Source organism: Beta vulgaris, chromosome 2, assembly GCF_026745355.1.
Source record: "Beta vulgaris subsp. vulgaris cultivar EL10 chromosome 2, EL10.2, whole genome shotgun sequence".
In the NCBI taxonomy this organism is placed as follows: Eukaryota; Viridiplantae; Streptophyta; class Magnoliopsida; order Caryophyllales; family Amaranthaceae; genus Beta; species Beta vulgaris.
The window spans coordinates 6,758,068-6,872,102 of record NC_079203.1 but is presented as its reverse complement, the minus strand read 5'-3'; the positions used below and the strand labels follow the sequence as shown (position 1 = coordinate 6,872,102).

Genomic DNA, 114,035 nt, shown 5'->3' with positions numbered 1-114,035 from the left:
CCCCCGTCGCGAGCCCAGGCCCACCCCCATCATAAGCCTAAAATCCCGCCCCTCATCGCGAGCCCAGATGCCCACTCCTCCCCTTCCCCTCGTCGCGAGCCCAAAAACCCACTCCTCTCCTTACCCCTCGTCGTGAGCATAAAACCCTACCCTCCCCCACCCCCCGTCGCGAACAGCTTGTTCGGTTTACTTAGCAAGACCTTGCTCGCAAATTCACCGGGAGATCCCGAAAATGGAAGGGGGTGATGCCGTGGCGGGGGTAGGAATGGGAGGAGGGGGTTGTTCTGAAATCAAGGGGGGTACGATGGTGGAGGAGGGGTGGGGGAACTGGGTTTGGGATGTGGTGGCGCGGGGGGGAGGAGTGGGTCTGGGGCGGAGGAGGCTGTAGGGGTGGTGGGAGGGTGTGGAAGGGGTGGTTAGGGTTAGGGTTAGGATAAGAGTTAGGATCAGGATTAGAGTTTAATTAGGGTCATTCAAAGCAGAAAAATAGGGTTAATGACTAACGGCGGTTAACGCTGTTATTCATTAAGGACATTTGGGTGTATTTACATAAAATTGAGGGTACCTGGTGAATTTTGAAAACATGGAGGGTACTATGTGAATTTTTTGAAAAGTTGGGGGTACATGGTGAAAAAAATCGAATAATAAAAGATGGTAAAATTGTGTCGAAATTAAAATGGCAGACCTAAAAAACAATGGAAGAAGAAGTATATGTCTTACACAGATTATTAAAATAGGTAGTCTAATTTTAACATAATATTAGACTGACTAGATTTTTCTAACAAGCTCATTCCATTATATTCTAACCCAACAATATCATAATCATCCATTCTCTTTTCCTTCCTTTGCTATCTTGATCTCGAACTACAACAAATAATAATTTCAAAAAATAACTCGGCAGTCTTACCGAACAGATTAAACTAGTCACTAAATGGATTAAACTAGTCACTGAATGGGTTAGAAAATATCATTGCTGAATAGATTAAACTCATCACGAAATAGATTAAAGTAGTTATTATATTTAAAAGGTGACATGTTCTCTTCTTAGTATTGAGCTTGGACAATGCTTAATTTGAAACTAAAAATAGACGGTCTTTTACAAGACCAACTGTATATCTTAAGTTTTAGGTTATGTTTAGTTCACCTGAAATTTTCTGATATGAACTGAACTTATTTTTTCTGATCTGATTTACAAGATCTTATCTTTTATAAAATGTATTATTACTATTATATTATTACTTTGTAATTCATTATTATGCAATACATTATAAGATCTTATTTATAGTATTACTATTGTTATCATTTTATTTCTATTACAACTTTTACACAACTTTTTTATTAATAATAATAATTATTATTATCATTATTATAAGAATAACAACAATAATTATAATCATAATAATAATAATTATTACCAAAAATAATTATATAACCCAAGTCATTAATTTATAAGAGCACTTATACAATATTTCACACTTTCCCTTAAAAAAAATATTTCACACTTGAGAAGACGGTAGACTCAACTCTTTTTTTTCATATAAAATAAAATAAGATATACAAATAACTATGACTTGCGCAAGAAAGAAATAAATAGCGTGCAACTTCAAATAACTAAAGAGATTTGGAATTCGGTAGAAAGAGGTATACCGAATCTAAATTTATAATTTGTATCTCGCACTTAGCGTATTTTGAAACGTAATCCGAACTTAATAGTTTCGTTGTCATGAATTTGAGCTATCATATTTTATATATTTCTTATTTTTGCGTCAATCTTATGTTCTTAACACGTGGCTTTTAATTTTCTATTATGTAGTAACAACAAAATAACTTAAAATAATGATAACAATGACGTTTATAATGATAACAAAAAGACTAATAATAATTATCAATATTAATAATTAATAAATACAACAACAACAACAATAATAATTCTTTTTTGAACAAATGTACTAATAAATAATAATACTCCCTTTGTATTTTTTAATCTTTCTCACTTAGAATCTTGACACTATTCACAATTAGAGAGAATTTTTTAGATTTTTCTCAATATATAAGAAAAAATATAGTCATGTGGGGTCTTGTTTGATTCGTCTCAATGAGTACTTTATTAATATTTAATTATTATAATTTTTACTAATATGTAATGAAAGATATTTAATAGTAATAATGAGTTTTTAAATATAAGCATAAACTGATCTGATCTGATCTGAACTTATTTTTTCTAATCCAATCTGATCTAATTAAATCTGAAATAAGCAAAAATAAGATAAACTGAACATAGCCTTATCGTTTATTTTGAGTTACTCATATAAAAGGAGTCTTGAATAAGTTTTCATGACATAACATTCAACTAGCACAATGATATTATTTTTGTTGTGCCTAAGTCTTTGACATATTGACATGCAATCTAGCCATGATATTCTTACATGATGATTTTTATGAAATTAAGACCACTATAGCTATTGAGATGTAAATTTAGTCACAACGATGATATTGCCGTAGGCCTATTTGGCATATCTACAAGGATAAATAACCATTAATGAGTGTTATTTGTGATGATAAATGTTCATTAATCGATCTTAATTTAATAAGTTGAGGAGGGAAAACATAATCGAAAACTATAAACTTGTAAGCTCAGTGCACTTATTATAGTTTTTTAAAAATATTTCTAAAGAATTTAAATCCAGATTTCGACAAATCAAGTATATTTTGAAACTAGTTTACTTATTGCTAGCTAACCAAGCTTAGTTATGTGTTCAATTGTGATTCAAAGTAATAAAAGATATCATGTAGAATAAAAATTGTAATTTAATACACATACATGATAGAAATTTGGGATCGCATGCGGAAGTTTTGATGGACCCGAATAGTATCATAAAATTGAATTTTCATTTATAATTAATTGTACATGTGTTTGTGAGAGCTCATGTCTCTCATTCACCTTGGTAGAACCCTTTGTTCCTACCTTCCTAATATCTTGTGTGGAGCTCACTTGTTTGGCTCCCTCTCATTTGAGCTCCCTCTTAACTCATACACATACAACATATTTATAGTTGTTGTACCTTAGTTTCTAGATTTTTGTAGACCTTGATATTTCTAACACACACTCAAATATTCTAAACTTAAATTTTTTTACATAGATATTTTACAAGATTTTTCTAGACAATTTAAGACATGCATATAAGATTTTTCCTTACATTACATGACCTATCTAGAATTTTCTAGATTAACTTTCATCAATACACTTAATTAATAGTATATATAAATCTAATCACAAATTACATGCAATCCTGGGACAATATTTAAGCTAATAACTATTGATGTTATAATTTCACAAATACCCTCATTTTCTCCATTTTAATTCGTTTCATAAATTTTTTTCCTATTTGTTTTATATCAACTTTGATAAGTCTTTTATACCTTTTCGCTTCCTTTACCTTACTACATAGGCCCACTTGGTTTTTTTTTTTTTTTTTTTTTGACAACAAGTACAAACATGCTTAAGAGACTTTACCTAATCTAGCTGCAGTAGCTAATACATGGGCGGGAGCGAGCAACCACTTACCTACTTACCTTATGGATCTTACAACTATGGAATTTATTACGAAGTGCCTGTATGTCATGTGCTAAAGTTGCTACTTCAAAAGGATATTGATGTTTATTAAGTGCTTGAACGAGCTCTCTGCTGTCCGAATAGATGTGAACGCGACTGATGCCATTACTGAGTGCTTCACGCAGCCCGCGTAGTATCGCATGTGCTTCAGTTTGAAGGGGAGATGAAATCACCGCAGCATTTCCTTCAAAAGCTTTGTTGTTATTAATATGAGCTGACCAACCGATTCCCGCTCTTGGATGTTTCTGTTTATGACGCTTCCAAGCACCGTCAACTAAGACTATGCAGTCTTCATTAGATCGATTACCTTGAGAATCTAGACACCTATCCTTGATTATAGTGCCAGTGGGTGAGAATGAAGAGTACCTTTCTCTGAGTTTGGTACTCTCGTCAATTTCTTTGAGGAGGGCTATTTTATTATCTATAATAGCTACAGGGTTAACCGCTTCGCTCCTGAAGACGATGTTGTTTCTATGAATCCATATAGCCCAAAGGGTGGCTATGAACTCTGTTGTGCGTGTCGACTTTACACCATCTTCTTTCCAGAATAGCTTAAGAAAATTCTTAACCCACTCCTCGATGGGTATGAAGGGGGTGGGACATATTCTGATGCCCAAAACCGAACATGCCCAAACCCGAGTTGATATATCACAATCTCGAAATAAGTCACTTTCATTCTTCTTTTGTTGTTTGCAAAGTGGGCAAGTCTCTTGAACTGGGATGTTTCTTTTTAAAAGGTTGGAATTAGTGGCAAGAGCCTTGTTTAGCAATCGCCATGTGAAAAATTTCCATTTGGGTTTGAGGTCGGAGGCCCAGAGTTTGTTCCAGAATTGTCTGCTTTCCTATGAGGTATTCAATGCTCCCTTGCTAGTCAGGTAGAACGCATAGACATCTTTGACCTTGGGAACACCAGACTTAGACTCACTCCAAACAAAGCTATCCTGTAGGTCTTCCGTAGGGATATGAGTGGATAATATCCTGATAGCGGTTTCTGAGGTGAAACATCTCCAGATGAGTGGAGTGTTCCATGTTCTTTGAGGTGAGATCAATAAGTCTTTGACTTTTTGTATTCCCATATTTGCTAGGTTAACTCCAGATTTCACTGTAGCTGGGCCTTCTCTGAGCCATTTATCAGTTTCGATGTTTGTGTCTGATCTATCCCCCTTTTGTCTTGTGAATCCTTCCCAACAATCTTGGACTGCTCTGCAGAGGCCCCTGAAGCCCCAAGAAGCTCTGCCTAATTTCTTATTCTGTAATGCAATATTAACTGGGGACGCTTTGTATTTGGCTAAGAGAACTTGAGATATCAACAACTGATTTGAATTATGGATTCTAATTGCTTGTTTTGTAAGAAGCGCTTTGTTGAAGAGATGAACATTCCTTATTCCCAGCCCTCCTCCGCCTTTTGGTAGCTCGATGACCCTCATGCTTTTCCAAAATATGGGCTTAGAATTGCGAGAGATGGCCAGAGAAATCTAGCAAAAATCGAATTTATCTTATCGGCCATGATCTTTGGGATGAGGAACACACTGAGGATATTAAGGCTTAGCATAGAGAGGATGCTATTGATGAAAATGACTCTTCCTGCATGGGACAGAGAAAGATGATGCCAGCTGGAGACTCTTATCTCAACTTTCTCCACTAATGGGTAAAACTTCCGAGAGCTTCTACCATCCACTTCAATATTACACCCTAAGTATTTGCCTGAGGTCTCCTCAGAGGGGTGCCGACAATACTTCTCATAAATCTCTTGAATCTAGTGGGTGTGTTTGGATTGAACATGATATGTGACTTGCTGTAATTGATTACCTCGCCTGACAATTTGCTAAAACGAACCAGAATGTTCTTTACACCTGTGCAAGCTTCCGGAGTAGCTTTGAAGAAAATCAGCGAGTCATCTGCGAAAAACAGGTGAGACATTTCCGGACAAGATCTAGACAGTCTGATTCCTTGGAATGTACCATTGCTAACTCCGTTGATTAACAATCTAGACAACATATCCATTACCAAGATGAATAGGTAAGAGGAGAGTGGGTCACCCTATCTGAGTCTGCACGTTGGTTTGAATTTTTGTGTGGGCTCACCGTTGACAAGGATAGAGTATGAGACAGTGGTGACACGTTGCATAATCCATTGTCGACATATTGCCGGGAATCCCATTTGAGTAAGAAGCCAGTATAGGAAGTCCCAATCGACTTTGTCATAAGCTTTAAACATGTCAATCTTAAGAGCAGCTAAGAACTGCTTACCTTTCTTGCGCTGTTTAATTAGGTTGACTATCTCGTGTGCGATGAGGCAGTTATCTGAAAGTAGTCTTCCTGGAACGAACGCATTTTGGTAAGGGGTCACGATGCACTTTAAGATTGGTTTCAGATGGTTGGTGATAACTTTCGAGATGATCTTGTAAATTACATTGCACAAGCTGATTGGTCTAAACTGGCTTGCTTCTTCAGGGCGCTCTGTTTTAGGGATTAGGCATATATTGGTCAGGTTCCATTCTTGAAGTATAAAACCTGTGGCGAAAAAATGAGAAACCGCCCGCCATATATCTTCACCGACAATTGACCAGTGCTTCTGATAAAATATGGCAGTAATGCCGTCTGGTCCAGGAGCCTTAAAACTCCCCATTTGGAATACTGCGTGTCTGACCTCTTCCCTTGAAAATGGTTTGACAAGTTCCTCTTTATGCGCAGTGTCAATTTGCGGCACTAAGTACTGAATCTCATCCAGCTCATCCCAGAATTCCTGATTATGCTGCGATCCTTGGAAGATATTTGTGAAGTAACCGAGAAATTCGTTCTGGATATCTTCTTTTGTCGAGACCCATCTCCCTGCTGGATTCTTGAGCACCATGATCTCATTCCTATGCTTACGGTTTTTTGCTTTACGGAAGAACCATTTGGTGTTTGAGTCCTCCCATGCCTTCCATTTGCTCTTTGCCCGTTGTTGCCAGAATTTTAGTTGAATTTCCAACTTATGAATACTCTCCTTTTTAGCTTCTTCGTCTAAATTACCACCATCACTCTGAGGTAGGGTGGCTTGAATCTCTCCACAATTGGCAAGAAATTCTTCCCATTTGATATTATTCGCGTCCTTATAGTTTTTGCACCATTGGAAGAGCTTATTATATCTCACATTCCGACACTTTTGAGCAACTGTGTACATCGGAGAGCCGCTGCTAGTGAGTTGCCAGTGAGTAGAAATGATAGACTCCACTTCCTTAAAATCAAAGCACCATGCTTCCATTTTGATTGGTGACTTCTTTTTTGGTTTGATCGGCGAGGTAATGAGAAGAATTGGACTGTGATCTGAGATAAGGATCGGCATGTTCAAGATCATTGTTTCCGAATATCTATGTAGCCAATTTTAAGTGGCATAGGCTCTGTCCAATCTTTCATAGATGCGTTATGATTCTGATCGATTATTACACCAGGTGAAGTTTTGCCCTTGGAATTTGATTTCTGAGAGTCCGAGTTGATTTCTCCATAAGGAGAACTGCTCTTTTCCCGGGATGTACTCAGATCCTCCCATTTTTTGATTGAGGTATTCAAGTTGATTGAAGTCTCCCATGATGACAGTGTCAAGTGAGTTTCGATTTACATAGTCATATATCATATCCCAAACCTCCCCTCGACTTTCTAAATAAGGCGACCCATACAACAAAATAAGGTTCCATTTATATACATTTTCATCAACTAGGTCGTTGATGATACAAGCAAAATAGTTAGTAGAGCTACCCTCAAGATCTATTTTTACATCATTACTCCAAAATAAAGTTAGGTCACCTGCATTATTTATAGCATCTACGGTGGCTACATTAGGGAACCCTAAATACATAGCTAACTTGTTAATGGTAATATTGCTCGATTTCGTTTCTGACAAGAAGAGAATTTGTGGCATGCATTTGCGGACTAACCAACCCAAAAACGGAATCGTAGGGGAGTCCGCTGAGTTAAGACCCCTACAATTCCAGGCAAAACCTTCATGGAGCTTCTGGAGACTGTTTTGACCCAGTGTCCAAGCCTTCTTCGCCGAAAAATGCCATGTATTTGAACTTCTTAAACTTGTGAAGAATTTCTTGTCTCTTTTCAGTTATCTATTTGTGAAGGTCCAGCGTTATCTCACTGATAAACCCATCAATCAGGGGTTCAAATTCCTCAAATTTTCTTTTCTTCTCACACACTAAAGCCTGCACAATTACCTGCTTGTAGGCCCACTTGGTTTATTAAAGTGTATGATCATCTTTCTAGTAACTTTCTTTTCTCCTACCAGAAAGACATAAATATGATCTCACTTTTCAATATTTTTCTTATTTATTTGGTTCTTATATCTATTATAATATATAAAAAATTAAACCACAATAAAGAGTATTATACCTCCTCCATTTTAAAATATTGACATGTTTTGACTTTTGCATTGTTCACATACTTCATTTGACCGTTTTTGGTGATTTTTACATAAAGAAAGTTAATAATTATATGAGATCTTGTTAGATTCGTCTCAACAATATACTTTCGAATATCAAAATTTTATAACTTTTACATATAGAGAATTAGAGATATGAATATTTACTGGTTAAAAATATGCATTAACAAGCGTGTTAAAAGAATGTCACTGGTTTGAAACTGTTGAACCCCATGTTTGTTGTCCCACATACACTAGTGCAAAAAAACAGATCTGCCACAAGATAACTGATCTGGTTAGGTCCAAACCAGATAAGCTAAAGTCAACTGATCTGGTTAGGGACAACTCGAACTGTAATCCCCCGTAAATTTATCAATTATATATATTTCTCCCTCTCCTCCTTTTTCTTTTTCTCGGCCAGCCACCGACAGTCGCCACCGCCGGCGCCGCCACCCGACTAGCAGCAGCATCCGCCGACAGCCCCCGCCAACCCCCTGTTTTTCGGTGCCTAGCTTCCTCCTTCTCCTCTTCTTTGTGGTTATTTCTTCCTGCTCAAGTTTATTTTGATGCAAATTTTTTGTTCTAAGAATTATATTGTGTTTAATATGTTTATGTTTAAAGTTATAATTTTATGATTTAAATATGAATATACATATAAATATAAACTTTGTAGTTTATATAATGAATTAATTAAATTTTAGATTTATTTGCTATGTTTGAATTGAGATTTTAAGTATCAAAGCATGGATTATTAGGATTTTATAATTTAGAAAATCATAGTAATATATTATAGTTTATGAAATTGAGTATTCTTATAATTTTAATTGTGTTTAAGTATGTTTAAGAAGGGCTTTATTATATTATAAGCTGCTGAAATTTAAAAGGATGTTTATGATGGAGTTTTTATGATTAAATTATGAGTTTTTAACAACTAGTGTAGTAGTACCATATTAGGAGGCTTTAATAACTAAATTTTAATGATGAAAAAAGTTTTTAAACACTTTAAATAAGGGTTTAACGTATTTTATTATTGCTGGAAAATTTTAGAATATTGATTTGTGGATTATATTGTTTATTTTAGGTGGAGAATAGAATTCTCTTTAGTTGACTTTTAAAAGTGGCCTTTCAATTTGTCTACACAAGGTACATACATACCTATGTGTTGGTTGAATTAGTATCATATCCTAAGGATGAGATTTATGTAGTATCATATATATGGTACTATTATTTTTAGTTCATGTGTGATTTATATTCAATTGAATTTGCATGTTTTATGCCATTGTTTGAAGCATGTTGATTATGATAATGATATTATGTTTGTATGAAATATTGATGCAAGCATATGAGATTGGTGGAATCGTATTTTATTAATTCATATGAGGGATTAATATTTATGTTGGTATTAGATCACGATTGAATCATATTATTTCCTTTGGATTATTTAATTACTTTATGAGGACCGAGGATCTTCTTTGCTAAGCTGAATATTATTCCTATGAAAGGTTGGTTAGTTGTTGACTTGGTTCAACAAATAAAGGAAGATTATAGATTAAATATTGGAATTAATCTAAGGTTGTTAAGTTGATGATCACCTTATCTAATCCTAAGATAAAAATGGAAGTTTATGATTCTTTGATAATTATATTATTTGTCCTACTTGTGAGTCATAACAAGTGAATATATTATTAATCATGTAAAGTGAAACGTGAATAGCAATAGCTTTAGACTTGTGCACGTCTGAAGTGTTGGACTAGTATGAGTTGGAGTACATGGTGGTAGCTCATAGCTTTTGTTGGGCCCGGGTTGATCACCATGTCCTATTTTTATTTTAAAGGTTCCTCGATATCATAGGTCATGCGGGAGTACGGAGTCGCGCCTGTAGAAGACTGGTTTTGGTTTAGATAACGAACTCGTTCCATTAACATTCCATATAAATTATTAATCTATTATTAGTTGTGGAGTTTAGTTCAGTAAAAGTAGTCTGCAATGTTATTATATTATTTTTTACCCCTGCTTAATATTTATTAGTATCATGTTAGGTTTATTTATTTACTATGTAGTACTCAGCTTTGCTGATTACATGTTTTGTGTGTATGTGTTGATTATGGCTATGCCTTATTAATCCTGTGATGACCCATTGTTGAGCAGATTCTCGGGATCAATAGTGCATCGTTCAGTACATGTTTGGAGATGATGCATCATGGGTTGGGGATTTGGAGAGCTTGTGTTGACTTTGATTATTGTGGTTGACTTTTACTTTTGAGGTTGACTTTGACTTTATGTTATTTTTGACTTTTAGGGTTGACTTTTTGGTTGACTAAGTTTTATTTCTAAACTTTGTTCAATTTATTACTATTTCCGCTGCAAAATTCTAAATAAGCAGATACACTATCACACGGGCGATAATTCTTTGATAATTCTCTAAGTTTTATATTGAAAAGGTATTTTGGAAAATAGAGAATTGTCGAAATTTTACACGATCTTGTTAAAAAGCCGTATCAGTAAGACCCATTTTGACAGGATCAAATGAGGTTTTTTCCATTAGTGATTGGAGAAAAAGGAGAGAAAGTACCACAATATAAACTTAGAATAGTTATTCCAACTATAGACAATTGATTTTAGTATAGTTACTCCGTTGGGCTTGTATGTATGCGGACAAAAGTCTCCTCCTCCTCCTTATTAGGTTGCCTAAGCCCATTTTCAGTATTTTCACTCCTAATGAGAATTATGATGTATACCTTACTAGTGTGCTCTAATTGATTTTAGTATAGAATCTCCTTTGATCTTGTATTTAGACCGAACTCTCTTCCTCCCTATTGGGTTCTCCAAGTCGATTTTCAATTCAAAAATGCAATAAGGTTTTGTTTTTTTGCACTTATTTTCAATTCAGTTGTTGTTGTTGTTGTTGTTGTTGTTGTTGTTGTTGTTGTTGTTGTTGTTGTTGTTGTTGTTGTTGTTGTTGTTGTTGTTGTTGTTGTTGTTGTTGTTGTTGTTGTTGTTGTTGTTGTTGTTGTTGTTATTATTATTATTATTATTATTATTATTATTATTATTATTATTGTTGTTGTTATTATTGTTGTTGTTATTATTGTTGTTGTTGTTGTTGTTGTTGTTGTTGTTGTTGTTGTTGTTGTTGTTGTTGTTGTTGTTGTTGTTGTTGTTGTTGTTGTTGTTGTTAGTATTATTATTACTATTGCTACTATGATTATTATTATTATTATTATTATTATTATTATTATTATTATTATTATTATTACTATTATGATTATTATTATTAATATTAATATTAATATTATTATTATTATTATTATTATTATTATTATTAGCATTACTATTATTATTGCTATTATTATTATTATTATTATTATTATTACTATTATTATTATTATTATTATTACTATTACTAGTATTACTATTACTATTACTATTACTATTTTTACTATAATTATTATTATTATTATTTTATTATTATTATTTCAATTCAATTCAGTTTAGTTCAGTTTCTCTTAATTTAAAGAACGAGACTTAAATATATTATATAATAAGGTACTCCAATATAAATTAGATAAATTTGTTCATTACGTGGCGAATGTGCTAAACTTAATTGTCCTTAAGATCTTTTGCCCCTTCATTCATGGGATGATTAAAATTGTTTAAGTGGTTGGAGAGGGGCACCGAAACTGAGGTTATTGATAGGTCACTTGCAACGCTGGTACCACGAACCTATGCCCTTTGACTTACCAACATTGCTTTATAATTGGGGACAAAATCTTATCTTCAGAAAACTATAATTAATACCGAACCATGATGAAGAAGTCATAACTTATGTGCATAATAATATTTTGACTAGAAATGTACATGCGTTATTGTTTAAAGTATGTCAAAGCATATGATCATTAATAAACATAGTAGACTTACTAAACATATCTTGGAAAAATCTTTGCTACCCTATTGTAAATTTTATTTGAATGATCCCTCGAGGTGCATTGTACACCTCGAAGAATGTCAAGGAGATGAATTATTTGTATAATGCATCTAGGTATAGTGCGAGTCAATATCAACAATGCTGCAAGTCTACATTCAATATATGCACCCTTTGAAATTTTCTTTTGTGCTTGTTCAATGCCTATAGCTTTTAGACAACTCCATGGTTTACTTCTTGGTTGAAATTATTCAAAAGTATCTCTTTCTCCCAACTAATTAATTGTATGATACATGTTTTTGTTATTTTATTGATATATATAAGTATAACATAACTTTATTAAGCTTTCGATCTAGGTGAAATTTATATATATAATCTTCTCTTTATATTAAAATGTGTGGCAAAAAATATTATCACGTCATGTATCATTTTTCACTTCACAAATAACATGGCGCTATGTTATCATATAAACATACAAACACTTATTATTATCTCCTAAAAAATAAAACAAGTAATATAAGTATTGATACTTGAACCTCCAACCTCATATCTAATTAATAAGGTAGATAATGTTATACCACCATTACCATTCCACAACTAATGTTAAGAAAGTAAGCAGAAACGACAAAACTCGTGCTCAACCCTTCATTGCTCAACTAATCATTAAAGACTTCATTGCTCTTTTATATATCAAACAAAACACATAATTTTTCATCTATATATCTATATATATATTACTAAAATGTGTGTGAAAATGTGAAATATTGGAGGTCGTCACGTATAATCTGAATGTATACGCTAATATGAGGAAATGTAATTAAATTAATATTATAAAAAATAAAAACGTATAATATGCAATAACCCGGGGATTCGCCCGGACCGACCAACAACTAATTATACCCCAAATTTCTTTATTTACTCATACATAAAGACTAGAGTTTTTTAAGAAATTAAAGACAAAAAAAGGGTACAAAGTTAAGTTATTACATTATTCTTCAATTAACCAATTGAATGTTGGTTGTCCCAAGAACTTAATCAACATCATATTTTCTACTTTTAGATACAATTTATAGTTCAAAGAATTTCATAAAAGTGAGAAATAAAATCCAACTTAAACCTAATCAAGTAAATTAATTTCGAATTAAGTGTGTCTAATTGTTGGTTAGCCACATGTTGTGCTATATTTGTTTTAAAAAATAGGTTTTTAGATGATACTTTAGATAAATTGAAATCATAAATTACAAAAAACCATATACTTATATTGTAAATTCATCTTTCTAAATTCGAAAAATCAAAATCCATCTTCATCTTCTTCTGCCATTTTTTCTTTCCACTTTTTCTCTCTCCTCGTCCGCTAATTTTTTTTCGTGAACCCAAACGAGAAGACACGAAAAAAAGGAAAAAAAAAACAGAATCAGAACCATTAAACATCAATCAACTGAAGCAGGAGCCCAACGAGCCCAACTAAAATTTGATTTAGAGAAAATGAGCCCAATTGAATGCAATTTTCATCTCCGCAACACATGATTTGTGGTTCGTGGGTTAGCTTTTCTTTCTACTCGAAAATTAATGATAAAAGTCAGCCGCATTTTTCCCTAACTCGCCGGACGCCTCACTTCTAGGGGTGTTCGTAGGTTGAGTTAAGTATACTTTTGGGTACTGAACTTTGGATGTAGTTGCAGTTTACTCACCCAACTTTCAAAAGTTGCAGTTTGCTCAACCAAAGTACTTTTCTATTAACATGGTCCACTAATTTTTTGATATTTAATTAAAATAAAGAAATGTATAAGAATATAGAGGAGAGAGATAAACTGTAAGATTGAAAAGGGAACATAATTAATCTTCCCATCTTAATTTTTTTTGATAGTTTGTTCCAATATTATACAATCAAAAATTATTTAATATAAGCTCCAAAAAAAGTTAATCATGTTCCAATATTATTTAATAGAAAAGTTAATTCTGTTACCACTTCCTGTTACATGGACAGTGCAGGGGGGGGGGAGGTCATCGGTGCTGGCCAGGGAGGGGCGGCGTGCTGGCGTCAGGCGGGGCGGCGACGCGTCAGGAGAAGGAAGCAACCCATGTGGGGCCGAGGAGGAGAGAGAAGTCAGGGGAAGGGGGAGCAGCGAGAAAAAGAGGAGGGAGAAGAGGAGGAGTGTAGCGCCATAGCGGGGTAGTGCAGGGGTGGAGGAGAAGGCGGGGGTGCTTGTAGCTGGTCGAGCGACGGTGCGCGCGGGGTCGGGGCAAGAGAGGGGAAGGGGAAGACGGGTGGTGGTGGTGGTGGTTGGAGTTGTGGGTAGTTGGTGTTTGACTTTCTGATTTTTAGGAATTTTAGGAATTAAACTTCATTGAACTAATAGATACTTAATGATGAAGAATACTTGGGGATTAAAGTGTTCTAGAATGTCTTGGGAAACAAGGAGAGAAAGTTTGAGGAAGAAGATGAATTGTCTGGTCATGGTGATTTTCCATTGTTGGAAAATTTCTAATTCTTTTGCTATTACTAAAATTAGTATTTTTCTACTTTCTTTTATTATACCACTATGCTAACTTAGATTATTTTATCAAATACTTGATTTTATTTTGTTTCAAATATATTAGAGAAGTGATTAAATAAATAAATAAATTTTAAATAATTTATTTAAGCTAATTATTAATGTTAATCAAGTTTAAATTTTGGAAATATTGCAAAGAAGGAGAAGTGGGCGTTAATTGGAGAATTTTAGAGAAAGAAGCACATTTTTGTTGGAGTCACAAATAGCCATGCAGATCAAGTTACTGTTCGAAATTAAATTTTTTACCTGTAAAGTATAACTGTCAGTCTCGTTTGTGGACCGCACAATTTTTTTGTATATTAAATTCGAAGTTAACAGAAAAGTTAACACCGTTGTACTTTGAGTGAGCAAAGTGCATGTTTTGAAACTTGGGTGAGTAAACTGCAACTAATACATCCAAAGTTCAGTACCCAAAAATATACTTAACTCTTCGTAGGTTGGTAGTGTTGCTGCAACATTAATGTTGTCGTCGCCGTCGCCGGCACTGCATGCTGCTGGGACAATGAAGATGGCTTTTAGTTAAATTAGAATTTAGAAAGATTAAAATGGAGAGGAGAGAAAGAAAGTTGAAGGTTAAGAATGTCATTAGTGGGGGATGGTGAGAGAAGAGACGGAGAGGGGAGAAAAAAAACTAATGGTGTTAGGGTTTTGTCATTAGTAAGGATATCATGAGCCCAAACACAAACTTCAAGGGTATTTGAGGAATTCTCGAAATGTGAGGAGAAAAATTACGTCAAACCTAAGAGTTACCTGAGGAAATTTTCCAAAATATTTAGGATATATCTTTTATTCATTTCATTTTATTATTCCATTAACATGAATTATTGGATTTAATTCATCCTTTAGTTCCTTCATACAAATATACAATACTTAAAACCTAAATATAGCCAAAGTTGCACCTAGACGGATAGGGGTACGAGTGCGGATTCGGTGTACGGGACATAAAACGGCAAGATTTTGAAATTTTAGGAAAGGATATGCGTACCCATACAAGATACGTATCATATCGGATATGGGTGCTGGTACGGGTACGAGTGCATGACCTAGAAGATCAGTACCCATGCTGCATAATATAGCTGCAAATGTTCTTTTCTTGGCTACTCAATATAGCCAAATCTTCCTAAATGAAAAAATGTGAAATAAAGAAAGAGAAACAGAACGAAGGAGGGAAATTTCATCCTATGCATTGTAAAAAAAAGTTGATCCGATACATTGTAGTACTCTAGTAACTACTAAAGTTAAGTAATCCTGTATATTAATCAACTAATTAGCTTTAACTAAAAGACAGAAGATAAAATACATTAACTGAAAAAAGAAATAAAATAATGTAGATCTTTCTTAAGGTGAACATAATCATCTTGTTATTCTATTACTATAAAACTTAATTCATCAATATCATTGTTTGATATCTTGATGATTTTCTGTATTCTTTTGACCCTTGTATCTGCTCCTCATCAAATGTGGTTTAAGCTTATCAACATCTGATAACCTAACTGGCTTTAGCAAAAATTCATCTGCTCCTTCTTCTAGGCATCTGCATTATATAATTTTACCCATCAAAAAATTATCATCAGAAAATAAAAATTCTAAAAAAGTCCTTTTTATTATATGTATATCTTGGAAATGAAATGTATAGTTCAAAATTACCTATTTATTCTAGCTGGAATATTTTCTGAGGACATGATAACCACTGGTATATCTTTAAGATTCTCAGATTCCTACAAAATCAAAGTAAATATATCAAAAAAACTGTAGGGTGCAAAAAACCATGCAAAAATAACGTTAAAAAATCTGAATGGCAATACCTTGATCTTCCTAAGGAGATCATATCCAGTCATTCCAGGCATACAATAATCGGTTATAATCATATTGACCTCCGAGTCCTACAATTACATTATATAGTTAAAAAACATTGAAAATTGAAAAACATAATTTTTCTTGGTAAAACAAATGTATTTATTAAGGATGAATTAGTACATGATGATTGTCATCATGGGGATGATAATCACTACTTTCATTTGCTTGCAAACCCAATAACTCCAAAGCTTTTGTGCCTGAATCTACAGCGGTCACTGCATGCAACCACATATATCAAACATAAGTAATACAATTCTTTAACGTAAGTCAAAAGCAATATCAATTTACCATAGTTTATATAGGTGGTTCATGGTTGGTTGATTAAATACATAAAATACACATATATTAATGAAAGATTTACTCATCTTCCACTATTAAAATGAAGGTGATATGAATATTTTTGGAATTAATTAAACGGAGTTATAAAAAGTAGAGCGACATATGAAATTTGATTACCAACTGAACTAGTTGACAACCACTTAAACGAGATGATTAAAAAGAAGTTGTGTATTCCTATATAGTCCCTCTATCTTCTCGATAACCAGACCATCCAATATAGTGCAAATAAAAATTAACTATTAGCAACTATATAAGTATATATGTACTATATAGACGCAAGTATTGTTATAAGAAGCCTCTTAATGAGTTAATCAACTCACTAACCTTGGAAAGACGATGTTGTAAGGAGCCTCTCAATGAGCTTTCTGTCAATGAGGCTATCGTCGACGGCGAGAACATGGAATTGAGTATCGACAGCCATAGCCACTAAAGAAACTTTGAGAAAGCAACAAAGAATTAAGTTGTTTATGAAAAATTGAATAAGACTAAGTAGGAAGGTGCACATACACTGCTTGTTGGTGACGACCCTTGGAGGGATTTATAGTGTTTTTATACTTATACGAGTGAATGGCTTATAGAAGCTTGTTTGGGATCTTGACAGTTTGGAAGAGATATGGGACAAGATATGATTGATGTGAATATCTTCTGATCTCTTGCTCTTATTATTGGTTTTCATATATATGTTGGTAATATACAAAGAAGCTTCGTTTCCAATTCGAATTATTATATTATGATCTTTTTACTTGGTGATGGTTTGACTCTTAGGCAGAAGATTTGGCCATAGTTAGCTTAATTGTGCTTAAGGGATAAGATTACCCTCCTATAATGTGGGTTCATGGTTCTGTACGTAATCATAGCTAATCAAGAAAAGACATCCTCTAGCAATCTTTATGGTTTGATACCTTAAATTCCTGATCACCTTACAGAATCATGACTGTTCCTACTTTGTAACTTTTGGTAGGGAAGTAATTTAGTTAATCTTTGCTGGCTTTGTAGTATCTAACATTTTCTAAAATGATATAATCTGACCCTCAAGAATTCAGTATATTTAAAGTGATATAAATTCTTATATATATTCAAAATATTATACTATCATCATAGCCCTTGAGCCTAGGACCCTAGGCAAGAAGCATTGGGTCTTTACCCACTACTAATAGAGATTAATGTAAGGCGACATTCAACTCTACATTGCAATTATTTTTTAATGGTCTATCCTCTCTCTCACAAGGTAGATATAGCTAAGTTCGGTAAAGTTTGTGTTTGTTAGAATTCAAATCAGCAAGCATCATGAATTCATGAGTTCGCCATCCACATATTAATTAGGAGCACCACGTAGGATTGTCATATCACAATATATATTTAACAAAGCGTTTTGCGTACGACCAGCCACACCTATAAATAATATAGGTGTGGCCGCACACGCACCCTTGGAACCTATTAACTCATTTTCAAAAGGTCATATATATCTCACTCATTTCTCATAGAAATCGAGCTTTTGACCAGACATTGGAAAACTATCGAGTCAAATTTTCATCTTCAACTTGAATCTTCCAAAGATACTATGCGTGCTGTGAGATTTGGCTTTTTGAAGTTGGCCCTTGTGCACTAACCCTTATGAACAAATGAAGTTACTCTTATGAGCAAATGGAGTTACTTGTATGAATATGTGGTTACTCTTAATAATGAAAGGGTGTTACTGCTATAAATAAATGTGGTTACTTTTATAAAAAAAAAAGGGAATAGTAACCAATTTACTATTATGAATGAATGAGGTTACTCATATGGGGAAGTGAGGTTACTTTTGTGAACAATTGGAGTTACTCGTATGATTAAATGAGTTTACTCTTGCGAAAGAATGAGGTTACTCATATGAGTAAATGAGGTTGCTTTTTCTTGAACAATTGGAGTTACTCGTATAATTAATTAGGGTTATCATATGATTAAGTGAATTTACTTGTATGAAGTACAAAATAGGGTTACTTTTGTGAACTATTGAGGTTACTCGTATAATTAAGTAGGGTTGTTATAAAATTAGACGCGGTTAGTTTTATGAAGAAATGAGGTTACTCAAATGAAGAAATGGGATGAATTTTGTGAGCAATTTGGGTTACTCGTATGATCAAATAGGGTCATTGTATGATTAAAGGAGTTTACTCTTATATATGAATGAAGGAGGTTACTCGTATGAAGAAATGAAGTTACTTTTTGTGAACAATTAGGGTTACTCGTATGAATAAATAGGATTTTTGTATGATTAAATGAGGTTACTCTTGTGAACTAATGAGGGTTACCAGTATGAATAAATGAGGTTACATTTGTGAACAATTGAAGTTACTCGTATGATTAAATAGGATCGTCATATGATTAAGTGAGGTGCTTGTATGAATAAATGGGGTTACTTGTATGAATAAATAGAATCGTCGTATGATTAAGCGAGATTACTCGTATGAAGAAATAGGCTTACTTTTATGCAAAATTGGGGTTACTTTTGTGAAAAATTGGGGTTACTCGTCGTATGATTAAGTAGGGTCATCGTATGATTAAGTGAAGTTACTCGTATGAAGAAATGGAATCACTTTTGTAAACAATTAAGGTTACTCGTATGATTAAATAAGGTTGTTATAGAATTAAATGAGGTTACTCTTAGGGCTTGTTCTCTTCGGCATAAAACAGCTGAACTGAACTGAACTGAATTGAATTGAACTGAACTGAATTGAACTGAACTGAACTGATCTGAACTGAACTGAATTGAATTGAACTGAACTGAACTGAACTGAACTGAACTGAAATGAATAGTGATATGTGAGAGTAAAAGTATTGTCAAGAGCTGAACTGAACTGAACTGATCTGAACTGAACTGAACTGAACTGATCTGAACTGAATTGAATTGAACTGAACTGAACTGAACTGAATTGAACTGAACTGAACTGAATTGAATTAAACTGAACTGAACTGAAAATAAGCTGGGGAGAACAAGCCCTTATATATAAATAGATAAAATTACTTATATGAAGAAACAAGGTTACTTTTTTGAACAATTGGAGTTACTCGTATGATTAAATGAGATTACTCTTATGAACAAATTTAGTTACACTCGTATGTTTAAATAGGTTCGTCATATGATTAAATAAGGTTACTCTTATGGACGAATGAGGTTATCCATATGAATAAATAAGATTATTTTTGTTAACAACTGAGGTTACTCGTATGATGAATTGATTACATAGGGTCATCTTATGAAAGTTACTCGTATAAAGAAATAAGGTTAATTTTTTGAATAATTGGGATTACGCATATAATAAAATGCGATCACCAATATATCTCATATCAGACAATGTCCCATCCATCAAAGTCTAAACGACAATGCCAATTAGCATAAGAATCCAATACTTCCACTGTATCATATAAGATGGAACACTTTCCTAAAACAGGTGTTTCAAATAAGATGGAGCACTTTTTTTCTTTCCTTATTTGGTAAATTTTGTGGTGTGAAATGACTATATTACCTTAAAAATTAAAAACAGCTTTGCAAACCTAATGACATCTCTAAACACATTAGCTCATTTTAATGATTCCCATCAAAATTCATTGAACTCGACAACTTTTTAGATTCAACCCCCCAATTGAAAACAACCCACCCAATTAAATCACCCACCCCCTCAGCTCTTGAACTTTCTACTCTCTTTCCTCATCTCCTCCATGCTATTCAACCCTAAAACCCTAGAAATTGAGTCTCAAGCCCAGATCTCCTCCTCTCCTCTTCAATCTAAAACACGAAATTTGAATTATGGTCCATAATTTCAGCCCTAATTTGAGTCCCTTGACTTATTCTTTGTTCGAGACTAGTGATGATGGGGAAACCCTATTAATCAAGGACATTTGTGACTGCATCAAATGGAGATCTCCTTTGCCACAACAGTTTTATGAAACCGCAGGTGCTGAAAATCATCTGGGTTCCAACGCAAAGAAGGCTCTGGGTGTGCTTTAGAGTAGCAGGTGGCGGAGATGGAGGCATTTCATTTAGGGGGAAGCGAGGCCTAAATTGTCACAAGTATTGGATGCGGAAAATACCAAATATTATAGCGTTTGTCAGATATTGGAAGATTTTATGGATGGAGATGACTCATCATATGAGAATGACCATGAGATTATAGATCTAGATGGTGAGGAGGATGAATAGGAAAAAATAGGGTTTTTGGACTGGGTGTTGGAATGATTGGAGGAGGATTTTCCAATGCATGATGTGGTGGAGGAGAAGAAGGAAGAACCTTCTTTTATTAGTAAGTCGTATATGTTGAGATCTTGTAATGAGATTTGCAAGTTACTGAAAAAGGGGGGTAAGAAAGAGGAAAAAGGAAAGGTGGTGGTTAAGGGTAAAGGGAAAGTTATGGTTGTGTATAAAGAAAAGGGGATGCTTGTTAAGGGGTGGGAGAAGGATTCTGGTATGTGGCCTAGTTGCAGGCCAGCAAGTGCAGAAGGCACTGGGGAAGAGGAAGATAAGGTCAGATGTTCCCCTATGCCAGAGGATGAGGTCTATTGGAGCATAATCCCTCTTCCTCATGTAAAACACTAGTAGAATAAATGCTACTTGCTGCGGTTAAAAAGTGCCCTATTGCTGCGGATTGGGGCGCGCAGCAATTAAGGGCGCAGCAATAGGTATTAATTATATTGCTGCGGTTTTAAACCGCAGCAATATATACCAATATTGCTGCGGTTTTTGAGGCAAAATCGCAGCAATATTATAATTTTTTATCAGGAAAAATTCAGTATATTGGTGTGGTTTTTAGCCAAAACCGCAGCAATATGACCTGGTACAATTTTTTTTTTTTTTTTTTTTTTGTCATTTCGCAAATATATTTGAAAAATTAAAACCATGCAACTAACATATCCACTAAAGACAAACTAAAGATAAAACGACATAAAATCTCATTAATATATAAACATAAGAAAACTAATTACAACTTAATGACTAATTACAAAAATTATAATAAAAACAAAAAATATATTAAAAAATAAATCAACAGATCTAAAAAAGAAAATAATATAAAAAAATCCTATAATAAAAAATTTAGGAACAGATGAACAAATCTCACCAAACAAACAAAAAAAAAGGAAAACAAACAGTTTACTAACAGATCTACAAACAAAAAATATATTAAAAAATAAAGAAAAATCATAAAACAAAATAATCTACAAACATACAAATCTGAAAAAAAGAAAAAAAAATTAAAAAAATCCTAAAAGCGATCTGTTGCAGGCCACTGCCGCCGTTTCTAGGACTGACCGACGCTGCTTCAACTTGTGGCCTTCTTCGACTTGCGATTATCTTAGAGAGATCTGATCTACGACAACGAACAAAGAGAGTGAAGAGTTTGCGCGAAGAAATGAAATCACCGAAAATGGCGAAGAACATAGAACGAGCCGGCGGTCTTGATGAGAGGCGACGCTCCAGCCGGCGAAAAGTGCGCGAAGAACAACAAAGATCTCGAAGAAACAACGAAGATCTCGAAGAAACAACGAAGATCTCGAAGAACAACGAACGAGCCGGCGAAAGGGTGAGAGGATGAGAAGCAACGAACGAGCCGGCGATTTTTGAGGGGATGATGAGAGGAGTGAGAGGAAAGAGGCGTGAGATCTAAAGGGTGAGAGGAAGAGAAGGAGTTGAGAGAGGCGTGGAGTGAGAGAAGGAGTTGAGAGAGGCGTGGAGTGAGAGGAGTTGAGAGAAGAGGCGTGGGATTTGCAGGGAAAAGAGAAATAAAACCCTAAGCGAGCTAATTCACCCTTTTATATATTTTTTTAATAATATTGCTGCGGTTTTCTTTAAAAATCGCAGCAATATATTAAAATATTTTTTTTAAATATTATTTTGATATATTGCTGCGGTTTTTGTCAAAAACCGCAGCAACATATTTGGTCAAATAGTCAATTTTTTTAGAAATTTTCTCGATGACATCATATTGCTGCGGTTTTCGGCCGAAACCGCAGCAATATCTTTATTTTATATTTAACTATTTTTTTCCGTGATGTATTGCTGCGTATGGGTAAAACCACAGCAATATCACCGCAGCAAATAGCATTTATTCTACTAGTGAAACACAGTGAGGTTAGGAAGAACAAATTGATGAGGATGAATGTATGGGATCATCAATCATTAAAGTGCGTGAAGGGACATGTCCATGCATTTAGGAATAACTACATGTGAATGAGTCCACCACAATATTCTTTGGTTATTTCTAAACCTTTTACCTTTTTTAACCCATTTACTTGTTGCTTGCATGAAAATGTTTTGCCCCTGAACTGTGATGAGTCCCTGAATTGTGGGAAACCCATGTTAGTATGACGAGGTTGTTGGTTTATGATGTTAATGTTTAATTGATTAAGGTCATTGCTTATGTGGTTTATGATGTTAATGTTTAGATGATTAAGGTCATTGCTTATTATGTGATATGCATTCCCTGATGAATGGTTTTAATTCCCCTATTTGGTGACTTTCCTGCCTAGTTGGATCGTTTAGTGTTATAGTATTGTAGAGTCCCTTATCACCACCTAATTTAGATGATGAAGTGACTCACTAACTCTGAAATAAGGTTTGATTTTCTCCATATTTAACTCTGTTGAGGTAACAAACCTTGTTTTCAATGAGTTAAAACAAGAAACCCCTAATGGATTCATAAATGTTAAATGATGAGCAATCTTAGTTACTATAATGAGGTTGTTAGCTTATAATGTTAATGCTTGATTGGTTGGGTTCATACTTGTGTGAAATGCATTCCATGATGTGAATTTGGTTACTTCCCTGCTTGGATGGTTAATTATGTTGAGGTAACGAGCCTCGTTTTCAATGAGTTAAAACAAGAAACCCCGGATGGATTCATAGAGGTCAAATGATGAGGAATCTTTGTTAGTATGATGAGGTTGTTAACTTATTATTTTAATGCTTGATTGGTTAAGTTCCTACTTGTGTGTAATACATTGAATGGTCCATGATGTGAATTTGGTTACTTCCATGCCTGGATGGTTAGATGGTTTACCGTTGTAGTTTAGAGTCCTTTATCACCACCTAATCCAGATGATGAAAGGACTCATTAACTTTGAAACAAGGTTCGATTTGCTCTAGAGTTAACTATGTTGCGGTACCAAACCTTGTTTTCAATGAGATAAAACAAGAAACCCCTGATGGATTAATAGAGGACAACACTTGAGCATAAGCATGGATAGAACACATACTAAAATTAAACTTGAAACTGCATCAAACTTGTCTGCATCTACAAATCTAGGTTGATATGCATATCATTAATCCATACAAAATAAAGTTCCTTTCATTACCTAAGTTTATATGTATACCAATTAACTATTCAAAAGTTGGTATGCATCTACATATACCATTTTCATACACAAAAATTTGCTGTCACATCCAATTTAACTTTACAAAAAAGAGATCGCATATCAATTGACACTATTAGGATAAGATTTGTGCAACTGTCAAACCTTTATTGTAGCAATGAAAACAAAAACCTGCATATGTCATCTTGTTCTATTCATCAGGACCTGTCACACCCACTAATCTGCATCCACCTTAAAAAAGACTCCATTGGATCATCTTCAATAACTTTAAGTTGTCATCCAAATAGTCCATTGCATCATGAATTAGTTCCCGATCAACTGTGACATTTTTTGGTAGGAGTCCCAACCTTTGTTATCTTATCTTCCTATGGTGAGGGTTCTTGTAGTTGTTTCCCCCTTCGAAATTTAAATTTTCAACTATCACAATTATAGTTGTAACCAAGTTAACTTTAAAACTTATGGATCAAAGAATTCATATGACGCTTGCACTTTCTCAATTAAGTCAACAATATTTTTAGGAAATGACCTATACTGCAATGCTTGTATGGCATTAAAGAAACCTAGGTTTAAAATATTGAGATGAAGGGATTTAGGGAGCTGTCATGCCAGTTTGACGTTGAACCCATTCCTTGTTTCTTCTTCCATGAAAACTGGATCATTTGATTAAATGTGTGGCCTTGCATTATATTGTTGATCATAATGTCTTTTAGAAGATTAGCATGCCATTTTTGCATGCTTGCTAGTATGATTTGTTGACAATGACATCTCTGATGACCTTTTTGGTGATTTTCTTTATTGGTTTAGTCTCAATAGTGCCTGCAACTTTATCTTTGCTTGTTTTCTTGGTTATTACCCTTTCCACAAAAGGGTGAATAACAAATTTATCAACATGGAACCACTAGTAAAATAATTGCTTATTGCTGCGGTTTTACCCACACGCAGCAATATATCACGTAAAAAGAAAAGGTAAAATATAAAATAAAGATATTGCTGCGATTTCGGCCTAAAAGCGCAGCAATATGGTGTGAACAAAATTTTTTTTTGAAAAAAGTTGACTATTTGACCCTATATATTGCTGCGGTTCTTGACAAAAACCGCAGCAATATATTAAAATAATATTAACAAATAAATTTTAGTATATTGCTGCAATGTCATTAAAAAAATATAAATGGCGAGTGAGCTAGGGTTTTTTTTCCTCCTTTCATCTCCTCTTAGGCGCCTCTCACCCTGCCTTCTCTCTCCTCTCACCCTACCCTCTCTTTCCTCTCACCCTTTATATCTCAAGACCTTCTCTTTCCTCTCACTCCTCTCACGCCTCTCACACCTTCTCTTTCCTCTCACTCCTCTCAAAAGGGGTTGTAGCGTTTTCTCTCATCAAACCGCCGGCTGTAGCGGTCCGTCGCTGATCTCGTCGAGAGCTCGCTGATTCCCGTTCGTCACTGATTTCGTCGAGACCGAGAGTTCTTCGCTAATTACGTTCGTTGCCTTTAGTTGTCCTTCGAACCAGGCGGTTAGACTTCTCAAGACGAAGACGAACCAGACTTCTCAAGACAAAGACGAACACATGCTCTTTGAGAATCTGTTTTTAGTTTTTCTTTTTTCTGTTTTTAGTTTTTTTTCTGTTTTTTTTTTCTTTAGATCTAAACTTCTATATATTTTATTTTCTTGATTTTTATTATTATTTTCGATTTAGAGATATTAACTTCTGTATTTTTATTTTGTTCATTTTATCCTCACGACTATTGTTTGTTTACACATAGATTTCTCAAGTTTCTAGCTTGACTTATTCTTGTTTATTATTTTCATTGTCTGAAATAAGTTTCACCGTGTATATCTCGCAGGCATCAAATCTATTGCCTGAAATTTTCACTCGAATTAATGACAAATGCAAAAAAAAAAAAATATTTTTTTGACCTAACCTTGACTCTATTGAGCAATATGCTTATTATTTATTATAAAATAGAGTATATTACTGCGGTTTTTCCTAAAAACCGCAACAATATATTGATTTTTTCTAATATAAAATAAATATATTGTTGCGGTTTTCGCTAGAAACCGCAGCAATATGTTCAAATATTGCTACGGTTAAAAACCGCAACAATATTTTAATTACCTATTGCTACCCCCTTAATTGCTGCACGGCCAATACCGCCGCAATAAGTCACTTAATGACCGCAGCAATAAGAAATTATTCTACTAGTGAACATGCTACTATATGAGTTATACAATGATCTTGAAGTGACAACCATAAACATAGCCTTGATCTTAAACTTCTTTGAATGTGTGCATATGTAAGGATCATCTTTCTTTGGTAGTAAGTAGAAGCTTATCATGTACGGGTTTAAATAAAATTATTTTTCATCTATATGAAAAAAAAATTATATGATGTCAAATACTACTGATTCAGTTTCAATGGCTGGTATGATATGGGAAAGAACCCAACCACTTCATCCTTGAAGTTTATGTGCCTCTGTGAGGGAGGGGTGGTTGTTGGATGTATGACTTCTAAGCTTGCTTTTCTTTAGCAACTTGTATATAATGCACTCAGGAACCTTGAGATACACTAGTAGAATAAATGCTATTTGCTGCGGTTAAATAGTACCCAATTGCTGCGGTTTTGGGCACGCAACAATTAAGGGGCATCAATAGGTATTAATAATATTGCTGCGGTTTTAAACCGCAGCAATATCTACAAATATTGCTGCGATTTTTAGTACAAACCGCAGCAATATTATTATGTGTTATCAATTTAAAAGAGTATATTGCTGCGGTTTTTAAGCCAAAACCGCAGCAATAGACTCAGGGCAAGTAAAAAAAATTTTTTTTTTTTTCAATTTCTCGAGCTGTCATTTTTTGTATAGTTATAGTACTACTATAATATGTAACATAACTACAACAATACACTATTACAAAATACCCAATATACATTAAATTCATATATTCAAAAAAATGATAATATCTTACAATAATTACCAAAAATATAACACATAAACTGGGAAAAAAAAAATCAGCTATACTAAAAAAACGAAAAATACAAAAACTTGAAAAAAATTAAAAATAAATCAAAACTAAGAAATCTCTAAAAAAACAAAAATCCAAGAGGGGAGAATTCTCGACGAGCACAGGCGTATGCGAAGTGGTGGTTGGCGAAATTTCGAAATCGTTGGTCGAAGATGGTGGTTGACGAAATCTTCATAGAAACACTGTAACACAAAATAATCTGTAAAAATAGAACAAAACATGAATCGCGAAGCAGTTAATGGAAATTATTATATTTTACGAGTGAATTTAATCTGTAAAAAGAATGAATTAACAAGAGAAGATGATAGAGACCTGATGAGCGTGGAGATTGAGACATCGAAGCTGCTGTTGCTGCCATTTTCCGCCGTATGTGAGAGATTTCGACACCAGATTCTTCAGCGATTCTCTCACCATTTCTCATAGATCGACGCCGAATTCAATAATGAAGGAATGGCGAGCACAGGCGGACGTGGTGGCTGACGACTCGTTGAACCGTGAGAGTTGAGGGTGAAGGGTGAAGATGAGGGTGAGGATGAGAGTGAAGGACTGAAAGGTGAGGAGGGAGAGGATGAAAGAAACGGCGGGTGGAGTAAGGAAATGAAGTGAGGAAAACAAAACCCTAAGTCACTTCGCGTTTTATATTTTTTTGGTATGATATTGCTGTGGTTTTTATTATAAAAACCGCAGCAATATATTAAAATATTATTTTTTAATATTATTTTAATATATTGCTGCAGTTTTTGACATAAACCGCAGCAATATGTCTGGTCAAATAGTCAACTTGTTTTAAAAAAAATTCGGTTGACACTATATTGCTGCGGTTTTAAGCAAAAACCGCAGCAATATATTTATTTTATTTTTTATTTTTTCTTATTACGTGATATATTGCTGCGTATGGGTAAAACCGCAGCAATATCACCGCAGCAATAAGCAATTATTCTACTAGTGATAGCCTACAAATAATCTCACAGTTGACATGTAACTTATTGGACATGACTGAAGCCACACTCCTGAGTAATTTCCATGTTTCTTTGTGCTGACATTGATAGGCTATCATCGTACACATATCAAAAATAATTCCTGCAAAACCTTCTAACAATGTAGTAGGGTAAGTAGGATCGAATCCACAGAGAGATGGTCGTTTTAATCTCGTTTCTAAGGTATAGAGAAACTAAACAAGATCACAAATATTTGAATTAAAGTTCTAATTAATCAAACTACGAAAATCAAACTAAAAAGGATCTAGGGTAATGGTTCACCATGTTTATAACTATAATCTATCAAAATATCATCAATAGTTCAATTAATCAGATATCTAGAGTACAAGTTAATCCTAAGGTCGTGTCTTAACACTAGGGGAAAAAACATAAAGGGCTGCGCAGGAAGGGCTGCGCTTTTCGTAAAAGCGCAGCCCTACTAGTGAAGGGTTGCGCTCATTTAAAAAAGCGCAGCCCTACTAAGCAGAAGGGTTGCGCTTTTTAAAAAAAGCGCAGCCCTTCACTAGTAGGGCTGCGCTTTTTTAAATAAGCGCAGCCCTTCTGTAGGTAAGAAGGGCTGCGCTTTTAAAAAAGCGCAGCCCTACTAAGTGAAGGGCTGCGCTTTTTTAAAAAGCGCAGCCCTTCTGCTTAGTAGGGCTGCGTTTTTTAAAAAAGCGCAGCCCTTCCTGAAAAAATTTGAAATTTCGGAATCGCGGGCTTTGAAATATTGAGCGGGATTCGTCAAATATATTATCCCTCATTCTCTCTCCTCTCTCACGTCCCTCATTATTCCTTTCCTCCTTCTCTCTCACCTCTCTTCTCTCTCATCCTCTCTTCTCTCTCAAAAACTCCCATAAACATTTGCGACAAAAACCTTGAAATGATTTGCACTAAACATGGCGACGGAGTCCGATTGCCTATTGTGATACCTTTTCGGAAGCGGAACGAGCCAACGAGTCAAACTCACCCTATGCGTGATGTTTAGGCTTTTTAAGCCATCCGAGTTCGTTTAAGCCTCCAAATACCATTTTAAGTTTTTCCGAAATTTTTTTTTTCCTTAAATTATGTATTTGGGTTTTGTTTTATGTATTTAAACATTATTAGGTTGTAGTTCTTGTATTTTCAGATCTATAATGTTCTTGTATACTTCTCTTTGTTTTATATTTTGATTAATGTTCTTGTATACTTCTCTTTGTTTTGATTAATGTTCTTGTATACTTCTCTTTGTTTATTTGATTAATGTTTTCTTGTATACTTCTCTTTGTTTATTTTGATTAATGTTATTCTTGTATACTTCTCTTTGTTTATTTTGATTAATGTTCTTGTATACTTCTCTTTGTATATAATTTCTTGTATTTTCATCTTTGTTTTGATTAATGTTCTTGTATACTTCTCTTTGTATATTAGTTTTTGTTCCTTTTTTTCATTTTCGTTTCATTCTTTTTATTGTTTTGGGTTTAGTATTTTCGTTTCGTTTCTCTTCTCTTTTGTTTAATTTCAGAAAATGTGAGATTATGAGTAAAAAAATGACAAAAAAAATTTTTTTTTTTTTATTTTTTTTTTTTGGTAGGAAGGGCTGCGCTAGTTAGGAAAAAGCGCAGCCCTTCTAGCCCAGAAGGGCTGCGCTTTTTCCTAACTAGCGCAGCCCTTCTGGGCTAGAAGGGCTGCGCTTTTTCCTAACTAGCGCAGCCCTTCTAGCTTAAGGGCTGCGCTTTTCTAGCGCAGCCCTACTTAAAAAGTGAAGGGCTGCTACTGAAAGGGCTGCTGTCAAAAAGCGCAGCCCTACATGCCTTTTTTAGCGCAGCCCTTCTTCATTTTTCCACTAGTGTAACGCTCTCAAATCAATATATGCTAGTATGGTTGCTCAACATAATCAATTTGCTAATTGTAGGTAAGCCTCTAAAGAGTACTATCTCTCGATCTATGACTCGATATTAGCAATATTTAATCAGACAATTGATCAGTTTGCAAGATTAAAAATAAAAATACTAATCAATTAGAGAAATAAGTAACTAATCAAACCATCAATAAATATTAATCAATAATTATATCATATAAACATGGATTCCCAAACCCTAGAAAATAAGACTACTCAATCATGAAATAAAGAATAAAAACTACATCTACCAAGGAAAATATAACTAAAGAAATCAATGAAAGAAATAAATAAAAATCATGAATTAATGAAAAACATGAAAAACTAGGATTTGCAACTAAAAAAACTAGAGAGAAAAAGGAGAGAAAACTAAACCTAAAAAACTAAAACTAAGAAAAATAACGTGTAAAGAGAGGAGGAGAGAGAAAGAATGAAAATATAATCTAAATAATATTAAGTAACCTCATATAATATTAAGTAACCTCATATGACTAGGAAAGTAATTTACAAGATAAGAAAAGTCTTGAATGAAGCATTAATGGGTGGATCATGGCAGATTCTAGCAAAAAATAGTGTCATCTTCCGGAAGGCATAACTCGTTTAATAGAAGTCTCCTCGGGACATGCCACCTATCGCTGGAAAGATATTCAAGTCTAGTTTCCGAATCTTCTGGAATTATTTGATTCCAAGAAGCACATCAAAAGTCAGAATCAGAAGAGTAGACGTGACCCCTTTTTCACATTTCTTCTAATGATTTTCCGCTTTGTTTTCGCTCAAACTCGTACTATGACATATTCCTACGATCCTCATGTATTATAACTTCTTTCCAAGTGCTCATAATCCTGAAGTTTAACTAATCGTACTCCAAATACATCCTTAATGCCTGAAATTCATCAAAAACAAGAAAACATAACGTATAGGAATAGAAAAGCATAACTTTAAGAATATAATGCAACAATGAACCTAAATATGAAACTAAATGCTTTAAAATGCAACTTAAATGTTATTTCCCTAGGAACATTACAAGAGGGGGGGATGAATTGTAGGTGTAGAAATAAACGTAACTTTTTGCGGAAATTAAAACTTAAACGAATAAACAAGCTAGAGGAACACAAGGGATTTTTACGAGGAAAAACTTCTTGGGCCCAACAAGAAGAAACAACCTCGACCACTAGGGATTTTAAACTCAACTCTTTCACTAATTAGGCCAAACAACTTTGTTACAACCTAATTCTAACTCGAGCCACACCTTGAGTTCCTAAACTCAAGTTCCTGAGCCACTGTTCCCTTAACAGTAGTTCCTCTCAACTTCACTCGAAGTTTTCTCACACATACAAGCTTTACTCAAAGCCTCTCTTACAGAACTTCACTCAAAGTTCCCTTACCCCAAAAACCAAAATACAATTGATCGAAATAAGCTTAGTGGAATTAGAGTAAGAAAGCAAAGAACAAATGGCTATTATGAGAGAATGAAGGCACTGACACTTAATTAGTTAAACTCACTTAATTACTTAGTCAGACACACTTTGGAACTCATTTAGACTTCAATATTTATAGTGAAATCATGAAAACGTGGGAGTAAAATCGATTACATGTTAAGTCCATTAACCCATGATGTTCCTTCCCCTAAGGAACATGTTTCTCATCATGTCCCATGATCCCATGATCTCATTTTGAACGTGGATATATTTTAGCCACAACTCCTAAAGTTGAGGAGTTTCTTGAGCTTTATCCGAAAATCAGTTAGTTATAAAAACAGATTTATCATTTAAAACTGAATTTTTAATCTTTAAGAAAATATTATCTTTTAAACAAACTCTTAATAAAACCGGATAATTATTTTCTTATATTTTCCGAAAAACAAAATCTTTTCTTTAAACAGAATTTCTACTAAAACGGATTTTCAAATTAGATAAAACTATTTCCTATAATTTAGGCATGACTTACTCAATTGCATAATTGTACCGTTATCTTTTGCACGCCTAAGTCTAGTTCCTTTTTAAACCAAGTTCCTTTAACAGATTCGTTTAGTGCCACTTAGTTTGTTCCTTACAAAGGAACAAACTCTCATTCTCAAATAAAACTGCCAATGTTCCTTACCATCCTTATTTGTTCCTTTACAATGGAACTAGAAAATAAAACGCCTACTTTATTCTTCTTGATCCAATGCTTGCTCCAGTATCAACTTAGAGAAACTTCTTTACTTAGCCTTTGAAATCCTCTCTTGACTTCTTCCTTGACTTTGTATTCTCCCAGTTCCTTTCATTGATACCTTAAACATCATACACTTAAATAACTCATTAGTTCACTACTTAGTTTGCATCTTTGTTTCTTTGTCATCATCAAAACTAGGGTTCAACATTAAATGCACCTAAAAACTATATATAAATATGACTTATCAAACTCAGGGCCGTCTTAAACATTTTAGAGGCCCTGTTCTTAAAATTTGGGCCCCTAATATAAAACAATGCAATTTTCATTAAAAAAAATGTATGTATTAAGAATATTACTCCTCATCTTACAATTATATTCTTACAAATTGAATCCGCAAAAATTTAAAATACTTTATTTAAAGGGTAAATAAAATCTCAATACAACTTGAAACTATTATTAGTCTTCTACTTGTGATAAATCTGTCCTTATTAGTCAGTTACTAACCAATCATTTCAACCTAAAAAAATTAAAGAAGAAAATCTCATTAATATAATAAATTCAATTGATGATGGAGATTATACACAATGCCACTAAAAGCCTTAAAAATATTACATTACAGCATTACATGTTTCAAGTTAGAGAGTACTTGAGAAATTAAGAATATGGAACATCAACAAATTTGGAAAAACTGCCAATAATATGGACCCGAAAAATTAGGAGAAGGTAGGGAGGTGATACTGAATCAGTGAATTACTGAACTGGTGCTCTAGGTTTCAGTTGGAAGAGAGAATACACTTTTTTTTTTGTAAAAGGCTAGATTTCAATATTTGGGCCCTTAAAATTTCGAGGCCCTGTGCTGATGGTCTGTTTGCACAGGTTATTGGTCGGTCCTGATCAAACTCCCCCAAGCTAAACCATTGCTTGTCCTCAACCAATAAGACACAGACATCGGAAAAGTTAGACAAGCTACAATATAGGACTACAATAGGGTTAAACACTCAATTGAAACACAAGAGATATAATCACTACATAAACCAAGCATCAAAGCTCGAACAAAGCCGCATAGCATGTCATGTATCGCAATCGAATCCCAAATCATATCACATACCATTTCTTCCAAGCTGGATTTAACCAAACCTGACAGACCTCACTATAGTCAAGTGCACTCAAATCTCTCATGTGTTTAAAGGATAAATAATGTCACTCAACCTAAAATAAATCGACTGAAATGAAACATGTACTCTTTAATTTTGACTTTTTGACTCACTTAATTCCCAACAATACAATACATATGATCAAGAGGTCTTTTAACGGTTGTAATAGGGTTGAGCTTAAAGGTATGGGAATAATTTGGGAATTATGGTGGAAAAACCAATAAGGGGGAGCATCAAATAACTGAAAACATGACCAAGAAAGGTCACAACAACTCCGCGCAACAACCAACAATCATCAAATATAATCAACAACACTTTTCACTCAAGAAAATCAAGAATAACCCTTTTTCTTCACTCTATTCAGAACTCTCGCTTTTTTCATTTGATTTTTCTTTTTCATATTGTGTTTATTTTTCACACTTTCAATTCAATTTCAAAGCTCATTGAACATACTTTTCCATTAATCTAAGCCACAAATACAACATTATAATTTAATATAAATCGAACCAAAACTAATATCACTCCCCCAAGCTAGGCTCAAGAATCAAATAAGGCCAATGGCTTGTAATCTAGGTAGCAATCGAACATAGTCAGAAAAAAGGTTCAATTGGGTTAAAGAATGGATAATATGAAAAAAATAATAACTCCGGATCTAAGATCATGAAATGAAACGCCTCAATCATATCAAAATGTATGCAACTATCAAATATCAAAGAGTACCAAGTCAAAATCAACATTAATGCAACAATGAGAAACTAATCACACATGAAAGAATATAACAGACACAAATACATTAGTTTATAGCCACAAAATCTCACTTAGGTTAGGTGTTTGCACAGTAAAGCTAAATTGAGCCAGAGAGAGATCAATCAATCTTACCACAAATAATCAATCATGCTATGAGGAATCATGAACGAGATGAATGATGCTTAGGACTTACAGTAAAATATCAATCAGGTTTTGAAAAAGTGCAAGCAATAGCCCCATAGATGCAACTATAATGAGATGAAGTCTAATATGATATGAAATATATATGCAACTAAGAAAGCAGTACAATTTTTTTGGTTACACGTAAACTCCCACTCCTAATAAGTGGTACAAACCGTGCAACATCCTATGAAAGCAGTGAAATTAAATCTACACTAGAAAATAATAAATGATATAATATAACTCCCCCAAGTTAGAATTCGCAGTGTCCTCACTGCATAAACCAATTCAAAAAAGAACAAAATTGAACCCCAACAATCATCCAGCACCAAATTCCCTCACCAAGAGTCTGAACACACCACGAAAACCATACACAAACTCCAACAATCCAAAAATTTAATCAATGTGTTCAAAAGATTCTTACAAGAGGGCATCAAAATAAAAATCCAAGTAAAAATTTCAAAATCATATCAAGAATATCAACAATAAAAATATAAAAGCTTACTACCCAATTGAAGTATTGGATAAGCTTAAAAATGACATTGCATGACTTATTGAATACTAACTTGACCATTTTATTGCCACTTGCACAAATCCTACAACAATCATCAATTAAAGAGAGAAAAATAAAAGAACTAGATGATCAAGGGAAAAGGTAATTATAAGAAGAAAATAAATCAGACTAATACAAATGAGAAAAAAAAAGAGAAGAAATAAAAAAAAGGGAAAAAAGGAAGAATTCAGAAGAAATAAAAGATCATAAGGGGAAAAGGTTCATGGCTTGGCCGAAGAAGATGGAAGTTGTGATGATGGTGCGCGGATGCTGGACAAAGCGGTCAATGGCGAATGGATTATGGTGGCGCGCCGATTTTTGGTGGTTGTCTGTGAATTATGATAGAGTGAAGCAGAGTGTGAGTGAGCTGAGGACGAAAGAAAGAAGCAGGGGAAAAGGGGGTTCCGGGTTCGGTGGTGGCAATTAAGAAGCGAAGAAGGTACATAGATAGGGGTGCTGGTGGTGCGGCAGGATCCGGCGAGAGTGGGAGCGTGGTGATCCTGATGTAGCTAGTGCGAGATAGGTTGAAGGTGGAGAAGGGTGGTGTGGTACTATGCAGCGTGCAGGATGGTTGAAGATAGGGTGGAGGCACAGTGGTTGTGATGCAAACGGAGGAAGTTTGCTTGTGGGAGATGGGGGCGTGTGAGGACGAAGGACAGATTGGGGGTCGATGGTGGTCCGCTGGTGCATGTCCTTGCGATGCGGTGATATGGCACTGTGGTGGGTGCCGGCGAGGAAGTTCGGTGTGGATAGTGTTACGCCGACGACGGTAATCGGAGAAACAGTGGTGTGACACCGAGTTTGCTGGTTGGAGAAGGGGACAAAGGAAAAAGAAGAAGGGTGATGTGACTTTTTTTTTGAATTATCTCCTCGCCAGGTCAGGTGTACATCAACCCTGTCAGGCAAAAATATCCGCCCGGTCCTAGACAGACTCGACCAACACATCAATAGTTTTGTATTATTCTTTGAAAATCTCGTTCCACCTAAAACATCAAATACCAAAAAAAAAAACATCAAAGTGAGTAAAATCACTCATGAAGGATGAAACAAAGATAAAAAGTAAAGAAAAGAAAAGAGAAAATAAGTTAAAGCTCGGTTTGCTTCCCGAGAAGCAAATTTAAAGTCTTGCATGACCACTAAGACTAGTGGATTACTCATAATAGTTCAATACTCTAAGAAGCTTATCATATGTTCCTGCAAACATCTCAGAGCATATTAGGTAAGAATGAAAAGAAAAAATGAAAAAAGTTAGTACTAAAAAATTACTTATGCTACAAAAAGAAAAAACAAAGGAAAATTTATATTCACAAGAAGAAGAAAAGAAAAATCATTAGTCTTTTTACATGACTTAAAAGAAGAAAAATAAACTAACCGTATATTATTTACATTATCATGAGAGTCATTCAAAAGGATAGAAAGAAGAAACGATGGAGGTTATAATATAGGAGATGAAGAAATAATGTCATGTTTTTAAGGGAATGGAACATGAGACTCAAAAATAGTATAAGATGAAATCGACAAAGACTTATGGACTATCTCGCTCTCAACTTTAGACTCATATGGAGGTGAAAAGTTTATCGAAAAAGTGTCAGACACTTCACTCTCAACAATGGATTCGTCAACATAGAGACACAAACTACCAACTCCACCAATTACATCTTTACCTTCTACCAAATTATCATGAGTCAAATCAACGCCTTTCTCCTCCGATTATGATTCTCAACACTAATATCAGTATCATCAAGTATCACATGTTGATCAGTTGACTATTGCACAACAAGTAATTCAATAGATTTCACAATGTTATGGTACTCATGCGCCAATTCATTTAAATCTTCATGTTATTTAACAATATAGTCTTTCATCATGTTAAAAAGTTCCTAACACTCTGATGTTTCGGGTTGAAAATAATTATTAATTTTAGGTTGATGACATTGGGTATTATCAGACACATAAGCTTCATTAGGTTAATGGGAATATTCATAGAAATTCATGCACAAATTTTGTAAATTTGACAATCATATGATGCATCATAAACACAATCATTCGCATTATAATACCCAGAATAATCATACAACTCCATGACAACACACTATAAAGAGGGAAAAAAACTATTCACAAAAGGGAAGAAAATATATATATATATATATATATATATATATATATAATATATATTATATATATAATATATATATATATATATATATATATATATATATTATATATATACACACACAATTTAATTTCACCAACAACAAAAGCTAAATAAAACAATATCGTCTCCCCGGCAACGGCGCCAAAATTTGATAGGTTATCGTACACATGTGAAAAATAATTCCTGCAAAACCTTCTAACAATGTAGTAGGGTAAGTAGGGTCGAATCCACAGAGAGATGGTCGTTTTAATCTAGTTTCTAAAGTATAGATAAACTAAACAAGATCACAAATATTTGAATTAAAGTTCTAAACTAATCAAACTACGAAAATCAAACTAAAAAGGATCTAGGGTAATGGTTCACCATGTTTATAACTATAATCTATCAATATATCATCAATAAATTCAAATAGTGTGCGTTCTCTTCACCTTAATAAATTAAATTTCAAGTCCAATAAGTTCAATTCAGTTCAGTTCAGTTCAGATAAGTTTTAATTAGGTCAAATCAGGGCAATAAGTTCCAATCAGATCTAATAAGGTCCAATAAGTTCCAATCAAGTGCAATAAGTTCCAATCAGGTGCAATAAGTTTCAATCAGGTGCAATAAGGTCCAATAAGTTCTAATCAGGTGCAATAAGTTCCAATTAGGTCTAATCAGGTCCAATATGTTCCAATAAGGTCCAAATAGTCAATGATCAATAAACATATGTATTATTTTCTATTATTTTATTATTCATGTCACTATTAGCTGATTATGTTACTATTAGAATTTTAATTAAAGTACCACAATGATTATATCGTATTATACTTGTATTGTATTAAATATTTGTATTATTATTATCTATTATATAATTATTAATATTACTATTAGTTGGTTATGTTATATTATTAAATTTTTAATTAAAGTACCACAAATTATAATATTATACTTGTATAATTGTCTATTATTTTATTATTCATATTACTATTAACAAGACTATTAGATATATTAGTGGAGAAAGTTGTGTATAAGCAAGTAAATAAATAGTATTTTTTTTGTTAAATTGTTTATCATAAGAGATAATTAATAATAATTATTTTTTTGAAGGGCAAATTTTAATAATTATTATTTCATTATAAATTTTGAGGGGTAGTATTTACGTTAGGAGTAATATTTATGTTGTACTCCCTCCGTTTCCTAAAGATCTTCCCTCTTTCCGTTTAAGGGTGTTTCCAAAAGATCTTCCCTCTTTTGCTTTATTCCTTATTTGGCAAGATAAATTTCCCTATTTACCCTCTCATGTCATTATCATATGGTCCACCATTACATAATTAATTCAATTTTACTCTCTTTCTCTCTCCAGTTTAACCCCTTTTTATTTGTTTATTTGTTTATTTATCTTAACACCTTTCTCTCTCCTACTTTACTCACACCATGCCCCACACAACTTGATTTTCCTTGGTATCTGTAGGAACAGTAAGTGGGAAGATCTTTAGGAAACGGATGAAGTAACTCATCAATTTTTTTTGTCTAATAAGTTCCAATTAGGTCCAATAAGGTTAAATAAGTTGGTAAGATAAAGGACTCTACTGAACGAGCACCTCGATCGTACAATTATAACCAGTTAGATTTGCAGACTTCTTGGATGGAGGGGAGTGGTAAGATGAGGAGTCATGAATCGAATGCTTTACCAATGTCTCTACTTACTTTTGCTATTATACGAACGACAAAAAGTTTGACATGTTCCAAACATGGTACCAAGTAGTACTTGGTCTAGTGGTAAGGAAAGCAACCTTCCAACTTCAAGGTTGGGGGGTTCAATCCCCACTAGAGGCACTTTGAGGGCAGGGATTTCCCTTACCCTTCCCCCTTACTCTCAAGTGTCTGGCCCATTAAGGGTCTGTTCTCCCCAGCTTATTTTCAGTTCAGTTCAGTTCAGATCAGTTCAGTTCAGTCCAGCTGTAGTATGCCGAAGAGAACAGGCCCTAAGACCCGAGCAGGGTCCGGGCCACTTCTTCTTACCCAAAAAAAAAAAAAAAGTTCCAAACATGGTGGAGGCTCTCCAAGTTAAGTAAATATATTGAATTCATACCATGTATATATTCGTAGAAGCTAGTTAGTTGTAACTTGTAACAAAAAATAACTCATAGTCAATTTATTAGGACGCCAATATTGAGTTTTCCGATCCAAACGTCATCTCTTATTCAGAAGTTAATTTTTAAAATGACTTTTCTTTTAACATATTAAAATACTACTCAAGCACTATTTTACGAAAGATTAATTTCCATCATTAGTAAAATTTGGACTTAGTCTAAAATCAAAAAGGTGCTTTAAAAGCTATTGACAAACATGCTTATAAATATATACAAAGTAAAAGAAGAACAAAATTTTGGCTTTTTCTTTATTCATTAACAAGGATGCTCTTAAGTTTCATTAGCTGGAACCATTCTCAAGAGAAATTGATTCAAAAATGATTTCCAAGCATATTATCTTCTTTAATAAAGTATATTATTTCTAGCTAACTTCACCTATTCATTGTTTATTGGATTCTGTTCTTTCAGAAAGATTATATCCAGCCTAAAAGATGCTTTATTGCCATGGCCACGATCGAGATTAATAATATATTCATTTTAGTTAAAATCTCCTTTTTACAATAGCAATAGAAAAAAAAAATTTCTTCAAAAGTCAGAACCCAGAAAATTATTCCATTTCTTCTGCAAAAGAGAAACTGCAAGAACAAATCTTGCACTAAAAACAAAATAGAAGAACAAAAATTCATTGTTATTGCAATATCATCATCTACATCTGATATTATATACACATACATGAGTATAAAGAGGATCATTAACAAAATTCCTCTCAAACAAACTAAAGAATATTGCCGGACATTAACAACAACAACAAAAAAAAACCTTAACTTTTGACTATTGTGAAGAACAACTCAAGCTTAGTAACAATTATTTGCATCAATTGGATCCACTATGTATAAATTTGTTTTTATTTTTATGTCATGATACACCATCAAATCCATCTTTTTGGACCATGTATGTCAAAGTCAATTAGCTTCATTCCTCATCGATCCAAACAATTAATCATTCATCAAATCCCAAAAACTCATTTGTTTCAAGATTGATTAGTGCTAATCCTCCTCGAAAACCAGCCTAAGCATCTGCGCTTTTTCAAGATTGATTAGAAAAAACGTCGTGCTTTTTCAAAATTGATTAGCAACAAGGTTGCGTACATATGGACCTCCTCGAACCATTCCCCAAAGTGCAATCCTCCAAGTTGTTATTCAAGGATCAAACCCCAAGACTTGTCTTATATCACATATTTTCATTTGATAACCAAATTTATACACATCTTTGGCATAAATTTTTAGCATCAGAATACCAAGTTAATAACCTCCTTTGCTGTTGAAACTTGCAAAAATCCTTAACTTTGCTCCTCAACAAATGGGGTTTAAGCTTATCAACATCAGATAATTGCACAGGTTTCAAGAAGAATTCCTCTGCTCCATCAGCTAAACATCTGTTAATTCTTGCAGGAATATTTTCAGAGGACATAATTACAACTGGTATATCCCTTAATCTTTCTGATTCCTTAATCTTCCTCAATAACTCATACCCAGTCATTCCAGGCATTGAATAATCTGTAATTATCATATTCACTTTACTTGCTAATGATTCCTCCATGTTTCCTTGATTCCCCTTCAAACCCAGAAATTCTAGTGCCTTGTTTGGTGAATCAACTGCAGTCACTGCAAAATTTAGCAATCTGGGTCAGATTAAATTACTCAAAATCAACCAAAAATGTACAAAATTTGTTACAAAAAAAAGCAAAACTTCAGAAATTTCAATATAGAAAATGAAATTACCTTGAAAAGATGAAGTCTTGAGAAGTCTTTCAATCAATTTCCTATCAATTATACTGTCATCAACAGCAAGAACATGGTATTGGAAATCCATTAGAGAGTAATAAAGTTTGCTTCTTTTTTAGCAGCAGCCAAACAAGGATGTAAGATGTTATAGAGAGAGAGAAAATGAGAATTGAAATGAGAATGAATGAAGAAATGGTTGTGTTAGAAAGGGGTTTTTATTAGAGGTATAAAATTGCATAGGATTTTGGGGAAAATATTGGGTCATGATTCAGGAGATTTGGACAGTTGAGGAAAGAGATTCGAAGGGATACGTAGGAGGATCTGCGGGATTTCTTTGGTCGGTATATTTTATTTTGTGGGTCCAAACTTTGATGAATGATATTGATTTATTAGAGTACAAGTCTTTTTTCTTGACTGTATCATCAAATATTTCTTAAATTCTAATGTAAATATAATCTTCGTCAAATAAATATAAATACTTTACATGGTATGCTAACAAGATCTTGCTTTGGGTGGATTTGTTTGACTCTTCGACACAAGGTTAGGCCACTAGCTAGGCAGGTTTTGTTCAACTGTTTGCCATTTGACCTTTATTTTATGTTTTGAGTAGTTTAATAGAGAAAATTAATTAAGGTGGATTTTGATTTATATGATATCCTTTCGTGTGATACTATCCAATTTTTTGGTTTTGGGAAAGAATATTTTCTTTTTCTTTTGTTTTATTATTAAATATGTTTTGTGTTTAAAAATATGTCATGCTCCATTTGTAGTTGGCTATAGGCAAATAACACACTTTACATTATTTTTATTCTAATTTGGTAAGTAGATCCATTAAGGTTATCCTATGAAATCCACTTTTCTTTCATTAGAGATCTCTTAAGTCCTAACTTATAGTGTGTACTTCGTATGTACTTATGTATCGTTTGTCTCTTGGAAAATGCACTTATTTTTTTCTTGAAAAAATGTTATACACTTAGCTTCACCTCAACCAACCACAGATTCAGCTCGGTGAACACCTAAACCTCTTTTCCCCACTTCCCCACCAGTCTCGACAGTTGCCTCATTTTATTGTAGCCAACTCCTCATCGTTACATAGAGCTTTGTAGGTGTATTTAAGTTGTAGTTGTAAAGCATTCTAGATCATTTGATGCTTCATTTATTTTTGCTATCAATTCTATTCGTGTTAGTTGTATAATTCTTCATTAGCATGTTTTGGTAGGATCTACGTGATTTATGCATTTTGACTATTATAATTTCATTTCGATCAGATAATCCTAAATTGAATCGAACCCTCATAGCTTTAATGATGGTAATTTAAATGAGTGATTGTTGTTCGTAGATTGTTCTTTGAGATTTTTTGAAAATCGAAGAGGTCCTTTGTCCTTTGCCTCTCAAGGACTCGTTGTGTTGTGTCGTCCTAGAGTATTGCTAATTTGATTACAATTTTTGCAAGCTTTATCACTCACACATTTTATCACATGAGTGTTGCTTGCTCGTGTCATCATCACACAATCGTGGACACTAGATTGCTATTTCACTCGAGCTCTTATCGTGCCATTGTTGCTAGTTTACCTTGCACTTGGCCACAATCGTCCGCCACTATCCCACTGTGCAAGCTTTGCATAATTTCCCTTGTTTTCTATACATGTGCCTACGCCTATGCCTTGGTACCATTGTTGTAAAGGACTTCTCCGGATTGATTTCATTAGTGAGTGATAATTAAAAAAATTATCTTTATTGCTAATTAAAACTTTTTTTCGAATAATCTATATGAGGAAAGGGAAAGAAATCAATATGGGAATATATAGAAAATTGAATTATGCTAGGGAATCTGATCATGTTATGTGGCTGAAGCAAAGAATGAAAGCAAATTTTATTTTGATGTGTTTGGTTTATATAGAAAAAAATATATGAACTCATACAAAGAGATCTAAAAGCAAAGAATAAAGTGATCATAAATGAATTTTTTTAAAAAAAATTACAAAGAGAGTTATCTATATTTATAATGTACATAACAAATATACTATTTAGTGAAAGTATTGGGTCAGACCGTCTGACCCAATAGCTTCCGTCGGACGGGCCTGGCCAAAAAAAACGCGCGGGCTTTCCTTTTTTTTTCATATTTGTTTTGTTGATCAGCAGTTTTGTTTATTTTTAGAAAAAACATATAACGGTTATTAGGTCATTATCTTTTTTCGATTTTGAAACTGTTTTTTGGATTTCTGCTTGATTCTCGCTAGTTTTAAAACTGATTCTTCTTCATTTCAAAGAAACCGATATATTATTTACTGATTATTTCTAGAATTTTTCTGCTCCTCTGCTTCTCTGCTTCTCTGCTTCTCTGCTGTTGAAACTTAGCGTGTTTTTTTGTTCATAATCCATTACATTTGCATCGCAAATATGGTGAAGAGGATTAGAAATGATGATTCTAGGTATAATTTCGTTTGTTTTTGCTGTAATTTTTTTTTTGTTTTCAAAATTTGAGCGTTTTTGTTGTTGTAATTGTAATGTAGCCCGAAGTCGAAGAAGGTGAAGAGTCTTGGATCTTCAGGAAAAATTTTGGCAGTGTCTACTGCTGGGAAGAAGAAAGAGAAAGATGGTGATTATGATCCAAGGTAGATTTCAAGTTCTTAGAGTAGTTTAGATATTTTTTTTTTCTATTTTTGAATGTTTTCAGTTTATCAGAGTATTTATTTCATGTTTTTAGGGTTTGTGTTTCAGTTTTTGTTGTTTTATACAGATGTTTTCAGTTGTTGTTGTTTTTCAGCTGATATTTATATATTCTTTCAGTTGATTATAATATTCTTTCAGTTGCTACTTGTATTCTTTTAGTTGATGTTGTTTTCAGTTGATATTTATATTCGTTCAGTTGATTCTTGTATTGTTTCAGTTTATTCTTATATTTTTCAGTTGATTTTTTTAGCAAATAAGTCTAACTGAAGAGCAAATAAGTCTAAGTGAAGAGTTAATAAGTCTAACTGAAAAACTAAATAAGTTTAATTGAAAACTAAATAAGTCTTAGTGAATCAGTCTAACTGAAGAGTAAATAAGTCTAACTGAAGAGAAAATAAGTCTAACTGAAGTGTAAATAAGTCTAACTGAACAGTTAATAAGTCTAACTGAATCGGTCTAACTGAAGAGTAAATAAGTCTAACTGAAGAGTAAATAAGTGTAACTGAAGCGTAAATTAGTCTAACTGAAGAGTTCATAAGTCCAACTGAAAACTAAATGACTCTAACTGAACACTTAATAAGTCTAACTGAAAACTAAATAAGTCTAACTAAAATTAAATAAGTCTAACTGAAAACTAAATAAGCCTAACTGAAAACTAAATAAGTCTATCTGAAAAACAAACAAGTCTATCTGAAGCACTATATAGACTAGCTGAAAAAGAACAAGTCTATCTGAAGCACTTTGTATACTAGCTGAAAAACGAACAAGTCTATCTGAAGCACTTTATATACTAGCTGAAAACCAAACAAGTCTATCTGAAGCACTTTATATACTAGCTGAAAACCGAACAAGTGTATCTTTAGCACTATATTGACTAACTGATAAAAGAAACAAGTGTAACTGAAGTAATGTAAATTTTCAATGAAAATTTTAAGTGTAATTGGAATAGAATGAAATGAAAAATAATTATACTAAATGAAATAATAAGGACTAGCTGATAAAGCAACAAGTTTAAGTGAAGCACAATAATGAAGTTACTTTGAATGACTGTAGAGAGTATCTGAGAAACAAACAAGTCTAACTGAAGCTTTTTTTTGACTATCTGAAAAATTAACAAGTCTAACTGAAGCAGTATATAGACTAGCTGAAAAATAAACAAGTCTAACTGAAGCACTATATAGGCTATCTGAAAAAAAACAAGTCTAACTGAAGCACTATGTAGACTAGCTGAAAAATAAAGAATTTACTTTGAAGGACTGTAAAGACTAACTGAAAAATAAACTAGTCTAACTGAAGCACAATCTATATAAGCTGAAATGCAAACAAGTCTAACTGAAGCACTATATAGACTATCTGAAACACAAAGAAATCTAACTGAAGCACTATATAGAGTACCTTAAAAATAATCTAGGCCATTGTTTCAGTTAATGTTGGTATTCTTTAGTTGATCTTTGTATTTTTTCAGTTGATGCTTTTTTTTTTCAGTTAGTTTTTGTTTGATTAAACTTTCTTTCTTTCAGATGTGATAAATCCTTGTCTAAGAAGAAAAGCAAATCTGATTTATCACCAATCAAGTTTTCATTTTCAAGATCTAATCCCGATCAACAGAAAGACACATTTGATAGATCGTATGTTTTTTTCATTATTCTCCTTTTATATTATATGATTGTGTTTTTTTTTTATGTTTTAAAGTTATTTTTGTTCACTTTTGTTAGGAATTTCACTGAGCAAGAAATAAAGTCAATTAATCTACAAGTATTGTCAGACTATTCCCATTTAAATGAAGTGGTTAGTAATTTGAGTGATGAGCAAAAAAGAGACATTAGGGATATTGGGTTTGGGAGTCTCTTAGATATTAGGATAAAGAAGTTTTGTCCTAATCTGAATTTGGAGGTGTTGTTAAATTACAATGCATCTGGAATGATGTTTTCAACAAAGAATGGTAAACTGATTTTTAATAAGTTTACCATTAGTGATGTTTTGGGTTACCTGTGTCAGATAGAGCAGTAGAGGTTATAGATGATGACGCCTTTAGGAGGAAAGGTAGTCAGATAGAGGCTGGAAGTGCCAGGAAGGATTGGCATAGGTTTCTTGGTATTTCTGATCCCAAGAAGGTATATATTGGTAGAAAAAATTGGGATGATTTGTTTAAGAAATATGAATCCGGGGATGATTTCAAGAAGTTATTTGTGATCTTTTCGTTGTCGAAGCTTCTATGTCCTATAGCTGATTTAGGGCCTGTGCTGAAATGTGCCAAGAGTTTAGAAGATGTATCTGCAATTTCAAGTTATGACTGGTGTGGATATATATTGAGAAGTCTTTGTGCTGCTGTTTTGGACTGTCATCAGTCTATTATGATTAAGAAGATTGAGCTTGGACAGAAGAAAGTATCATTCAAGCTTCGTGGATGCGTCAGCGCTTTGACTCTTGCTGTTATTCACAACTTCAAGTGTCGTAATCTGGATTATTCAAATGTCAGTAAGCCATTTATCAGTTATTGGCAGGATGAGAAGGATTTGACTGATGTTGTGAAGCAGTTTGAGATCAACATGGATTTTATTCTGCCGGTGAAGCGTGAAAAACAGAAGGTTGAGTTTAAAACTCCCAGTGTTAGTGTTGCTAGTAGGAAGTCTGGTTCTCCTATAATTAAGGTGGTTGAGGGTCCATCACCTTCAACTAGGCAGCTTATCATGGATCTTCCTCATAGTTTGATGACTGATGAGGAAATAGATGCTCTTGATGTTCCTGTGAGTTTCATTTATCTTATGTTTTTATTTTTTTTACTCTTGAACTCTAAGTGAAGACTGTTGACCTCTAACTGAAATAATGTCAGTTCTAGCTGAAGAGCAAATAAGACTAACTTAAAAGTAAAGAAGTGTAACTTAGAAATAAAGAAGTCTAACTGAAACTATGTAACTGAAGAGTTAACAAGTCTAACTGAAAATTATATTAGTCTAACTGAAGAGTTAATAAGTCTAACTGAAAATTATATTAGTCTAACTGAAAACTTAATAAGTCTAACTTAGAAGTAAATAAGTCTAGCTGAAAATTAAAGAAGTCTAACTGAAGCACAATCTATATAAGCTGAAATGCAAACAAGTCTAACTGAAGCACTATATAGACTATCTGAAACACAAAGAAGTCTAACTGAAGCACTATATAGAGTACCTTAAAAATAATCTAGGCTATTCTTTCAGTTGATCTTTGTATTTTTTCAGTTGATGTGAAACTATGTAACTGAAGAGTTAACAAGTCTAACTGAAAATTATATTAGTCTAACTGAAGAGTTAATAATTAACTGAAAATTATATTAGTCTAACTGAAAACTTAATAAGTCTAACTTAGAAGTAAATAAGTCTAGCTGAGAAGTAAATAAGTCTAACTGAAAATTAAAGAAGTCTAACTGAAGAGTACATAAGTCTAACTGAAAACTAAAAAAGTCTAACTGAAGAGTACATAAGTCTAACTGAAGAGTACATAAGTCTAACTGAAAAGTAAATAAGTCTAACTGAAAACTAAATAAGTCTATCTGGATACTAAATTAGTGTAACTGAAAACTAAATAAGTTTATTTATATTTCATTTAAGTTTTCATTTGATAGTTTGATTCTTTCAGATGGTCCTTATATTTCTGTTTATGTTGTTTCAGATGGTCCTTACATCATATTGATTTGTTTGTTTATTCTATTTTGCTCTTTTAATTGAAGGAATATGTGAAGAACATGCACAAGTTGAAGAGGAATGCGCTTGCATTCTGTCAAGTTAATTTGGAGATTGCCCAGAATATTCGGGAGGAAGGCGAGAAGCTGTCTCAAGACAGTATTTCTCTGGATGATAGTGAAGTATTTAACCCAGATTTTCTGAGTCAAATTGACGACATATGCAAGCGTCATTTGGAAGCGAAAGACAGTGCAAACAAAGTTGATCCTACAATTTCACTATTGGTGAAGCGGCCTGTTGAATTGGAGTTTGGAAGAATTGAAAATGTTCCTGATTTGGATTCTGGTGTTCATGGAGTTGATTTGAAAGAAGGAAGTAAGTTCCTTTCATTATATTATTTTCATGTTGTAGTATTGTAATCTGGTTGGAATAAAAACTTTAGACTCTAAGTGAAAGAAATGTTTAACTGAAGAAGTGAAATAGCTAACTTTGATACTCTAACGGAAAGAATAAAATGACCAACTGAAAACTTTGACAGTCTAACTGAAATAATATGAGCACCAGCTGAAAATGAGATGAATACTAAATGAATTTTTTCAGTTTATGTGTTTTTAGTTGTTTTGTTATGTTTTGAATGAAGATGATGAAAAAGAAGGAGAGGAGGATGAGAAGAAGATGAATGCTGATGATGATCAGCATAAAGAAGATGATGATGATGATGATGATGATGGTGATGATAAGGATCACCAGAATCATAATGAGAGAAAGGATGATGATGCTGATGATAATGGTGATCCTGGTCTTCAAGGAGATGAAGACAAAGGAGTAGATAAGGATGCTGATCTTCATGTAGATGAAGACAAAGGAGGAGATAATGGTGATCCTGGTCTTCAAGGAGATGAAGACAAAAGTAGGAGAAGGAAGGTAATATTCTAACTGAAATAATATTATACTAGCTGAATATCATATAAATACCAAATGAAACTTTTTGTATTTGTTTTTATTTAATCTGGTGGAAAAATAGTTTTAGTTTGTCAATGAATTTATTCATTTCTTTTGTTTTTGAATGAAGATAATGAGAAAGAACCGAAGGAAGATGGTAAGAAGAAGACTGGCAATGCTGATGATGATTGTGGTCTTCAAGGAGATAAAGAGGAAGGAAGAAATAAGGAGTTGGATGCTGGGGTTTATACAGAAGGAGAGAAAGGAGGAAGTAAGTTTCTTTCATGTTATTCCTAATTGAAAGAATTCAATGACCAACTGAAAAATGTGATGCTCTAAAGGAAATAATATCTTATAAATAACAACTGAAATACTGTTTTAGTTTAACTGAAAACTAATTAAGTCTAACTGAAAAGTATATCAACTGAAAATAAATTAGTCTTACTGAATCAGTCTAACTGAAGAGCAAATAAGTCTAACTGAAGAGTAAATACGTCTAACTGAAGAGGTAATAAGTCTAACTGAAAACTAAATAAGTCTAACTGAAAACTAAGTTAGTCTAACTGAAGAGTAAGTAAGTCTAACTGAAAACTAAATAAGTCTAACTGAAAAGTATATCAACTGAAAACTAAATTAGTCTAACTGAATCAGTCTAACTGAAGAGCAAATAAGTCTAACTGAAGAGTAGATACGTCTAACTGAAATCTAAATAAGTCTAACTGAAAACTAAGTTAGTCTAACTGAAGAGTAAGTAAGTCTAACTGAAGAGAAAATAAGTCTAACTGAAGTGTAAATAAGCCTAACTGAAGGGTTAATAAGTCTAACTGAAAACTAAATTACTCTATCTGAACACTTAATAAGTCTAACTTAATCAGTGTAACTGAATAGTAAATAAGTCTAACGGAAGATAAAACAAGTCTAACTGAAGTATTATAAAGACTAGCTGAAAAAATAAACAAGTCTAACTGAAGGACTATAAAGACTACCTGAACAATAAACAAGTCAAACTGAAAGCATATTCAGACCAACTGAAAATTTTGATACTCTAACTTTTTATATTTTTTTTTTTTTTTTTTTGTTTTTGAATTAAGATTTTGAGAAAGAACAACCAAAGGAAGCTGATAGGAAGAGGAGGAATGCTGATGATGATCAAGTCAAAGGGGCTAAGGATAAGGATAAGTGTAAAATTTCTACACACGTCCCTACTCGCACCGCTGCTGGTATTGATATTGTTGATCTTCGTACTCCAACTCCTCCTCCTCCTCCTCCTCCTGTTGTTGAAGCAGTTGAGAATGTATATAGCAGAAAGTCTTGGAGAGTTGATTCTTCTGCTAAAAGAAAAACATTGCTGATTTCGATGCCCTTCATTCCAACTATTAACTCCTAGTCCTGTTGTTGAGGATCTTCCATACAGTAGAAGAGTGGTGAGGGTGTTGGAAGTTCAATTCCAATCATCACTCCAGTAAATGTAAAATATCCTCGAGTAAGTATAGTTTTAGTTTCTGTTTTTTTTTTTTTTCTTTAGTTAGTGTATGTTTCTGTCATTTAGTATATGTTTTATTTCAGTTAGTGTATGTTTGTTTGTTGTGAGTTAGTATCAGTTTATGTTTGAGTTAGTGTAAGTTTCATGTCAGTTAGTGTTTCTTTTTTGTCAGTTAGTATTATGTTATGTTTCAGTTAGTGTATCATTCTTGTCAGTTAGTAATTGTTTAATTTTCATTTGGTTTATGTTTCTTGTCATTTAGTATCTGTTTTATTTTCAGTTAGTGTATGTTTATCTTTCAGTTAGTATATCTGTCATGCTTTTTTAATATTTTAATTGAATGCAGGTGATGGCTCTTATTCTGATCAATCATCATACAAATCCTACAAACCTCAGAAACAAGTAAAGTCAGAAATCCCTTCAACACCTGAATTATTGAAGGGGTGGGACTATGACCCTTCTTCAGAGAAAGTTGGGAAAGTTGTGAGGTTAAGGAACCAGGTGATGATTATGACGATGAAGGTTTGGAGGACCTGATTGATAGGATTGCTGATCATGGAGTTGAATCATCATCTGACAAGGCTAAAAAAGAAGAGATGATAATGAAGCTGGTGTTGTTTCATCTTCTACGCCTGGTTTGCATGCTGTTCCTGTCAACAACCATGGCATAATATTATGTCGAAGTTTGCAGCATTATAATAGATATTTGAGTGATCTGTCTCCTGACCAGAGGTTGCTGGTTGATTATCTATTTTACAATGAGTATGAAGATGTTGCATATATGTCATTGGATACAGATTCTGAGGAAGTGAAGATGAAAAATGACATTATGCAAAGTGAACTTACAAGTGATCTCATTGTGGATTTTGATAATCCTCATAGCAACTATGCGGTTCAGCTGTACAAATTCGACTTAATTAGCATGCCTCGTCAAGGTTGGCTGACAAGTGGAGTTATTGACGGATGCGCTTCATGTTCAATAGGCAAGAAGAGGAATCACCTTCTGCAACAAGGAGATTTTGGTTTAATATTATGCCTTTTGTAAGTGTTGTTATTGCTTAGTTTTATATGTTTGTTTTCATTTGGTCATATTATTTTGTCAGTTGTCATCTTCTGTTTTTCAGTTTGTTGAGTTATGTTTTTCAGTTGGTCATATTATGTTTTCAGTCTAATAAAAAGTAAATAAGTGTAACTGAAAACTTAATAAGTCTAGCTGAATAATAAATAAGTGTAACTGAAAAAAAAGAAGTCTAACTGAAAACTAAATGAGTCTAACTAAAAGTAAATTACTCTAACTGAGAAGTAAATAAGTCTAACTGAAAGCTTAATGAGTCTAACTGAAAACTTAATGAGTCTAACTGAAAATTAATGAGTCTACTGAAACTTAATGAGTCTTACTGAAAACTTAATAAGTCTAACTGAAAACTAAATGAGTCTAACTGAAAAGTAAATTTGTCTAACTGAGAAGTAAATAAGTCTCACTGAAAACTTAATGAGTCTCACTGAGAACTTAATGAGTCTACTGAAAACTTAATGTCTAACTGAAAACTAAATAGTCTAACTGAAAAGTAAATTTGTCTAACTGAGAAGTAAATAAGTCTCACTGAAAACTTAATGAGTCTCACTGAGAACTTAATGAGTCTAACTGAAAACTTAATGAGTCTAACTGAAAACTTAATCTAACTGAAAAGTAAATAAATCTAACTGACATTTTAAAAAGTCTAACTGAAAACTAAACTTAATGTTTCAGTTTGTCATAATATCTATTTTCTTTTGTTGTAGAACTATATCAATTGGTTGTGTGCTGAGAAGGTAAAAAAGGTTCAGTTTGAGAGTGAGATTGCTGAAAATGAGATTATTTTGAAGAACCTGGAGGGCACTAGGCAGTATGATCAGAAGTTTAAGGAATGGGAAGAAAACAAGAAAAACTTATTACAAAAGTGATGATTTATTCTACAAGAAATGTAAGGAAGCTATTTCTTCATGGGTGAAATCATTTCCACGCAATGATATTCGAGAAGCTGAACTGGTTAGTTGTATTATTGTTAACTATTTTTTTTTTGTTCAGTTAGTGTAATTTTCTCTTTCAGTTAGTGTATGTTACTTGTCAGTTAGTCCTAGTTTATGTTTTCAGTTAGTGTATGTTTTTAGTTCAGCTAGTGTTTTTAGTATTTCATTTGTTTTTTTTCTCTGTCAGGTAGACTTATTGCTTTTGCATCTTATGTTTATCTTCCAGATTTTTGTTCCTGTTCACAAGGATGATCATTATACTGTCTTGGTGCTGAACAAGAAAGCAAAAAGGATTGAAAATATTGACAATCGTACAGACATGAAGGACATTGATAGATATAAGCATGAGGAATTTAACGGTCTTACATACTTTGTAAGTACCTTTTTATGAGCATTTGTATTTTTTTTTTGTTCCATTTTATTACTTGTTTTTTAATTGTTGTTTTTTTTTTTGATCTTCAAATGCAGTGTCGTGCTTTTGATTCTTTTTTGAAGAGACTATGAGTGTCGTGATTTTGATCGTCTCCACCATTGGCAAACATCAACTCTTTACTTCCCTTGGAGAAGCAAGGACAACAATTTTGATTGTGGTGTCTATGCAAATCAAAACCATGGAGCTGTATGACGGTCAAATACTAACCATGCTGCACTTGTTGACCTGAAAAGGGTATGATTACTTTATTTTGCTTGTTACATTTCTGTTTTTGAAAGTTTTTTAATAGAAAAAGGTATGATAGCAGTTAGTGAAGGACTTGAAAGACTAGCTGAAAAACAAAGATGTCTAACTGAAGCACTATAAAGACTAGCTGAGAAATAATGAAGTCTAACTGAAGCACTGTAAAGACTAGCTTAGAAATAAACAAGTCTAACTGAAACATAATAAATACTAGCTGAAAAACAATCAAGTCTAACTGAAACACAATCATTACTAGCTGAAAGCATTATAAGGACTACCTGAAAAACAATGAAGCACTATAAAGACTAGTTGATGTTGTTGTTTATTTTCAGTTAGTTTTATTTTGTAATTGTTACATTTTTGAACCTTTTTTAATAGTTTTGATTTTTTTATTTTTTAGGCAGCCACCAAAAACCTTGAGCGGTGTAGGCTTGTTCGTCTTGTGGACCATCCTTTAAACAAACTGAGAGAGAAAGTGAAGCATGACTGTTATGTTTGGTCTGCAAAGAAACCTGAACTGATGGCAAGACAGAAGATAAGGAAGGATAAAGAGGCTGTTCTAGATAAATTAGCATTTAATCGATCAAAGAAGACGAATAGAAAAGAAGCACACATTTTACGGCGAAGGAGGGATCATGAGGCGAAAGTAGAAGATGTGTTGAATAATAATTTTGGAGACAAAGTGAAAATAGAGCAACTGTTGAAATTTCATTATTGTTAGGTGCCAAACTTTTTTTTATTATTATTATAATGTACAGTAGAAATAGAAACCATTGAATTTTGCAATGTACAGTACAAATAGCACAGAACTCATTTTACATTTTATATTGTGTTCTTTAATGAATTGTACATTTACACTTACTTTGAATGGAATACATTTGTGTAAAAATGAAGTTGTTTGAAAATTAATTGGAAAAATACAAATACCAACTGAAAAATGAAAAATCTAACTCATAATAATAAGTGTATGACATATATTTGTAAATATAAATTTATTAGTCTAACTTATACACTGTAAATAGTAGCTGAAAAACAACAAGTCTAACTGAAGAGTTTTAAGTCTAACTGAAAAAAAACAAGTCTAACTGAAGCTCTATAAAGACTAGCTGAAAAATAAAGAAGTCTAGCTGAAGCACAATTAATACTATCTGAAAAATAAATAAGTCTGACTGAAGGAAATTTAATACTAGCTGAAAACTACACAAGTCTAACTGAAGCGTAATTAATAGAGGCTGAAAATCAAATAAGTCTAACTGAAGCGAAATATACACAAGTCTAATTGAAGTACAATTAATACAAGCTGAAAAATAAATACGTCTAACTGAAGCATTTTAAGACTAGCTGAAAAAGACACAAGTCTAACTGAAGCAATATAAAGATAAGCTGAGAAATAAATAGTCTAACTGAAGCAGATTAACACTAGCTGAAAAAAACAAGTCTAACTGAAACTGAATTAATATAAGCTTAAAAGTAAACACGTCTAATGAAGCACTAGAAAGACTAGCTGAAAAAAAAAACAAGTCTAACTGAAGGTCAATAAATACTAATATTAATGAATTTCGAGTAGCTTAGGAATAAACAAGTGTAAATTTCAATACAATTACTGAGTGGAATACAATTGAAAACTAATATTATTTGAACACTATTCAACTTGAGGTACATTTGGGGTTTTTGTTCCATATTCGTTCGGATGCCTTGTCTTCATTTTACGCTTCTCAAAATGTCCTTTTACTCTCTTGTTTCCCTTTGGTGGTCTTCCTTTTGTCTTTATCACTCAGGATTTTCAACTGTTTGTCTTCGTAGTTCTTCATCTTCGATTTCTTGTTGTTTTTGTTGATCAGTCTTGAAAACTTCTTTCACTGATTTGTATAATTCCTTCAACGACTTGTCACATAATGTTCTTGCATCCTCATTTGATTGACATATTGACACTAGGTTGTAGAAATTCTTGGTTATTGCATGTCTCCATGGTGTCCACAACTGTGCATTTTGGCTTTGGTCCTTGTCTGCTTTAATAAATGTTTCTTAGTCAATTAGTTCATTTGACTAACTAAAATTTTCAGATAGCTTATAAATTCTTTCAGGTGGTGTGTTAATTGTTTCAGTTAGTTAAGTGTTAAACCCCACACCCCCAAAACCCCCCACTACTAATATTCCCCCTCCCACACACAAAGAAAACCCCCAATTAATGTTCTGGTAGTAACATTAATTTATCAGTTAGTTATAGTAATGTTTCAGCTGGAGCCTTTTTTTTTTCAGTTCACTAATTAAATCTTTCAGGTGATCAGTTAATTGTTTCAGTTGGAGTCTTCAGTTTTTCAGTTAGTTGCTTTCATTTGTCAGTTAGTCATATTGATTTATTTCACTAACCTTGAACATTCTCCCATACTGCTGACTTTGCAAGTCTTGTCCATCTCTTAAGGATATATTTGTGGTATTTGAAATATGCTGAACATGTGCATGACCCTTATTATGTGAAAGCAAAGCATCCCCGTCTCTGTGAAGCATTGACATGAGCACACTAATTCTGTTGTCGCCTCATCGTATGCTACTGTATGTGAATTGCTGAAATCTTCTTCTGGTGAGACTTCAAACAACTTCAGCTGTGAGTTTTCTGTTGCAAATGCTCGTAAAAATGATGCCATTGCCCACTCATACTCTGTTTCAAAGTCATTATATAGTGCTAGTGTGTATACATCAGCAGCATGTTTCAGAAGCTTTGATTTGGATTTGACGGCTTTGGGACGTTCAGTTCTGTTCCGGAAGTTGTCACTAGTTTCATTGCTTCTCCATCTTTTCACTGTTTGCTCAAATATATGATAGAATTCAAACAGGTTTGTTGTTGCTTTTGCATTGAATGATATTGCCTTATTTGTGACTTCACTTCTTTGTGATGATAAGATTCCAGCTGAAAACATATCCCTGTTTAATGCGGTGCACCACTTGTGTCTCTGATCATATACTTGCTCGAACCATTCTTTTTTCTCGTGTCCATACAATTCCATCATTTTCGCCCACAATTCTTCAAAGCCTGATTCATTTTGACACCCCATCAAACAGTTCTTGAACATGTTCTTGAAGTCTTCATTGGTCTTGAGGGATCCGAAGTGGCTTACAAAGTTCTTCTCTATATGCCAAAGGCAAAGCCTATGTCTTGTATTTGGGAAAACCTGATTTAAGATAGTACATATTATGCTAGAAATCACTTTCATTTGAATTCTTGTGAATCTAATTTAAAAGGTAAAGAAATAATATGAAGACCAACTGAAAATTTAAGAAGTCTAACTGAAAACAGTGTAAATGCTAACTGAAAATTTCATTAGACAAAAAGAAGTAATATGAAGCCCAAATGAAAACTAAATGAGTCTAACTGAAAACTAAATAAGTCTAACTGAAAACTAAATAAGTCTAAGTGAAAAGTAAATTTGTCTAACTGAAAAGTAAATAAGTGTAACTGACAACTAAATAAGTCTAACTGAAAATTAATTAAGTCTACCTGAATAATCAAGACGTCTAACTGAAAAAGAAAGAAGTCTAACTGAAATAGTGGAAATAAATGAGTCTAACTGAAAACTCAATGAGTCTAACTGACAACTAAATGAGTCTAACTGAGAACTAAATGAGTCTAACTGACAACTAAATTAGTCTAACGAAAACTAAATAAGTCTAACTGACAACTCAATGAGTCTAACTTAAAACTAAATACGTCTAACTGAAAACTCAATGAGTCTAACTGAGAAGTAAATTAGTGTAACTAAAAAGTAAATAAGGCTATCTGAAAAATTAATGAGTCTAAATGAAAACTAAATAGGTCTAACTGAATTATAAATAATTAACTCAAACTGAAGACTAAATAATTCTAACTGAAAACTAAATAATTCTAACTGAAAAATACCTTTTCAATTGCATTGCCCATTGCCTTATCTTGATCAGTGAAAATTGTCTTTGGCTCTTGTTGGCACATTGCTCTCTTGAATGTTTCTAGTAGCCATTCAAAGCTCTCTTCCTTTTCATTAGTTATGAAAGCACATGCAAACATTGTTGTTTTCCAATGGCAATTTATGCCAACAAATGGTGCACATATCAGTCCATATTTGTTTGTCCTATATGTTGTGTCAAATATCATAACATCTCCATATGCTTTGAAGTCCTCCAACATCATTGAATCTCGCCAAAAGTAGCTGACGATGTTGTTATGTTCCCCAAATTTCAGCCTGTAGAAGAATGCAGGATCATCATCCGCTCTTTGCTGAAGTAAGTCCAACACACTCTGCATATCCTTTCCTTCAACCAATCTTGTTCTGTACTGTGTGATATAGTTTAGATGGTCCCTTTTTGTGTGGCCCACTACTTCTTCTGATCCAGCCTCATGACACAAAAAGTTGTATGCATGCATTGGCTTTATGCCAGATTCAACCATTGTTTGTATTAGTTGTCCTTTTTGTTCAGTTATCTTCCTTTCTGATTTCAGATGATGTATTTCTTGTTGTATTACCAACTCATGGTTGTGCTGCAACTCATGAGCTACTACAACAAAGTCTTCACCAGGTTTTTCTTGCTTAAATCTGACCATGGCTTTGCATGCTGTTCTTTTCATTGACTACTCTTTCCTTTCTTTTGTTGGTTGGCTGCTCAACATCTGGTATCTGAACAGGTTTTTCTTGTTGTGTGTCTTTTTCTTTTTGGTTCTGTTATTTTGTTTGTTGATTTTGAGCCTCCTTCCACAAACCAAGTAGAATTCGTATATTGAATTATCAATTCTCCTCCTCCTTAGAGTTTGTTTCCTAATACTAAATCCTAATGCTCTTGAGTGTGCTTGATACAAGTTGTAGCCATCTTTGTGATCTGTAACATGTCTCCCTATTAAACTGCTACTGATATTTTCGTCATTGATGTACTTGAGATATTCATGTTCAGCTGTTGAGTTCATTGTCAAAAAATTAGGACACTAAATTAAAGAACAAAAGCACTAACTGAAAACTAAACAAGTGTAGCTGAGAATGATTGTAATAGTATCAAATGAAAGAATAATTATACTAAATGAAATAAATTAAGGACCAACTGAAAAGAAAATAAGTCTAACTTAAAACTAAATAAGTCTAACTGAAAACTGAATGAGTCTAACTGAAAACAAATTAGTCTAACTGAATATGTCTAACTGAAGAGCAAATAAGTCTAACTGAAAACTAAATAAGTCTAACTGAAGAGTTAAAAAGTCTAACTGAAAAATAAATAAGTCTAACTGAAAACTAAATTAGTCTAAATGAATCAGTCTATGAATCAGTCTAACTGAAAAGAAAATAAGTGTAACTGAAGAGTTAATAAGTCTAACTGAAAACTAAATAAGTCTAACTGAAAACTAAATTAGTCTAACTGAATATGTCTAACTGAAGAGCAAATAAGTCTAACTGAAAACTAAATAAGTCTAACTGAAGAGTTAAAAAGTCTAACTGAAAACTAAATAAGTCTAACTAAAACTAAATTAGTCTAAATGAATCAGTCTATGAATCAGTCTAACTGAAAAGAAAATAAGTGTAATGAAGTGTAAATAAGTCTAACTGAAGAGTTAATAAGTCTAACTGAAAACTAAATTACTCTAACTGAACACTTAATAAGTCTAACTGAATCAGTCTAACTGAAGAGTAAATAAGTGTAACTGAAAACTAAATTAGTCTAACTGAACACTTAATAAGTCTATCTGAATCAGTCTAACTGAAGAGTAAATAAGTCTAACAGAAGAGTAAATAAGTCTAACTGAAGCGTAAATAAGTTTAACTGAAGAGGTAATAAGTCCAACTGAAAATTAATTAAGTGTAACTGAAAACTATATTAACTGAAAACTAAAGTACTCTAACTGATCACTTTATAAGTCTAACTGAAAACTAATTAAGTCTAACTGAAAAAAAAGTTAATGAGTGAAAAATAGACTTTTGTTGCAATGTAAAAGGTAATTTTATGCATACTAACTGATACAATCAAAATATATAACTGAAAATGAGTAAATGCAATTGAAAATTAAATTTAGACATATACCTGTTACTTTGTCTTGTATTCCAGCTGATTCTTCATGTAATTTCTTTCTTTTTTTTTCTGATGTGATATCTGTGTTACGGTTTTCATTGTTTAGTTCGATTTGTAATGTGAGATCTCTGTGAGTATTCTCATTGCTCAGATCAATTTGTAACGAACTTGCGATTTGTGAATTCGAATCTTCGGCTGACATTCTTGTTCAATTTGTAACGAACTAGTTCAGTAGTGGAACTAGATTTGTAGTGAGAAAGTGGAAGTGTTGGATATGTTTTTGTTCTTGAACAATGGCGGATGAAGCGGATGAAGGGGATGAAAGTGTTTTTTTTGTTTTTTTTATTTTTTTTTTTATTTTCGGTCTTTAATAAGTCGCGCGCGTTGTTGCGTTGCTCGTCCGATGAGAGTGTTGTGTCGGACGAGTCCGACACAATACGTTCTCTACTATTTAAATAGAGCTAAAAGGTGTCGCATATTATCAAACTAAGCATGTATAAACAATTGTTTTAGGCTCCGTTTGGTAGGGCGTAAAACGTTTTTCCGGAAAACTGTTTTCCTCTATTTTCAATCTTACATTGTTTGGTTGGCAAAAGAGTGTAAAACCATTTTCCCTTGGGGTAAAATTACTCTCCCAATGATGGAAAACCATTTTCCTTTCAAAATGAAGGGAAAACTATTTTTCTTATCTTTCTTGTACACTCCTCTCACTACCTCCTTACTTTCCCTTTCATTTTCCTTTCATTTCATCATTTTTTTTACATCGAACAACAACGGAAACTAATTTTGGAATTGTGTTTTCCATTGTAAATTGTTTTCCATGAAAATCATTTTACACTGAAAATGTTTTACGCCCTACCAAACGGAGCCTTAGTAAAAAAAGAAACATTTAGTCTATTTGGAAAGAGCGGAACTTTATGGTAAATAATAATAAGTAATATAAAATTCTCCATGTTATTTTTTCGTGCAATTTACAATTATTTCAATAGATGCTAATATTGTATCCATGTGAAGTTATAGATAATTTTCTTCTATTGCTACTATCACTCTTACCCCAGACTCCAAAAACTCATCAGCTAAGTTTAGTCTCTTGGAGTCGTCCTAGTCAAGGTATTATGAAGCACGTCAATTTCGACGGTTCAACAAATACAAACTTTATTGTTGCTGCTGTAGGATTTATTCTTTGTGAGAGGAGTAGTTTATTAGGGGTTGTACTTAATTATAATTTAGGTACTAAAACTACAATATTGGTTGAAGCTCTTGCCTCGCCTAATGACTTGATCTTTGTTGTATAAAAGGATTGCCTTTTAATTTATTTTTCAGTTTTTTCATCAGGTACCCCTATGGTTTTTTGAAATTCATGGGGTGCCCCTGGTTTTAAAAAAATGCACCAATACTCTTACTAAAGGGTGAAATGCACGAAATACCGTTAATGACTAACGGTGTTAAGTTTCCGTTAATCATTAATCCTAATTAACCCTGATTAACCCTTCTAACCCAATAAAACCCTAATTAGCCTAATTAACTAATTAAATCCTAACTTGTAACCCTAACCCCCTAACTTCAAACCCTAACCTAACCTTAACCCCCAAACTTCAAACCCTAACCCCAACACACCCCACCACCACCTCCCCTTCCCCTCCCCAATCCCCACCCCACCACCCTATTAGCCTAGTCCCGCAACAGACCCTCCCCCGCCACACCCCTTTACCCCTTCCCTCCCACCCCGGTAGGCCCCCCCACCTCGCAGCCCCCTCCCCCTTCCCCCAGCAGCCCCGCATCAACGTCGCGTACGCATTCTCCTCCCCCTTCTAGGTTGTCGGACCTGCCGATAATGCAGCGTCGTCGGTGATGCATCATCCTACCTTGCCGGTCTCGCGCAATCTGGACCCTTGTTTCTCCTCTCTACTTCCTCCTCTGTTCTTTTTTCTTGCCACTGCTACCTCGCCGGCTATATATTGCCACTAGTAATTCAAGAAAAGGGATAAAATGGTAGTATACAAAACCAAATCCCCAAGCACCAATACCATTACATCCACCTTTAAGAAAATGCATAAGAAGAACACCAACATGGCAGATCAAATTACACCCAAGAAGAACAATCTGACAATTCAAAACAAAAGGAAAACACGCACTCGGCAATCCAATACCAGTCCAAAATCGTTACCCACAAACAAGAGACGAAACAAGAGTTGTGGAAACAATGGCGAGCACTTGAAAATATTGTGAAAATTCAAGCCATAGAAACGACGAAAAGATAAGAATCAAGTGGGGTTGTGGGGAGGGTGGCTGCATGCGGGTGGGGGGAGGGCAGGTACGGGGGTGGGGTGGGGGTGGGGAGGGTAGAGGCGCTATGGTGGTTGGACAGTTAGGGTTTAGGGGTGGGGGTGAATTGTGAGAGATAGGGGTTTAGGATTATGATTAGGGTATTATTAGGATACTAGGGTTAGGGTTAGAGGAATTAGATGGGTTAATTAATCCTAATGACTAACGAAATCTTGACGCCGTTAGTCATTAAAGGCATTTCGTGAATTTTATTGAGATAATAAGGGTACCTGGTGCATTTTTTAAAACCAGGGATACCTCGTGAATTTTGAAAAACTACAGGGGTACCTGGTGAAAAAATCGTTTATTTTTTTAAATAAAAGGATTTTCCTTTACTAGAAATGAAAGCTTGTGAGATAAAAACTAAACCAGTAGATCAAATACTATTTGATATACATAGTTATTAATTAATATATGTAATTTTATATTATCAAAAATTATACAATGTCACCAATCTAAAGATCAACACAATCACACAAGATAGTAGTTATTTTACATACACAAACTACAAAATATACTATGACGACATGATTAATAAACTACAAGATATGCCATGACCACATGATCAACAAATGCAAAGATAATTAAAATCTGAAGCTAGTGCGTGCTTTCTATCTAATTATTATATGTTCCATTAATCCCCCACCTAAAAAAGATTGATAAGAATGTAACGGTAAATCAACTAAAAAACAGAGATGCAAATATTTGATGTTTTGTAAATATTCTGAAATGAAATTTGAAAGGAGATCCTTGGGTATAGCATCGTGGATGCTTCCAAATCCTTTGGAAAATCTGACTTTAAATGTGGAGAAGCCCAGCGGCCAGCTCAGCATGATACTCCAATTGCAATTGACAGCACAAGCCACGACGAGCCAACATCTTACTGCTCTTCTCGCTGTCTCCGTATCCAAGTCTATATCCAAATCGGTTTTAGTGCATGCGGGCCTCACTAAATTTTATGACAAATTTCTACAACCCTATACCTTTATGCCTTTCTTCTACCAAAATTTTCACAATATACACTTTTATTTTTTTTAAAGAATAGATTTGAACACCCTTGTGTTTCTCAACATGCAACCGATTACACATATTGGCTCAAGTGTTAAGCAGTTTGATGTCGTTTAAGAGAGGTTTCGGATTTAAGCATCATTGTATAGTATGCATGTAGACTGTAGTCGGAGTTAAGCTTTAGTGAACCGGGTGTACTACTGTATAAAAAAATACAACTGGTTACAAGTAACTCTGTATTTTTGAATGGACAAGGACAGCAACTATAATTAGAATAGTGAATCCACTTTACAAGATCAAAGGAGATTTCATCTTAAATCCATATGGTCATAAGAGGAGTGGCTTCTTAATATTATAATGAGAACTCATATCTTGTTTTTTATTAATATGAGACATTTATATGTACTATTTAAAGATAGAACAATACAATAGAGCTTCGACATGTGTATATGTTTTTCTTGTACATCTTGTATGTCCTTGTACATCCACAAGTAACCTCGTGTCTATTTGGATTATGTCATGCACAACCAAAAGCATTGAGGTTAATGGAGGTCAAAGGGAAATCATTTGGCCAATATTAATAGAGGTCGTGTAGACAAGGCTCAGGCTCAATGCACATTGATTAGTTTATGAATGTACATGTGTGTTCAACATTATCGCGTGTACATCCATGTGTACACTTTCATAGATATACATGTACATGCAACTATGCAAGTATGCCAATATGGTTGCGTGTACATCCAACATTGATATGCATGCTTATTCCACATTATTCATGTACATCCGACAATAATATGAAATGTGTCCACAGTACATTTTAACATTGAAATTTTTGCAATCAAATTGATATACATGCAACATTAAGGAGAGTATTGCGATTACATCAGCACAGACAATACATAATTTGATAAGAGTTTAACACATACTACCTCTGTATTTTTTTAGTTGCACCATTTGCTTTTTCACATTTGCCGAGATGATTCTTTGAACGTTAATATCTCTTATTCGGTGTAAGTAAAAATTGTAAAAATTTGATATTTGGAATCCTCGCATTGAGATGAATCTAACAAGACCCCACTTGATTATATTTTTTCTTATATAATAATGTGAGATAGCTTAACAAAGTTGGGTGATGAATAGTGTCACAAAACTAAATGGTGCAACTAAAAAAGTACGGAGGTAGTATTGTGTAGAGAGACAAAAGAGAACAGAAGAAAAAAAAAAGAAGAATTATATTTCTAATCAAAATGATCTTACAAAGAGAATAAGCCGATTTAATAGCTTTTATCTATATTATATTAGTCAAGGGAGGAGGTGGTTTTCCCTTTTTGAAATGACTAGAATACCCTATAATAATTTAAAACAACATTTTTTATTTATAAAAAATTAAAAAATGAGAATCAATGCAACTTGTCATATGAGCAAGCCAATATGACAAAATTCATTTACACAATCCATTCATAAAATTAATTAGAATTTTCAATCAAAAAAGTAAGTGATATATCTTTTTTTTTTGACATCGACATGCATTAATGAAAATCGAAGTACAACTTACGAACAATCTAGGGGATCATTGCATCATTGCTACCAACATACGCTAGGCCTGCATGCGATCCCTCGACCTCGACTGGACTGAGACACTGATAATTACAACATTAAAACAAGAACAAAAAAAATTAATATATTTTTTTCGAACATGATAAGGAAGGTCCGATGATAGAGGAGCATTGCTTTTCCTTTTGGATCCGACATGAGGGATGTCACCTTTGTTGATAGTTTTCCTAAACGGCCTGCTAGACCTAGGATTGGCTTGGAGAACACCTTGTCCAATTGGTCTTCGTCGCCTTTCAATTGAGCTTCTTGTCTTCTTTCTTGTATTCTTTGCCTGTGTGTGGTCTTCCTTAAGTGAATGATCCAAATAATCGAGTTTATCTTGCCCTTAGATACCTGCACTCAAAATTGTGTTAGTTGAGGTACCGATACTTACCTCATGAAGAGTTGGACATGTCCGATTTTCATCCTTCGGACTCGATGGCGAATATGAGATACCAGCCTGAAGGCCCTTATCTTCAATGAGAGTCAAATTAGAGACTTGTGCGACCCGCAATTCAAAATTGCACGGGGCCTCCTTCAAATTTTCAGTTTTTGGAGTGAAGGTGCGAACCTTCAAAATTGACATAGAATGAGGTTGATAGAATTGAATTACCTTCCCTTTCCTTAACTTGTCTATATCTGATTGTGAAATCAGAAGGCGCGAGGATGGTTTTATTTTGTTGACAAATGGGATCTTTCGAATTTTTTCAGCACAACGAGGCTCCGCACACTGCGAGTTATCCGAAGGAGCCTCCTCTACCCACTTCGTATCCTAGTTGGTTATGTTCTCATCTGCATTGTTGTTTTCTGAAGAGAACTTGCTCTTGACCTCTTCCTGGATATCCACATTTATTGTAGTGAGTCCAGGATCATGTAAGGGGGGTACCCGTAGGATCGGGTGGGCCTACGCCAATATCTACGCCAGTAATCACCAAGTAATGACCTACAACATCATCAACCCTAGGAACCTGAAAAAGGACAGCCTCGAGACTTGCAATCTCTTGAACAATCGCCTTCTTTTTTTACTCACCTCCTATAGCTATCCTAAAGTCAGTGTAACCATCTTCCATACTACCAATTTTTGTTATAGCCACGCCTCGCCTAAAAAGAGCTTTCACATTGCTCTTGTCAACCCCTAACACCAAGGAACATGAACCGATGGCTTCCTTAGACAAGCTAAGTTTGATTTCACATGCTGCAATGTTCAATTGTAGAGAAACAACTAGCTCTCGAATTTCAAGATCAATATTATGAATAGAGCATTCTTCATACATGACAAAAATGGTAACACAAAGGCACTTCATAGTATTCCTATATGTCTCATAAGCTTTACAAAATTCAGTCACTTTAAAAAGAGAATTACCAATCTCTTTTAAGAAGGCCACATACTGAATGGCCTCATTAGGTCCAGTAGTATTTGCAAACAAATCCTCAAGAACTTTATCCTCATCATCCAAGAATAAATCCAAGTGGTGCAACATGAATAAAGCTAAACTAGGATCCTCTTCCATACTATCCAGATTAACCATTGAAACCAGAAGTAAAGGCAGTAATAACGACAACGAGAAAGACAAATCAAAACCACGAATAAAAACTTAATAAACACTAAACATCGCAATATTCAATCCTAGTCCCAATTCAACCAGTTTCATCACAGCAGAGTATACTCTTCTCTCCTTCTAACCAAAATCCAATCAAACTTGTTTGTGCTATCCTTTGGTATTATTTGGTCAGAAGATTTTTGCAACTACAAACACACAGTGGGAGAGAAGTACCAACACTGGAAACCGCCGTGAACGGTGAAGGATGGGAAATTGTGATGAGCCGTGGAACGAGCGAAACCTCCAATCCGAGCCTACCGGTGATAGAGAAAAGTCACGGTGAAATTGAGGGAGAATCACGTTGCGGTGCTGCGAACGACTGGACAACTACGAAAGACGAGGAAGGTGCCGACGAACCCGACGGAAAATAGGAAAACTGACTGAAAAGATTTTTAAAAAAAAATCGAAGAAAAACACGAGGGAACACAAGGGAACTCTCCGGAAACCTGTGTGGCGCCGGATCTCCGGCGAGTTCTAGGGTTAGGAGGGGTGAGGGGGTTTTTATATAGAGAAGGCAGAGAAGGGCTAGAGAGAGATTTCATAGATAAGCACAAAATACTTCATATTTACAAAGTTCAAACAATATGGTTGATTAACATCTATAATCGTTAAAGAACTATACTAAAGTCGCTGATAAGGAATTATTAAATCATCAAGCAAATTTTTCAGTGACAATATTAAATAGTTATAAATCGGTCAACTTCAATTTAAAAATATGATAACATCTACAATAGAATCTCAATAATTTACATCACTAATAATTTTAGATAAAAAAAAGATGTTCATTCGTATATATAGCTACATAAGGTTGTTGACACACGCATCGCGTGCATATGCGACTAGTACAATATGTTCTAACAAACTAACAACTTGCCAACTGCACATAACTAACTCCTAATTACAATAAAATAAACTAATAAGAACTCCTATACTCCCCTTCAAGCTGGACTTGTGAAATAAGTCCAAGCTTGGTAGATAAAGCTTGATGCTGAGAAGAAGCAAGAGGCTCAGTGAGCAAGTCTGCCAACTGATTTGCACTAGAAATATGAGTTTTTCATATAAAACCTTCTTCTATATGTTCTCTGATATAGTGCATATCTCTTTTGTTTTGTCTTTTCATGAAACATGAGATTTTGAGCCAAGTCCTTTGCTGAAGTTTATCACAATATAGAGTAATAGGTAAAGTAACACCAACTTGCAAATCTTCCAATAAACCTTGTATCTAGACAAGTTCACTTTTTGTCGCTCACATACTTCTGTATTCAGCCACAGCAAATGATTTTCTAACATTTTGTTGCTTCTTAGTCTTCCATGAAATCAAATAAGATCCAAAAAATACATCATATGCACTAAGGGATCTGATACTGAATTGGTGTAAGCTCCAATCAAAGTCACTATAAGCAGTGACTTGAAAATTTGTATCAGAATTATATCATAACCCTGTGTCCATAGTACCTTACAATTACTCTCTTCATCCCAAAAAGATCTGAATACTTGTGGGGACACTTATCTTAAGGTGATAAGTTGTAGTGTGGTAATCAAATGTTATTTCATTTAAAAAGTAGATGTGATAGGAGTTAGTGTGATATTTTTTATTAGAAGAAAGAGAAAGTTGGGTAACTTTGTATCGATAAAAGCTAGAGTATGGGCCAAAGGGGTGTAAAAGAATATATTAATAGTGGGATCATATCAAAAATGAAAGTGTTGAAACTAATTTGGAACAAAGACAAGAGGAATGTGGTCAGACTATTCTGAGACGGATCGTAGGGAGTTAGAGATGGCAATATCCAGTGGACCACCAGGTCACCCGGTCCATCCCTCTTAATGGACGGGTGAAAAACCCGGTTTAAACGGATGGTGAACGGGTGACGGATTAACGGATGCGGATGATGGATCGGATTCGGGTGGACAATTTTCATCCATCACCCGACCCATCACCTGTTTATTTAAAAAAAAAATTATTAGGTCCAATCCTCAAGGCCCAGCTAAATGTCCAAATCTAAAAGCCCAATGCCCAACCTAACTTTCCTAATTTCTGTATGCGAATTACTGTGATTTTGAACTTAATTTGAATTGTGGTTGTGGATCTATGGTTTTGTCGGTTGAAACTTTATTTTTCTGAAATTTTATGGTTAGCATTATTTTGAGGTAATTTCACCCGATTATAATCCGATTCATCCATTCACCCGAAAGTAAATCGATGGATGGATTCGGGTGATGATTTTTCCAGGTGATGGATGGATCGGGTGGTGCGGATGGTAGCGGGTGATGGGGAGTACTCAATAAGATGAACTGCTGCTCTTAGGTGAGGAACTCTTGGAGAGTGCATATCTTGACTAAGATGATGTACTAAAAAGATGACATATCTGGTCTAGTTACTCTCAAGTACAACAATCTCCCTACAAGTCTTTTGTATACATCAGGCTCTTCAAGTAACTCACTAACATCAGTAGATAATTTTAATCCACAAGATAGGGCAGGAGTAGCAAAACAATCCAGCATGCCAGCATCTGTAATGATATCTTTGATATATTTCTTTTGTGAAAGAAAAATACCATGTGCAATTCTATGAACTTCTATACCAAGGAAATTTGTAAGAAAACCAAGATCCTTGATTGTAAAAGCCTTGTCTAAAGCTCTCTTAACATCTTCAATTTGAGAGAAAGAAGTGCCAGTAACTAACAAGTCATCTACATAAATCGAAATGACTAGGAATTCTCTAGAGGTGATCATATTGGCCCGGCCCGGCCCGTTTTTGGGCCGGGTTTTGGGCAGAATTTTCCGGCCCGGCCCGGCTGTATTTTTTTTTTGGCTTTGGGCGGGCTTTGGGCAAGCAAAAAAAAGACTTTTTAGTCTATTTTTTGGCCCGGCCCATTTTAGCTCGCAAAAGCCCGCTAATTTAGGCACGAAATAGCAGGCTTTGGATACAAAAATTCAGCCCGAATTTAGGCCCGGCCCAGCCCAACCAATGGGTAAATTTTTTTGGCCGCGGCCCGGCTCGGCCCATGATCACCTCTAGAATTCTCCATTATGATTCCTGGAAAACAAAGAGTAATCTTGCTTAGACTGCACAAAATTTAAGCCTTTGAGAAATTTTCTAAGCTCCTTATTCTATTGCCTAGAAGCCTCCTTAAGCCCATATAAAGACCTCTTCCTTCTACAAGCTTCACCTAGTTTGGCCTTAGTATAACCAGCATGAGGCAATAGATACACTTCTTCATTTAAGAAGTCATGCAAAATGCATTATTTACATCAAATTGACAAAAATCCCATTTTCTAACAGCATCAAGATTCAATATAGTCTTATAGACCAATTTAGAGCCTATAAGGCTATAACCTTATTTCCCTTAGGTAAAATGGTCAAATCACTCTCAAGAGCTTGTAACTCCTTATTCATAGCCAAGACCTAATTAGGATCATGCTTAGATTAATTATAATATTTAGGTTCATTAACAGAAAAAGAGGAATTCACATCAAAAGAAAGAGAGTGAGAATCAACAGAGGGTGCAGGAACTTTGGATGGTATATGACTTCCTACAAAATCTTGAAGAGTATTAAATGGTTTAACAATTCTAGATGATCTTCTAAGATTTGCAATTGGAATAACTTTTAATTTGTATCATTCACGTATGAAAGAGAATTATGAGTACATGAATCTAACTCAGAAGAGTTTTGAGAATTTGAGCATGATTTGTGAAAGGAATGAGATAATTTAAAGTATCATGCATGTGAAGCAGTATGAGAAGAAATGTGTGTATGAGGAATAGATGGATTATGTGAAGTAGGATCTGTGTATGTGTTTGGAATTATAGGAGAACATTCTGATTCAGAATCAAAGCGAACCATTTTAGGAGATTGAGCTGGGGAGATGGAATGTGAAGCATTATGAGAAATTTGATAAGGAAAGACATTTTCAAAGAAAATCACATCTCTTGATACAAAAGTAGTATGAGTATTCAAGTCATATAGCTTAAAAGCTTTTTCACCAAGCGGATAACCAATGAACAAATATCTTCTTGCTATTTTCTCAAATTTCTCTCTTTTAACACATATTATAGGCAAAACAAAGTGAACCAAAAACTCTTCATTCAGAGTATGTAGGTGGTTTATGAAATAATACCTCATATGGAGTCTTCCATTTGAGAACTTTTGAGGGTATTTAATTAGTTGATCGAGCATGTGGTTGTGAGAAGACAGTCACCCCAAAACTTCTTGGGTAAGTGAGCATGAAATCTCAATGCTTTAGCTACTTCAACCAATTGCCTTTGTTTCCTCTCAACTCATCCATTTTGTTGTGGAAGATTAGGAATACTTTTCTGATGCAAAAACCTTTGTTAGCAAACAATTCTATATAGGGTTCTTTTATCAACTCTGTCCCATTATCATACCCGCACTTCTGTTAAACTGAGTCTCCACCATTATCAAGAAATGATTCACAGTCTTTTCAACTTGAAGTTTATTATGAAAAATATAAGTCCAAGTAACCCTACTATGATCATCAATAACTATTAAGAAGTAATATGCACCACTTAAAGCTTTTACTCTATATGGTCCCTATAGACCCAGATGAATCAAATCAAAACAAGCATCTGATCTGCTACAGATCACATTAAATGGAGGTTTATATTTTTTGGAGTTGTAACAAACTGCACAATTATATTCCTTCAGTCCAGCACAATTACAATCCGGAACATATTTCATCTTGGACAATGATAGATGTCCTAATCTAGCATGAAGTAGATCTAAGTGTGTTCTAGCATCAACTTTGCTCTAAGCAACACTAGTAACAGTTTTATTTGGCAAACTATCGACAACATTCATATTCTCCATTGTGTTACAACCAACTAAACCTTTAGATCAATCAATTTGCACTTCATTGTGAACAAATTAAAGTAGTATAATTTGTTATCCTCCTTGCCATCACCCAAAAACACAAAAATAGAGCTGTCTCGGAATTAGCATGCACTTTCAGTGAAGATAAATTTCATGTTATTGTATTCAATCAGTCTACCAACTGATAAGAAATTGTGTTTGAATCTACCACTATAACACCAGTTAAAACTGTTTTAACACTAAGAATCACATCACCAACATAACCATATCCACGATTTAAACTACCATCAGGCAAACTCGCCTTAATAAGTTTAGCAAGTATTCTTGTATTTAACAAGATATTTGCATCATAAGTCATATGATCACATGCACTAGTATCTATGATCCATCAACTAACTATAATTACTAGAATCACTCACATCAGAGCTAAGTGAATGAGAATGTATATCTGCAAAAGTTGCATAAGAACAACTGGCTCTGGTATCACCAGTTCCAACTTTAGGTTGTTTGCCCTTAGTTTCTCTCATCACTTCTTGACAAATTATACATTCAACATCTCAGAATTAATAGTGCCTGTATTATCATGAGAAACTTCATCCAAAGGATCATCAACATAGTTATCCTCATGCGAAGAGTGAACATTAGCCACCAGTTTATTTCCATGCAACTTATTGCAGCGTTATACCATAACTTTAATTACTCATAATTGACAACGGAAACTAAACTTAAGCTGTGGATTGTGTGCTAATGAAAACCTTTTACAAATGCTGAAATTATCCAAAGAACAAGTCGACTTAAACATTCGCCTCAAGGAATTTATTCTTCCAAATCAAACTTCGAATTCCATAAGCTTAATTCCTTGCTCCATCCATATAATCAAATTATTAAAGGAATTCCTTTACCTCAATACTCCGTCTCGGACATTCCAGTTTGGGGACCATCATCTACCGGTCAATTCACAGTGAAATCAAAAACATGGCTAGCTCACAACCTTCCTCAAAATGATCAGAAATGGCAATTTAGATGGATATGGTCCTTAGATATTCCCCCAATACTCCAAATTTTCCTACGCTAAATATGCTCCAATAGTTTGGGTGTGCGAGAAGTTCTTGTCAACGAAAGATCCTTCCCTTTGATTCATGCTCCCTTTGTCAAAACGAACCAGAAACTATTGATCATCTCTTCTATATTATTTGTCCAAACATCCAACAATTTTGGTTATTGTACCAAGTAAAAGAATGGTTAAACTCCAAATTTTCCTATGCTAAAAATGCCCCAATAGTTTGAGTGTGCGAGAAGTTCTTGTCAACGAAAGATCCTTCCCTTTGATTCATACGCCCTATGTCAAAATGAACCAGAAACTATTGATCATGTCTTCTGCATTTGTCCAAACATCCAACAATTTTGATTATTGTACCAAGTAAAAGAATGGTTAAAATACAATAGCCCAAATACCCCCATTATATTATGCAACTTCTGGAGAGATTACGCAATAATAAAATCACACTAACCAAGATCATGTTTAATATTTGGAGTATTTGGAAAGACAAAAACAATCTCATTTTCAAAGATACTTCATTTGGCATAAAGCAAAGTTCTACTCACTAGTAGAAAAAACCTCAAATGCTCCAGTTGTTTAGGCCCCAAATGCTCCGTATTTAACGCGTAGCAAACGTCATACGAGCATTTGAGCATTTTACAAATGCTCCGGTTTACAACCGGAGCATTTTGTTTTATATGCTCCGGTTTTTCCTTAACAACCGGAGCATTTGAGCATTTCTTATAAAAAAAAAATTTCAGACCTGCTACCCCTGCTGTCCAGCAGCATGAGTAACAGGTTTTCAAGCTTTACATATACAACAGCTATACAAAAAGAACTCTTTGATTCGACACTTCGATCAGATAAAAGGAACACTCTAGTGAAAGATAGTAGCACTAGCTGTGACATCTAATCAGTTAACTAAAAGATTAAATTATGCAGCCCAAGAAAGCAGGATTCCATTATATTATCAATGAATGGAACTTTTTGCAGATAAATGAAATTACATTGAGCTAGTAAAAAAAAAGTCAAAAGTTACCAATTTCATTATATTATCAATGAAAGGAAATTTTTGCACATTGTGCAAGTACAAAAAAAGTCAAACGAAGAAGAAAGAAGTTATAGTAGCAAGCCTTGCAGAGTTGCAGATAATAAGATGAACGTGTCAACCCTAGCCACCTATTTCAGAAAGCCCTAGAGCATAGGCCTGATTACCCATACATGCCTATCTTTTTCTGTATACAGGGTAACTTAATATAAACAAGTAACGACCACCCTTGCTCCTAGAAGATGCAGATGCTTACATGTCTTTTGATGCAATTGCCAACTTCACTTGAGTCTTCAGATCAGCAAAGGAAAAGTTGCAATCCTTGTGGTGTTGCATTGGAGTCTAACAGAAGATAAAACTGGTGATAAAACAGTCCAATAAAACAATATTTGGAAAACCATATGTATGCAGGCCAATAAATGTGACTTGGGAAACGTTCAAGAAAAAAAAAAGACACGCACTTTGAATCTTATAGACATAGGATCACCCTCTCGAGCAAGCTCCTCTATAGCAGGACCACCACTCCTCATATCTAAACCAAGCAACTTTACTGTTTTGTCATATGCTTCACCAATGGCATCATCTATGGTTGTTCCAAGTTGTATGTAATCCCAGATCACGTGCAAGAATTAGAAGATTGTGTCCTCCTGGAAGGAAAGATGAAGTCCAAGAGATACTCAGTATAGCATTACAAGTAACACTTGAAAGATCTACATAATGAAGCGGTTACTAGATGTCGGATTGAGAGGTGGTTGGATGGAGTGGATGGGAGGTTTGCTGGGTTTCTAAGCAGGGTGGTTGACTGTGGTGGTGTGTGGCTGTTGGGAAGCTATGATGGTGGTTAAGGGAAGCCATGGTGTAGAGTGGTCTGGGGGTTTTGAAATCTCAAGGGGAGAGGGGAGATCAGGATTAACACATCTGGCGGAACAATGGAGAAAGGGATATATAAAAGAAGGGTCTTAATTCCCTTTCCCTTTCTTATAACCCCCATACCAAACACCCGCTCAGTTCCTTAAGCAATTAGATGGGATAAAGCTGGCTGTAATTAGGTTTGAAAAGTATCTTTCACAGATTACCAAGATCATTATAACAAATGGCTAAATGTAACCTTAATTGCACAGGTTATTAAATCCTTTAATATTACATAATTCTCAATCTTATGTCAGACTTCAACTTATTCTCCAATGTTTTCAACTCTATTGTTGGAACATAAAGCCTCAATATCTGAATGTTGGCAATTTAAAGAAAAATATGTAAAAGTAGAAGACACTAGAACCAATTCGTTTCTGACTATAACAATGATTAGATGGAAAGGCACCATATAGTGCATCATCACTCAGTCCTGAGAGATCATCATGGAAGTATTAGAAAATTTGAGACTCAATTTCAGCCTGGTTCAACAGAAAAAGTGCAAAAGAATGACTTTGAGAAACATCATTACCTGAAATAAGCAATGCCATGAAGGGAAACTGCAGGTTTCTATGAGTCAACCTGGACAACAAGGAAAACTATGAGATGCGACATAATACAGTAGCTTTAATGGGGTGCAGAAGAAACAAGGTTCTTCACAATCAAAACTCAGCTAAAAAACGACAAACTATGGAAGTTCTAAAAACTGATCAAAATTCATCATATAATGTTAGGCATTAGGCAATTGATTCTGCGCAGGGATGTCAGCCATACCTCGCTACTATAGTATGAGCCTCCATGTGATGCACCCAATTATAGGCAACTGAAAGCTTCCAGCAATTTCTCGAGCTTTACGGACACCAACTACATTCATATAACAAATAACAACTATGAGAAGTCAAAATCTTCAGAAAAGATGACTTCTTCTTGCTCTCTAAAAGCCCTGAAACAAACAGCTAATAACACAACGCTAAAAGGAAGGAGACTCTTGTGGCCTAAGATCTTGTGTACGATTAATGTTTAGGACTCTTCCAAATGATGTAGATGATACTGAGAAGTTGAGAGGCTCGATTACTCAAAATGAGCTTGATGAAGATGTAAGATAGAGAGTTACATTTGCCACAAACTTGCAAGGAAACACAACTCATAGCTGTGACATCTACAGCAGGTACCCTGAATATAATATTAGGGATCATTCCAGATCAAATGCTCTCCACCTCATCATCTTCATCTAAGCTTTTTAAAAGCTCAAAGGGTCAGGACTTAGGAGAGAGAGTGTACCTCAGTATATGTCAGATTTTAGGTTTTCTTTTCCTTTTTATTTTCTTTTTGGGATCTAGGACAGGGCCACAGGGGGTGAAAAGGGATACATTATGCAAGAATTAGATTTCAGCTTAGACCACTCAATTACATATTGTACTTTGATGGTCAAAAACTACTGCAGCTTTAAAAAGCTCAAAAAATACTTTCATGCATAAATATGGGTAAGATAAATAAATAGGCAACTATGACGATCTCAGTCTCTTCATAATGATAACTAATAGAAGAAAGAACACAGGATAGGATTTCAAATTGATTCATATTTTAGGAATCACAAACAACCCAAAAATAAGAGTTTGGTGCAGTGCAAACACTAGGAAGACTTGTTGCTGATTATCATGAAGTAATAACACTAGTACCAAAGCATTTGTCCCTAAACATGATGTAATTTTTTATGAATTTGAAAATAATATAATATCCATTTGACAAACAACGTACTTGACTTGGTACCAAAGCCTAGGTGGAGTTTAAAGATCTTAGGCCAAGATTAAAGACAACTCAGACGAAAAAATCTTAAAGAACAGTTATATATTTAGGTTGCATACACCAAAAACGTCTTCACATAACAAAATCAAAAATCACAAAATTCAAGATCCAAACCATTTTGTATTAGTATATACTAACATAAATCCAAAACATTAAACAAAAAAATATATCAACATAAGAAATTATAAATAAAAAACAGATTGAACAATTTCATAACAAAGAAATTCCAGATCGAACAGCGAAAATTGAAAAAACTCAGACCATAATTTTGCAAAAAAAAAAAAAAAGCCTGGATTCAATTTCTCTGCATGCGACCTTCCAACTCACATGTGAGTTCTCTTAGCATAAGAACACAGATTGATGAAACAAGTATCAGCAAAATAGCATCAAACGAGAAAGCTTCATTATTGAGGATCTACATGACTAAGACCATCCACCCCAATTAACCACATTACAATATCAAGTAGCAAATATGAGATTTTGAATTCAGAATACTGGATAGTTAAGCAAAAGATTGATAACAGCAACTCTCAAATCATAATCAAATAAGCATCCTGTAGCTGAAAATAGTTCTAGAATTTAGTAATATCCCAATAGATGATATAATATAACCAATAAAATTGAATATCTCACACCTGAGATTTCTAACAAATACTACTTCAAAGATTACACTACATGATGTATCTTCATAAATCACAAAACTAAAAAGGACCCAGATGTCCAAACACCCAAATAAACAAAACCCACATGAAATTTCAGTATAAAAAAACACAGAAATTAAAAAGAGAAACTCTAGATGGAAAGAAATTTACCTCAAGATTTCGGCCCTGAAGGATAAGTTTAACAGAGGAAACAGGACCATCCCAGGACATACAAACAACATTACCATTCTTGTTTGGTTGACATATAGAAGAAAATGGTGGTTGAGTGAGAGGAGTAAACAGAGAGGACGGTGGTTGAGTGAGAGAAACCCCGAGTCTACCTTATTTCAAAATCAAGCCCTAAAATACAGTAGAGTGAACAATGAAATTGAAGTAGCACGAGCAGTGAATTGAACCCTAGAACCATAGATTCTAGGGCTACTGCTGCTCCAAATTGCGCGGATCTAGCATCGGAGCAGAGCAGCCAGCGAGAGAGCAGCAAGAGATATAGGAGAGGGAGTGAAATTGGGGAAGTTGAGAGATATCTATACCTCACAATTCATCTTTGTTCGCATCTCGCAATTCATCTTTGTTCGCATCTCGCAATTCTTCTACACTTCTTTGTGGCTCATATTATGTAACTTCGTCTTCATTTTCGGTCTTTTCGGCATCTTCCATGTCGTTGTCGTCATCATCTTGGTACAAGTTCAGCAAATTAAAAACCTCCTTCGATGCCATTTGAGAATTTCTAGGGTTTGTGAGAGAAGCAAAGTTCGAATTGGAAGGGAGAAACTAGGGTTTATAGGATAGAGAGTGAAATTGGGGAAGTTCATTGTTGACAGGGTTTTAACGATTAAGATCGAAGAAGAGGGAAATAGGATTTGGGAGGGTTGAACGAAAAATGTTTGTTTGAGACTTCCACAGGGTAGATGAGTGGAGAGGTTAAGAGATAGAAAGGGAGAAAGAGAGTGTGTCGAACTGACTGAAGCAAGAGAAAAATCATAAGGGGGAGAGCAGTAAGTAGAATCGAGGAGAGGAGGGGAGCGAGTGAAAAAAAAAAGTGGCAAGAATAACAAATGCTCCGGTCAAACGGAGCATTTGTGAATTTTTTTTATTAAAATATTAAAGGAACTCACCAAATGCTCCGTTTGTGAAACAACCAAAGCATTTGACAAGTAGCAAAAGAACTTTTTTCCACTAGTGACTACACTGAATGGCGCCTTCGCAATAAGATTGATTCTTGTCACCATTCAGGTACCCTTTTTCATAATACCATCTCATCATCCAATACAATAACCACGAATCATCCACTTCTAGTAACATGGGAGCTACCTCCACTGACAGTTTTAAATTAAACTTCGATAGCTCGGTTCATGATCTTTCAGCAACCGTCGGTGTCATCATCATGAATTCTCTAGGAAAACTAAGCAATGCAACATCTTTCAATCTTGGTGACGCTAATATATTCGTCGCAGAAGCTACATCACTACACCAAGACATACTTCTAGCCATTCAGCATCAGATTCGCCATCTACATATTGAAGGTGACGACTTATTAGTGATTACATCAAACATCTCCTCCACAAGTTCGACACTTATACCACCCGCCACATCTACAGAGAAGCTAATAAAGTAGCTGACTGGATCGCTAATGTGGGTTATTTAGTACAAGCACCCTTCATTTATTATCAAATGTAATAACTCGGCACTCAATACTATACTTGTAAACGATGAGTTAGGAGTTTCTCTCATGTGGAGCCGCGGAGAGCCTCCTAATTTTAATTTTTCTTACCTTTATTAAAAAAAATTGTGCCCAGCCTTGTGAAGTAGTAGTATTTTTCCCAGAGCTAGTTTGTAAGTGGAGAGAAATAGTTAAAGTGTAAGTTTATCAACTTCATGTAAGAGTGTTCTACCACAAAGATAATATAAGTGTGTTTTAATGTTAACATGTGAGCGACTCTTCAATTCTTATATCCACTTATTTGTTGTTGATATTTCCACATTATTACCCCAAAATATCCTACATTACTTACAATAGCATCTCAAAATGGGACTTTGTCCAGCTTGAAGGACCTTAACATTGACGCCAATTTCAAGCTTGAAACTATTTAGCAGACATAATATTTCTATCCCTCTACTATAAGGCTTGACCAGTACGTTTCTTGCGTTTCAGCTTCATTGCCAAGTTCGCCTTCTCTATCAATGAGCTTCATGTTACGTCATCTGTTTTGTAGACCGATTGATCTAATGAACGCCTTGGGAAGATACTGCTCATCATTTTCATGAACCATATGATATTTTCTCTATACTGTAAAACTCAATTATTTTTCTAAATTCTATTTCGTGAACCAAATACCATAAACAAAGGTAGGAGGATGGAGATCTAAACAACAATATATATCCATTAATCCATGTTATAGAGGTGTATCTCGTATCACTATATCAGTACCTATATTACTTGGATTTTTCATTTCACCTTAATTATCCGTGTCAGATTCTCAACACTTGGACATAGATGGAATACTTGAACACTTCATAATTGGGCCAAAGAATTAATTAAGTTACAAAAATTAGTCGAATCGTACGCATGGGTACCAGTATCAGGCATGATTATCCTAGTCCAAGTAACATAGATCAGTACTAGTGTACTACCAACTTTAGGCTTACAAACTATAATCTACTACTCTCGTATTGTTACTCGGACTCGATTACTCATGTCGGAATGGGTACATGTCCAATTATCCGACTCGTCTATCTTATAAATAAGTTCTTACTCATCCACTCTTGCAGACTATTTATATCAATGTATTGTTCCTTTTTAAAATTAAATTGATAATTGTCTTATGATACATTATGCGGTTTCAGTAGAGATTGCTAGGTAAGTTGGGAGTTGGGACATTATAAGAAGGATCACAAAACTGCATTACACGGTATGCCTTTTCCCATCTTTGAGGATCTCAACGCCAGCAACCCCGATCTTTCAATCCTCGAGCAATATAGGCTTGACTACTGCTCTTCTTGTAATTTAGCTTCACTTAGCAATGATTTCTCTATTATTTTATGTTAAAGTTCGGTGCCTTGAACTAGTCAAAGTCCACTTTCGCAGGCCCGCCCGATCAGGTCGAGCGGGTACGCCCAATCCGGCGGACATCGCCTGATGAGGCCCGCGACGTGAGAAGGCTTGGGGAAATTGACCGCCCGATCGGGAGAATGTTGCTCGACCCGATCGGGGGCTTAGCTTGGATGCGTTTTGACTATTTCCATTTTGGTTTATCTTTTAGGGTTTTGTACGGGATTCCTTATGTTATAAAAGGGTTTTCTGGTGTTCATTATTTAACACACAACTTTTGAAATACTTTTAGCCTCTAGTATTCTTAAAACTCCTTGTATCACTCTCTGGTTTTTCTCCATTATAGTGAAGAAGCTCTAATCTCCGACCTGTGGATGTAGGTCTAATTTGACTGAACCACGTAAATCCTTGTGTTCTTTGTTTGTTCATTTTTATTGTTTTCTCACCTTTATTATTTCATTGATTTTGTTCCGCATTTATCAAATTACAATATCCTGTTTTCTAACTTTTGAAGAACATCATTTCACATCTTTATGATAGACCATTTGGTCTCACTGGGAGAAAATACTATACTGTTTCAATGCAAACTATCAAAAAACGGTCGGTAACTAATTGTGTAAATGTTACAACTGATTTTCTTATTATTTGACATGCTATGATTATGGTGTAAGGGATAGATTCGTCATATACATTAATAGTTCATCTCATGTATTATGTTCTATCTCCTTCACTTAGGCCATGTATTGTCTTAAATTAACACGACAATTGTGTGCACTAACAGAAGCCCATAATTGTTGTGGGTCCAACGCACTTGTTTGTACAAGTAAGTATTTGAATTTTGTGTTTGTAAGCCCAAAATATTGGATTATATTTTAGTCCACTTAGCGGCTAAATGTTAGAAGCCTTGGAGGTCAGCAGTAAGAAAATCAGAAAACATACTAAAAAAGAGAGGACAAAAGAGCAAAGAGTAGCTCGTATTTTTGAGGACAGTCTGCACGAAATTATCATTTTCCGAAGTTTTAACCGTTGGATAATGCTGATTTTGTCAGCTTGTTGGGGACACATAAGACCTCATTTTGAACGGTTGGATCGTCGTTTTGATCTCTGGTTCGTTTGTGATTGCAGCAGAATAAAACCTATGAAATTGAGTGATGTTTTTCACCTTGTATTTCTTAATTGTATATCTTTTATGTACGGAAGTGTTGATGGGTTGTGAACCTTTGTATGACTGATTTGGGTTCTTCTGCCCTCAATTTTATCATAATAAGAGAAGGTGACACGAGTGAACTACTGAAAAGTCCCGTGATTTTTACTCCTCACATCGAAGGGGTTTTTCACGTATAATTCGTATTTGTGGATTGCATTTTATTCTTCTACATTTGATTATTAGTTGCTGTCATGGGCGGATCTAGAGGGGGTACAAGGGGTACAGTTGTACCCCCATTATTTATGGAAAATAATGAAAACAAATCAATAAGTTGAGGTTTGTCTTGTTGGTAGGAAAAGGGAAAAGAAAGATCCATGAATTTATGAGGAGGTCTCAAGTTCAAAACCCCACAAAGTTCTTTTTATGCTTTTAATTACTTACCCTTTGACTCATGTTTAATTTATCTTCAACACTTTTACTATATACTACTCTCTATGGGCCTATGGCTATTAGTGTGAAACTAAAAATTTATAAGTAAGCTTACTCTGCAACTACAAATTCATAAGCCCACAAAAATAAAAGCTCCGAAATAATAATTTTGTCTCTATTCTTTTTCCTTCAAAATTTCCTCATTTATATACTTAAACTACTGTTTTTAAATTGAACAACTTATTTTAAAGATCTGGTTATTTAAATTGAAACATTGAACACTAGTACTTAAATAGTTAGCAATTATATCTAAGTTCTTACTTAAACTTAAGGAGAAAAAAAATTTCTCATTTATATACTTAAACAACTGTTTTTAAATTGAACAACTTATTTCTAAAGATCTGGTTATTTAAATTGAAACATTGAACACTTAAATAGTTAGCAATTATATCTAAGTTCTTACTTAAACTTAGGGAGAAAAAAATGTTAATAAAGCTTTATTTTGGAAAAAAAAAAATTAACGAGTCTAACTACTTACGTATTCGTACCCCCATGAGTAAATTCCTAGATACGTCACTGGTTGCTGTCCATTATTGGTTGATTGCTAGGTTGTTTGCTTGGTGAATTATTTGTAGTGAATTTGAGTTGTATTGTTTGATTGATTGTCTTGGAGGTGATCCTTGTAGGTAATTGATGTACTACTCGATCGGATCCTATCACATAGCCGCTCCTCGAGCCTCGCCGGCACGCACATGTGGTCTAAACTTTGCCCGAGCTCTTTGCCAACAAGTAGTCTATAAATAGGTAAGAGAAAAACAAAACGAGGAGAATTGCGGAACAAACTTCTACTGATTATTTCTCACATCGACGCAAACCTTTTACAATGTAGGTATAAAGGAAGTACGACTGAGGAAACCTTGACTCATCAGCTTAACTAATATGTATACTGTATACATATGCTGATATGCAGATTTATAATAATCAACTTATAACAATTTGACTCATTTCAGTATTCTTCCACACAAACCATTTAGCAGCCACTACATAAATAACCAAATCCAAAGCACACAAGCCACCCAAAACCCAATAAAATTGATCAAGATGAGCACGATTGAGGTTATTAACTAGCCATGGATCCCCCCATCGCGAGCTAATCTCTTGCACAGCAGATATAATCGCGGTACTCATGAATGCCCCAACGCCTAATGCACCATTTGTCAAGGCTGAACCCATGCTTCGCATGTCCTCTGGCATTTGATCATAGAATAGTTCTTGCATTCCAACATATGCAAACATATCACCAAGTCCCATCACTACAAATTGAGGGATTAACCACCCTACGCTCATGGGTACTATAGCCTTTGGGTCGTCGATTATCCCATGCTTGCTCGCAACACTAACACGCATAGACTCTACTACGGCTGCTATGCCGATGGTAAGGATGGAAAGTCCCAAGCCAATGCCTATTCTTTGGAGTGTGTTTATGCCTGAAGAAATAATACAACTTTTAATACGGTAACTAAAAATTCATTTAATTTGGTGCTTGACAAATTTATTAATGGTGTCCTTGTATGAATTTCTACGAGATCTAATTCATGCCAAGTTACTACAATAATTCATTTTCGTATTATATGAAATCAAAATACGAATTCTCATGATTGACTTGCCACATTTTAGTTGTTGGTATTGATATAGAATAAATCTATTCCTGGGGCCTCAACCATTAGCTTAAGCTTTTGGTTGAGTTGGTCCTTTGACAGGTATGATGCAGATTACACCGTTGTGAAATAAGTGTTATAAGTCCGTTGCATACATTTCATCTGTTGTGAAATAAGTAAAAGACTTCTCTTTATGTGATAGCTTTTTAAGAGAAGTGTTTCACTTATTTCAGAACGGATATGAATCCAATGTTAATTTGAGAGCGGAAAGTCATACCTGAGGGGATTCTAGTGAGATTTCTCATAGTAGGAACAAAGAGTTTATCATAGATAGGAACAGAAAGTAGAATAGTGATCCCAGGAATGACTTGAAGAGATGCTGGTGGGATTTGAAACTTAGGGCCAATTGAACGTTTCATGGTGCTAGCTTGCTTGATAAAGAAGGTATGTACTTGTGCAACTATTATTGCATATGCAAAGGTGCACACCCAAATTGGGATTAAACGAACGATCAGCTTTACTTCTTCCACTTGATTTACTGAACAAAGTCTCCAAACGTCCCTAGATTTGGTTATTGAATCTCTGTCGTCCATCATCATTGCTTTGTCTAGACATCTGTTCATTTAAACACAGCCACGTACCATTTCAGGATCTTCTTAATGAGGGGTTCAATTATCAAAAGTTTAGGCAAAAAAAATTGAGGACACTGGTACATAGAAGATTATTATAAATACCGTGAACAGGTTTAGCTATTTGTTTTTAAGGTGAACACTTGAACCATGCATAAGCAAAACTGTATGTCATTCTAATGCATAAAATGAGTATAAATCGTATTTTCGAGTTTCACCTCCCCAATTTAAAAAATTGATCTTTTTCAAAATCCTACCCAATGAACTCGCCAAATTGTAGGCGTGTTCTTATTTGCCTACGCAGGATAAATGTGTATTTGACTACCTCACTGAAGAGGTTTAGTTTAAGATGATAATAAATTATAGTGTGGTTATCAAATATTATTTCATTAAGATATAGATGTGACCAGTGTTGGTGGGGTTTTTCTATTGAATGAGAGAGAAAGTTATGTAATATTTTATTGATACAAATATAGAGTGGTCCAAAGCCGAAAGGAGAGTAAGAAACTAATATAATAATAGTGGGATCATATCAAAAATGAAAGTGTTCAAACTAATTTGAGACAAAACATAAAGGAAAGTGGTTAGACTATTCTGAAACCAAGGGGGTATATTGCTATAAAGAAAGATATACTATATTCATCAGATTCCTGAAGATATAAGGACATTTGAATTAGCATTCGAAAAGGTGGGTGTCAAGAGTCAAATTGAATTAGTGACGAATTAACCTTTTGTCCTTAATGGATGACTTATATAAAAGTTTGACCTTCAATTTCAAGTCTAGTAGGTTCATATAAATTCAGATAATCATAATAAGTTTCAATAACTATATCAATCCAAGAAAAGTTTTGATAAATTCTACTTCAGATAAGTTTAATTTCAATAGGTATAGACATGTTACATCATAGAAGAATAAGTTTCAATCAATTGTAATAAGTTTATATTTCAAATAAGTTTTAACAAATTCAAATAAATTGAATCTATAATTCTTTTTGGGTTTTATAGAGGTCACAACGACAATCGAATCCATATTAATTCATTGAAATCAAGGTCAAAAAATTTTAGGAAATGCACCTTAAATAAAAGAATATTAGTAAAAAAAAATTGACAGAGTCTAGTTAAAAGAATATAAAGTACTCGATGAGACGATCAGGACTAAAAAATAATAGTTAACGTTAGCAAAATGAGAAAAGTAAAGAAGTGGAAAAGTATAGAGTTCTGATAAGTAGCGAATATTTCCTCCGTTTCAAAATACTCGCTACACTTTTCATTATGGGAAGTTTTACATTACTTGCTACACTTTTTTTTTTTTTGGCAATAAACTCTCTCTATCTCTCTCCTCCTACATGGGTCCCTTTTCATTTTACTCTCTACCTCTTTCTTCTCCAAAAATTGTCTAGAAATCCGTGAATTGAGAAGTGTAACGAGTAAAATGAAATGGAGGAAGTAATAATAATGCATGCAGATAGCAATGCCAAGAAACAAACAAGTTGAGAGATGAGCATTAGTGGGTGAGTTCAACTACTTCAGCTAATTGGATTTCTTTAAGTCTTGTCAAGCACATGACATGCCTGTCCGGATTCTTAATCTCTTCAGATGTTTATATAGGAATAGGAGTACTTTCATTCTAAAGAAATTCTTCAACTTCAAGTTGTGGTTCAAGTATTATAGTTCCAGAAGATTCATCATATAATTATGTCTAAATATTTGCTTCTTGTAGCTTGTAAATGGGAAACATGCAAACAGTATCATAGTGGACGTATTCCACTCCAACTCCACATCTTACAAGTTACAAGGGCTACGCAAGTGGCCGCCACAATCACTTTAGTAGTATGTAAATGTGGGTGAAAATGGAGTATGTTTATCATGTAAATATTAAACGATACGATAGTTAAAGTAAAGTATGTAAATAGTGTGAACATAAAAAAAATGTAAAAAGTAAAAGAAAAGGAATTAAGTATTGTTTAGTATAAGATTTTTATAACCACCTCCTGCCAACTCGATCAATACATTGTTATTTAGTTTTTAACCCGGTTTGTTTTTTTATTTTTTCCTTCTTGTATTCTAATAATAGTATAGTTAGTTAGCTTTGTTATTCATTCATTTTCAGACTTTCTTCTCACTATAATAAGAATTCTCTTTCAATGAACGGTTTAGTTTTAGATTCCTGAGCTGAAGACACTAGTGGAAAAAACTTTATCAGTCACTTAATAACATATTCGATGTTTCACTAATTTCATACAGAAGGAAGTGTATCTTTTGTGTTACAATTCCTATCATGAGATTTCCCCATGAATAATACATAACGAACATTACTAAATCATACACCTCAACAAAGCAACTATATATACCAATTAAAACAATACCTTAGTTCCACCATTTGTTATTAGGAGCTCTACTTTGACTTTTAACACTAATCACATATTATATTCATATTATGTGATCATATTCTCTTTACTAATATATAAGAACAAATACTTTGTTTAATGTATATTTTTAAATTGAATTTATCTTAATTATATTATCAAAGTATCAACTTTTGTAACTATACTATTAGTAATTCACTATACTAATGATTAAAATTGTGCTTTAGCACATATAAAAATCAAAACAGAAACGTTAATAACAAATTGTAGGAGTAAAGTTCACCTAAAGGTAAGCAAGCACATTCACTTGGTGGATTCATGCTCATGCCTGAACCTCAAAACCTATGGACAAGTTGTAGCACGTACAGAACTTAAGGCTAAGTGCATGAACGTTTTCCAGGATAGTGGATTTCTGTATTTAGGTTAAATTTGAATAATTTCAATTGAGAAATGTTTTCTCATATTACAAAGATTTATTACTTTGTCTTATTATTGTTTGTAGCTAGTTTTGAGCTTGGATGATGCAGTAGATTAGCACATGAAGAATTATTAATTGTCTCACAGGTAAAATGCCCAATTTAAATCTTAATAATTAGGTTTATATCTTGTATTTTGATTTCCTAATGTTATATTGTCAATTATCACATATATAGTTTTAAAAAAAAGAATCGCAAAAAAAATTGAATAAGATTATCGATGTATAATAAAGTAATTATTGTTGATTATTGAGGTCACAAGATTGATACTTATATTGAATATATATTTCTTTATTGTAAATTAAGATGTTGTGAGGCCCATAAAAGAGAGATAGTATTATGTGACTAATAAATTCATTTAACAATGTCATTTAATCTAATATATATTTATATCTACATCTATCAATTTTATTTCGGATGAAAATTAATTGATTCAATTTTATGTAGCTTATTCATGGTAGAAAAAGGAATTTTATAAGACTACTTTTACTAAGGATTATGGATAATCACTAAAATATTACTATTTGACAGGGTATTTTCTTAATTAAAAGTTTTCTTTTCAGAGTTCAATTCAATTCAATTCAGTTCAGATAAATTCTCCCCAACCTATTTTCTGTTCAATTCAGTTCAGTTCAGTTCAGTTCAGCTCTGGACAATACTTTTACTCTCACATATTACCATTCATTTCAGTTCGGTTCGGTTCGGTTCAGCTGTTTTATGGCAAAGAGAACAAGCCCTTATTCCTAACTAACTTAAGCATATCATGCTAAGCTTATTATGGATTTGGTGGGTTTGGAAACATTATTACAATGGATTTAGAAGAATATATAAATTAAAGAATGCGATAGAGAGGGGAATTGAAACTTCAAAATTAGATGTATTTGTCGCTAAAGTGTCCAAAGATTAGTGCAATGTTATCTTAGAAAAAGTGCGCTTAATGGTTTAAATTGACAAAATTATGGTTCAATTTAGCCCCGAAATGTCTTCTCATATGTTTGTCACTATCATGATGGATATGCTTTTGGAGGATAAAAAAGCTTAATAGTACAAAGGCATCACCAAAGCTTGTGAAGCATCTTATAGACAATGTGTATTTGTCGTGGAGCCTTGCCAGATTGATTTTACCCCATCTTTGCATTGTCCTTTATGAAGTGGACCTAATATCTTTGAAAATTTTAAAACGGAGAAAACTCTAGTGGACTTTTTTTATGTTGCTTCTTAGGTTGATTCTCAATGAATGATCTAAATGGTATCATTTCATACGACAATCTAAAAAAATCATAGCATAGCTTGATCTAAAGGTAAAATTGCGTCAATTCTTAAGATTGTGGGATCAAAATTCAATATCGAGAGTATTTTAGGAGTCAGATTTATTTTCCTTAGTCTTTCCCTACTCTTAAAGAGTCTTCTTTCCCATTAAGTTAAGCAGGGTTATAAGTTAGATGTTAATCTATTTGAGGTTTTGATTTAGGTAGAATGATAATCCTTGCCAACCAGCAAGTAAAAGTGAAGCATAAAGGTTGATAGTACTCCATTTGTTTCTTTTTAGTTTACTCATTTTATTTTGGAAAAAATCCAAGAGAAAATAAAAAAGTATAAGAGAAACATAGAAAAGTGAGAGAGGAAAACTAAAAAGTGAGTTAAAATAATAATAAATGGATGACATGGGTGGAAAAAGATGAGAAAATAGATGAAACATGTTGTCAAAAATAGAAAAAGCAATAATATGTATATTAAAAAGAAATAGGCAGAAAAAAAAACGAAAGGAGTACAACTTTAGGACACCATACACCTCTAGGCATACATGTTGACCACTCCATCAAAATATTATTGGATACAGCATTATCTTTATAAGAAAAAAGGATTTAGCACATGCATTGTCTTCTTTACTCGCGCTCACCAAAACAAGAACCAAAAACTTGTGTAATTAATTATCAAAAAAAAAATTATGTGTCGCTAAAGGATTGATAAATACATGATAAAATTTGAGGCGTGGTATGGTTTTTATATAATACTAGTATTGGGGTCCAAGCGTTGCCCCGAATTCGTACTGTTTTTCGAACTTATTATAAGAAGGGGGGAAAAATATATAATTAGGTGTAAATTATAACGATATTTTTGAAATCTTACTACTTGGTAAAGTCGTAAAAGAGATGACACGTATAATATAAGATTAATATCATCTATAACACTCTCTTATAAAACTTCTTGATACTATCTCCGTATTCTTTTAGTTGCACTATTTGTATTTTTAGCACTATTTATTAACTAATTTTGTTAAATTATCTCGCATAATTATATAAGAAAAATGAAAAATTGAAAAAGGAGCTGGAGGAGACTGTTGCTTTCTAAGTGTTGACTAATTTATTGGCGGCCATTCCCTTGAATTGGTTTTGGGCTGACTCTTAAGAAGTTGGGTCCCTTCAGAAGCAAAAGCAAGGAAGTGGGAAGATTTCTTATTGGTTGGATTATAACCTAATACTTCATATGTGGGCCAATTAGAACAAAGCCATCATCACTGATAATATCGACAACTTTGATTATAAGAATAAAGAGCAAATCCAAAAGATAGTGATATTTTTTTCAATGTCTAATTGTCTACTATCTCTATCTCCTCACAATATTACTTGTTTAGTTGTTCAAAAACTATAAAAAAAAAAGACGGTCTAATTTTAACATAAAAATAAATCTAGTTACTAAATGATTATACTAATCATTGAAAGAAATTAACTTAGCCACTATTGGATTAATTCTCTTTTTAATATTAGGTTTAATATTGCCTAATTTTAATTTCAAAGTAGGCGGTCCCTTATAAGACAAATTCTTAATTGTTTGATAAATCTTCGTTGGGCCTGCAAATACAAGCACTTCGTAAATGAAAGGTTGATCGCTTATAAGCTGTGGGCTTTTTATCTTAAATTGATTGATTATTATAAGCCGAATGACTAGTTAATTTCCCAAAGTTTATAAATAATTTATTTTTTTTATCTTTGTTAATATAAGACAACTCATATGAATTATTTTTATGGGATTTCAACACCCAATCACGGATGATCGTTGCTTATAATTGAGACTCATTTTTATGATGCACACGCATGATCATCAATTGGTCTCCTGTTAATACTAACGTGAGACTATTTTTTATAGTAATTTGTGATGTTTTTTTTGAGGGGTTAAGTTAGAGCTACGATAAACCTCAAATTGCTAGATGTTAGGAAACATCTAGCAAGGAATAAAAAAAAATTAAAAAAAAAACACTATAAAAAATGAAAAAATACTTTTCTTGTTAGTAGATTTGTATTTACCTTTTAATAAATAAAAACACTAATTGGATTGCATGAATACTATTTATTTTTCACAAACACTATTTGTTAGTTACATAAACACTATTTGCATATACAAGAACACTATTTGTAGCTGCATAAACACTATTTGCTAACATCACATTTTCCGATGTTATTTTTTTGTTTGACTGACAGCTTTATCTTTATTTTGATTGGGTTGCACAAACAATATTTATATTATATGAACATTATTTGTTAGTTGCATAAACATTATTTGTAGTTTACACGAACACTAGTTGTATTTGCATCAACACAATTTATTAATATCGCAATTTTCGAGATCACTTTTTTTATTTGACTGTCAATTTTTTCTCATATACATTAGCAGCTTTACCCTCCTAGTTTTTTACTAGCATCTAGCCATTAGATATTTATGAGTTTAGGAGTAATATATAGAGCAATAATCTACCCCATTTCATGTAATGCTATCCAACAAAAAAAGGTGAGGGGAAGAATGTCTTCCATAAAGAAACAAATCAAAGCATAAATGGAACAAAAGCTTGTATGATTTTGTCCCATTCGCATACAACTGACATGTGCTAGCTCTTTCGTGTTGGCTTTTGTCGTTATATGACTATTGTTAGATGCTTAATTCACTTAAGATGGATTTTAAAGTTCATTAAAAAGGAAGAGCAACATCGAATAATATAAACCATAATCTCACCCCGAATCCTCATTCCTGCATTTTTTTTTCTGATTAATTACTGTGTATCTCATAATGAGTCTTTAGTTTTATGACTTTGTACTACTTTTAAGTAATTTAAGTCCAAGGTTGATGAAAGCCTAAAGACTATACTTCTTTGATGCGTCATACACCACTTCCAAAGAGAAGGAGGGAAAAGAAAAAGATATGGCTAGCTTGTATTGCCAAATCTTGTGTTAAGGCACATTGTTTTTATTTTATCAAAGTAAATGAATTATTAAAAATTAATATAAAATAACATCCGTGAATTTCAACTAGTTTAGTACTTAGAATTAAATCTCTTTTCTATATTATTGTCTTTTGTGTTCACTTTATACCGAAAAAAGAATATATATAAAAATAACATCTGCATTATTGAAAGTTACTGTATTAAATAATTATGATTTGTTAGAATCTCTTCCAACTAATCTTCCTCAGGTCATGAATCACTATCTCTCTTGCTATGTCACCCCTGCAAACTTTAATTAGTAATTCGTCCCATGTTTTTATTGTTTTTAAAATCTCAAAGGATACTTTACAATTCAAACTTTAATATTGGCCATTTCTCAAAATCTGTAAGCTAAACCTTCATGATACTTTAAAATGTATTCAGTATAGATCTAGGTGTATCATGTGCATGGTATGCACGAGGTTACATGTTGCTCCAAATGACAAATAAGTAAAAATATAACTTCGTTTGCATTATCATACATACTCATAATATATCCAGGTATATGGTAATAGTTATATACTTTAATAGCCCGTCTGGTGAGTTTTATAAATGGTGATAACGGAAATGAATTTTAGTGTAAAGTTGCGAAAGAATTTTCATGTCAATATTTACGTAACATAACTTTATCCTAAAACATCTATTATTTTCTTAAAATTTTAATTCCACCTATAAATATTTAGGAAGATTGTATTAAGTTGCGATAGAAATATATAAAGAAAACCCACATGTTTTGATATGAATTTTAATTTATTATCATAGATATGGATAAAAGACTTTCTTACGTCGTTTATATTATACTAAAATTTTATTACCGGCCATTGTCACCGTTTATTACTAATTATTAAACGGATTGTAAAATTGTTTTATAAAAATCAGATATGTAAATATTAAATTTGAGATAGCAGAGAATAGCTGTGAAATTTTAACTCAAATCTTAAACACAAGCTCACCCCAATAAATTTTAGAAACACACATATACCAGATTCGATCCAAATGTACCAGTGTTGCACATAGTCAAGTATTAGTGGATTTGCACATAATGATGCATTATAAATTTACCTCACATAGTCACATCACTATTTTAATGTTTGCTTATTATTTTTCTGAGTGGAACAACAAAAAAAGTACCTCAAATGGGCTAATCCCATGTTGATGTTAGTCGGTAAATCCAAAGTGCCGCTGGTCAACCATATCATTAGTTGATAGTATGGTCACTTTAAATATAAGATTAGTTATAATATTTTGAGATTATATTTAATCTAGTTGATGAAGTCTTATGGGGTAATATCAAAAACTTAGGATTGAATATCGTTTAAATTACTGCGCTTAGTCGTTTATTAACATTATTAAAAATAATTTGAGATTACTAATTAATATACTAGGAATTACTTACCTAATTATTGGGGTTATTTATTAAGGGTTATGCTATATGCAGCCCTTAGGGCTGCATATAAGACATAAATACATTACTTAAAATGGAATTTAGTTGTAAATTTGTGACAAAAGTTTGCATTTAAATCTTGTTTTTTTTCATTTTTAGCTTCTTATATGCAGCTCTTAGGGTTGCATTTAACTTTTTTCATTTATTAATATAGTAAGAATTATTTAAAATCATTAGGACTACTTATTAGTTTCATATAGATTACTTATAATTGTTAGGATTACTTGTTTTAGATATTTTAATTTTACCGTTATTTATAAGAATTGAAAGAGCTTCTTATATCTGTATATAATTAATTAGTCATTTCATACATATTGCCACTTATTTTAATCATGCAACCAGCCATATAGAATATGTGAGCAAATTTCATACAAGTCACTTAATTTAAAGAAACAAAAACCTATATACTTCCTCCGGTTTAAAAATAATTGCACCATTTTTATTGTGTGTACTATTCAGATCTTACACTTATCATTACAACAAATTAGATCTGTAATAAATTAAGCGTTGAAAGTGGATCCAATTGTTTCCTGCTGTGATATCCTATTGATGACCCACGTGTTACCCAATCAAATTCAAGTGGATCCGAAGGTTTCTTACAGGACTTGCATCATTACAATTTTCTTTCCTTGCATTCTTAAAATCAAAAGGTTTTTCAGAATTAGTTGAAAAAGGTAGTACGGAATAATTGATTACACAACCGTTACATTGCATTTGGATATACTCCATCCATTTTCTGATACTAACATTATTTTCCTTATCAACTTTTATACTTCCTCCGTCTCATAATATAGTGCCTACTTCATTTTTGGTAGGTCAAATTTTAAAATCTTTGACTGAATATTCTCATTTGTATATATAAAAAAACATATTTATGTGGGATCTTGTTAAATTCATCTCAATGTGTATTTTCATAATATCGACTTTTTATAATTTTTATTAATACGAAATTGAAGATATTAAAGATCAAAATTACGTCTTGGAGACCGTGTACAAAAAACAAGCACTATATTATGGGACGGAGGGAGTATTACTTACATCATTTCCGGATAATATAACTTGCTTTTTCGTCGTCTGGTGGTTTATTTGGTTCTTTCGAAACTAAGTTTTGTTGTCCGAATATAACTCTATTAAGACTAGCTATTTAAAAGATTCCTTGGAAACTAACAATATTATTTTATACGTAGGGGTTGATGTGTCCAAGTTTTTCAAGAGCAGGGTGGACCAAGTTAATAAGTGCTAGTTTTGTTCATTCGCAACTGACTTTTGGACGAGTACCTCATTTTAAATAAGTCACAACGACTCACGAAGTATAGAGGAACAACACTAATTTTATGGGGTTCTATTAACTTTGTTATATTATCAAATATATATGAAGAGTTTAAATGATAAGGCAATATTTCTAAACCGGAAATTATAATTTAACATATATAACCATTAAAAGCTATTACGAAATTGTTACCTGAATTGGTTTGTATGAGCCAATTTACGCGCTTCCAATCCACCAACCACATCATCATCGTAGCACAACCGTTGATTAGCGGTCATGTGCCGCTTTCGAGTGGCGGCAACAACCACTTGAGCCACGCTAGTAAACGGGCTTCCAACAAGCCTTTCCTTTCTATAGGTTGGAGTTCCAATGATAAAGATGGTTAGAGCAAAGCCTACAGCTATAGTTGGTATAGCAAACCCAATGGTCCAACTAATATTATCCTCCACATAAACAATTATGAGAACCGCAATGGTTGCACCAACAACTATACCAAGGTACCACCAATTGAAAAATGAGCTCTTGGCTTTTCTCTGATCAGGGGTATTCTCGTCAAATTGGTCAGCAGCAAAGGTTTGGACACATGGTTTATGACCACCTTCTCCAAGAGCAACTATGTAAAGGGCTGAGAAAAACAAGGGAGTACGTATATTTTGTGGGATTTTTGTGGTTGTTGAAGTTGTCAACAAAATCAATCCCTGTTGTTAAAAAAAAAGATTAGCAAGTCTTTTTAAAAAAAATATAGACTTGTGCCATTTATCAACATAACTTGTAGGCTATTTTTTTAAAAAAAATAGATTAATACTCCCTCCGTTTCCTAAAGATCTTCCTTGTTACTGTTCCTACAGATACTAAGGAAGATCCATTTGTGTGGGGTGTGGGGTGGGTAAAGTAGGAGAGAGAAATGAGTTAAGATAAATAAACAAATAAAAAAGGGTTAAAGTAGGAGAGAGATCAAATGGAGTAAAATTGAATTAATAATGTAATGGTGGACCATATGAAAAGGACATGAGAGGGTAAAAAGGAGAAAAATATTTCCAAATAAGGAATAAAGTAAAAGAGTGAAGATCTTTTGGAAACACACTTAAACGGAAAAAAGGAAGATATTTAGGAAACGGATGAAGTATGTTCTAATATCAACACAATTTATAGTTAAATTTAATTGATATTTTATGAACTAAAGCACATGTTTTAGGTTAGATTATCTTTATTATGGATATAACATAATTTTTTATCTGATAAAATACACCAAGTTTCGGTATCAAAACGTACTGTTATTTATAATTATGTAGGTATCTTAAGATCAAAAAAACTTCAACCATAGTTCTTTACTTCTCTCAAACTATATGGATGAATAGTATAAAGGCTACAAATTGTATTGAAGTACTATTAAGAAATAATTTCATTAGATTATCTTGCATACAATTTGGTTAAATGATTAAAGATTTACCCTATCCTTTAAGTACCTTACGTTATTCTACCAAAAATAATCTCATTTGGAGTGGAAGAGTATGATTATAAATCGCTCGTAGGTTGCATGAAATAGTAACCGATACAAGTACTAGCTAATGCAATAAGGACACATGAAAAGGGGAACCCAATGCATATGAAACGTGGGAATTGAATGTTCATATAATTCCATTTATTCATATACCAAAAGTTTTACTCCTGTCATAAAGTCAAAGTTTATCAATTTTGATTATATTTTAATACTCTTCCTGTTCCATTTTAATTGTCACAATCTTCTTTTTTGAAAGTTTAAAATAGTTGTCAAATTCCATTATCAAACAATAAAAATATTTAATATACTGTCATTGAACTCAATTCTTATAGGTCAAAAGTAATATAGAAAGTGAGAAATATAATCATGGATAATGTTTCCTTTTTTTTTTATTCTCAAAGTATGACAATTAAAATGAAACGGTGGGAGTACTAATAATATATAAACACAAGAACAAACTATTATCATATAAAATCTTCTTAATTAAAATTCCAACATTTTATAATTCTTACTACTAACATGTAACTAGAAAGATTGTGTCTTGAGTGTAACATGTTACACCATGACTCAATGTATAACATGCATAATGATACAGATTTCAACAAGAATGGCATGTACTATACAAATAACAACTGAATCTTACGTCATTTTATCATTTATTTTATGTTATTTGAGTTTCTTTTTTAAAAAAACGATAATTTATGATTTATTATACCATAAACTATGGTGTAACAGTTACGCTTAATAATTTGTGAACTAGATATACTAATTGTAAAAAAAATGTGTCTTAAAATATGTGAAAAAAGAAGATAAATGAGTAAAGCATTCGAGGACAGTGAATGTGTGCATATATAGCGTGGCATCAACAATTTTTAGGTGAATCTCCTTAAAGAAAAAAAAAACAATTCTTAGGTGAGTCTCCTTAAAAAAAAAAAAAGGATAATTAGGTGAGTCATATTTAAAATTACCTTAATTTTATGATTCATATGAGTCACGAAGGCAGTATAAAGTACAAAGAAGGGAAGGGGGGATTCGAACATGTGACCTATCGTTCACAGCACCTCAATCTTAACCACTAGGTCAAGACATCCTTGGTCCTTGATTTTATGATTTAGTATCAAAAAAGTATACTTAATTATAAGTTACCCCTTTGAAATGTTAAGCAACGATCCCTTAAAAAATATCTTAATTTTTGGACAAACTATTATAAAATCAGTCTCTGTAAGATTGTGTGAAGTAGCACGAATTTGTGGTTAAAAGCATATTAAATGTTTTTTGGCATCACATCCGTGTCGAATATGTGAGACTCATGCTCTTATAATAGTCAATAAACTTTATACCTAACCATGCCATATTGGATATTGCCATATATGATATACAGTCCAATCCATCAACATAAAATATTTACTTAGATAACTAGCTCTAATACGCACTAGCTTAGCTTGGGTAAAGACTAAAGAGCATGAGAATGATCATAGAGCGCGCGCAATGACCTGGATAGATTAGGCAAAGCCTTTCACAGATTACAGATGATTATGGACCACCAATCACATGCTTAAGCAAAAAATATGAAACTAATTGATAGAGTATACATTTATTTCTGGGATCTCACCATCAGTTTAAGCTTTTGGTTGAATTGATCCTTTGTAATGCTATCAGATTATTTCTAGGGGTTGTTTTTTTAGAAGGAAGGAGGAGAAAAACCGACCCTTAGGAATAATATGATATCATGACAAAGGACCAACTCAACCAAAAGCTTAAGTTAATGGTTGAGGGCCCAAAAATACATATATACTCTATCAGTAATTACACATTTAGCACTTTTCAGGCCAAATTTAATAAATTTTTCTAAACGAAAAAATTAATTATGGTGTCAGTGAGTGTTTAGGTGACGACTGTATATATGACTACTTTCTCTGTATTTTTTATCGTTATATTTACATTTTCCATACATATAATAAAAATTAAGTGTGAACGCTAATAGAGTCGATTTCTATTTTATAGTCACATGATTAGTCTTCCTTAGGAACAAGAAAAACATATAGGTGGCTTTATTTGTGGGGGAATACAATAACCCTACATAAAAATGAGACTAAGAAAAAAAGAAATAGAGTTTATTAATTGGTTAAAAAATAATTAGGAATAAAAAGACTAACCATGAGAAAAACAGAAGAGGAAAGAAGAGTAGTCTTGAAGCGACCAAGGTAAGAATCAGCAAAGAAAGCACCAATAAAAAGAGCAAGAGAAGATACTCCATTCCATGAATTCACATTTTTAGCAGCACTTGCAAGTGGTTCTTCTAATACTCTTGTTAAATACATGATCAAATTTCCTGCTATTCCATAATATGCAAACCTTTCTGCCATTTCCACAACTTCATTTTTTTCATTTATATATTGCCCACCAACATGAAAAAAACAAACATTTTATGTAAGTATAAAAAATGGAGATTTATTATATATAATTAATGAAAAAAAGTATATATATAAAAAATAAAAAAAAAGGGAGGGCTTACAGATGATGAAGATGGCAGATTTCCATCCACCATAGGGTAGTTGTTGAGTGTTATTATTATCCATAGTTAGAGAAGTTCAAGTTGAAGTTGAAGATGACTAGAATTTATTCTTGAAAGCAGAAAGTTTGGAGTATTTTTGACACGTAAAATAGAATAAAACTATATATTATATGTTTTATATAAATAGGGTTGTAATTTGTTTGTATGCTATTGCCAGGTAAAAGGTTGTGTGGTGCTGGTGAGGAGAAATTATATTTTCATTTTGGTTGCGGCGTAGGAGGGGCTTTGCCTTTTATAGAAGAATATGTATAGAGATTTTAAATAAGAAAAAAAGGAAATTTTGGAAATATTTATAAAGTTGTGGATTTTGATGGAAAGGTATCACCGACTCATTAGTCACTGCTGTGTTATGTGTAGCAGTGTAGGTGCTGGACTTTTTTCAGTCACGACGGCTGATAGCTTAAGTTTGGGGATTAACATACTTCCTCCGTCTTTTTTACATGTTACACTTTACAAATTACAGATTCTAATATAATTTTTGAAGGGGAAAAAATAGAGAGAAAGAAAATAAAAGGGTCGCATGTGAACATGTGTTAGAGAGAGATAGAGAAAAGTTATTACTTAAAATAAAAATGTAACATCTAATTTGAAATTTCCTAAAATAAAAAATGTAACATCTAATTTGAAATTTCCTAAAATAAAAAATGTAACATCTCATTTGAAATTTCCTAAAATAAAAAGTGTGACATGTAAAAAAAAAATGAAGGAAGTAATGTTATTCATTTTGAATTGATTAGGGTAAGCATGTAAGTAAGTACTCTATAGTCTATAGGGATTAGGGGGTGAGCAAAAATATCGGGTATTCGTATTTGGTTTCGGTTATGATTTTAACTCGATTTGAGTTTAGGTTCGGAAATTTTTAATTAAATAAAAAAAAGTTAATCAGTTTCATAGATTAATTAAATCGATTTCGATCAATAAATTAGGAAAGTTCATAGATGTTTAGGTGCATAGAATACCTAAATTTATATTTTTGTTTATTCCTTATTTTTGTCTATTTGGAGCAACACAAATTATCAATGAAGAAAAAAGAATCTTGTGCATACAATGCATTCACATGTACACTATATGTTAGCAAAATTGGTCTAAAGTAGAAAATACAAAAAGTAAAGTCAACAATGTAAGTTAATCAATTCGATCAATAAGAAGAAATTTTAAACCAATACTGCCTGGATTTTATATTAAGAATCTCATAATCATTTGGCTCATAAAATATTATTGTCAATTAAGGTCTTGTTATTTTGGCATCGTCTCATAAAATTAAGGGCCCTGTGCTAAATTAAATTATAAAAATTACATTTTTTTTTTTTGGTGAATAGGAAGAGATGGGAGGGTCATTAATGGTCTTTTCTGGTGAATAGGAGGAGAAGAAACACCAAACAAAAAAAAAAATTAAAATTTGCATCCAACATTACACTCTATAATATTGGAAATGAATAGTTTGTAATTAGAGTTAGATTTTTTTTTCCCCCTTAAAAGGACAACTAATAAAACTGGGCCCCTTATATTTTAGGGGCCATGTGCAGTTGCTCACCCTGCCCATGGCCTTAGCCGCCTATGTATTTTGGACTAAATTAATAAAAATCCAGTTTAGTGCAAACAATTTCCTCAGTTTAGTTGACTTCAGTTATGTTAAATTAAAAAAAACAGGATATAAGAGTATTTCATTGTTAAAGCAGTATTTGAAACAACAATGGTGTTTTTTTTTTTACTTGGGAGCTTCTATTTTTTTTTTTTTTTAGAGAAAAGGGAGATATCATATCTATTTAAATTAGATAAGTACATGCCACATAGAAAGTTCTTAAGCAAAGCGGTACTAACAGCCCACAAAGAGAAGCTCCAGCCCAACCAAATATTACAAAAAACATTGCCTAACCCAAACGGTGACTAGTTTAAAAACATTTAAAAAAAAAGCTCTATTCCAATATGATTACTAAAAAACGTTACTTTATATCATAAAATGGTAACTTAAGTATAGGCCCATAGGCCATAGCAGATTGTTGGTATTTCAAGATAAAACCCATTTTTGTCATTTTGGGAGGTCTCAAAATGCTTGATCCATTTTCATGTTTAAATTGGGATCATATACCTTGAGAATTTTATCATACAGTTAGGTGTACCATGCACATGGTACGCGTAAAGCTATTTTTTTGCTTCATTTAAAACCTCCAAATGAGTAAACAATAGTCTTGGGTGTATCATGCACATATGATACACCCGAGTGTATGATGAATACACTCATATACCCTAGTCCCTGTCACATAAAAACAGTGGTGTATAAATGTAAGATGTTGTTGGTTTTGTCTTACAGAGTTAAAGTCTTACTTTATATTACTTCCTTTCAAAGTACTTAAAATGTTAACTTTTACACTATTCACATACTCTTTTTGACTGTATTTGAATTCCATACAAGGAAAAAAATAGTCATATGGGATCTTATTAAATTTAACTCGACATTTGGTTTCAAACATAATACTCCTCGTGATTGCTTTAAAAGGGATTCAACATCCTACTTATAAAACAATATGCATATTTCTTTTAGCAAGCTCAATTAAAGTTAAATGTACTTTGCTGATCGAGAGTAGTATTGGGACGGGGGACCTCATGGGAAGTTTCTCAGGGTGCACACGAGTGAACACAGAATGCGTCGGAAAAACTTGTGTTGGTTATGAGGACAGTTGTTAGTCCTAGATGCACATTGTTGACGATAGGCTCGACTCCGTAAAGGGTCTGGGTGTTACAGTGTATGCCTCAAACTCTCTACTTTCATATTAGTCATCAATTGAGTTCTTTCAAGATTAATTAATTATTCTATATATTATTAAATTCTTAATTTCAGATATTTCTCCATCTAATTTCAGTAATGTTATAAATAATTGATTTGGCTATTATTCTTTAAATACTTTATTTTATGCTAAATAATTAGTTAGTGTCAATTAGTTTTTATGAGAGTTAAGATATGAGTAAGGACCTGGACTTACATATCTTCTATCCTTCATACGTTCAAGACATGAACTTATATTTTTAATCGTTAAGTACCTATAGCTAGTTAGGGGTGTATACCGGTCTAGGACCGGACCCTAACCTGTTGGATCGGTAATCCGAAATTCGAGATGTTTTTGGACTATGATCGAAACAAAAAAAAATCGTCCGGTTTTTTTGGACCTGTTAGACCAGTTGCTATTTTTTAAAAAAAAAATCTTTTTTATTTTATCTAAACATATTTATAAATTAAATATATTGAAAATTAATAATTTCAATAACAAAATAAAGTATTAAATAATATGTTTTTAACTTTCTACCTTTTAAATTTTTTTTAAACGTACGGAGTATACACTTTTTTTTACTAAAATAAATAAATTTATGGTCCAACCGATCCGAACCGAAAGTTTGCAGGTTTGGGCGGACCGAACGGGAAACCGAAATCAGGTTTTTTGTGGACCGGGAATCTCCGGTCCGATTCAGATTCCGGTCCGACCCTGGTCTGTGCATAACTTTATTAGATACTATTAGTTCTACACAACAAAAAATGAAATTTCAATAAGAGCATAACCAATGGTTAGACCAATTTTAGGGGTCACCAATTATTTTACTTCCTCCGTTTCAAAATAGATGGTACATTGTGATTAAAACGGACTCCTAGGCAAAATTTCATAAGTATGTTTAAATAGTATAAAGGGAGGTAGATTAATTCTAGTGGTCCCATGTGAAGAGGAGGGAGAAAGAAAAAGTTGGGGACCACATGTATTAATTAAGTAAAATGGTAAAAGTGTAAGGCAAAAGTTACTCAATAAGGAAAAAAAAACAATGTATCATCTATTTTGAAACACCCATAAATAGACAATGTATCATCTATTTTGAAACGGAGGAAGTATTACTTTCTCTTTCCTCCACCTCATTATGCCCAACTTACCCAAAAACCCTTATTTTTATACTCCCAATGGTTAGACTGATTTAAAGGATCATCAAACTCTCTCTCCTACTATTTACCATACCCCAAAAAATTAAAACCAAATTAACTAACCCAATATACTCTTGCCACATGTCCACCTTTATATAACTTTGGCTGACAAGTTTTTGGGATGAACGGTCCATCCCAATGCCCAGTTCATCTTCTTCTTTCTCCTCTTTGTACTCTCTCCCCTATTTTTTATTATTAATTTTTCCCTCTCTCTCCTCATGAACTCCCAAGAGTCCAACCACTAGGTATGCTCTAATCAATGATGTATTGCATTTATGATTTATATAACTTTATTATGATTTATATAAAAAAAATGTGGTAGGGCGCCTGCCATGGACGTCTCCGCTAGTGGTGAGGCACCTATCATGGACACCTCCGCTAGTGGTGGTGCGTCCATGGTGGACGCCTCTCCAACTTATCAAAAATAAAGAGGCGCCCACCATGGACACCCCACCACTGGTGGATGCGTCCATGGCAGGCGCTCCACCACAAGGTGAGGCGCCTGTCATGGACGCCTCCACTAGTGGTGGGACGTCCATGGTGGACGCTCCTCTATTTTTTTAAAAAAAAAGAAAATTAGTTCCAAGATTTAGATGGCGGTGGTAGTGCGCCGGCGGCTCTAGATGGCGGCGTGATGGAGGGTGTGATGGTGGTGCGACAGCAGCAGCACAAGTGGTGGTGATGGTGGTGCGGTGGTGTGGATGAAGTGAAGGAAAGGGAGAAAGAGAGAAGAAAGGTCATTGGTGGTGTGACGTGGTGGCCATGGTGGTGGTGACGGTGCGGTAGCACGACGCAAATGGTGGTGGTGGTGTGGTGCTGGGCGTGGTGGTGGTGGCGGTGCGACAGCAGGACGCAAGTGGTGGTTGTGGTGTGGTGGAAGTGAAGGAAGGAGAGAGAAGAAAGGTAAGTATACAAATACGGTATAAATATATTGTATTTAGGGTGTTAGTAGGTAATTACAAGGCGACGAATAGCAAAACCCTTCAAGATAATACCCTTTTTGTCCTTCTGGGACATCTCAAAATGCTTGATCCATTTCCAAGTTTAAATTGGGACCATATAACCTAGTCCCTCCCACATAAAAATAAAAGGTAACAACAAGAGTTTGAAAGATTATGTGCACACTAATTAAGCTTTTTTCATGTAAGAGCCTCTGAGAGACTAGATCATGTTCTTTTGAAATGAGAGAATTGAATTGAATTGAATTGAATTGAATTGAATTGAATTGAACTAAACTAAACTAAACTAAACTAAACTAAACTAAACTAAACTAAACTAAACTAAATGAAACTGAATTGAACTGAACTGAAATAAACTGGGAGAAATTGAACTGCAGAGGATAACTGAATTGTAGAGAGTAACTTAATTGAACTGAAAATAAGTCCAAAAAAACAGGAGTACCAAAGAATCTGCGCATTCTCATCTATTGACTTCACTAAACTAAAAGTGGCTAATATCATCTTCTTCATACCGTCCACACTCCACATATCAACTTAATGTGCAATATATTTCCACCTAAACTTACACTCCTTTCGTCCTAATTTAATCACAATACTTTCACATTTTCATTATTACAAATTCAATTTTCATATAATCTTTCTTCATCAATATATAAAAAGAAATGTTATTAGAAAATTGTCAAATAACTTATACTCTGTTTTCTCACAATAATATATGTTATTCATATGCTTTCTTTTATTTATTTTTTTCTATGATAATATCACTTGATTGAGAGGCCATTAAGTTACTAGCGGTCATTCTCTAAGCTAATCTCTCTTTTCTCAAAATCCAACCTTAGATGTTGGAAAAATAGTGGGGTGTAAATTTAAGATATCGTTGGTTCCGTCTTACAATCTTACTATATACTTCCTCATTGCAAAGTACTTAAAATGTTAACTTTTAATCTATTCATATACTTTCTTTGACTGTATTTGTAAATACTATGCGAGGAAAAATATAGTCATATATGATCATATTATATTCACCTTGACATCTAGTTTCAAAAGTAATACTCCTCGTGAGTCGTGATTGCTTTAAAAGCGATTCAACAACTTACTCATACAACAAGATGCATATTTATTTTAGTAAGCTCATTTCCTAAATTATTTTAAAGCTAAGTGTACTTTGTTGGGAGTAGTCTTGGGATTAGAGACCTCATGAGAAGTTTCTTAGGGTGCGCATGAGTGAACATAAAATGTGTCGGAAGAACTTGTGTTGATTTATGAGGACAATTGTTAGCCCTAAATACACATCGATAACAATAGACTCGACTACATCAATTGTCTGGGTGTTACGGTGTATGTCTCAAACTCTCTAATTTCATATTAGTCATCAATTGACTGTAATCCCTTGTAAATTTATGAATTTATAAATATATTTTAAAATATAGTTATTTATATTTAAATATAATTTAGTATTTAAATGATCCATTTCTTTAACAGTTGACTATTTGAAAGTCAAGGGAATTATTTTAATGGTTTAAAGACGTTAAAATACTTTGTTCGAGCACGCTTTGAAAAATATTTGAAATGCTTAAAACACTTTTTGGATTCGAAAAAAGATTTCTAAGTGAGCATGAGAAACCCAAACACTATTATATTTGAATTAGGAAAAACACTCCTAGTTGGGTATGGGGACCCAAATACTAATTTTATTTATCATTAAACTCTATTTTAGTCCAATCACCTTTTCCTAAGCTCACAAGGGAAACCTATATAAACCACATATTTTCCCACACAAGTACTTTCTTTCTCCTCCTTCTCCAAAATTTTCGAACTCCCATATTTCTTTTTATCTATCTTTTCCTTTTCTTTCTTCCTCTTCCTTCGGCACTCCATTCTCCTCTTCGCATAGTTTTTTTTCTTTTAATAAAGCTAGACTAAGATTAGTACCTAATTATTGCATATATTAAAATTTGTAAGCATATAATTGTAACGCCCCGACTCCTAAGCATCGTTAATTCATTAATTAGCTCTTACTTAGCAGCGGAAGACTTAACTTAGTCGGTGCGTTACTGCCGTACTTTCCTTTTGGAAAATACAAGGCAACATAAGTTCGTTAAAGAACGTAACTTTATAAATATTAAACTTCATAACTAACTTAGAAATGCGTAAATAACTAGGTGAAACATAATTAAGGTTCATAAACTAATGTTCTCAAGCTTAGAATACATATTAATAAGAGTCTGCATAATTTAAGTAGTAATTATTCCTCACTGCTACGCCATTCCGTCATCCCCGTCATTACCTAAAACAGAAAAGCAAAACGTCATGAGCCGAGGCCCAGTAACATACTACTCTAACATCGTAAATTCATTTCAATTCATTTTAGTTGCAAACAGGGAGGAGAGAGAATAGAGTAAAAAATTTCATAAACATTTTATGTAAACATAAATTCATTATTATCTTCATATCATAATCATCATATAATTATCTTATTGGTAACTTGGCGAGTATAACATACAGGGACGTCTCCCATTATCATCATCGTCATCATCATAATCATAGGGCAATAGCCACCAGGGACAACGTCCCTAACCAGAAGGTGGCATAAAGCCATGCATAGTGCGGTGCCACCAGGGACAATTGCCCCTAACCAGAAGGTGGCGTTTCCGCCATAGAATAGAACGGTACGTGCACGACCAACATAACATCGTACTGCCAAGAACCATCTTTCACTTTTGTTTATCATGTTTCATTTTTTTTTTTTTTTATACATTATACTTCACAATCATCATGAAATCATATTCTTTAATCTTTCGCAAGTCATCATAAATTACGTAACGTCATGAAATATCATGTTCATAAAAAAAAGTATTTCATATCCCGCAATCCATAAAAGCATACATTTAACATAAACATTATAAATATCAACAAATATTTAGAAAGGGAATGCGGGTGTTAGCAGTAGACGTTACCTCAAATCCTGCTTAGTAACTTTGATAGTCGGGGGAGGCTTGTAATATCCCTTTTTCCTTAATCTAACCAATAATTGGTAACGAGACGATTAATATTGTAAACTCCCTCAATTGTTATCATTAAAGTTATAAGATTGACTCGTTAACCAAATTAATAGTTGGACTATGTATATTCGTTTTGTTTACTAAACTTTATAAATACCGTCTTATTACTTAAATAATTATTATTACATTAGCTTTTATAAAATAAAACTTGTCATATTTAAATATTAATAAATTAAGGTTAATAATAGGGACTTAACAAATTAAAGGATAAGACTACTTAGTATTATATTTGCTAAACTTGTTTCACCCAACTTGCCCATTAATTAGGCTAAGTCATATTACTTAGATTATATCATACTTACCTTTAATATTGTAGTAAGCTAGTAACTAGTTGCAAATATACGTAAATACTTCCAACAACAATCAAGTTAGAAGTTGTTTATTACTTGAGCCCAAATATCATAATTAGTAAGTACTAACAATTAAAACATTTAAGGCCCAAAAAGGAAAATAAGAAGGAGAAAGTAAATAAAAGGTAACGTTCATTACCTTGCGGCAAGGAACAGAGGAAGGGCGACGATGAATGTGTCGCTAAGAAGGAAGCTGCAATGGTGAACTTGGGGGTGGTTCGTCGGAGTGACGAAGGTGAGTCGTTCCGATGGAGGTTCGTGCAGGCGTGCAGGTGGGTCGAAGAGAGAGAGAAGGGAGTGCGTGTGGGTCGTTGGTAGTCGCGGAAGTGGTCGGTGGCTGGGAGGCGGGCTGGTGCGTGGCTGCTATGGTATACGAAGTCACAAGTGGTGATGGTGGTGTTGTGGTGGTGCGGCACAGGTGATGGTTGGTGGTGCCGTCGTGACGGTGCGGCGCAGGTGGTCGAAGAGGGAGAAGGGTGCTGCGAGAGAAACGAAGTGCGAGGTTGAACGGTTGCTGGGTAGGTGAGGTCTGTGGGTGTTCGGTGGTTGGCTGGGTAGTGGCGGCAGACGTGGGTGGCGAAGTGGTGGTGCGGTGGTGGTCGCCCAAAAACAGAGGAGGAAGCAAGCAGTGGGTTAATTTTTTTTGTATTAGTTTTGGCTTAATATTAACTCCAAAATTTCTGATTTTCGGTTTTGTTTTGTGTTGGCAAAACTTGGGAATCAATTGGTATTTATAGAACTTGTTGGAGGTTGCCATTGCCTTGCTGTTCAGTTTATAATTCAAAGCTTATGAACTTTGGTCAAGTTTCATTAATGAAGGAAGATTGAGAATTCAAATTTGGGGCTTCTTCCAGATTTTGTGAGATATTGTGGCAAGCTTTATTGACTAACGAAGAAGATTTCTGACATGAGTGTTGAAATGTGGTGGTGAAATTGTTGATTTCATGTGTGAACATTGCAATTTGTCGAAGAAGAAGGAAATGGGAGGGAGGAAGAAGATGGGCTAGTGCTAGACTCATAGGGGCATTTTTGTAAATTTTAATTTTTACTTAAGTATATACTTGTTCTATTGTCCACAAGTTAGATTAAATAAAGGAAACTTAAAATAGCTTATTATATATTTTAATATCTATAATTCTTGTTTTTGTTAGTTTGAAAATATTTAATTTATAATTAATCCGACAATTAATATTACTTAGGTACGGGATATTACATTCTCACCCCCTTAGAAAAAGTTTCGTCCTCGAAACTTAGTAAGTTAAAATAAGGTCTTGCTAGTATATCAAAAATCATTATAGAAAGTAAACATATTCATACTTTAATAACATATGCAGATCAACATGATAAACATACATAATAATCTAAGCAAATAGATGAGGGTATTTCGCTTTTATTTGATCTTCAACTTCCCAAGTTGCTTCAGTCGACGAATGGTTGGCCCATAAAACTTTTACCATGGGAATTACTTTGTTTCTGAGCTGCTTTTCCTACGGTCAAGAATTTCAATCGGTTTTTCTTCGTAAGTCAAGTCGTTTCTCAGTTGTAAAGGTTCATGCCTAATCACATGGCTTGGATCAGGTATGTACTTTCTTAACATCGATATATGGAAGACATTATGCACCTTATCTAGGTCTGTCGGTAGTGCCAGTCGATAAGCCACGTCATTCACTCGCTCGAGAATCTCATATGGCCGATATACCTTGGACTAAGCTTACCAGATTGACCAAATCGCATGACACCTTTAGTAGGTGAGACTTTCAGAAAAAATGATCACCCACTATAATCTAGTGGTCTCCTTCGTCGGTCTGCATAGCTCTTCTGTCGATTCTGCGCAGTCTTGATCCTGGTCTGAATTAATCGTACTTTTTCTGTCGTTTCTTGTATCAAGTCGGGGAGCTTCGTCAATATCACTCCAACAAAGGGGTGTTCTACATCTTCTTCCATAGAGTGCTTCATATGGGGCCATTTTGATGCTAGCTTGGTAGCTGTTATTGTAAGAAAATTCTACCAGTGGCAAGTACTTCTCCCAACTTCCTTGAAAATCTAACATGCATGCTCTTAACATATCTTCCAGGGTCTGTATCGTCCGTTCCGTCTGACCATCAGTTGCTGGGTGGAAGGCTGTACTGAAGTCGAGTCTAGTGCCAAGAGCTTTTTGCAATTCTTTCCAGAACTTTGCTTGGAATCTTGAGTCTCGATCAGATACGATTGAACTCGGAACTCCATGTAGCCTGACAATTGTATTCATATACAGTTCAGCTAGCTTGTCTAAGCTCCAATTATTTCTTATAGCTAAGAAATGCGCGGATTTCGTCAATCTATCCACAATCACCCAGATAGAGTTCATGCCTCGAGTTGACGGTGGTAGTCCCATTATGAAATCCATCGAGATCGAATCCCACTTCCAAGTAGGGATACTCAAAGGTTGTAGGAGCCCTGCAGGTCTTTGGTGCTCTATCTTGACCTTTTGACAAGTCAAGCATCTTGCCACAAATTCAGCGACTTCTTGCTTCATGTTGCTCCACCAGAATGTCTGTTTCAAATCTTTGTATAACTTGTTTCCTCCGGGTGGATTGAGAAAGGACTATTATGAGCTTCTTCTAAAATCCTCTTCTTTAATGTCTCCTTATTGGGGACACATAACCTTCCTTGAAATCTCAAAGTACCATCCTCTTGGATCACAAATCCTGGCGACTTCCCCCTTTACATCATTCTTTATTTTCTCTAACTCTGGGTCTCCACTTGTGCCTCCTTTATGTCTGCCAACAAGTTGGCCTAACTCCAATGCATTCAAGTATGCACCTTCTTTTCTCTGAATGATCTCTACTTTCATTTTCCAAAGATCATCTTTTATAGCTTTTGGTAGGGTCAGGTTGTGTTTAGGTGAGCTTTTCGACTTAGGGCATCAGCTACAACATTTGCTTTTCCAGGATGATATTGAATGTCAAGGTCGTAGTCTTTTAGGAGTTCTAGCCACCTACGTTGTCTTAAGTTCAACTCTTTTTGGGTAAAGATGTATTTGAGGCTTTTATGGTCGGTAAAGATTTTGCACGGAACACCATACAAATAGTGTCGCCAGATTTTCAGGGCAAATACGACAGCGGCTAGTTCAAGATCATGGGTTGGGTAATTTTGTTCATGCGGTTTGAGTTGTCGAGAAGCATATGCTATAACCTTCTCGTTTTGCATCAGCACGCATCCTAATCCATGCTTGGAGGCATCACTATACACACAAAGCCATCTGTACCAGAAGGAAGGGTTAGAATTGGGGCAGAGGTAAGGCGTTTCTTTAACTCCTGAAAAGCTTCTTCACATTCATCGCTCCATTCAAACTTGACCGACTTCTTCACCAATCGCGTTATAGGCATAGCTATCTTTGAGAAGTCTTGGACGAATCTTCGGTAGTATCCAGCTAAACCCATAAAACTTCGAATTTCGGGGACATTGGTGGGTCTAGGCCACTCCATTATGGCTTTTATTTTCTGAGGATCAACGGAGACTCCATTCTCGAAATGATGTGCCCTAGAAAGGCAACTTCTTTCAACCAAAACTCACATTTCTTCAGCTTCGCATACAACTTTCTTTCTCTTAGTATTTCCAACACCTTTCTCAAGTGTTCTTCGTGCTCACTTGAGTTTCTTGAAAATACCAAGATATCATCGATGAATACAACAACGAATTTATCAAGGTAGGGCTTGAAAACTCGGTTCATCAGTCCATGAAAACGGCTGGGGCATTGGTTACCCAAAGGGCATCACCGTGAATTCATAATGGCCTATCGAGTTCTGAAGGCGGTTTTTGAGATATCTTCTGGCTTAATGCGAAGTTGATGATATCCAGACCTCAAATCTATCTTGGAGAAAATGGTTGCACCTCGCAGCTGATCGAAAAGATCGTCGATGCGGGGTAAGGGATATCTATTTTTGATGGTAATCTTATTTAACTCTCGATAATCGATGCACAACCTCATACTTCCATCTTTCTTCTTTACAAACAAGACTGGTGCACCCCAGGGTGAAACACTGGGTCGGATGTACCCTTTCTCGAGCAATTCATCTAGTTGCTTCTTCAATTCTTGCAATTCAGCTGGTGCCATTCTATATGGTGCCTTCGAGATAGGGGCAGCTCCCGGAATAAGGTCGATGCTAAAGTCTATTTCTCTTTGCGGAGGCATACCAGGTATGTCTTCTGGAAACGTCAGGGTACTCTTTTACTATAGGGATGTCGGACAAAGAGCTTCAGGTTTTGTTGGTCTATTACATTGCAAAGGTATCCGTAACAACCCTTCGCAAGTAGTTTGAATACTTTTGAGGTTGAGATAATACGGGTTTGCTTTTCTTCTTCGATAAGAAACCTTGCACCCTCAGGTCTTCTAAGGGTTATCTCATGGTTAAGGCAATTAATGTCGGCTTGGTACTTGGATAACCAATCCATTCCCAATATCACATCAAAGTCGGTTAATTCAAATTGAACTAGGTCAACTAGGAACTCATAGCCTCCTATAAGGATAGGGCAGTTTCTATACATGACATCACATGAGATAGATTCACCATTTGGGATGGAAACTGACATGGCAGAGAATTTAGGGCATGGTTTTGCATTCAAAGTTCTAGAAAATGCAGTAGATATAAATGAATGTGAAGCTCCAGAATCAAAAAGAACACAACCGGGTATAGAGTGGACAGGAAAATACCAGTGATGACGGTATCATCAGCTTCAGCTTCTTCTCTTTGCATCATGAACACTCTCCCAGCTTGTGGAGGTCCTCTCGGAGGATTACGATTGTTGTTCGCATTGCCGCTATAAGTGGAGTTTGTCCATTCCCTTGATTCCTTGTGAAGCCATGGTTGTTCACTTGTGGCCTCGTTGTTCTTGAACAGGACAATCTTTCACTATATGGCCTTGTTTACCACATCGATAACATTGGTCGGCCTTTACGACAGTCCCTTGCCCAATGGCCTTGCTTGTTACACTTGTTGCACCGAGGAACTTGTCTTTGATTACGATTCTCCTCCAGTGACCAGTATTCAACTTCTTGTGAAAATGTTGCTTGATTGGCCTTCTTGAGGTTTTCCTTTCCTCTTACCATTCTCAAACACCTCCTTTCTAAGTTTCGTCTTGCGTTCGACATTGATGGCCCTATCATACAATTCCTGATAGGATTTGCTCATATGTGCTGCTAGTTTCTCCTGAAGGTCAACGTTTAGACCTCCTTCGAAACGATTCATCGTTGCGATCAGTGGAAACCAAGTCTGGAGCGAATCGAGCAAGTTCATTGAATTTCACGCGTATCCAAGACTGTCATATTCCTTGTTTAATGAATAAACTCCGACTCCATTTGGAGTTGCAATGACTGAGGATAAAACTGGTTGCGCATGGCCTCCTTTAGATGTTCCCATCCGAATCCAGGATGCTGTTGCATTTCCTTGGCAGTTTTCCACCAAAGATCGGCTTGTCCTTTCAGATAAAAGACTGCAAAGTTAACTTTCCACTTATCGGGGCACTGGGTGCATCGAACAATTTTTCCATGCCGTTGAGCCATTCTTCAAACTCAGTGGGGTCTGGCTTTCCATCATAAGTTGGGGGCTTATGAGCCGAAACCTCTTGAACATGTTTGAGCACTCTTCTTGTTCAGTCCTAGGCCTTTGTCGATTTCCTTGTAAAAGCTCCATCATCATCAGCCTCATTAAATCCATTCGGTTATCACTAGCATCTCCCGTGGCATCTCCAAAAACAGGGTCGCTACGCAATGCGTCAATCCTTGCCCTCATTTCTTCGAGCGTGACCTCGGATTCGTGGTTTGCGTTTCCTCCATTAATAGGGTCACTTTCGCTTGAGGCCATGTCTAACACATAAATATTTTACGTTTATGACATACTCATTTGCCAGCAATACTCTGTAACAGCGTTAAAGTAGCGTAAAAGTTTCCCATTCCCGTCCTATCTCTACACTCATATTCATTATTGTTTCCTTATTTATCTACAACCATTTTATTTTATTTATTTATTCATCTTAGCTAAATTATTATCCTAAACCATTTTAGTTCTTATTGAAATACGTAAAACCTGTAAGGTTTTACTTAAGGTTTCGGAACCGTTGGCTCTGATACCATTCTGTAACGCCCCGACTCCTAAGCATCGTTAATTCATTAATTAGCTCTTACTTAGCAGCGGAAGACTTAACTTAGTCGGTGCGTTACTGCCGTACTTTCCTTTTGGAAAATACAAGGCAACATAAGTTCGTTAAAGAACGTAACTTTATAAATATTAAACTTCATAACTAACTTAGAAATGCGTAAATAATAGGTGAACATAATTAAGGTTCATAAACTAATGTTCTCAAGCTTAGAATACATATTAATAAGAGTCTGCATAATTTAAGTAGTAATTATTCCTCACTGCTACGCCATTCCGTCATCCCCGTCATTACCTAAAACAGAAAAGCAAAACGTCATGAGCCGAGGCCCAGTAACATACTACTCTAACATCGTAAATTCATTTCAATTCATTTTAGTTGCAAACAGGGAGGAGAGAGAATAGAGTAAAAAATTTCATAAACATTTTATGTAAACATAAATTCATTATTATCTTCATATCATAATCATCATCATAATTATCTTATTGGTAATTGGCGAGTATAACATACAGGGACGTCTCCCATCATCATCATCTCATCATCATAATCATAGGGCAATAGCCACCAGGGACAACGTCCCTAACCAGAAGGTGGCATAAAGCCATGCATAGTGCGGTGCCACCAGGGACAATTGCCCTAACCAGAAGGTGGCGTTTCCGCCATAGAATAGAACGGTACGTGCACGACCAACATAACATCGTACTGCCAAGAACCATCTTTCACTTTTGTTTATCATGTTCCATTTTTTTTTTTTTACATTATACTTCACAATCATCATGAAATCATATTCTTTAATCTTTCGCAAATCATCATAAATTACGTAACGTCATGAAATATCATGTTCATAAAAAGTATTTCATATCCCGCAATCCATAAAAGCATACATTTAACATAAACATTATAAATATCAACAAATATTTAGAAAGGGAATGCGGGTGTTAGCAGTAGACGTTACCTCAAATCCTGCTTAGTAACTTTGATAGTCGGGGGAGGCTTGTAATATCCCTTTTTCCTTAATCTAACCAATAATTGATAACGAGACGATTAATATCGTAACATTCCTCAATTGTTTTAATAGTTATAAGGTTGACTCGTTAACCAAATTAATATTGACTATGTATATTCTTTTTTCTAAACTTTATAAGTACGTCTTATTACTTAAATAATTATTATTATCATTAGCTTTTTAAAATAAAACTTGTCATATTTAAATATTAATAATTAAGGTTAATAATAGACTTAACAAATAAAGGATAAGACTACTTAGTATTATATTTGCTAAACTTGTTTCACCCAACTTGCCATTAATTAGCTAAGTCATATTACTTAGATTTATAACTTACTTTAATATTGTAGTAACTAGTAACTAGTTGCAAATATACGTAAATACTTCAACAACAATCAAGTTAGAAGTTGTTTATTACTTGAGCCCAAATATCATAATTAGTAAGTACTAACAATTAAAACTTTAAGGCCCAAAAAGGAAAATAAGAAGGAGAAAGTAAATAAAAGGTAACGTTCATTACCTTGCGGCAAGGAACAGAGGAAGGGCGACGATGATGTGTCGCTAAGAAGGAAGCTGCAATGGTGAACTTGGGGGTGGTTCGTCGGAGTGACGAAGGTGAGTCGTTCCGATGGAGGTTCGTGCAGGCGTGCAGGTGGGTCGAAGAGAGAGAGAAGGGAGTGCGTGTGGGTCGTTGGTAGTCGCGGAAGTGTCGGTGGCTGGGAGGCGGGCTGGTGCGTGGCTGCTATGGTATACGAAGTCACAAGTGGTGATGGTGGTGTTGTGGTGGTGCGGCACAGATGATGGTTGGTGGTGCTGTCGTGACGGTGCGGCGCAGGTGGTCGAAGAGGGAGAAGGGTGCTGCGAGAGAAACGAAGTGCGAGGTTGGGTAGGTGAAGGTCCGTGGGGGTGTTCGGTGGTTGGCGGGGTAGTGGCGGCAGACGTGGGTGGCGAAGTGGTGGTGCGGTGGTGGTCGCCCAAAAACAGAGGAGGAAGCAAGCAGTGGGTTAATTTTTTTTGTATTAGTTTTGGCTTAATATTAACTCCAAAATTTCTGATTTTCGGTTTTGTTTTGTGTTGGCAAAACTTGGGAATCAATTGGTATTTATAGAACTTGTTGGAGGTTGCCATTGCCTTGCTGTTCAGTTTATAATTCAAAGCTTATGAACTTTGGTCAAGTTTCATTAATGAAGGAAGATTGAGAATTCAAAGTTTGGGGCTTCTTCCAGATTTTGTGAGATATTGTGGCAAGCTTTATTGACTAACGAAGAAGATTTCTGACATGAGTGTTGAAATGTGGTGGTGAAATTGTTGATTTCATGTGTGAACATTGCAATTTGTCGAAGAAGAAATAAATGGGAGGGAGGAAGAAGATGGGCTAGTGCTAGACTCATAGGGGCATTTTTGTAAATTTCAATTTTTACTTAAGTATATACTTGTTCTATTGTCCACAAGTTAGATTAAATAAAGGAAACTTAAAATAGCTTATTATATATTTTAATATCTATAATTCTTGTTTTTGTTAGTTTGAAAATATTTAATTTATAATTAATCCGACAATTAATATTACTTAGGTACGGGATATTACAATAATCATGGTATATTAAGAGAATTTCCTAATATTAAAATTGCACCTCTTTTTGATATTAAGGGACCAAATTCTAAATTTACAATAAGGCCTCCAATATATTTGAGATGACCTTTCTTGATTAATATGATTATATAATATATTTACATTTATAATCATAGACTTAGCACTTAGCATGAGTTAGTTAATTGAATTAGATTAATGTGAAACCCAAATTACTTTTACACAAAACCTTCTTTATTCGGATGTATAGGAGACATGATTAAGATTATTACATGTATCTTATATAACAAAATCTACTTAAATCAAAAACAAATTCAACTCCGATTAAATCAAACATGAACAAATGGAAATATTGTGAGCTAAACATAGACAAATATTGGAATATACTTCCTTGGTAATTTTTTAATTGCAACATTTTTGCATTTTCACACTTGTTGAAGCATAATTTTGATCATTGATAACTTTAGTTGTATGTTTGTAAAAATTATGCAAATGAGATAATAAAAAACTACACATTCAGACAAATCAAATAAGATCTCACATGACTATGGTCAACCTTGTGTATATAAAGATCATCAAACAAGGTCAAAGTGTGAACTATGAATTACAAAAGTAAAATGTTGCAATTAAAAAAAGATGGGAGTAGGTATAGAATTATTAGATCCACATCGCAACTTGCATGTGGCCAAATATAGGTGTGGTCGTGTGCGCGCGTCTGTCAGTCAGCCAACCCATTTTCAAAATGTCATATCTTACTCGTTTCTCATTGGAATCGAGCTTTTAACCAGAAGTTGAAAAGATATCGAGCCAAATTTTCAAATCCAGCTTGAATTTTCGTAAGATACTGAGTATGTTGTGAGATATTGTATTTTGAAGTTGACCCTTGTGTACAAACATTTAGGAATGAATGAAGTTACCCTATGAGCAAATAAAGTTGTTTGTATGAATATGTGGTTACTATTAACAATAAAAGGGTGTCACTCCTATAAATAAATGTCATTACTTTTATAACAAAAGGTAAAACTGATCAGTTTACTCTTATGACGAACGAGGTTACTCAATGAAAAATGTAGTTGCTTCTGTGAACAATTGAGATTACTCGTATGATTAAGTAGGTGATGTTACTCTTATAAACGAATGAGTTTATTTTATGAAGATATGGGGTTACTGTTATGAACAA

The 114,035-nt window shown here is 34.0% G+C and overlaps 4 protein-coding genes and 3 long non-coding RNA genes across 7 annotated transcripts; 2 read left to right on the top strand and 5 right to left on the bottom strand.

The window, feature by feature from the left end:
• Nucleotides 1–15,691: 15,691 nt before the first annotated feature.
• LOC104887526 (two-component response regulator ORR10) lies at nucleotides 15,692–17,371 on the bottom strand. Its single transcript, XM_010672179.4, has 5 exons — nucleotides 17,015–17,371; nucleotides 16,472–16,566; nucleotides 16,300–16,377; nucleotides 16,142–16,212; nucleotides 15,692–16,028 (listed from the first exon to the last, which is right to left on the bottom strand). The coding sequence occupies exons 1-5, from the start codon at nucleotides 17,193–17,195 to the stop codon at nucleotides 15,890–15,892; spliced, it is 564 nt and encodes a 187-aa protein (XP_010670481.2). The 5' UTR covers nucleotides 17,196–17,371; the 3' UTR covers nucleotides 15,692–15,889.
• A 22,219-nt stretch (nucleotides 17,372–39,590) lies between these two features.
• LOC104887527 (two-component response regulator ORR9) lies at nucleotides 39,591–41,027 on the bottom strand. Its single transcript, XM_010672180.4, has 2 exons — nucleotides 40,705–41,027; nucleotides 39,591–40,587 (listed from the first exon to the last, which is right to left on the bottom strand). Exons 1-2 carry the CDS (start codon nucleotides 40,793–40,795, stop codon nucleotides 40,181–40,183), a joined length of 498 nt encoding a protein of 165 aa, XP_010670482.1. The 5' UTR covers nucleotides 40,796–41,027; the 3' UTR covers nucleotides 39,591–40,180.
• A 3,849-nt stretch (nucleotides 41,028–44,876) lies between these two features.
• On the top strand, nucleotides 44,877–45,333 carry LOC130590558 (uncharacterized). The gene is made up of 2 exons (XR_008968409.1): nucleotides 44,877–45,008; nucleotides 45,096–45,333. It is a non-coding gene; the product is annotated as an uncharacterized LOC130590558 (long non-coding RNA).
• Nucleotides 45,334–47,092: 1,759 nt separating this feature from the next.
• LOC130590430 (pheromone-processing carboxypeptidase KEX1-like) lies at nucleotides 47,093–47,975 on the top strand. The gene is made up of 2 exons (XM_057392863.1): nucleotides 47,093–47,414; nucleotides 47,680–47,975. Exons 1-2 carry the CDS (start codon nucleotides 47,102–47,104, stop codon nucleotides 47,973–47,975), a joined length of 609 nt encoding a protein of 202 aa, XP_057248846.1. The 5' UTR covers nucleotides 47,093–47,101.
• A 23,845-nt stretch (nucleotides 47,976–71,820) lies between these two features.
• Nucleotides 71,821–73,479, bottom strand: LOC125495072 (uncharacterized). Its single transcript, XR_007271753.2, has 4 exons — nucleotides 73,302–73,479; nucleotides 73,060–73,109; nucleotides 72,080–72,265; nucleotides 71,821–71,960 (listed from the first exon to the last, which is right to left on the bottom strand). It is a non-coding gene; the product is annotated as an uncharacterized LOC125495072 (long non-coding RNA).
• A 6,938-nt stretch (nucleotides 73,480–80,417) lies between these two features.
• Nucleotides 80,418–96,002, bottom strand: LOC104887528 (protein NRT1/ PTR FAMILY 5.4). The gene is made up of 5 exons (XM_048639708.1): nucleotides 95,735–96,002; nucleotides 95,376–95,593; nucleotides 91,911–92,416; nucleotides 81,556–81,893; nucleotides 80,418–81,107 (listed from the first exon to the last, which is right to left on the bottom strand). Exons 1-5 carry the CDS (start codon nucleotides 95,796–95,798, stop codon nucleotides 80,602–80,604), a joined length of 1,632 nt encoding a protein of 543 aa, XP_048495665.1. The 5' UTR covers nucleotides 95,799–96,002; the 3' UTR covers nucleotides 80,418–80,601.
• Nucleotides 96,003–102,812: 6,810 nt separating this feature from the next.
• LOC130590557 (uncharacterized) lies at nucleotides 102,813–103,737 on the bottom strand. Its single transcript, XR_008968408.1, has 2 exons — nucleotides 103,672–103,737; nucleotides 102,813–103,001 (listed from the first exon to the last, which is right to left on the bottom strand). It is a non-coding gene; the product is annotated as an uncharacterized LOC130590557 (long non-coding RNA).
• Nucleotides 103,738–114,035: the final 10,298 nt, after the last annotated feature.

Bases quoted from the DNA above. Each gene is read 5' to 3' on its own strand.
- LOC104887528 (XM_048639708.1), bottom strand. From the start codon at position 95,798: ATGGATAATAATAACACTCAACAACTACCCTATGGTGGATGGAAATCT. The intron at 92,417-95,375 runs GTTAGTCTTTTT...TTTTAACAACAG, and splicing joins CCTCTTCTGTTTTTCTCATG to GGATTGATTTTGTTGACAAC. The intron at 81,108-81,555 runs GTATGACTTTCC...TTATTTCTTCAG, and splicing joins TCTCACTAGAATCCCCTCAG to GCATAAACACACTCCAAAGA.
- LOC130590430 (XM_057392863.1), top strand. From the start codon at position 47,102: ATGCACAAGTTGAAGAGGAATGCGCTTGCATTCTGTCAAGTTAATTTG. The intron at 47,415-47,679 runs GTAAGTTCCTTT...TTTTGAATGAAG, and splicing joins AGTTGATTTGAAAGAAGGAA to ATGATGAAAAAGAAGGAGAG.
- LOC104887527 (XM_010672180.4), bottom strand. From the start codon at position 40,795: ATGGATTTCCAATACCATGTTCTTGCTGTTGATGACAGTATAATTGAT. The intron at 40,588-40,704 runs GTAATTTCATTT...TAAATTTTGCAG, and splicing joins CAAGACTTCATCTTTTCAAG to TGACTGCAGTTGATTCACCA.
- LOC104887526 (XM_010672179.4), bottom strand. From the start codon at position 17,195: ATGTGCACCTTCCTACTTAGTCTTATTCAATTTTTCATAAACAACTTA. The intron at 16,567-17,014 runs GTTAGTGAGTTG...GGTTGCATGCAG, and splicing joins TACAACATCGTCTTTCCAAG to TGACCGCTGTAGATTCAGGC. The intron at 16,378-16,471 runs GTACTAATTCAT...ATGTAATTGTAG, and splicing joins CCCATGATGACAATCATCAT to GACTCGGAGGTCAATATGAT.